Raw genomic sequence first — 143,612 nt, 5'->3', positions numbered from 1 at the left:
GAAATGGGACCAGCGGCAGCAGCCTCCGACAAGTGAGGAAAAGAGCACGTGCATTTGCAGCTAACCAGATGCTTGCCCTTGAAGGGAAGAATGCAACGGTCTTTGTGCTCCCTTAGCGGGGAAGGAGGCAGCGTGGCCCCAGCCAAAGTGTGTTCTTTCTGTTTCTGGACTTCCACGAGGAAGGAGGCATGGATGGTGGAGGCTGAGCTCTTGGAGCAGAAATGGTTGTCTTCCGACATTTAGGAACGAAGTTCCCTTTTTAAAACCCGCAAATATTTGTGAGTTATTTTTCTCTTGGAAAAATGCTTTTCTCAAATCCGCGACGCTAACTACCGTCATGGGGCATTTCAGCTTCCGGGGCCTGTGAAAGTTGATGCCATACCAGGGCCGCTCCAAAGGGGTTAATTGCACGTAAGCATCGGAAAGTGATTATCTCATTAAACTTTGAAATGGAATGGTAAAAACACTGGGTGACAGACTGTCTGTAGGAGGGTCCCCTGAGGTGCTCTCTGTTTATTACTAATCATCTTTCCTGCCCAGGCTGTGCCTGTTTCCAGTGGAGCCCAAGCTCCAACCTCGCTCTCCGAGCTCTGGATTCGCTCAGAGATCTGTCAGACAGATTGCCCCGTCGGTGTTTCGTGCCCTGCCTGAACTCTGCCGTTGTGCCTGGATATCTTGAGACTTTCATCACGGGTCTTCAGCTCCCCGATTTCTATTTAAAATCCAAAGCTTCGTTCTATACTTAGAACCATGGAGTCAAAGAAATTTGAAGTGTTGGGAGTCATCCTGGATATTTATGAATACTGCCCAGAAATTTTGGGTTCAAGCCCTAGGACGCCAGCCACGAAGCACACATGTTGGATCCCTCGTGTTCAAATCTGCCGGATTTATTCTATTCAGTCCTTCTGGGCAAGGTCCTTGGAAGGCACGCGGGTGGATACAGCGGTGACTCAGAAAACCGTGTTCGGAAGCAGCCTGCCAGGCGGGAGGGGAACAGGCTGGATGTGCGGGCTTTAAAATAGTCTTTGTGACTTAGAGCACCATCCCGTATGCTCCTGGTTCCTACCCTGCGATGTGGTTATCTGCAGCACCACGATGCTACAGAGAGGGCACCAGGGCTCAGGCTGCTTAGGTGACTTCCCCGGGTCCCCCAGAGCAGGGCTGTCTGACATCGGGACCCACATCTCTTTGCCCGCTGCCCACGATAAGCAGCAGCAGACCTTGAGAAGGAGGGGTTCACCTCCACTGGGGGCAAGGAGGAGAAGGTCATAGAGGAGGTGGTGTCCGAGTACAATTTTCACAGATGGGGCTCGATCAGTAAGAGACGAGTCACAGAGAAAGGCATGTGGGCATCCAGTTTAGGGACTACCGAGTCGGCAGGACTGACTGGAGACTTTGTGCTTTGTTTTTATTTCTTACTTTGGGATGATTCCTTTATGCAGCAATGAACATTTGTTGAGCACCTATTATGTGCCGGACCCTGGGGATTTCAAGATTAAAAAACAAAAACAAACAAACAAACAAACAAAAACAGTCAAGGCAGTTGCTGGGTTAGTGGCCGTGTTTTGAGCCCTGGAGATGTGCTCAGATCTGAGTGTTAGGACAGTCACCGTGGCGACAGTTGGGAGGAGGGGTTGGAGGTGGTGCAGTTAGAAGCTGGGAGACCTTGAGGAGACTCCTAAGACGTGGCCGGGGGCCATGGCAACCTGGATAAGGAGGAGGGGACAGATCGGAAGGCAGCTTAACTAAAATTCCTTTGTCTAGAATCAAGGCACCCGAAAATGACTTCAGTTCCCCTTTAGAATCGCGTCTGTGCAACAACACCTTAATATTTTGCCCTCAGCAAAGATTACGTGATGCTCTAAGAAAAGCCACCCAAGGAACATCACTGCATTTTTTTGTAAAATGACTGTTGGGGACATCATTCATTACGCTGCTCAATGCCACTTATGCAAATGTCCCTGTGACAAATGCATCCTAGGGCACCGGGCCAAGAGAAATTGGTCCTCCTGACACGCAGGCTGGATTCTACCTCTAGACGGGAAGCACCCGTTGGCCTGCGGTCCTTCCCTCTGGACTCCACGTGCTGCGGCGCTGAGAGGGCAGTTTGGGGCTTAATTTCTGGAGTGTTACCTGGGCCACTGTACCCCTCTCTCGATCTAATGGTATTCTATTTTTATTGTAAGCTGCCTTTGGGGAATGGAGGTGGAGAGGAAGCCCAGGGATCAAGTCTGTCAATGATAAATGGTTCAATACACCTTCTGGAAGCGTAACACGGAGCCTGTATGTTTCCCGAACACCATTTCCCAAACCCTGTTCCGTGGCATACGGAGGTTCCAGAGGAGGGAGCATCATCACAGCCGGTGACATTTTTCCTGTTCGGTGTATTTCAAAGTAAAATGTTAGAAAAAGGCTAAGCTTACCGCTAGAGCTGTTCTAATAATTAGAGAGAGGCTGGAAGGCGTAACGGCCCGAAGTGCGGGCTCTGGGCCCAGCATCTTCAGGCACAACCTGACCTGAGAAATGCCTCGACCTCTTTGCGACTCGGTTTCTTCATCTGCAAAATGGCACGGACGCGAGGACCTGCATCGGAGAGGTAGACCAGTGCCCGCCACGTGGTGACCCTGGGACCTGTGGTGGCTTTTCTTTCTAAGTGATCATCTGCCTTTGAGAAGGGGTCTCCCCGGCCACCTGAAAGCGCTGTGAGGTCACGTGACAGATGGCCCGGGGGGGAAGCGCGCTGTCCCCCAGCAGTTTGCGCCGTTGCCTCTCCCGCTGCCAAGCTGTGTGTTTTCTTTTTGACAATGGCTGGTCTTTGTCGTGCATTCTATCTCATAATTTTGACATTTATCGGTGCATTTATTCCCTGTTTACTTTATATTAAGCGTATGGATCACATTTTGATCATTTCTTACCAGAATTGATTCATCCGCGAGATCATTTTTGTGCTGTCTCCCTTAATGTAAACGACACCGCATGAGCTTCTGTCGGCACCCTGACAAAGCGCTGCGAGTTAATACTTTTCGTGGTCAAACGGCTTTGGGAAATGCTGCCCGAGGTCATACTTTAGTTGCACATCGAAGTCTTGGAGCAAGGTTGCTATGTAGACTCAGGTACAGCTCTAGACAACTTGGCCCTTCAAACCATCACCGCTCTTTATAATGAAAATTGGATCTTACATAAGCCTCTGGTGTTTTTACCAGGGACAATAGTTCTACCGCCTTTTTTTTTCCCCGTAAGCTTATTTATTCATTTTGAGAGAGACAGAGACAGCACAGATGGGGGGTGGGCAGAGAGAGAGAGAGAGAGAGGGAGAGAGAACCCCCAGCAGGCTCCACGCTGCCAGAGCAGAGCCCGATGTGGGGCTCAAACTCAAGAAACTGTGAGATCATGACCTGAGCCGAAAGCAAGTGGGATGCTTAACCAACTGAGCCACCCAGGTGCCTCTACAGAAACGCCACCTTAAAACAATGCCTGTGCTCATCATTTCTTCATTCATCTATTTAACAATTATTTCCTGAGTCCCTCGTATGTGCCAGGTTCTATGCTACGCATTGGCGGTGTTGAGTTCTGTCTTCCACGTTCCAGATCTGGGCTGTCCAATATGGTAGCCATAAGCCACATGTGACTACTGAGCACTTGAAACGTGGCTAGTCTGAACTGCGATTTGCTGGCCATGTCAAACGTCAAAGACTTAGCATGAGAGAGAACACAAAATGTTTTTAAAGCAATACATATTTTACATAGTATTTATTATGTATTAGACTATTTAATACTACGATTTAAATAATTAATATTGGTCACATGTTGAAATGATAGTATTTTGGATCTATCAGGTTAAAAAACAGTCACTGTTAGAATTAATTTCACCTGCCCTTTTTTTTTTTTTTTGTACTTTTTCAATGCAGCTACTGGAAACATTTTAGATGACAAATGTGCTCACATTCTATTTCTATCTGACAGCACTGGTCTACAAGGTGTGTAGACATGTAATCGATTAATTATAAAACAACAAAGGGAGTGCTATAGTTTTCCGCATCTGACATGGGGAGGCCACCCCAGAGGCAGGAAGGGGAGGCCAGCAGAGTCTCCAGCTGCGTGTGGGGGCTTGAGGTGCTAACTGGGGTTGGGGTGAGGAGGTTAGAGTTGCAACCCAGGGCACCGAGAGTGAGCACGACCATACTGGGATCCAATGGTGGTTTGAGGGTGTACAAGTCAGCTTTTGCCGTGTAACAAACAGTCACAAAACCCTACAAAGATGTACGAGAATGTGCACTTGTTTCTGCAGATTGGCTGGGGTTCTGCTGATCTACGCTGGACTTGGCTTCTCTCTGAGGATTGGGTTCAGGTCTACTCCAGGAGTGTTCGTGTCAGGGCCCAGGCTGAAGGGGCAGCAACTAGCCGGGGGGATCAGTCACGCGATGCACGGGGTGCAAGAGGCAATCCCAGTTGTGCAAGGGCTGTTCGACCCTCAGCTCAGTCACATCGGCTAACATCCCAGCAGCCACAGCAAGTCGCATGGCTTGGGCCAGATTCCGCAGCAGGGAAGTGTTCTCTGCCCTTGTGCACCGCGAGGCCAGAGCAAGTCATGATGGCCAAGCCCTACATCTGTTGGACAGAGGGAAATACTCCTTCCTCAGAGGTGGGGGGGCAGGGGAGGTGGGGAGGGAGTGCATTGGGTGGAACAATAATCGAATCTATCGATGTGGGGGCACGATTAGAGGTGGGGTGGGGCTCCTCATCCCAGCACAGATGGGCTTTGTTTTGCTGACATAGCGCTTCGTTTCGTTTTCTTTTCAAGGAGAAATTCGAATGGTCTTCAGAGAAGCACGTGTTCTCACGCCCGGCACGGGCCAGGCACTCACGTTGGTCTCCCGTGTCATCAGATCACCTGCCTGGCACGCGGGTGGCAGTTGTTGGGGAAGCAGCTGCAGCTTGCTTTCAGCGGCCACGCGGCATGGGTGCCGCGCTGGGTCCCTGCGGCTGCTGGACCAATTACTGCACGTTCGGTGGCTAGAACAACAGAAACTTCTTTTCTCACCGTTCTGGAGGCCAGAGGTTTGGAATCAAGGATGCCAGCAGGGCTGGTTTCTTTAAGGGCCCTGAGTGAGACTGTGTTCCCTGCCTGTCTCCCAGCTTCCGGGGGGCGGCCAGTCATCCTTCGTGTGCCTTGGCTCATGGCTGCGTCCTCCCATCTCTGCCTACATCTTCACACGGCCTTCTCCCTGTGTCTTCCGGGATCCCTGTGTCAAGTTCGCCTCTCCGTTCTGTTCTAAGGACGCCAGTCCTAAATCCAGGAGGACCTCATCTTGACGTCGGGAATGTAATTGCGTCTGCAAAGGCCCTGTTCCCAAATACGGCCACACTCCCAGGTCCCAGGGGTTAGGAGTTGAACGTACCTTCTCGAGGGAGCACAATCAAACCCAGTACAGGTGGACTGCCAGGTGGGCCAAGGAGAGCAAAGCAGGGAGGTGGTGGAGATACTGTCCGCTCTCCTGGGGGTGGGGGCTGGGGCGAGCTCTGCAGGGAGAAGCCCTTGAGGTGGGGCTTGAAGACCGGATGGAGTTGGGGGGGGGTGTCCTGACTGGCTTGCCATGGCTGGAGCACAGGATGTGGAAGGGGGGCCAGAGAAAGGGTAAGTGACTAGGCAGGGCTTCAGATGTCGGATGACGGTGTTTCCCTTTTACCAGGAGCATGCAGAGGAAATGAATGCCTAACTGTACGTTTTCGTGGCTTTATATGCAAGACCCTTGGTGGAAGGGGCAGAGCCTGGCTGGTTGCTCACCAGCTGAATCTCGTGTCCTCCTGGGCACACAGCGAACCACATGTCCCAGGCTCCCCTGCGGTTAGGTGACCGTGTGAATTCTGGCCGGGGGGAAAAGGGAAGCAACCTGTGCCGCTTCTGGACCTGGCCACGGAAATCGGCCACGCAACCCTGCCTGCTCGCTCCTTTCCCTGACGTGCCCACCAGCCGCAGATGGGATAGTGGGGGGCTCTGAGCCCACACAGAAAGGCCTGGGAGTGTCAATGAATGCACAGAGCCAAGTTCCCCGTGAACCTGTGTGGGGCTGCATCGTGTGGGAAGCCACGGAGATCTGGGAGTTTATAACTTCTAACGGTTGCCAGGGCAAGGTCCCCGACAGACAACCGAGGCCCACGAGGCCAAGTCTGTGGGACTGAAGAACGGGGGCCAGAAGGAGGGCTGGCCTGGTTAGTAGCGCAGCTTGGGTTAGGTGCACAGCGGGACCATGAGAAGGTGTCGGGACTCAGTATGGGAGCCAACCCCTTGGCAGGACCCGCTTGCTGCTAGGTGAGGGCGGCTGTGTGGTGAGAAGGTGTGCGGGGGAGTCCTAACACAGGATTGAACTAGCGACAAGCCCTTCCGGAGGCAGCAGTTGTCTTCCATTCATTCATTCATTCATTCATTCAGCCAGGGGGAGCCTCTAACACTCCCGGCCCCGGCCTCCGAGCCATCGCCAGTGTGCGGACAGAGGGCGGCGATGGGAGTGGAGGAGTCTCTAGGCGACGTCTGTCCAGAACCCCGAGGCAAGGTGGTTCTGATCACAGCCCTGACGTGGACCCCTCCCTCACCTCCAGAATGACTCAGAGGGCGCTCTCCAGCTGCAAAACTGTGCTCCACTGATTTACCGGTGACGGCTGCCTCTGTCCCTCTTCCTTGGGTAGGACCGTGTCGTGGTCTGGTCCCTTTGTGCTCAGGGGCCAGCAGGCTCTCGGTGGATGTGAAATGCAATAATACCCGATTATTTTAGCGGCGTCTGTGTTGGTGCCCACTGGTAGCTCGAGGACACACATATGCACACACACACACACACACACACACACACACGCACACACACACGCGCACACACACACACAGCCCACGGGGTCTGGCAGATGCAATTAGCCTCTGGGTCCTTCAGAATTAGATGCAGGTGGCTAATTGTCCATGCCAGGAGGCAACTGTGGACACATTAGTCACGTCTCTCCCCCCACTCGGGGCTAATAATGGGTGGGGAATCTGAGGTGGGGGAAGGAGAAAATCCGATGGGGCTCCATCTCTCCCTTAGCCCTGGGCTCTGATGGGCAGCTTTGGTGGGAGTGCCTGTCCTCTGGGCCCGGGAGGGTTTCCGGGGCAGGGGAGGGGGAGGGGGGCAGCTCTTCCGAGGATGCTCGGGCTCCTCTCCTCCCCTTCCCCCCCCCCCGGGCACACTGGAGTCCCCGCGTCCCAGTCTACTAATGATGCCAACCCCCTACTTTTGCGTATTTGTTAGGGTTCTTAAAGCCCCTTTGCAGACATCATTGCCTCCAACAGCCCCGCTGGGAGGGGCTGTGGTTCTCACACCTCACTTTCCAGATGAGGAAGTGAAGGTCCACATGGCCATGAGCCCAGGCCTGAGTCCTTCGTCTCCTTTTTCCCCTTGCCATGGGAAGAGTGGCAGCCCTCCCCCCACCCCTCCCCGGCAGGGGCCAGAGAGAGCCGCTTAGAGCCAAGCAGGTTGGGGAAATTCCTGATGCAAAGTTTACCTCTGCAACTTTTAAACACTTATTTAATGAAGCATCAAAGGTCTTCCCTGTCCAAGACCTGTTCAAGGAGCCCTGGGAGTCCAGAGATGGAGTGGGTGCCATCCCGCCTTCTAAGGAGTTTACGGTCCGGTAGAGAGAATAAGACACGAACATAATATCCATCCTCCCAGCCAGAATGCCTCCCTCACGAGCCTCCTAAACTATGGGGTGACTTTGGTCATTTCTCCTTGTCTCTCTGGGCCTCAGTTTCCCGAGCTGCGAAAGTAGGGTGTTGAGCCTCACCACGTCTCCGGCTCTGACCAGTTCTTCCAACGGATTTCCAACAGTGCAACGGAATCAAGAAACACATAATTCCTATGACTGGGGAGGAGGAACCGAGGAAGGGGGTGTACCAGGAAGCATATCTGATTTGGTTTTGGCAGGTGGGATTTCAGCAGAGGAGAGGGCAGAGCAGGCCTGTTTTCTCTAGGCTCTGCTCAAACTTGCTTTTGGTTGCAAATAGTGGAAACCTAACTCTGAGGGCGTCAAAAGGAATATACTGGCTAGCATATCGTGGTAGCCTATCTCTAAAAATGTGCCTCTTAGCGAATCAAGCCTCTCGGTACACATGCCTTGTATAGGCGCCTCCCCCTCGAATCTGAGTTGACCCAGAAGCTTGCTTGTAACCTGAAGTGGCAGAAATGATGCTTCCAGGCTTCTGAGACAGAAGTGTTATAGACTCCACCGTCTCTTGGAATGACTCATCCCAAGGGAAGCCAGACATCGTATGAAGTTCAACTCTGCTGAGACCTCCAGGCTGTGAGGAAGTCCAAACGAGCCATGTGGAGAGGCAGCATAGAGAGAGATGCCTGGCCAGCCCCCAGGTGGTCCACCTACACTAACCTAGTCAACCAGACGCGTTAGGGAAGATGCCACTTTGCACATTGTTTGACATCTGAATACCACAACGTGAACAACCCCAAGTCGGAACCACCTGGCTGACTCCATGAACCCACGGAACCATGACAACAGTGATACGTTACTGTCTGAAGCCACTCAATTTTGAGATGGTTTGCTATATACAGCAATAGATGACCAGAACACGTATATGATGCAAAAGTCCAAGGAGGGCTAGAGGTGTGGCTGGACCCAGAAGCTCAAATAATATTGCCGGATCTTGTTTTTCTCTCTTTTTCATGTTTTGTTCTCTTCTGTACTGGCTTCTTCCCAAACCACCTCTCTCCACTGATATTCCCCAGAACTTCCAGACTTGTATCACCCCTGCTACCAGCAAGACCAGGAACACACAATTCTCGAAATACATTCCATTAGCCTAGTCACGTGATCTTCCTTCACGTTAAGGGTGCAGAAGGAGCGTTCTCCACTCCTAGAAGCAGGGCTAGGTATCAGTCCGAGCCAAACAATGGCTTCAGCATGGGGTCTTTAAGGGGTCTATTACCAAAGGGGTTGGGGAAACGGACCCTGGAGAGGCACAAAATAGACGCTCATTCCGGTCACCTTGTGTGAGATAACGTAACTTCCCTAAATCTTTGTTTCCTTCTGGTTTTAGCAAAATTCAGGAAATAACCCCTGTCCTGCCCAACCCATCGTGAGGCTCAGGGTTGAGAACCACAAGGTGGGGAGACCGTGAGAGCTGTCCGCGGAAGCCATCTGGAAGAGGCGATCAGCGCTCGTGGCAACGTAAGGATACCTTAAAGGCTGAATAAAGCAGGACAAGACGTGGCTCTCCGAAACCCAAATCCTATTTCCAGATCAGTAGGCAGAAGTTTGTGTCCCCAGACACGCTGCTCTGTAGGAGTCCTTTCCCCCGCATTAATTGGGTCCTGCATTTCCATGTCCTAGCCGAGCCTGGGTCATCTAAGGATTTCCTGAAATTGAGATCCCAGCTTGAAGTAGGGGTGAGGTGAAGCACCATTTACTGGAAGGAGGAGTTCAGGTTTTCCCTGAATCTGCAGAGGCACCAGGGACACGGCACAGGAGGCCCCAATCCGGGATGATCCATTTTACTTGAGGGCATATATGTAATTTTCTCTCTGGCCATTGCTATCAAGAGGCCCCGAACGTATCTAAAGAAAAGGGACTTTTCCATTAGTCAAAGGCACAGGGCAAAAACACAAAGCAATATAAAAAATAAAAAAGACTCAATGCTGGAAGTAAGAAAACCAACACTTTTTCTATTGCGAAAGCAATTCAGTTCTTAAAATCTAGTGTGGCACTGACATAGTATCATTCATTCATCCGTTCACTTATTCATTCGCCTAGCCATCCACCCACCGACCTTTTCACGTAGCTAACTGTGTACCTGGTCATACCCATCCATACCAGCCTGAGTCAGAGAAAAGGTCCAATGCCTGGTAGAGGCCTAGAGAGAAATTCTTAGAGCAGAGAAACAGTTAAAATAAATCAAAATAAAATCGGAGTTGGCTGTGATGCTTATTCTTAATGACACACAAGAAACTATAAACCAGCCAGGCTACATAATTGACCACTGAGGATTTTTTCGCTCTCAGTCAGTTTGAGATGTACCGAATCCAATATCATATCAGTGATTTGATTTGTTAATAATCAAATTGCAAATACCTTTTCATTTGGCTTCAAAAAGCAAACAGCCATTCGGAATAATTTTTATGGGTCTTGGAAAGCAATATAAACTTAAAATATTGTGTTTGCAAGTCCTATCGGCATGACCATATTATAATTTATATTGGCCTATTTTGATGTACAGTGGCATAATGAAACTTTAAAAAATATATTCTGCAAAGCTGCATCTAAGCCCACGCCGGCAGCACAGATTAATGTAAGAACATCATGGGGATTCTTTGCATATTTTCTTAAGGAGATTTCTAGAGCATGATTGTTCCACTCACCAAAACTTTAACTGAAGCAGGGCTTGCCAAGTCTTGCAGAGTTTTGCCTCCTGTCACCTTTGCAGACCCCCGGTCTGCCACCCCTCCTCCTGCTCCCACGCACCCCCACCCCTGCCCTACTGCTTACAGTGTTCCAGACACCTTGCGTATGTTCGTTTCTGTATTCAGCGTCCTATTGCTTCTATGTGGAATGTCCGTCCTCTCTTCCCTGCTTGGGGACTATCTCATAGACATTCTGCAGCTCCTGGCTAAAATGTCATCCCTGCTGGGAACTCTCTCTCGCACTCCCCGCACTTATTACTTCCCTTCTCCCACAGCAATTTGAAGGGGACTCTCTTACAGCACTTGTCACAGTGTGTTATTGTTATATGTTTACACACAGGAGTGTCTCGACCAAGATATGTTCAATTTGAAAGCCCCAATGCCTACCACTGTGGCGCATAATACATGCTCAATGAGTGTTTGTGGAATGGACAGATGGGGGTGTGGATGGATGAATGGGTGGGTGGATGGATTGAAGGCACAGATCCTCCTAGAAGATAATATTTTCTTTGGCTTTGAGAGCATTCAGGCACAGGCTGTAGAGAGCCTTCAGGAACTAGATAGGTTGTCAGACAAACTAATCTGTTGGATTTTTTCCAACCGGAGAGCCCCTGATTTCATTATACTCCTGTAGGGTTTTGTCTCAGCACAGAAATGCAGTGGAGACTGATTTTACTTTCAGAACTTTAGAAAAGAAATCTTTTGTCTCTTGTAATAGATAGATGTGTGAGGTTCCCAATTACAGATGAATGAGAAAGAAGGGAAGGAATAGTATTTACTGAATGCCTACTATATACCAAGCATGGAGTTAGGCATTTTCCAATCATTTTCTCATTTAATCTTCATGACAATCCTATGAAGAAGTGTTATTTTCATTTTGTAAACAAGGAACTGAGTCTCCAAATCTTTTGTATTTTAGCCACTTTATTGAAATCTCATGCCATTTCTAGTAATTTTTAGCAGGAAAGCAGATAATATTGCCTACACATGATGGAAATTTTAATTTTCCTTTCTAATATTTATTTTTATTTTGTTTTTGAGAGAGCGCGCACGCACAAGTTGGGGAGGAGGGGCAGGAGGAGAGAAAGGATCTGAAGCAGGTTCCACACTGTGCATAGACCCTGTTGGAGGGCCCAATCCCAAGACCCTGGGATCCATGACCCGAGCCAAAAGCGAGAGTCAGATGCTCAACCAATTGGGCCACCCAGGCGGCCCTCTAATATTTATTATTTTATTTTCACCTAATTGCTAGGACATCCAGCAAAATGTTGAACAATAAAGAAGACTGCAGGTATCCTTTCCTTGTTTCTGATTTTGATGGGGAATGCTTTTATGATTCATGATTGGAAATTATGTTTGTCACGATTTATGCATTCACGTACTAGTTAGGGCATTGGATAAATGGTACAACAAAGAGAGTCTAGAATGCTGTGGCTTAAGTGAGATAGAAGCTAATTTCTCTCTCACATAAGAGTTCACAGCGATAGTCCAGGGCTGGTTTTGCCAGTCTCCTTAGGTTACTTCCACACTTCTGCCAGTCACTGCCATTTTCCATCCAGCTGGAAGGGGAAAGGGAAGTCAAAGGAAAACTGTTCTCTTTTTAGCAATTGTAGGTATCATTTCCACTCACATCCCATTGGCTCAAACTTTATCACCTGATCACACCCAACTGCAAGGAATGCTGGGAAATGTAGTCTCTGGCTCAGTGGCCATATTGCCCTGCCAAAACTGGGGGTTGGGTACAACGGGGGGGGGGGGGGGAGAATGGATGATGGGGAACTAGCACAATCTTTGCCACCATACTCTTTTATCTACTTAAATAAATCCCCTTCTATTTCTAGCTAACAAGCGGTTTGTTTTATTTTTATTATTATTTTTAAATGTTTTATTTTATTTTTGAGACAGAGAGAGACAGAGCATGAACAGGGAAGGGTCGGAGAGAGAGGGAGACACAGAAGCCCAAGCAGGCTCCAGGCTCTGAGCCATCAGCACGGAGCCCGATGCAGGGCTCAAACTCACAGACCCTGCGTGAGATCATGACCTGAGCCAAAGTTGGAAGCTCAACCGACTGAGCCACCCAGGTGCCCCTGTTTTATTTTTGAATCTAGGCTTAGATACTTGGTTTCACCAGATTATTTTTCAGTAACTTTTGAGGTGACCATATGATTTTCTCCTTTAATCTGTTAGTGTGGTAAACTTCCTAATGTTGAACCACATTTATATTTCTAGCATTTGAATCTACTCAATCGAGTTGCATCATTCTCTTAACAGACCATTGGTCATGTTTTATTTAGGATTTGCTCCCATATTTATAAATGATATTGACCTATAGCGTTTATGTGTGCACTATTCTTGTTTTTAGTATCGGGACCATTCCAACTGGAAAGGATGAACAAGGAAATTTTCTGTCCTTTCCCATGCTCAATAACAGAGGATGTAACCTGAAACTCTCTATTTCTTGAAGATTTGGGATAATTTGTTCTTAAAACCACCTGGCATGGTGGGTTTTTTGTTCTTGTTTTCGTTTTTAGAGATAGATCTACAGCTACTTAGCACAGACTGCTGGCTGTCCACAATATCTGTTCTCTCATTTTTCAGTTTTTAGCTGGGTATAAATGCCTGGAATGAGACACCTTTCCCTAGCTTCTCTTGTGCCTGGATGTGACCAGGTACCAAAGTTCAGGTTATGCAAGATTTCAGAGTTCAGGTTGTTAAGGAAGTGATGCTTGTGTGTAACCCCTGGCACATGCCTTTATATGTGGGAGAGCTCCCCTTCCTCCTTCAATGTGATGTCTGCAAGAGACGCCTAGAGGTGAGTCCAGTGACAACAGGCTGACATCAATAAAGCAGAAGGAGCTGGAGTCGATACCTTCGTGCTATGAGAAAGTTGACTTCTCTTTTTAAGCTACTTATTTTGAGGGTTATTATTATTATTATTTTGCTACAACCACTGATCCCACATCTAATTAATATAAGCTACATTTTCAATAACTTATTTTTTTAAAACAACTCATCTATCTATACTTACGCCTCTTTATTGTGTATTTGTTCTCTTCCCTCCACTCTCCACCAGCACCTTTCTTGCCTCCTTTGCAAACCTACCAGGCATGCTCCTGCCTCAGGGTAATTGCACTCACCCTTCCCTCTGCCACAATACTCTTCTCCAGGTATCTGCATGTCTTTATCCCCTCCCTCCCCTTGATCTTCTCCCAAACATGCCTTCTCAGTGAGGTCCGACCATCATCTTTATAACAGCAAACCTACCCAATCTCAGGCTCTGTATCTCTCTTCCATGCTTTTTTCCTCTCTAGAACACTCCTCCTCATCAGACGTTTTTAGATTCACTTGTTTATTAATTTATTGTCTCCTCACGTCAACCAGAGTGCAGCTCCACAATGGCAGGGACCTTTGCTCTGTCCACTCCCTTTTCTAGGGTCTAGAACAGCACCTGGCCTGTCATACCTGCTCTGAAAATTTTCAGTGAGTTGCTGATGAAACCTACATGCCAGAAGAATGTCTGTTTCATCCGTCTCTCCAAGAGCATGTTTTTGTTTTTACGGGCTGTTTTTTTTTCCCCCCACCGGTTTCCTTTTTAATTTATTTCTGCTTTTGTGTTTATGAATTTCTTCCTTCTATCATCTTTAGGTTGATTTTCTTGTTCTTCTTACCTCTTCCATTTCCTGAGTTAAATGTTTAGTTCATTTATTTTCAATCTTTCTGCTTTTCAGATAGAAATTTGGGGCTATAAGTTTTCCTCTGAGTATTAAGTTGGCTGCAATCCATGGGTTTTCACATGGATTGCTCTCATTATTGCTCATGTTTGAACAGTTGTTAATTTTGGTTTGCTTTTCTCTTTCACTCAAGAGTTATTAAAAATGGCATTTTAACATTTTGACACAGGTTGACTCTATTTAGCTGCCTTTGTTGCTGTCATTAATTTCTAATATTATTGAATTGTGGTCAGAAATGTGTTTGAGTCATTTCTCCTCTTTAAAAAAAAAAAGACTTTCTATATGGCCTACTGTATGATCAGGTTTTATGAGCATTCCTTGAAGAGAATATGGATTCTCTGCCTGTTGGATTCAAAATTCTGTTTCTCTTATATCAAGCTTGTTAATTGTGTTATTTAATTCTTCTACATGTTTCTTTCTTTGTTTGATCCCTTCATTTTTGAGAAATGTATATTAAAGACAATACGATTTTATAGGAGTAAATTTCCTGCTCTGTTTCAGTCTCTTTTTTTATGCTTATTTATTTTTGAGAGAGAGAGAGAGACAGACAGAGCATGAGTGGGGGCAGAAAGAGAGGGAGACAGAGAATCCCAAGCAAGCTCCAGGCTCTGAGCTGTCAGCACAGAGACCGACATCGGGCTTGAACTCACAAACTGCAAGATCATGACCTGAGCTGAAGTCGGATGCTTAACCGACTGAGCCACCCAGGCACCCCTGTTTCTGATTTTTTTTTTTTAATTTTTTTTTCAACGTTTTTTATTTATTTTTGGGACAGAGCGAGACAGAGCATGAACGGGGGAGGGGCAGAGAGAGAGGGAGACACAGAATCGGAAACAGGCTCCAGGCTCTGAGCCATCAGCCCAGAGCCCGACGCGGGGCTCGAACCCACGGACCGTGAGATCATGACCTGGCTGAAGTCGGACGCTTAACCGACTGCGCCACCCAGGCGCCCCTGTTTCTGATTTTTAAACTAAGATTTTAAAATAATGTTGTCAGGAACTAAAATGTCATAACTATTATATTTTCTTGTAAATTATACTTTTTATTAATATGAAATATTATTTTTGGCTTGTATTCAGTGCAGTCTTACATTAATGTTACCACATGGCCTTCTTTTTTTGACTTGCTACTTAGCTCATGTCTTTATTTTATGTCTTTGTGTGTCATTTTTTAGTTGTGCCTCCTATTTTTTTAAAGAGAGAATCTTAATGTTTTTTAATGTTTATTTATTTTTGACAGAGAGAGAGAGAGAGAGAGAGAGAGAGACAGAACATGAGCAGGGGAGAGGCAGAGAGAGAGGGAGACACAGAATCCGAAACAGGCTCCAGGCTCTGAGCTGTCAGCACAGAGCCTGACGTGGGGCTCGAACTCACAGACTGCAAGATCATGACCTGAGCTGAAGTCGGATGCTCAACCGACTGAGCCACCCAGGCACCCCAGTTGTGCCTCCTATTACTGATAGGTATTTGCATCAAAGCAACTCACTCTGATGGTGTGCCTGGGTGGCTCAGTCGGTTGGGCATCCGACTTTAGCTCAGGTCATGATCTCACTGCTCATGAGTTCGAACCCTGCATCGGGCTCTGTGCTAACAGCTTGGAGCCTGGAGCCTGCTTCAGATTCTGTCTCCATCTCTCCGCCCCTCCCCTGCTCGTGCCCTCTCTCTCTCTCTCTCTCTCAAATATAAAGAAAAAAAAAACCTTGAAAAAAGGAACTCACCCTGAGCTTCTGACTTTTAATGTAAGAATTTAATGCATTTACATTTTTTTCCACTGATAGGATTTTATGTTTTCGAATTACCATGCTCCCCTCCTCCTCTTTTCAGACTTTTACTGAAAAAAAATTGAGTTTTCTTTGCTCCATTGCTTTCTCTTTTCTAAGGATTTGGAAGTTACATGTCCCTTTAATTATCAGCACGTATATTTTAGCATATAGTCCTAGCATCAACTAGAATGGATATTCCCCTGCATAAGATAAGAACTGCTATGGATTTGAGGTGTATCCCTGCAGAGTCTCTTCTGGGCATTTATACACATGTGGATGTTCTACAAGGTAGAAGTCTAATTATGACAACTGAAGACCCATGCTCTGCATGCTCCCTCTGGAATGTGGATTAAACCCAATATGGTAAGCTATCACTCCCATGACTATGTTATCTTATATGACAAAGGGAGGTTATCAGGGTGGGGTCTAACTCCAGGCAAGGACCAGAGAGCAGCAGAAATGAGTTGGTGTTACCCCCAGTCCATAGACAATAAGGAAAGGGGGCCTTGGACTTATGATCACAAGGAACTGAATTCTGCCAATAACGGGAACAGCTTGGAAGAGGACCTGAGCTCCAGAGAAGCCAGCAGGCCAACACCTTCATTTCAGACACGTGAGACTCTGAGCAGAGAGCCCAGCCACACCATGTGTGACATCTGACCTACAAAGCTAACTTCTTCCTTCCTTCATTCCTTCCTTTCCTTCCTTCCTTCCTTCCTTCCTTCCTTCCTTCCTTCCTTCCTTCTCCTTCCCATCCCTGCTTCCCACCCTCCTTTTTCCCAGGTCACATTACATTGAGACACCATGCTAGACCCCAGGTTGCTATTAAAATGATCAGAGCTCAGGGAGGGAGGCCGCAGAGGGCACCCTTAGGTGCCTGCATTGAATGGTGCAAGACAACATCCTCCAACTTCAAAGCAGGTCGGCCTTGACCAACCAGGAAGGGAGGGGCAGTGGGGAATGAAGGTCCTGGTCAATTCAGTGACCGGCCTTCCTGGGTGTACCCATCTGGTATGGCTACCATAACAAAGTACCCCACGCTGGCGGCTTAAGCCACAGAAATGATGGCTTCCCAGCTCTGCAGGGCAGGAGTCCGAGATTAAGGTGTCATCACCAGGGAGGTCTGGGCTGCCCTGGCCTTGCTGACAGGGGGCTTTCCAGGGTGGGCATTCAATGCTGTGCAAAGCTGTCGCCTCAGTCACACTGCTGACCCATTTGAGCCTCTGTCCTGGACCCCCGGGGATTTACTTTGGAGCGACTTTTTGTCCCCTTCTGTTGATCAAATGCACCGAATGTTACGTTTTTGATAAAGATGCTTCTAGAGAAAAGGTTTGAGTAAGGACACATTCTCTTCAGATCTGAGCTTCCTCCTTTCCTTGTTAACCTCAGCTCTTCAAGTAGCTGGATAAAGGGGGTTCTTCTGCAAGAACAGAACTCTGCGTGGAAAAACAAAGTCACTCTTGGAACCATTGTTTGAGGATTTGCCTGGAGCTTCTAATACTCACTGTTGGGGACAAAGACAAAGTCCTGTCTTGACGTGAACAGCTAGGTGTGGGTGAGGGAGAGGGCGGTCACAGCCAGCCCACCTGGAAAAGTCAGAAGTCAAAATGTCACAGTTTTCTCAGACACGTGTTGTACTTTTGTGTTATACACGCACAAACTGATATACAGCAAGGGACTAATAAGGAAAATGAGGCAGATTAACATAAAAGCGCGATTCATAATAGGCCTCCATTTCACAATAATGTCTACGCACAAAGGCCCCAGGTTAGAGCATTCATTTTGAATTTGTTACTCAATAAGAATAACACGGACGAGGCTTGAATAATTGAAAATTCCCAATTACAGTTGCGACGAGTGGGGTTTTCCAGCCTCGCGTGAGTGATGTGTGAGACAGTCTCACTAAACCCAGTCATAACGTGAGAGGGAGATGCTATCCGCCCTACCTTTCTTCCCCCGAACAAAAGCCGTGACGGCTTTGTCAGGCCCCATTTGGAAACACAATATCAATCTTGCCTTATCCATGTTATTGATGGGTTGTGGGTATTCTACTGTAATTATGTCAAAAATGAAATATTTCAAAATGTGATTGGCAGGCTGATTACAATAATGCGTGTGATTAAAGTCAGGGCTTGCTTGTGTAACCAAAGGGAGAATGTCAGTGGCAATTAACTGTATTTTCTTTAAAGTTTGCCAAGATTTCTCTTGTTTTCCATTCCATAACCCACCGAGGCACCTGGCAGTAGGCGTCCTCGGTATTCTTCCTCAGAAGGGCCAATGGGATTGGAGGCAGGGAGAAAAGGACCCCTTAGCTCTTGTCTCTATCAGGCAAGCTTTGACAGCCTCAGGAAGGGGCTAGAACCAGGGACAAAGACCATTCACATTCTCTTTCCATCTCTCTCTCTCTCTCTTTCTCTAGGTCTTCATTTCTGTCTCAGGCTCTCTTGGTGTCCATGTGTCTCTTTTGTTGTTTCTTTTTCCCATCTCTTCAATTCAAAATCCTTGGAAAAGGTGCTTATTGGGTGGGTCAGATGCCCAAATGGCTGCCATTCCGTATGATGCCCCCCCTCCCACCTCTGACCCATTGCATCGGTCACAGATGGGTAAAGTCGTTGAGTAGGTCCATTGCCAGATGGAAGGAGCAGGTGGTCACAGTGGTCTACATGAGCTGTGCAAACACTCCAAGGCCCCTTGAAGCCTGATGACCCCAGGAATAGGTTGGGCTGCAGTTCAGTTCTGCTCTCATTTCAGTTCAACGAACACCTTCAGAGAACCTACCAGGAGCTGGGCTCTGATCTAGATCCTGTCGGGTTTAGAGTCCATGCAATACACATCTTCCCTGTCCCATGGAGTTCATAGGGAATTGTGAAGTCACTCACTGCCCTTCCCCATGCCTCCAGCAGCCTCTCTGCTAACAAGAACCCCTACGTGGAGAAAGGATGATTGTCTTGGGCCACACCTGGCCATTGGGGGTTTTATCTTTAGATAGAAAAGCCTGAGAGAAGGGCCAGAATCCTCCAGGTGAACCATGACACTGGCACTCATCAAAAGGGCACCTGTTCCCCCAGCCTGAAATCTTAGATGTCCCTTCCTCTCAGAGCCTTCCCCAACTCTCTGGGCCGGGGTAGGTACATCTTCTCTGCACTTTTGCACCGCCATTGTTTTGAACTTAGCACACGGCTCTGGGGTGAGTTTTTCTCTTTAGAAGGCCCTTGAGTGCAGGGAAGGGTCGTGTCTTGGCCATCTCGGTCTATGAGGCCATAGGAAAAGCTGGATGAATGCAACTTTGTTAAACAAATGATCCCTCGTATTCGTTTCCTATGGCTGCCATAACCAAGTACCATGCACTGAGCGGCATACAACAACAGAAACTTGTTTTCACACTTCTGGAGGCTGGGAATCCGAGGTCAGGGTGCCTTCAGGGTCATGTTCCCTCTGAAGGCACTACAGAAAGGTGTGTTCCACGCCTCTCTCCTGGCTTCTAGTAGCTTCTTGGCTTCTGGCAGCTTAACTCCACTCTTTACATGGCACTCTCCGTATGTGTCTGTGTGTCCACATTTCCCCCTTCTGTGAGGACGCCAGTCACAATGGATCAGGGGCCCACCCTGCTCCAGTATGACCTGATCTTAACATAACCAACTACCTCTACAACAACCCTGTTTCCGAAAAAGATCACCTTTCTAGGTACTGGGAGTTAGGACTTTAATATACAAATTTTGGGAAGATGCATTCAACCCGTAACAACCCTTTAGAAAGCTGGTCTCAAGGCTCCTTCTCCGGGATGTAACAGACAGGTTACAAGTTTGCCTCCTCACTGTGTCCCCACAATACTCCCCAAAACAGATAAACAGCTGTTACATGACAGAGACTCCTGGATGCAGAACCAGAATCAGAGCACAGGTGTCTTAACGGCAGAGCAGGGCCAGGGCCTCCCTGGGAATGGTCTGGTGAGGATGCTCTCTGCAGGGTCCTCCCGGACCATGTTTCTCCCTCCTGCAGAGCGGCCTCCCCTCCCCAAGGCCTCCCTCAGCGCTTCCAGCCCAGAAAGCAAAGGGGAAGCTGAGTTTTGCCTTTGGCTACGCTAGGCAGACTTTGAGCCTTGGGAGGAGATGAATGGCCTGAAATTCCCCCAAATGCCTTCCTTGAAGGGAGGTTTTTGCTGGCTTTGCACTGAGGTCTTGGATTCGACCCAGAGACATAACAAATTGCTGCAGAGGTGATCTTGCCGTGGGAATGAAATGCCGACTGACACGGTGTTCTTGCTTCGCTCCCGGAATTGCACTCAATTCTTATCAACAAAACCCACCTGCTGATAATGCCCGCCATATTTACGTCGCGCTCTTTGTCAAATGGGCCACTGTCCTTCCACCTTCAGAATTGTGGCCACGAAGTGACTCAGGCTGGAGTAGAGGTCAGGGTGGGAATGCATTATGAAACAGGTGTGTCTGAGAAGCGTGAGAGTGTAGGCGTGCGTGTGTGCGTGCACGCACACGCTACTTCCTGTCTGTCCCCAGGATGTTTTGTACTAGATTTGATGCTTTGAGCTTGTCCAGGGTTCTGTTTATCTGCGGCTGCGCTCAAAGCACCCCAAAATGTAGGGGCATAAGACAAGAGCCATTTAATCCTATGCACAAATGTGTTAGGAATTGGGGCACAGAGGCCCGCAGGACTGCCGGGCTCTGCTCCTCCAGAGGCTTGGCCACAGCTCAGGCGGCTTGAGAAACTGGAGGTGCTGGGCCGCTGGACTGGGGCTGCGGTGCTCAGCCTTGGTCCTGGCTGCTGGCTGGGTTCCTTTGATTCTTCACGTTGTGTTTGCTTGGGCTGGATTATCCAAGCGGGCATCTGTACCCGCGTGTCTGATGACTGGGCTGGGGCGACTGGAACAGCTGGGGTGGCCGGGCATCGTGCTCTCAATACCCAGCTCTCCATGTGGCTACCTTGGGCCTCCTTACGGCGTGGTGGTCCCAGGGGAACTGGACAGCCCGTCTCTTGCCAGTGTGCGTGTTCCAACACGGCTGAGTGGAAATACCAAGGCTTCTAACGACCTGGACTTAGAATTCACACACTGGCCCTTCTTCCACATTCTGTTGGCCAGCAAGTCACTACGGACAAGTCCTGATTCAGGAGGAGGGGGGGAATACACTCCACCTCTGGGTCAGAGGATTGATCGAGAATTGCCCCCCGTCTTTAAGCTTCAAAGCACACCCTGCCTGCCGGCCGTCATCCGATGCTGCAGGTGTCTCTCCAAGCGCTTCTCCACCGGGTCTCAGAACTATCGTTCCTAACTGCAGAGCTAACCACGTTGTTCCCCTGCCCTCAGCCCTCACGTAGGCGCATGCGCGCGCATGCGCGCGCATGCGTGCACGCGCACACACGCTCGGAAACCTGCCGCCCTTTGGTTCCTCGGAAGGGTTCCGTGGCTCCCTGGCCCGCACAGCTCAGTAAATTCTCCCTGGCCTGCCCCCTCCTTACTTTTCTATTCCTCTCCCCTCGCCCCCTATTCTCCATCCTAATTTTATTACTTGTAATTCCTGAAATCTCTTTATCTTCCTTCTGGGCCTTTGCACGCGCTGCCTTTGCAGCATTCCTGCCTCCTTCGACTGTTTCCTCGGGCGGCAACTCATCTTTCAAACAAGCCTTTGCTGACACCCGCCCCATCCCCTCCCACCCCACAAGGTGCACATTTATCTTACGGGCCTTGTCGCTTTGCATGTAATTATCTGTTCAGGTGTCTGTCTTCCATTTTAGACAATGAGATCCTTGCAGCCAGGAGCTGTATTTTTTGAGGGGGGTGGCTTTGCCTAGGAGAGGGCTTGGGAAGCAGAGCACACACCCCGAGAATAGGGGACACACGCACGAATGAGTGCCCTGGGAATAGGCAGATGGCGTGGCCCAAGGGATGGCTTCTTACTGGAATACCTGAATGAAAGCATATGAAGTGTTGGAGGGAAGATCACAGCTACAAAATAGCTGGAAAATTCCGTTTCAGCTCCTGGAATCTCGGAGCCTGGCTCCCCAAGCATACTCTGCCCTCTGTGAACGCTGTGGACCAGTGAGAGATGTTCTGTGGTGGAATTTGGGGAGCCCCAAGTTAAACAAAAGCATCCCCCCCCCTTTGACCTTACAAGTTCAATATGCTTATGGGCGTGCAAACCTCACAGGAAGTATAGAATGCCGTGTTTCCCAGGTTTCCGTCACCCTGGAGGTCTGGTGGGGCCACTGGACTGTGCTACATTCTCTGGGAAATGTTCCATTGCTGCTCTGCCCTCAACCCCTTTCAGGGGATACTCCTGCCTTTAGCTGCTGACGGCCAGGGAGTGAACCACACACGTCCCTGGTGCTCAGCTATTGGCAAAATCGGGGTTGGAAGTAACCGTATGAGTCCATGCACAACATGAGTGATCATAACAGTTCTGTGACATATTCATTTTTTTGTATTAAATATAATTTATTGTCAAATTGGTTTCCATACAACACCCGGTGCTCTTCCCAACAAGTGCTCTCCTCCATGCCCGTCACCCACTTTCCCCTCCCTCCCACCCCCCATCCACCCTCAGTTTATTCTCAGTTTTTAAGAGTCTCTTATGGTTTGCCTCCCTCCCTCTCTGTAACTTTTTTTCTCGTTTCCCTCCCCCATGATCTTCTGTTAAGTTTCTCAAGGTCCACATTTGAGTGAAAACATATGGTATCTGTCTTTCTCTGCCTGACTTATTTCACTCAGCATAATACCCTCCAGTTCCATCCACGTTGCTGCAAATGGTGGGATTTCATGCTTGCTCATTGCCAAGTAGTATTCCATTGTATATATAAACCACATCTTCTTTATCCATTTGTCAGTTGATGGACATTTAGGCTCTTTCCGTCATTTGGCTATTGTTGAAAGTGCTGCTATAAACAACGTTTATTTATTTTTGGGACAGAGAGAGACAGAGCATGAACGGGGGAGGGGCAGAGAGAGAGGGAGACACAGAATCGGAAACAGGCTCCAGGCTCTGAGCCATCAGCCCAGAGCCCGACGCGGGGCTCGAACTCCCAGACCGCGAGATCGTGACCTGGCTGAAGTCGGACGCTTAACCGACTGCGCCACCCAGGCGCCCCGAAAGTGCTGCTATAAACACTGGGGTACAAGTGCCCCTCTGCATCAGCACTCCTTGATCCTTTGGGTAGATTCCTAGCAGTGCTATTCCTGGGTCATAGGGTAGATCTATTTTTAATTTTTTGAGGCAACTCCACACTGTGACATATTCAAATGCCCCTTTACAACGAGGCAGTGGAGGATTAGAGAAATAAGTCAGTCGGAGAAAGACAAATATCATATGATTTCACTCATATGTGGAATTTAAGAAACAAAACAGATGAATGTAGGGGAAGGGTAGGAAAAGTAAGGTAAAAACAGAGAGGGAGACAAACCGTAAGAGACTCTTAAATACAGAGAACAAACTGAGGGTTGCTGGAGGTGGTGGTGGGGGGGTGGGCCAGATGGGGGATGGGCATTAAGAAGGACGCTTGCTGGACGAGCACTGGGTGTTGTATGTGAGTGATGATGCACTGAATTCTACTCCTGAAATCACTATTACACGATATGTTACCTAACTTGAATTTAAATAAAATTAAAAAAAAATCGATTAACTCAAAAGATGAATTATTAGTTCTAACAATGAAAACAAAGAAGGCAGTAGAGGCTTAGAGAAGTGAATGGCCTCTCCAGGGTAAAGCCAAGAGATCGGTGGGCTCTAGGCTCTGAGTGGGGGGTTCTTTCCACTACACCAGTGCTCTCAGTAGGACCCCAATTCCCCAGTTACTGCAGAATTGCATCCACCAGGGACAGGGACCCCGCATTCACAGACCACCTATATGTGATCACCTATGGTAACTCGTCACAAGAACACTGGGAACTGGCATTCCTGAGCTTCTTTTGTAGATGAAGTGACCCAACGGACACACTGGCGGTTAAGGGGACGGGGACTTAAGCTCCATGGGCATTCTGCGTGGCCGGATGTTTTCGCCTGAGGGGGTGGTGCAGAATGCCTTCAGCGTCTGCAGATGGGCGCACGGCAAGCGGGTCTCACTCGCTAGCTGGTGTCCGGCCTCGCCATGGGATTTGCTTCCAGAGCAGTCTTCTGGGGGCGAAAGGATCAATGGCAAAATGGGTGGATCCAGCAAGGCTTTTGCAGTAAAAGCTCTTTGTGCCTCTTGTTCAAAGCGTTTAAGTGCCTTTTAGATCACAGATTGAACCATCGGCATTATAAAGTGGAGCCTTTTAATACCAAAATACACTTCCAGAGCGAAATTCCATTATGGGAAAAAGCATTTCACGGCACCGGGCTAGATAATAATTCTCTCACGTGTAATAGGATGTATGAAATGTTTGATGATAAACAGAGTTTCTCAGCATTGTAATAAGACGACTCACACAGCCGTGTGTGTGCGCGCGCGCGTGTGCGTGTGTGTGTGTCTGTGTGTGTGTTGTATACACATAATAAGACACGTCTCATTCCGGATACCAGTTTCTTGGTCTGTAAACAGTGGGAATTGGGCTTGATGGGCTCTGAGGTGCTTCCTCCTGTCTGATCACATGGAAAAGCCCCTTTTTCACTCTCAGTTTCCATTTCCTCGTCCTTAAAAGGAAGGCTTTTGTAACAAGAAGTGTAGTTGCAGTGGTGACTTAAAGTGGCTTAGGACAAACAGTGGGGCCTAGGTATTCTTTTAACTACAAACTTCGGAAGTGTTTCCAGTTCAGGCAAGCGTGCGAGGGTTATCTGGACTTGCTTTCCCTGTCTCAGCTCCTCAGACTGACCTTGTGTGCTCTCCCCCCACCCCGCCCTCCCCAGTCACCCCAGGGTCACATCCTCCCAGCAGGCAACACCAGCAGAGGGAGAACTTCTCTCTCCCAATATTTTCTTTCTTTCTTTCTTTCTTTCTTCCTTCCTTCCTTCCTTCCTTCCTTCCTTTCTTTTCTCTTTCTTTCTTCTTTTCTTTCTTTCTTTTTCTCTTCCTTCTTCTTTCTTTCTTTCTCTCTCTTTCTTCTTTCTTTCTTTTTCTTCCTTTCTTTCTTTCTTTCTTTCTCTTCTTTCTTTCTTTCTTTCTTTCTCTTCTTTCTTTTTCTTCCTTCCTTCCTTCCTTCCTTCCTTCCTTTCTTCTTTCTTTCTTCTTTCTTCTTTCCTCTCTTTCTTTCTTTCTCTTCTTTCTTCTTTCTTTCCTTCCTTCCTTCCTTCCTTCCTTCCTCTTTCTTCTTTCTTTCTTTCTTTCTTTCTCTCTTTCTTTCTTTCTCTTTCTTTCTTTCTTTCTCCTTTTCTTTCTTTCTTTTCTCTTTCTTTCTTCTTTTCTTTCTTTCTTTCTTTCTCTTTCTTCTTTCTTTCTTTCTTCTTTCCTCTTTCTTCTTTTCTTTCTTTCTTTCTTTCTCTTTCTTTTTCTTCCTTCCTTCCTTCCTTTCTTCTTTCTTTCTCTTTCTTTCTTTCTTTCTCTCTCTTTCTTCTTTCTTTCTTTCTCTTTCTTCTTTCTTTCTCCTTTCTTTCTTTCTTTCTCCTTTTCTTTCTTTCTCTTTCTTTCTTTCTTTCTTTCTTTTCTCTTTCTTTATTTCTTTCTTTCTTTCTCTTTCTTTCTTCTTTCTTTCTTTTTCTTCCTTCCTTCCTTTCTTCTTTCTTTCTTTCCCTTCCTTCCTTCCTTCCTTTCTTTTTTCTTCTTTCTTTCTTTCTTTCTTTCTTTCTTTCTTTCTTTCTTAATGCTTATTTATTTTTGAGACAGAGAGTGTGGGGAGGGAAGGGCAGAGAGAAAGGGAGACAGAGGATCCAAAGTGGGCTCCGTGCTGACAGCAGAGAGCCCGATGAACTGTGAGAGATCCTGAACCGAGCTGAAGCTGGACGCTTAACCGACCGAATCACCCAGGTGCCCCTCTCCCAATATCTCCAATAAAAGCCCCAGGATTGGATCTCACTGGCTTAGATGGAACCACGCGTCTATCCCCGAACTAGTCACCGTTTTCAGGGTGCTCACTGCCGTGACTGGCCAGACCTGGGTCACAGGCCCACTCCAGGGCAGAAGTGGGAATGGGGTCAGCCCCTCCCAACTATGTAGTAAACGTTTCAGAGGGTGGTTCCCCCTTGGAACAGAGAGAGGCGGTTCTCAGTGGGAGGGGGAAAGGACACCAGAGAAAGCAGACACCGGACATGCGTTGGGGGGTGTGAATTGGGTCCGGTTAGCCCTGAGGTTTGTACAAGCTCTAGAAGCTGATGCACAAGTACGTAGCGCTAGAGGCAACGAGGAGATGATCCAATTCAATCTTTTTGCTTTAAGTTGAGGAGACTGGGGCTTGAGGGGAAGAAGTGACTTGCCCAAGGTCACTTGAGTTTTTAGCAGCAGGCCTACCACCAGAACTCGGGTCTCTAACCCTCAGCTCCCTGCTTGTTACTTCTCCTGTCTGAACTATGCAGGGAGGGGGGCCTCGTGGGAAGGGTTCACCCAACAGAGCCTCTTGGCAGAGCCCATCGAGGCATTCGCTATTTCGATTCCATTCTGCTGATAGCAACCCTTTGGCATAGGCAGCAAAGGATATTTCGAAGTAGCTGACGCCTTCCGAGTCTCCTTGTGCAGAACCAGCACTCCCGGCTGTGATTTCTGGTTGTGCTGCTTCTTTGCTGTGTACTCTGGGTCAAGTCACCTGACGTCTCTGGGCCTCAGTTTCTCAATTTGCGAACTTACCCTCCTCCTTACTGCCTCTCTCCCCACATGTGTACCCATGGGATCTCTTGTGTTCTAGAAGAGGGTGGTCTAATACAGTCCGCTACAACCTGGGTTTCCACGAAGGCTTGGGTAACCTCTCTCAGGAAGTGTTCGCATTTTAACAAAGGTGTTTAAAGAATACGGCGACTCTCTAATAATGGGAGTGTTTCTGGGAGAGTGGGATGGCCACATCGCTGGCTTTGGAGAAGACGCAGCTAAGATCAAACCTTGATGCCTCCATGTGTGTGAGCTTGAGCCGCTGATTTAACCCTTTTTTTGGCCTCTGTTCCTCTCTGGAGAGCAGGGACCTTGTAGAGTGGTGAAACTTGGGCCAGAGCAGCTCCAACCTGGGGAGGATACGTAGGAGCAGGAGACATGCCCAACAGCACCTGCGGTCAGTGGGAAATTGTCAGCGCAGTCTCTTCTCTTGATTTCCTGAAAGGGCACGATGGCAGTTACATTGGCCATAGCTGTCGCGGTGGGTTTGGTAGCATCCTCCCCAAAGATATGTCCACGTCTCAAGCCCTGTACCTGTGAGTATGACCTTATTTGAAAATGGGGTCTTTGCAAATGTAATCAAGTTAGAGATTTCGAGATCATCCTGGATTTAGGGTGGCCCTAGATCCAATGACTGGTGTCCTCAAAACAGAAGGGAGAGCGAGATTTTATACACACAGAGAAGGTGGTCATGAAGACAGAGGCAGAGACTGGGGTTATGCAGCCCACAAGCCAAGACATGTCTGGGGCACCAGGAGCTTGTAGAGAGAGGCAGGGAAGGATTCTCCTCTGAAGCCTCTGGAGGGAGCATGACCCTGCTGACACTTTGACTTTGGACTTCTGGCTATTAAGGCTGTGTGAGAATAAGTGTCTCTTAAGTCGCCAAGTTTGTGGTCACTGTCGCAGCCACAGGAAACTAAAACAGCTCCCAATCTGTTCATGATAAAACAGGAACTTTATATAAGTTCTGTAGCGTTGGCTCAAACTGCCTTTCTGACTACAAAAAAAATTTCTTATCTCTGTCTTCCTCTTTCCCCCACCCCTCTCCCCCCAATCTCAGTCTCCCTCCAATCTCAGTCTCCCCCCAGTCTCAGCATGCCCAATCTTTATGTTCAGTCTGATTACCCATGGAGATTTTCCCTACTGAGCTGATTAATCAAAATACTGAGTCATTCATATTAAGCTTAGAAATTCCTGATCATGCTTAAAAATAGTCAGCAACAGATATGTACAAATAAACCTGGCTACCAACCAGAGTGATTATTGGTGATTTAATTCACTCCAGGATCATAAGGGTGTGTGTGAAATTATATGACAGGAAGGCATTTTTAATCATATGTCTTCACTAATAAAAAATATATTAAGACATTACACACACACAAGCTTTGGTGACTCGGCCATCCCCAACTACTCATTTATTCATTTAATAGACATTTATTGGACTGTTGTCAGTCATCGTGTAAGCCCTCTGCCCTTATGGACCTTCAGTCTAGTGCCAGAGACGAATAGCTCCGTGTGCAATGCCATAGGGTGTTGAATTTGGTGATGAGTGCTTTAGAGGAAGGATGTGGGGTGCTTGGGTTGAGGGTTGAGCATGTGGTTGAGGTTGAGGGCTTGAGTGCTACGGCTGGGCCCTCAGGTTTGAATCCCAGCCCTGCCTACACAAGCTACTGACATGGTGGGGCCTCCGATTCTTAGCTCCCAGGTCCTTGGACCTAGTTTTTCCTCTTAAGTCAGGGTCTTTGGTGGGTTTCGGCAGAGATAGCCTGATACGTTCGTCAAGCTCCTCCAACTTGGTAGGGCTCGAGCTCCTGACTCAGCCTCCCTTGAGGTGGGCAGCAGCTGAAATTTCTGTCTGCTCTTTCAGCCTTCCAAACATTCCTCCCTTGGGCTTCTTGGAGTCTTGCTCATGGGGACGCAGTTTATTAAAGAGCCAAAGATTTCACCAGGTGGGGGTGGTAAACATTGATCTTCCTCTTCTTTCAAGGATCGAATCCCCTTCGGTTTCCACCCCCTTTCGGCCGCCATCTCACGGGAGGTTAGCGCGCTATAAACAATTCCACCATTACCAGCGGAACGGTCTGATTCCTTTTCTCAGTCTACACTCGCTCCTTCGGTTAGTTCCTCCATTCTCATATATAGCCCCTCCTCATTTCTAACAAGCCAACTATGTGCTGATGACCCCCCCCCCCAAGGGATTATCTGCACCCTCTGAAATCTGTGTGGATTTGGACAGAGACAGAGAGAAAAAGGCATTGAAGATTCAGAAGTTGGAGCCAGAGAAGTGCTAACAAAAGCACAGGGAAAAAAAAAGTTTTCAGAAAAGGAAACAGAAACTACGGAAGAGGTGGGTTGCAAGGTCCAAGAGGAGAGAGTGCCTTAAGAAGATGAGAAATGATGGCGGAGGCCGGGGGGGGGGCACCTGGGTGGCTCAGTTGGTTAAGTGTCCCACTTTGGCTTGGGTCATGATCTCCTGGTTTGTGAGATCAAAGCCCCGCATGGGGCTCTGCACTGACAAGGTGGAACCTGCTTGGGATTCTCTCTCTCTCTCTCTCTCTCTGCCCCTCTCAAAATAAATAAATTTAAAAAAAGATGAGAGTGGTGAGAGAGTGTATTACCGTAAGGAGAACCCTGGGCAATGGTCATTGTAATTATTAACATGTTCATTGGTGACCATCGTGACAATGCTTTTGGTAGCATGAAGGAGGCTGGAGGGGATCCGAGAGAGGGCCAGGCAGGAGCTGAAGGAACAAAGACATAGATGCAGAGAGAGGGCCACGGCCAAGGAAGGTGTAGTCCATGGAGTGTCACAAGACAAGTACCTTTTTGCAGTTTCTAAAAGCACCAAGCCTCTTCCATTCTTCCGGGCCTTTGCCTACGCCTTTCCCCCTGCCAGGAATGCCCTTCCCATCCCTGTCTGTTTAATTCACATCCACTCTTCCTTCGGAACTTCACTCGAGGGCCCAGCCTCACCTACCGGTCCACTCCCCCTGCTAGAGTAGATATCGCTCCTCATTTATTCATTCATTCATTCCTTCGCTCATTCATTCATTCATTTTTATTCTCCTTTATCTCCTCCTGCTTACCTCTGGTCACAGCTATTGGAGTTCAGGACTCCAATGAACTAACCCCCATTTCCTTTCCTCTGAAATAAATTGAAATGTAGACATAGAATCCGACGAGTATCAGAATGCCATCTCTACAAGTGGTAAAGCTTCACCGGAGAATGTGGCTTCACCTGTGGACTTGTGGACTTCCTTGAGACTCTGGCCCCTAATCTAAACCTTAGAGCACCCCTCCCCCCGCCCCAAGTCGAGCCATAAGCAGCCAGATGCAATGATATTCTCTGCCCCACGCCTGTGAGCCTCCACAGAGAGGCGTTTGCTTCCAGAACCGAGTCAGGAAGGCAGAACCGGTCGGGACTGGAGCTTTCTTACCCCTTGGAGGCAGGAGCAGACAGATGGGAGAGGAAGGCCCTCCGCGCCATGCCTTAGTTCCCTCTCACAGGCTACCCATCTGACAAGTCACTTCTTATTTGGGGGGAGTGAGTGGAGAGGGCTGAAATTCCTTTCTAATGCCGCTTTCCCTGGGTCGCAGGATGGAATTTTCCTCGTGGGAACTTGAGGGGGGGAACAGCAATCCCCTCTCATAATGTAGCCATCACTGTCCTGTGACTGTCGCTTTGTGTCCATCTGCCCCAGCAGAGCGTGGCCTCTTAGAGACAGCAATGTTGTCTCGTCTCCCCAACCCCCCATCCTGAGAACGAGCACTGCACCTGGGGCATCGTAGGTGCTCAGTAAACCTTTGTACAACGGTACACGTATAACTTTCGGGTTAAAGAGGTAGGTTTCTCAAAACATCCATTGCAAGTGGATGCAATGTGTCTCAAATCCTCTTAAAGCTGCTTGACAAAGTTTTAAAACACCTGAGGCCTGTTGCTCTGCCCACCTAAGACCAATGACGGTCGGGGGAAAGAAGGATCAAGTTCACAAATTATCCTTTGGCGCGTATTTTAATTCCCAAAGCTAAATGCTGCCTGAGTTAAATCATGCCTTCTGCCTCTATTGCAGGTGTTAGCCTGTGAAAATCCTGGCTGAGCTCAGCTCCCCGGTGTGAAATGCAAATCCTGGGGACATTCAAACATACTGGTGAATTGCAGCCCGAGTTCCTTTCACTGACGGTCACGAATGGCGTGCGCTCAAGCCACATCCACAGAGGCAACACAGCAATTGGCTCGTTTGCTTGAAGTGAGTGTAATCCATCAGCTTGCTGGTTATTCATTCTGTCTCACGGCATTAGCCAGAGCCATTTATGCAGAAATAGAGAAGGAAGGACGTCCACTTATCTAGTTTTAGTGGGCAGTGTGGGGCTATCATAGCTCTGGGGTCAGACCGTCCTGAGCAGGAAGCCCCATTCTGTTACTAACTAGCCACAACCGCTGTCCAAGGTTCTGTTTTTCACGGGCTGGGGAATGTAATCAGACCTGCCCTTCCGGTTGGTAAAAAGGATTAAATAGGTCAATACCCTCTCGAAGCCTCCCCTAACACACATGCAGCGTATGTCCGTTCGCGTCCCCTTCTGCTGTGTTCCTGGCATCGTGGCAATCTAGCATCTAGCTTGCCTCGAAAGCGCACATCTGGCAGCTTCTCTCCATCAGTCCACACTTTTGGCCTCGCAGAAGTTTCCCTCCAAACAGGGTGACGGACGAAGAAAGGGCGCCTGGCCTGGCGCACAGCCAGGTGGCCGCACCTGCGGGTGCCCGGCGGAGATGGCCCTCGGGAGCGGGCAGGGGGAGCGGACCGGCGGGGTGGGATGGCCCCACATGCACAGCCGCGCAGGTCTGAAGCTCCAGGCTTTGGTCACATATGCCTGAGGGGCCCTAACAGAACACCGCAGACCGGCTGCAACAGAAGATGTGTATTTTCTCGCAAAGTCCCAAGGCAAAGTGGTGGCAAGACTGCTTTCTTCTGAGGCCTGTCTCCTGGGCTTGGAGGCGACCCGTTCTCCCCATGACCTCACGTGGTTGTCCCTCTGTGCTTGTCTGCCTCCTAATCTCCTCTTCTTATAAGGACACCAGTCATATTGGGTCAGGGCCCACCCATATGACCTCATTTTAAGTTAACTTAATCACCTCTTTAAAGACCTATCTTTAATGTTTGTGATACAGAGGCATATTCTAAAATACAGAGGCATATTCTGAGACACAGGGGTTAAGACTTGCACATATGAACTTTGGGGAGACACCATTCTGCCCGTAGCACCGTGGAAGCAGTGGCCAAGGCCCAGGTAGCAGCCCAGGGTCTGGGAGACAAGGCAAGACCCTCTGCCCTGGGGCACAGCAGATGTGTCCCACGTGGGGTTCTAGCCCGCGTGGGGTTCTGTCTGGGATCGGTCTTGGAAGAGACAGGACACACACAGTGCGCTTCTCAGGGACACCTTGGCACCTCAGCCTTTCGCCTCCCTCTTCCTTCTCCCCTTCCTCCGCCCTTAGTGTTGCTCTGCTGAAACTTCCCTGTGCTCCGGCCTTACCTCCAAGGCCTTGACCTTGGACACTTAAGCCCAACCTTTTGAAACTCACAAATCTTCTCTGAATTATATCGCTTCTGCCAGGAATCTCAAAAGTATATTCTAAAATTAAAAAGCTGAGAAGGCGCCTGGGTGGCTCAGTCAGTTAAGTGTCCAACTTCAGCTCAGGTCATGATCTCACAGTTCGTGTGTTCGAGCCCCGCATCGGGCTCTGTGCTGGCAGCTCAGAGCCTGGAGCCTGCCTCAGATTCTGTGTCTCCCTCTCTCTCTGCTCCTGCCCCACTCATGCTGTGGGTAACAAACATTAAAATGAATTTAAAAATTAAATTAAAAGCTGAGAATTGCCATCTCTGTTCTCCGGGCTCTCTTCCTTGTGGCTTTCTTTCTCTGAGGCACAGGACTGGAGTCTCCTTATTGCCTGAGCTGGGGAGAAACCACAGGGTATAGAGAAATTGATGGGAGGAGAGGAGGGTAAAGGAATTCATATAACAAAATGTAGCCCACTGCACTCTGTCTTCTCAAGGAGCCCTGGCCCACTCAGCGTTCTCCTGCAGCTGACCTTGACACTTATCTCGATGACCAGATCCCAGATTTCTGACAGTCAGGGGCCATCTGCCAGTCTACACTGTGAAATCCCACATTCTCTTTGACATACAGGAAGAGTATAATCATAGACATTGTACAGCTGAATTCAAATCTGCCTCCACCACTTACTGGCTGTGTGACTTTGGGCAAGTTGCCCAAGTTTTCCAAGACTCAATTTCCTTGCCTGTAAAGTAGGCTAATAATGGCACCTACCTCACAGAAGGTAGTCCTGGGAAGACCAAATGAGATGTAGATATAATGTACTTAGGGCCATGTCTGACACCCAGTAACTGCTAAAATATTTCAGTTATTATTATTGAAAAATGTTTGCCTATAGATTAATTGACAGGCTATGGGTTTGGTTAAAGCAAGGTGGTGGTGATGGCAATGATGTGTGGAAAAATGGGAAAAATGCCTTCTCCATGCTGTGATTATATTAGGCAACAAGTCTCTCCAATTCTCTTGTGATAGAACGGTTTTGTTTTGCTCAGAGCCCCTTTGAGTCTCATAACAATGCTCACATATAATGCTTTTCGTCCCGGAATCTTGGACATAGTAAACACGATATGAGTTGGAGGGTTGAAAAGAAAACCAACAGTTTGCTTTTGTTTTGGAAGACCCCTCCTTCCTTTCCTAGTCTGCAGCCTGGCAACGGGATGTGAACATGTATATGTATTTGACCTGAGTCTATGGCTAGCCATTGGCAATCAATGATTGCAGCTGCTTGCAGCTGGGCTCCTGGAGGTGGAGCGATGTGAGAAGTGGACCTCATGATGTTTAGGGGGAAGGAAGTAAAAGAGGGATGAACAGAAGGAGGAAACCAACTTTTACCAAGTGGTCAAGGGGGCAAGAATTTTGTACACACTGTCTCACTTAACAACTACTAGCAGTTACAGGTGAGGGAAGAGGCTCAGTGAGGTTAATAATTTCTACAAGGTTACACAGCAATTAAGTGGCAGAGGGAGGTCCCAAACTCCGGTCTGTCTCATTCACAAAACCCATGCTGCTATCATATTACTACACTGTTCTCTCTCTAAGGACATTTGTCTCCACCTCCAAGAAGTGTGGAGTAGGACAAAGGAGGAATGCTCATGCCCCTGGGAGCTTGGGAGTGTCAGATCCAGTGTGCCATGTGGGAAGTGCAGTGAATAGGAGAGATCATCTGGAGAGAAGTTCTAATGAAGCAAGTACCAGGTACCCTGGAATTTATTGAAATCCACCAATCGTAACGTACCCCATTATTTTCTGTGCTACTGATAAAGAAAGAATGAAATCACTGCCAATCACAATTGGCATTGATTGCAAGACATACCCTGGTTTTAGCGACATTAAAGTGTGAAAAGCTTGCATGTCAGAATCGATACAAGATGTCATTTATCAGAGCCAGCTCCTGCCCTGGATTAAAGTTTAACACAGGACACAATAACCATTCCAGGTATTTTAAGCACAAAGGGATTTAATACAGGGAGTTAGTGCTTTATAAACTTGCTGAAGGGCGGGACTAGCAGTTCTAGCTGGAACTCTGCAGAACTGCCTTGCCAGAGAAGCTGTTTGCTCTGCCACAGTCAAAAAAGGGGAAGGATGAGGAGGCTGCCAACTAGGACTTGTGAGTTAAGATAATGCTGTGACAGTTCTAGCCAATTGATGGTATACTCATGGGTAGGGGTTATTGCAGAGAAAGGATACAGATTAAAATTGCCAAGGGAACAAGCAGAGCCCAGGAGGATTCCAAATGTAGAGCTTCTGTGGTCCTCCTCCCGTAAGGTTTAGGACAGTGTTACTTCCCAGTATCCATGTGACAATACCGTCAGGATTCCCAACCAGACACCCAAGCCTCAGTGTCCAGAGTTCTTATTGGGGCTCTACCACAAAGGTGTGATTGATTGCCCACATGGCTGATCTCAGTCTCTAGTCCCTCTGGAGGCTGACTGATTCAGTGTGACCCAAAGCACCCACCAGAAATCGCATTGTTGGTTCTTCTGGCCTGGCCAATCCTCACCCTAAATCTTATTGTTGGACCATCTGGTGACCCAAGGCTCCCAGGCAAATAGAGACACTCCAATCAAGCATGACATTTCAAGATCTTAGAAATCACCTCCCCCAAACCCAGGTGAAGGTCCTAATTCTTTTTGGGCAAGGTTAGATTCTCTACTACACAAACTCACAACTGTACCTGCCACCCAGGGATCAGGAAGCTGCTTCTGCCACCAGATCGGTTGCCTTCTGACAGTTATGAAATAAGGCACATGGCATTGGAACACTGTGGCAAAAAATCCTAAGACTCCATGACTGTGTTGATGCCTCACTTCTGCTCTCCAAATTCCTTGAGGAATCTCACTGGTGGAGCCTCATTTACATGTAGAGTCCTCGGGGTGTTTGGGAAATGCAGGTTTTAGATTTGCAGCCTCTGCAGTAGGAAGGGGGAGTGGAAGATGGTAGAAATGTGTGCTGAGTGTCAGTAGATAATATCTGCCACTCATCTCAAGTAGGCAGAGAGCAACCTATCCACCAGCATCTTCGGCTGAGAGCATTTCACCAGTACGCTGCAAAACAATGCAGTCATTCTTGGAGGTGCACACATTAAATTTTATTGTACCATTAATCTCTCAAAGCTCGGGGAAGACAAACAGCAATGGCATCTTGAAAACCAGCTCAGGGGATAGAAACACATGAAATGATGAACGGTTGGTGCACTGCATGGGGAGTGGTTAAACATTCCATCTTCTGAGTTGGTTGAAACCTTGGCTTACAGTCCAGCTGCATCACTTACTAGCTGTGTGACTTTGAGCCAGTTCCTTGCCTTCTCTGAGCTTTAGTTTCCTTGTCTCTGCAGTGGGGGAAAGGGTGTATAATACTAACCTAAAAGATTGTGAAGATTTCTTGAAGTTTTGTTTGTAAAGGATTAGCACAATTCCTGGAAAATGCTTAAAACAATGAAGGGAAGCTGTTGCCACCACCTCCATCATCACCACCACCACCATCGGCATCACCATCATCTTCATCATCATCATCTTCATCATTATCACCACCACCAGCATCTTCTTCATCATCATCACCATCATCATCTTCTTCATCATCATCACCATCATCTTCATCATCATCATCTTCATCATTATCACCACCACCACCATCATCATCATCATCACCTTCATCATTATCACCACCATCTTCTTCATCATCACCATCTTCTTCAACATCTTCATCATCATCACTATCATCATCATCACCATCTTCTTCATCATCTTTATCATCATCATCACCATCATCTTCATCATCATCACTATCATCATCATCTTCATCATCATCATCACCACCATCATCATCTTCATCATCATCATCACCATCATATTCATCATCTTCATCATCACCATCATCTTCATCATCATCATCACCACCATCACCTTCGTCATCATCATCTTCATGATCATCTTCACTATCATCATCTTCTTCTTCATCATTATCATCACCATCACCATCATCTTCATCATTATCATCACCATCATCTTCATCATCATCATCACCATCATCTTCATCATCATCATCTTCATCATCATCATCACCGTAATCATCTTCATCTTCATCATCATTATCATCAATGTCATCATTTTCAAGATGAAGAAAAGAGGAAGGAGGAGACATTTTCCTAGGCCTTTAAAATTCCATCCACTTCTGACCTCAGAATAATCTATAATCATCAATCACTCTGTCATTACATCTAAAAGGACCTGTCTCTACTATTTTGGGACTCACCAGATTAGTTCAGTAGAGTAACTAGATCAATGTCTGTCCCCTTGTCTATGAAGCCTGGCAGAGCAACTTGCTCTTCTTTCTGTATTCTCACTGCACAGAGTACCCCTGTGCCATCAGTCAGCCCTTACATTGTTACATCGTCCACTATGAGCAGCTGTAATTGATAGCAGGCTGAGTATGGAATCAAAGAGTTCTATTAGTCACCAGCAGTGACCTTGAACAAATCACTTCATTTCTCTGGGGCTTTGTCTCCTCACCTGGACACTGGGGATCATATTATTCACCTCTCAGGGTTAGTGGGGGTAGTTTTTCCAGCACATAGTAAGTGCTCATAAAGATCATAGCTACTAGAATTTGTAGACATGTCTGGGTTCCCCACTAGATTATACATTTAGTAAGGACACTGCCTGGCACATGGTAGATGCTCAAAAGTCCTTGCTAAAATGGAAACAATGGCTCTGGGCACCTGGGATGAAATAAGGCATCAAAACTAGGGGCAAAGTAGTCAGAAGACTGTTGTACACATTCTACTCTTCCCTACTCTCCCTTTTTCCTCCTCCCAGGAGGTAATATTTCCTTGGATTGTTGTTAGGTTGCCTACATTGAGTAATGACACCCTAGCAGCTTTGTTCTAGGTAGATCAAAGCCCTCTTAGGCATTACCTTGTCTCCTTCCCATCAGCCTAGGAAGGCACAGAACTGGTTGGTCCAGGGTGATTATTCCCATTCTGTGGATGAAAACAACAAGGACTAGGACTCATGAATTGACTGATGAGCAGAACCAGCGACTGCTGGGCAGCCTGCCAGGGCAATGTTGCCTCTTGGTGATTATTATATTTGTTTGAACTTCACAGACCTTTTCCACCATGGTGTAGCCAATACCAACATTCTCTGTATTCCTCCAAGTGCCCTATTCTATTGTTACTGTGCCTTTGTGCTAGGGTTACCAGAGCTGGGGTGGAGGGGGGGGGAGATCCTGGAAGTAAAAAAGGGCAATCTGGGGCCTGATCTGGCAAATCAATACTGATCCAATGCATAGATTTTTGGCTGGTCTGCCCTTGCTAGAAAGTTGGAAAATTTTTATTCATTGAGCTGAACCCGCTCATGGGTCACCCTGCTTTATCTGTGATGTTCTGCTAGCCAGGAATCCCATTAGCTGACTATGATAGCCTCTTGTACTCTACTCCTGAACTGAAAATATTTCTTTATTAGAAGTTTCCTAATGTTCTGGGCCTATGCATAAAGGAGCAGTCAAAACAGTACTTAGTAGATTCAGGGGGCCTGGAATAAGTTAAACTCTTTGAGATATTTTTTTCCTCGTTAAGAATTGAAATAATGTACGTGAAAAAGCACAGTGCCTAATACATGATAGAGGCTCCTTAAGCATTAATTAAACCAGAATCCCCAGAGTTCCCAGAGGTTAGCTTATTTATTCCCTGACTCAGAGTAAGTGCTCAGTAAACATTTGTTTGAACTGTAGGTGTTTTTGCATATATGGCAGGGCTATATTCATGGACCTTTCCTGTCTAGTTCAATTCTTTTTAAAACCTTTTAAAAATATTTATTTATGTTTTGGGGAGAGCACAAGTGGGGGAGGAGGAGCAGACAGAGGGGGATAGAAGATCTGGAGTGGGACCTGTGCTGACAGGTGGACAGTAGCAAGCCCGATATAGGGCTCGAACTCATGAACTGTGAAAACATGACCTGAGCTGAAGTCGGATGCTCAACAGACTGAGCCACCCAGGTGCCCCCTCTCTACTTCAGTTCTTAAGTTTTAAAACCTGGCCATAGCAATTTCTCACTGGTCAACTTTCTACACATCCCTGATCTTTTTTTTTAATTTTTATGTTTTATTTTATATTTGAGAGAGAGAGAGAGAGAGAGAAAGCACAAGCAGGGGAGGAGCAGAGAGACGGAGACAGAATCTGAAGCAGGCTCCAGGCTCCGAGCTGTCAGCACAGAGCCTGACGCGGGGCTTGAACTCACGAACCACGAGATCATCACCTGAACCCAAGTCCGATGTTTAATTGGCTGAGCCACCCAGGCACCCCTGATCTTGACACCAAGCTATCAACTCATCAAATTCGTTGAGAGTCTCCTATGTCCCAGGGGTGTATTCCCATCTACAACATTTCACAGAGACATGCTGTCTCTGTGACGGCAGCTTGGACTGGTCTCCTGCCATGCTCTCCATTGGTAGGACATCTCAGCATGTGTGGACGGTGTGGGAGGTTTGGCAACTGCCTTGGAACACAGCTACATTTAAGTAGCATTTAACAGTAAGCCACCCAACTGAGGGTGATGTAACCATGAGCTCAAGAATAAATATATTCCATTCTCACCTTGGAATCCTCCATGCACTGCTGCTGACTTAATTGTGCTTTAAGGCCAGCCGATTGTCAACCCAGTAGGGACAGTTCTTCCATACACGTATAGTAAGGTTGGGGAAACACAGTCACCATGTGACAGTTAAATCCTGTTCCAAGTCCTCTTTGTGCACGTGTGAGTGTGCGTGCCTGTGTGTGTGCAGAGTGTCTTTTTCTCAATGGATTCTGGACACGTTGTCTTGCTGGCGAATTCCACACCCATGAGACGTGTGAATCATGAGACCTCTTTGCTGACAAATGTTCATCGTGGTGTTATTATTTGCAGATCTGAGGCACAAAGGGAAGGAGCTATCTTTGCGAGTTGGAGGGGAGGGCCAGAGAGCAGTGACCTTCAGCTGAGGGACCCAGTTTACTGGAGGTGACCTTGCCAAGAAGGATCCAGGGGAATACCTATCTTCACCAACGACCCTCCTCACCAATACCCGTCTGCCTATGGCTTTGGTGATTTTGAGCTAGAACATTGTTTCAGTCGCAGTAAGCTTACAGCCCCAGGGGTGATGGAGGCTTAGACAATTTACTGTGAACACAAAGGAAACCATGGCGTAAGAGAATTATAGAGGAGACGCTACAGAGGTTGGGTAGACATTGAAGTAGGCTTTGAAGATAGGATTTAGATGTATGACAATCAGTGGGCAGAATAATATTAATACTATCTACTATTTACTGAGCACCTACTGTGTGAAAAGCACTGTCTATGGATTATTTTATTTAATCCCGACAAACAGCTCGCAAGACTCACAGGGGTTATAACTTCCTTAGGTCACAAATCTACAAAGTGAAAGAGCTAGGGTTTGCACTCCGGGCTGTTTGCTCTCAGACCCAGGCCAGAGTACACTGAACCACGCTGCCAGGGGACCAGTCTTCCTGGGTGGTGGCTCAGAAGGTGGCAGAAGGCAAGCGCCAGGAGGCAGAGGAGACCCACAGCTAACGGGACTACAGCGCTTGTTTTACATCCAACCCTTTGTCAACACACTTGTTTAATAAACAAGTTACGGCGAACAGCGCGAACAATATTTATTTCGGTTTCAACAACACCGAAGAGCACATCAGCGGATCAGGACCGACTCGAACGCAGGAAACCACCCTTCCCGGAAGCCCAGGAGGGCAGAAGGACCCGGATCGCACAGTGCCTGGGAAAGACTTCATTTCCCAGCATGCAGCGGGAGGGCCGGCCCACAGCTCCCGGCATGCCTGGGGAGGCGGTGCGGGCCACCGCGGGCTCCGCCCTGCTCGGCGGCTGCCCCGCCTCTGCCGCTCGCCCCGAGCCAATGAGAAGGCTCCATACTGCAGGGTGTGACGGGGCCGGCGCTGCAGAGGAGTTGCAAGTCGGCGAAAGCGGCGGGAAGTTCGTACAGTGCAGAAGGCAACGCGTCTACGTCTCGGGGTAGGGAGGCCGCGGGCCGCGAGCGCCGGCGCCGAGTGGGGGGCCGCGGAGGGGCGGTCGGGGGCCGGGCCGGCGCGGGGCGGCCGGGCAGCCGTGACCTCGGGCGGCGCCGCGCGGGCGTCCCTTCCTGCCTGCCTCCCTCAGGCCCAGCCGCCGCCGGGGTTTCCTGCACCTGCCAAGCCGGCCCCCCAGGCCTAGCTGCACGTTCTCGCGCGGCCGGACGTGCCTCGCGTCCTGGGCGCTCCGGGCCCGGTGTCAGGGCCGGGGGTCGCGTGCTAGCAAGGACCGACGAGGTCCTTCTGGCATCGTGAAGTTCACATTCTGGAGAGGAAACACCGCATAAAAAGCAGACACTACAGTTTGCAGACCCTGAAAAGTTCCCTTGAAACGAGGACAGGCGATTGTAGTAGGCCAGAGTGATGGGGGTGAGGGAGGGTATCCAGAGGAGGTGACGTTTGATTTAGGAACTGAGAGTGGAGGAGGAGACTGCCCCCCCCCCCCAGGATAGCACTCCAGGCCCGGGAACCTTAGGGTGGGGGGCTGTCCCCTTACTAATCTGTCCGTGTCCGAGTGAGGCCCGGTAAAAGCTTGCCCTGGAGGGCATGGTGCAAGGCGGTGGACTCCCTGGGTCGTTTTGTAAGGGATCTTCGTATTCCTCTGACAGTTCCTTCTCTGTTCTCTGTCCCTGGACGCCACAGTGACACCCTTTACTGATGCAACTTTATTCGAGGCAGCGAATAGTTTTTCCCAGCGCCGAAATAGTTCGTGGCTCTGGTCTCTAAACTCTTCGGTGATGTAGGTGATTCGACGAACAGCTGCAGAGTCATTGGGTTGGGAGCCCGAGAGAGGGGGACGCTCGATTCCTGTTGAGACCATCCATGTTTCTAACTTTTTTCTGTCGAGTCACTCGTTATTGTTTTTCTGTGTATCGACTCTTCCTTTCCCTCCCCCACCTCCCTTTCTTGGAACAATTTGGAAATACCACCCCAGTAGAGGTGGCAGTTTTGGGGAACTGTTTAAGAGCCTCATTAATGCTTTTTCTTTCCTCTCCCTCCCTCCCTTCTTCCTCTCCCTCCTTCCCTGCTTCCTTCTCTGTCTCTTTCTTTCTAACTGGAATTGCCTATCTGTTGAGTCCGAATTCACAAGAGGGGGGAAAATGTCACCATTTATTTTTCGGAGATCAGAATCGAGACACCTTTTAATGACACGCTGAGCAAGTCTTTGGGGAGAATGTAGCCTACAATTTTGAAGCCATTTCAGAGGGAAGCAAGGGTTCTTTACACAATCATTTTAGATTATGCTGTTGAAAATGATATGTAGTAATTAGAATTAAATTTCTGGGTAGATAAGGTTATGTTCATTTACCCATAGAAGGGAATGTAACTTAAGTAGTCATTTAATAATAGCTTTCTCTGCTGAAACGATCCCAGATGGTATTCACTGTGCACCTACCTCAACATTGCTGATCTGATTGTGTTTTTAAACAGTAAAGCAACTTGAATTTAATAACAAAAAAACTGGTATTAGGTATCACTGTAAATTTAGTACTAATATCTAGTACAGATGCTAGGTTTATAGTGTAATGGCTTCTTCTTATGTTTAGTACTGCAAAAATTATGAGAGGGTGTATGTTAAACAAATGTAATGGAGTAGTGTGTCAAACATAGAATCTGGCATATAGTAAGCTAGTAAGTGCCCAGGAAGTGGTTCTATGGAAAGCTTAGGCTAAGTTTTATTCCAGGATGCAAGTGTATATATAAGAACAGCAGTGCATTCAAAATGTTGACAGACCCTAAAATTTGTTAAATAGGTCCCTTTTTTTTTTTTTGTAGTTGAGAACTAATGTGAGATAATGGTAAATATGTAAGTGAATGTCTTACATGTCTGGAAAAGAAAAAAATAAGATTTTTATTTTGACAACTATATATTTTTGCCTTGACGTTCTCCCAAATAAGATACAGTGTACAACGAATAGAATTTTGATTTGCAAAATAAAATTTTGAATGGATTTTTGATTTGACAAAGAAAACTTCCTGGAAATGAAGCAAAGCTTTAACATTTACCTTCTATCAAATGAAGGATGAGTCCTGAATTTATGCGGACGTGCAGATGCTGGTATCTCCACGGATCAGGCAGCTAACCTAAGGGGAATTAAGTGCTGCCTCTGTGTGTGTGGGTGAGGCTGTCATGAAGATTGGTCTTGGTGGGTTATGAGAATGGGTTGGTAACTGAATAGGACTGGAGGACATTTTTCGGGCTGGTAGGCTATTTTCTGTGTTTGCCGAGGTTATTTTTCAGGGTGAACAGAAACGGACTCCTTTATTCACAGGATACCGCGCCTGACTTGTAGGTGTCAGGAAGTGTGCTAGGTACAGTGTGTTCTTGCAGTTGTAGTGTTTGTAGATAAAATTTAGAAAAGACGGAATTTTTAATAAGGGCATAAGATTAATTTAGAAAGGTGATAGAATCCTGACAGAGCACCCGGCAGAGTAGGTAGGATATGTTTGTAGTCTAGGATGCGTTTGGCCCCTTTGACCGAAATTCCTGAGAATATGTTCCTGCTTGGCCTTGTAAGCGAAGAGGGCTGTGCTCTTTCCCCACTTTGGCTCCTGAATACCCTTAACTACCTGGCATTTTGAAGTTGCTGTTTTGGAGTCATTTCATGCGCTTTCCTAATTGCTCCTGCCCCGCCTCTCCCGGTGTTGTCTCACATCTCTGCACTCAAACCAAGCAGTCTGCTACTCTTGTCCTGGGTGACCTATGGGCAGCCCTTTCAGAAAGGAATGCTCTCTGGAGAGCCCAGAGAGGGCTTAGGTGTGCCCTTGCCTCCTACTAAGACTTCGATTTTTAATACTCATCAATAAATACTAATGGCAAGAAACTACCTTATAGTGGCATTCTCCAGTAGATTTATTAAGAATTTTATTAGCCACAGCATCTTGGTTAACTTGGAAAAAACACAGTGTGAGTCATATTATTTCTTTAGTCTTCATGTAAATACCTGAAGTTTGATGATTCTTTGCAATAACTGCTGCCTCTCTATGGGTTTCTGGCCCATTGGATGGGAACCAGTTCTCTAGGATTTGAAAACTTGGATCCAGTACAAACTGACCGATACTTAGGATGAACATTAAACATGTACACACAGGAAGATGCTATTGTCAATAAAGTCATATACATTAAGAGGGATGTTGTAGTAGGTGGAGTCATATAATTGCACGGTTATTAGCTGGAGATTTAGGAGTGCTCTGTCATACACTTTTTATTTATTTTTTTTTAATTTTTTTTTTTGACGTTTATTTATTTTTGAGACAGAGAGAGACAGAGCATGAACGGGGGAGGGGCAGAGAGAGAGGGAGACACAGAATCCGAAACAGGCTCCAGGCTCTGAGCCATCAGCCCAGAGCCCGACGCGGGGCTCGAACTCACGGACCATGAGATCGTGACCTGAGCTGAAGTCGGACGCTTAACCGACTGAGCCACCCAGGCGCCCCTGTCATACACTTTTTAAACAAATAGCATACTTTATTGGAAGGACACATTTTCTTACGGACCTCACTATCCAGTTGGTCCCACGAGGGACTGAGGAACTGGAAAGTCATTAGGAACAAGGGCAGCACCCCTGTTCCCCACTCTTGGGGGTGTTCTAGTTCTTTCTGTGCATTTATTTCATGTCTTTGCAGACCGGCTGTCGTGCTGCTGTTTGCATGTGGATGCCTGGTCCACAGCTAACTCCTTGTTTCAAGAACCCAAAAGAGACTCCATTATCCATTTAATTGTCAGTTATACTTAAAATTTTTAAAAATCAGGAAGTTAGAAATCTTCTAGCCAAGATAACTGCAGCTTTATTTCAGATTAATTGCTTTCTCCAGTTTTGCCAAGTAACAGCTGAACAAATGCCATTGTTTGATGATACTATGTATAAATGCACTGTGATCACATATCACAATACTGAGAGCTGGAAAGTGCTGTTAAACCTTTAGTTTCTGTAAGCTATGTCTGGAATCCATAGAAACAGAAACTTTTATTGTTGGCATTATTGCATCTTTTCACTTCTTATTGCAGTTTACTATATAATAAGGCAACAGAGATATCAACAAAGAGATCATATCTAAGTATAAATTCTTTATTAGAGATAATAAGAAAAAGTCTTTGGGAATCCAGATAAACGTTTTAAAAACTAGTTTCTTAAAAACTAAGCTCAGGTTATAACATTTAAGAGGCTTAATCTTACTGGTTTTTCAGGCCTTCAGAAAACTTTTGTTTTAATTTTTTACAGTTTATTTCTTTTGAGAGAGAGAGAGAGAGAGAGAGAGAGCGAGCATGCACATGAGTGAGTTGGGGACGGGCAGAGAGAGAGAGACTCCCAAGCAGGCTCTGCGGCATTGGTAGTGTGAAGCCTGATGCTGGGCTCGAACTCGTGAACTGTGAGGTCATGACCTGAGCCGAAGTCAGATGCCCAACAGACTGAGCCACCCACATGCCCCTGTTATTTTTATCTTAGGAGCACGAGCAGTGGAGACAGGTAAGGGGAGAGAGATGCTCAGCACGGAGCCTGAGGTGGGGCTTAATCCCACAACCCAGGGATCATAACCTGAGCCAAACTGCTCAACCGACTGAGCCACCCAGGTACTCCTGTTTCGGCAGTTTCTTAAAGAGCTAAATGGACGCTTAACAGTTGTACTCTTGGGTGTATATGAAAACGTATTCATACAAAGACCTGTACATGAATGTTCGTAACAGCCTTGTTTGTAATAGCCCCAGCCCGAAAACAACCCCATCCATTTTCAGTGGGTAAATATGGTTAAATAAAATGTGGTCTAGCCATATAATGCAACACCACTCATAATAAGGAGGAACAAGATTATCTACATGTAACAATTTGGGTGGGGCTTATGGGCCTGGTACTGAGTGAAAAAAGCCAATCTCAAAGGTCTGTGTGAGGGTATGAAGTTGTTTATATAGCATTCTTGAAATGATAAAATTGTAGAAATGGGGACCAGATCAGTGTCTGTGGGGTTAGGGCAGGGGCGGGGGTGGTGTAACTACAAAGGGGTAGGACAGAGGAGTTTCTATGTAGTGACAATTCTGTTTCCTGATGGTTGCACAAATCTTTACGAGTGATAAGATGTTCTAGGACTGTGCGTACATGCGTAAAAAGGCTGTAAAAACTGAAATTTGAATAAGCTTGATTACTAACATGGTATTGATGGTAAACCAATAATATGGCATTAATATGGTAAATTTCCTAGTTTTGATATAGTACTCTGCTTGTCTACTGTATGGGCTGGACCACATTTCATGTAACCATTAACCCAGTGAAGGACACGTGGATTGTTTCTAGTGTTTGTCTTTGACACACAAAGCTGCTAGGAACGTGCCTGTTCAGGTTTTCTTCTTTTCCTTGATTTGAGCATAGTTGACATACTTTCGTTTCAGGTGTATCAAGGTGTGTAGCTCCCATCTGCAGATACATCTCTGTTACATTATTGACCGTATTCCTGACCCTGTGCCATTTATTCCCGTGACTTACTCGTTCCGTGGCCGGAAGCCTGTATTCACGTACAGGTTTTAGTGTGAATAGGAGTTTCTGTTCTTCTAGGATAAGTGCCCAGGAGTGTGAACGTTGGGTCATGGGGTAAGTGTATGTTTCCCTGAAGAAACTGCCAAGGGCCCGTTTTCCATCCCTGTCGTCACTGTGGGAGGTGCGGCTACGCCACCTTCCCGCCGGCGTTTGGCGTTGGCAGTAGTTCTTACGTTAGCCGCGACAGTAGGTGTGCAGGAGGTATCTCGTCATGGCTTCAGTTTGCAGCTCCCTGGTGGCGAGTGGTGAACATTCTTCTATCTTCTTTGGTGACTCGTCTGTTCCTACCTTTTGCCCATTTTGTGGCTGGATTGTGTATTTCCTTCTTGTTGAGTTCAGAGCGTCCTTTGTATATTCTGGATACAAGTGCTTTGCCAGATACGTGATTCGTAAACATATTCTCTCAGCCTGTGGCTTGTCTTTCCGTCTGTGACACTAGTGTCTTTTGTGGCCCCAAGGTCTTTAATTTGAGGAAGTCCAGCTTACTGACATATGGATTGTGTTTTTGGTGTCATGCATGTGTCACAACTCTATCTAATCCTAGGTCAGAAGGATACTTATAATTTTATGCCTTACGTTTAGATCTGTGATCCATTTTGGGTTAATTTTGGCACAGGATATGAAGTTTAGGTCTTGTATCTTTTCCTTTTGCCTGTGGATTTCCAACTTTTCCAAAACCGTTTGTTGAAAAGACTACCCTTGCTCAGTTGAATCATATTTTAACTTCATAAAAAATCAATTGGCCACACTGTAAGTTGCATATCAAAATGAAGGTAGGAAGTGAGTGAGCAGTGAAGTGTGAAAATTAATACAGGTTTAGGAAAGTATGATACGGCTTGAGTCTTGAAAAAAGTATGTATGGGGCTCCTGGGTGGCTCAGTCGGTTAAGTGTCCGACTTTGGCTCAGGTCATGATCTCATGGTTTGTGGGCTCGAGCCCCACGTCGGGCTCTGTGCTGACAGCTCAGAGCCTGGAGCCTGCTTCGGATTCTGCGTCTCCCTCTCTCTCTGCCCCTCCCCTGCTTGTGCTCTGTCTCTCTCTGTCTCAAAAAAAAAAAAACAAAAAAACAAAACATTAAAAAATTAAAAAAAAAGTATGTATAGATTTGAGAGGAAGTGGGCACATGTTTTAGAGAATGGCATGAGCAAAGGCAAGTCCTAGAAAATTAAGAACTGTCTGTTTCAGGGAGCAGGCGTGTGAAGGGGAGGAGGAGGATAAAGTAAGGCTAGTTGCTTCAGGAGTGTGGAAAGCTCTTGGCTAGATTATAGAGTTCATAAACAGTTTCATTTGCTGCTGCAGGTTCTTGAGCAGGAAAATTATATGATAGAAATGGCATTTGGAGAGGTTGTTGTAGGCCCTATGTAGCAGTGACAAGGTTTGCAGGATGAACAGGGTATAACCATGGCCCTAAACTTAGCACTTCGTGTTACAGATGCCTACTGGAAAGCTCAAAAAATGGTGAAATGTCAGAATATTAAGTCCTTAGTATTTCCTAGAAGAATCATGGTAGATTTCAGACTTTTGCCGCTGTCTTCAGTGATGGACACAGAGAACTCTGCCGGACTTCCAAACTCTTAATGCTACTTTTAGTACACTTTACATGTGGGAAGAAGAGTAGTTTCTTTTCCTTTCTTTTCTTTTTTTAATGTTTATTTATTTATTTTGAGAGAGAGAGAGTGGAGGGGGGAAGGCACAGAGAGAGGGAGAGAGAGAATCCCAAGCAGGCTCTGCATTGTCAGCATAGGGCCCAAAGCGGTGCTCGAACCCACAGACCGTGAGATCATGACGTGAGCGGAAATCAAGAGTCAGATATGTAACTGACCGAGCGACCCAGGCGCCCCAAGAGGAGTAGTTTCTGTTGACTCATTGTTGATGTTTCTTATCAAGCTTAACGGTCCAAGACATGAGCAACTGAAATGTGAATGCATAAGGAGTTAATAAATTGGTCCAATGAGGCAAGTTAATGGCATTGACTCTATCGTGGCACAGGAGAGACTTGGGTTTTTCAGTCAGTTGTCCTGATGCTTGTATGTGAAGAACTGTACAGAGAAGGAGGGCCAGCTCTTGAAAATTACTGAGCACCAATGAGGAACAGTGATTCCCATTGCAGCATTAGGGGTTAGGCTTGGGCCAGAATCTGGAAGAACTTGCAGACAAGAAGAGCATTAGATGCTTCATGCAAGTGATCCAAACGATCTGTAAGGACGGAATAGGAACCTGCATGTACTTTGGGAACATCTTGCTTTAGTCAGGGGAAGTGCCAGGGACGGGCCATGAGTCATAATTTATTAACTTGTGACCTAAATTACTCAGTTTTTGTTTTCTTAGCACCCACTTCATTTCTTGATTTCTTTCTCTTAACAAATTCATACTCCCCACCCCCATCTGTGGGAATCTCTTGGTTTCTGCTTTCTTTTGTATATTTAAAAGATTATCGTGGCTACCGATTAGACTTACGTCATTTAAAAAATAATCAATCACCCAACAAATAGAACTTCTTTCATGTCAGACAGACTGCTAAATATCAATGCATTTCTGCTTTCTTACTTAGAACATGGCAGAAGCATGCCATTCCATTTTTTTTAAAACAAGGAGGACTTCTTGAGCAAGGATTTTCTGCCTAAGAGATCACCATGACGTGTGTTAATCAAAGATTGGCAGCGTGAGAAGCTTTAGCCCAACTGTTTATTTGTCTTCAAAGTACCTTTCCTGTTTGATTGAATTTCTTTGGTCAGATTCTTTTCCACTAGTCTAGATCTTTTTCCCACTGAAATGTTGAGATTGACCAAGAATGTTTCGTTTGTGATTGCAACCCTTCAGTATCATTACGGAGTTTTGTTTTTTTTGTTTTTTTTTTTTTTTCCTCTTCTTCTTCTGCAGAAGAGCAGGCTCTTACAGTGCTATGCAAGCTGCCCATTTAAAACTATCATTGCTTGGCACCTATGCCCTAGTGACAGTTTGACCAACATGTGAGCAGGCACACTGCCATCCTGCCAGATGGGCGTGAGTGTAGGCAGCCAAGAAACCATGTATCTGCATCTAGTGTATTTGTTAAGGGCAGGATTCCCAGTCGGGGATGTTCAAACGTCTGTCCATCCTGAGCTTTCACGCCTATGGATAAAGGGATGTCATCATTAATTTCAGCTTCTGACTGAGATTCCATGGGTATATAAGAGCTTCTTGGCTCTTACAGAAGTAGGCAATTGGGGACAATCAGGATAATTGTTCTCTCCTTCATCACAGGACTACTTCAGATAATCCTTTCCTCTTTCTTCTAGGCAGCTAGGTTTGCAGTGAGTACAGACCTGATCAGATATTGTCCCAATTCTAGAATATGTGCTTATCCATTTGTTTTGTGGAGTACCAAAGCTTTGAAAGTCGTTTAATGTTTGTACTTTGGACCACGATGTATGTAATAGAAGTCAGGTAGATAGATCTGAGTTCAAATATGAACCGCTGTGTGACATTAGGGCAGCCTAATTTTGCCGTCACGTCAAGTTAAATAATACCTGTCTCAGGGTGGCTGTGAGAATGAACTGTGAGATGTGGATCTGAATTACTCAGTATAGTGTCTGGCCCACAGTAAGTGCTCAGTAAACATTTATCATCATCACTGCCATCATTGTTGCTTTAATATACTTGAGGGTATTTTTCTCCAGAGAATTATTGGAAACAGGACATCTTTTTTCAGCTCATCTCCCACCACTTTTGAAAGTCATGTATTGGGGGGCGCCTGGGTGGCTCAGTCGGTTAAGCGTCTGACTTCAGCTCAGGTCATGATCTCACAGTCTGTGAGTTCGAGCCCCCCCGTTGGACTCTGTGCTGACAGCTCAGAGCCTGGAGCCTGTTTCAGATTCTGTGTCTCCCTCTCTCTCTGACCCTCCCCCGTTCATGCTCTGTCTCTCTCTGTCTCAAAAATAAAATAAACGTTAAAACAAAAAAAGAAAGAAAGTCATGTATTGGATATTAGCATATTGTCTGGTCTATAATAGAATGCTTCCAGTGACCGGGAACTCACTACCGTCTGAGCAGGTGGGACTAGTGACATTTTAGAGGGGTCATTCTTGGTTGGGAGAGGGGGTTCTCTGAATTGTAGGATGTTCACTAGCATCCCTGGCTATGAGGACAAAAATCATCCCAGGTTGAGAATCACTGCTCTAGAGACAGCCTATCCTGTTTTTAATAAAGTTTTGACTGTTAGCAAGTTTTTTCTTATATTGAATGGAAGTCGTCTTTATTATTTCTCCTACCCCATTTTCTGTCTTTTGGAGACACTTGGAACAAGCTGAATCTCTCTTCTATATAATGTCCTCTGGAATACTCAAAGATGGTCATCAGTCTTCTTGACTTCATTAGCTATTCCTTATAAGGCATGATTTCATGTCCTTTTACCACATTGGTGGCTTTCCTTTGATTTAATTCCATTTTCAAGCTGTAGTGTTTAGGATTGAATTAGGATTGTAGTGCTTTGGATATAGCATTTTTCTTCCATAAGTATAGGGAAGAATAGTGCCTTTCTTCTTCTACATACTGCATTCTTATTATCAGCTCTAATAGCTTTGCTGATTACATCATACACTGCTGTATCTAAGCTTGTTGTGTCTAAGTTTTATCTTTTTCAAACTCAGGCATTAGTTTTGCGGTCCAACATGGGAGCTTGGGCTTATCCTGTTAAATTTTTTTTCATGGGATTTAGCTAACTGCAATCTTAATTTGTGGTTGACTCTGAACTTTCTGTTAGAACAAGTAGGTGATGATGCCATCAACTGAGATTGAAGATACAGGAGAAATGGCTGTGTGTGTGCATGTGTGTGTGCATGTGTGCAAATGCAGATTGAAAAGAGGATTGAAGATGGAAGCCCGGGGAACCCCAACATTAAGAGGCATCTGGGAGATGGGAAGGAAAAAAGGAGACCAAGGGAGGGGTGGGCAGAAGGCAGGATGGAAATGAGAGGAGAGTCTTGGAGGCTGGAGTGACTGTGAGAAGTACTGAGGTAGATCCTTGGACATGAACTGAGTAGGACACGGTCTGCTTTCCCTGCTCATGTGTGTTTGCCCCATCATTTTACTGTTCAGTTAATGGGACTACCTGGTCACTTATGCCTGAAAAACGGTGTCATCTTTCATGTGTCCTTCACATTTTTGTGTCTATTTGAGTTACCAACTTCTACTAATTGAAAAAAAAAAAAGTTTTTTTTTTTTTCTGAAGTATAATACACATACTGAAAAAGAGCACAAATGTTAAGGATCTAACTCATTGATTTTTTTTTTTTTTAACAAAGTGAACACACTAAAATTACCATCACCAAGAGCAAGACAGTCACTCTTCCAGCGTTCTAAATGCCCCTCTTGTGCCCCTTTCCAGTAATTACTGCCACCCAGGGTGACCACTATTCTGACTTCTATAACTATAGCTTAGTTTTGCCTGGTAAATGAAATTATACCCTATATATTATGCCTTATACATTAGTCCTTTTTACCAAGCTTTCTAAATTTAGCATTGTGTCTGAGGTTCATCAAGATTGTTGCATATAGTTTATTTTTTTGTTGTTTTTTTTTTAATTTTTTTTCAACGTTTATTTATTTTTGGGACAGAGAGAGACAGAGCATGAACAGGGGAGGGGCAGAGAGAGAGGGAGACACAGAATCGGAAACAGGCTCCAGGCTCTGAGCCATCAGCCCAGAGCCTGACGCGGGACTCGAACTCACGGGCTGCGAGATTATGACCTGGCTGAAGTTGGACGCTTAACTGACTGCGCCACCCAGGTGCCCCTATAGTTTATTTTTTTAATAGGTCTGTTGTTCTGCTTATCTGTTACTGCATAACACATTAGTTTTGGTTATTAATTACTGTATAACACACTACTCCAGCCTTAGTGGGTTACAACAGCAACCATTTTATTGGCTCATGGATTTTGTGGGTTAAGAATTTGGTGGGCATAGCTTGTCCTTGTTCTACAGTGGCTGGGGTTTAGAATCATTTAGAGGATCCTTCACTCACATATATGGTGCCTCGACTGGGATGTCTTAAAGACAATCATCTGGGATTATGGACCACAGCAGGGGACCTAAGTGTAGGATTCTCCACTAGGTCTTGGGTTTTCACAGCATGTTGGCTGGGTTCCCAGAAGATGCTTCCAGAGAATGACTTATCCTTGAAAGTCACATAATGTCACTTCTGCTATACTGTTGGTTGAAATAGATACGAGCCTGCCTGAATTCAAGAGTAGGGAACATTGACCTCACGTCTTTCTGGAGAGGTGTTAAAATTTGTGACTATTTCTAAAAATCATCACAAATTATATACCACAATTTTATTGTAAATGGATTTGAGTAGTGTCTACTTTGGAGCAGTTACGACTAATGCTGTTGTAATCATTCTTGTTCATATCTTTTGGTTCACATATGTATTCATTTTAGTTGAGTATACATATGAGAGCAGAGTTGTTGGTCAGAGTGTGTGTGTCGGCAGCTTTGATAGATAGATGGTGCCAGTTTTCCAAAGTGGTTGTACCATTTTATACCCTCAGCTAACAAGGTGTGTGAGATCTAGTTGCTCTGCAGTCTTGCCTCTACTTGGACTGTCAGTTAAACATTTAGAATTTTGAGAGGGCACCTGGATGGCTTAGTTGGTTGAGTGTCCAACTTTGGCTCAGGTCATGATCTCACGGCTCATGAGTGTGAGCCCTGCATCGGGCTCTGTGCTGACGGCTTAGAGCCTGGAGTCTGCTTCATATTCTGTGTCTCCCTCTCTTTGCCCCTCCCCTGCTTGCACACTGTCTCTCTTTCTCAAACGTAAATGACCATTAAAAAAAAAATTAAAAAAAAAAACCATTTGGAATTTTCTTTAACCATTCCGTGGTTGTGTACAAGTTATCAGTGTGATTTTAATTGGCATTTCCTTGATAAATGATTTGAACATCTTTTCATACACTTGTTAGTTATTTGATTATCCCATGTAGCAGAGTGCCTGTTCAAGTCTTTTGCCCATTTTTGACAAATTGGGTTGTTTTCTTCTTATTGGAATATTGGAGTCTGTATATATTCTGGATATGAATCCTGTGTGCAGTATATGAATTGTAAAAATCTCTTCTTGTCCTGTGACTTGCCGTTTCACTCTTGTAATGCGTCTTTTGATGAACTGAAATTCTAAATTTTAATTACATCTTACCAATATTTTCATTTATGATTACTGTCTTTTGTGACCTGTTTAAGAAGCTTTTGCTACTCCACGGTCATGAAGATTGTTTTTTATGTTGTCTTCTACTGGCTTTATTATTTTACCTTTCATATTTAGGTCTGAGTCTCCAGGAATTGATTTTTGTGTGCTGTGAGGTAGAGAGGTCAAGATTCTGCTTCCGTATATGGTTATCCATACGGAATACGGGATATGGTTATCCATATCCACCCCATATATGGTTATCCATACAAGTAGTAGAGGATAGCATTGGGTGAGGTGAACACAAGCTGGGAGTTAGGGTTCCTGTATATCCAGCCTTAACCTATTTTTCATGAACCTTCTGAACTTGGGCTTGTTATTAAACCCTCTGGCCTCAGCTTCATCTGTAAAAGGAAGGACTTGAATGAACTGTGTTTTGATTTTCAGTCTGACTGTGGTTTGTTAGATCATTCTATCTAGTGTTACAGTTTTATTTAGGCTTGTTAGACTCTTCTTAGATCTGGATTCTAAAGTAGTCATTATATGTCTCAGCTTTATGCTCTCACCACTTATGATGAGCATGCTATTTAGATCTTCATCTAAGCTACTGATGAAAGGTAGATTTTTTTTTTTTTTTTTTCCTATCACATTGGCAAGTCACTGCCCAAACTTGGTCTTCTGATCTTCTTGGTGTGCTTTGTCCCCTGCCGGGAACTCATTATTGTTTTAGTAAGCCATGGTTCAGGACACCAGTTCCATTTTTGAAAGCCATTTGCATATATTATTCCTTGTGTTTGTCCCTTACTGCGGTTGCCTACTTGAACTTCTGAGTCACAGATACAGTGTAGAGTTTCATGAATCGGCAGAAGTCGTTCATGACCAGTGAGTTCTTAATCTCGACAGAGTCTCCTCGCATCTTGCAGATGTGCTCCAGGAAAGTGGTATACCTTTCAATATCAGGTTTATGCACCTATAATTGTGCCCTAAGTGGAGTCGTCAGGAACCACCCAGATGGCATAACAGGAAATCTGTCGTTTGCTGGTTCCTTTGTGTTCTTAGAGGCCTGCTTTAGGGTGACCTCTAGCCTTCTTTCAGAAGGTATAGTTTTGTTTCCACGGAACACTGTAACTCTCGTATAGCTATTGTTCCTTCCTTTATTATCCTTGATCCCACATTTTTCTTCTCATTGACATTTTTTTTATTAACTTTTTTTTGAGTTTATTTATTTATTTTGAGAGAGACAGAGAGCGTGCGTGCACGTGCACGCTCTCAGGGGAGGAGCAGAGAGAGGGGGAGAGAATCCCAAGCAGTCTCTGCCGCTAGTGCAGAGCCCAATGCTGGGCTCGAACTCACGAACCGCGAGATCATGACCTTAGCCGAAATCAAGAGTCGGACGCTTAACCTCACCCTTGTCATTAACTTTTTAAGACGCCTTTATTGAGATCTGGTTCAAATATCGGATTCACTCATTTCAGGAGCATTGTTCAGTGGTTTTTAGCATCTCCACAGGATTGTAGCTGTCACCATAATCTGACCGTACAATGTTTTCATCGGCCTTAAAGCAAACCTCCCACCCATGAGCAGTCGCTGTCCTTTCTCTCTTCACCCCCCACAGCCCTAAGAAACCTCTAGTCTGCTTTTGTCTCTATAAATTGACCTATTCTGGAAATCTTACATAATGGGGATTGTAAAATATGGGCTCTTTTGTAACAGGCTTCTTTCACCTGGTACGGTGTGTTCGAGGTCCATCCATGTTGTAGCATGCATCAGTGGTTTCTTTCTTCCTGTTGCTGAATGATATCCTGTTGTATGGACAGCCCACATTTGTGTATCCATTCATCTGTCAAAGGACATCGGAGTTGTTTCCATTTTTTGACTATTGTGAACAATACTGCTGTGAACATTTATGTACGAGTTTTTGTGTGAACGTATGCTTTTATTGCTCTTAAGTATGTACCTATGAGTAGAATTGCTGTGTCGTGAGGTAACTTGCCGTTTAACTTTTTGAAGAACTGCCCAATTATTTTCCAGAGTTGGATGCACCATTTTACATTTTCACTAGCGTTGGATGAGAGTCACAGTCTCCAGATCCTCCAGATCCTCACCAGTACTCGATACTGTTTTTTTTTTTGTTTGTTTGTCCCTTAGGGACTGTGAAGTGGTGTCGCATTGTACTTTTGATTTTTATTTCCCTAATGACTAATGCGGTCAAGCACTTTCTTGTGCTGTTGGCCATTTCTCCATCGGTTTTGGTGAACGGTCTTCCTAAATCCTTTGCCCATTTTTAAATTGGGTTGTCTTTTTATTATTTAGAGTTCATTAGCCTCTTAACGTTCAGTTTCATTTATTTTCAAGCAGAAACATTTTTGGCCCTGGTCTTCTCTCCTTTGTTTTTCTTTCATTTTTGTTTGGGGACCATTCATCCTTTCTTGTAGTTAGGCGAAGGGGTTAAGAGGGTTTTCAGGCCTTTTGCGTTCTCTTGGCAACAGCTTCCCTTGGCAACCTACGTATGGAATACCTTAGGCTGGAAAATGCACATCTCCTGATCATCAGAATAGATTCTTTATAGTTCATACTGGTTCTAAAATGAGGCAGGCTTCTTTCCCTAGAAATCAGTAGGTAAAACACCTGCCTGAGATTTTAATCCCAGTCATTTTACAGGTGAGGAAAAAAGACCTGGATAAGTTGGAGCATGTCCACGTTCACAGCAGGTAGACCTGGTTCATGGCTTTAAATCAGCCCGTTCTAAGAAAAATCTGTTGGTTTCTCATCAAGTGACAGATTCATGTTAGACCTGGGATACCAGGGTTAGACAGGGTCGCTAAGTTCCAGATTCTCACAAAATATGTCAAAAGAGAGTGACATATATGCAATTAATGGTAATATAGTGTCACAGTGCTGTGAAATGTGGGCAAAGTTGTAGAGTCTAGTGCTGTTAACACCACTCAGTGTTGAAATTTTCACTTGACTTTCCTTTGCATTGTAGGCAAAATTAGATTTCTGAGTAGTTGATTTTGTCTAGACCATTTAGTAAGGAATGGTAACACTGCCGTCATTCACATGCTGAGATTGCAGAAGAAACTAACTTCAGAATGTTTGGGGTTTTATACGGCACCTGAAGATAGTCTCATCAAGTACACGGTTTTTATACGTAATTATTAAGTATTTTTTCAAATATCCTGCAGTGGTTTATTACATCATTTTCCCCTAAATTTGTATCAATATTTTACACTAGAAAAGACAGCTAAAACCTTCTTTATGGAGATCTTTACATCAGTGACTTACTTCTTTTTTTGTCCTTTTGGTCTTTGGAAGTCATTCTTTTTATTCGACAGTTAGGCTGTGTATTTATAGTAACATGTGAATATATTTCTGTTTTATCTTTAATGCTGTTTTTTAAAAATGTTTATTTTGAGAGACAGAGCTTGTGTGAGCATGTGTGTTCACGCGAGTGATGGAGGGACAGAGAGAGAGGGAGACGGAGAATCCCACACAAGCTCCATGAGTATCAGTGCAGAGCCTGACATGGGGACCTGAGTCGAAATCAAGAGTCAGATGCGTAACCAACTGAGCCACCCAGGTGTCCCTTTAATACTGTTTTAATGGCATTTGTGATAGTATTATATTGTAGTATTAAAGCAAATATTTTATCACCTTAAGACTTCTTGTTTCACAAATGATTGGTTATGCAGTATGTGCTCTCTTTTAATGCTTGTAATAAATAACAAAAAGGCATTTATTTTTGCAGAAACTGTATTTTCCATACATGTCTTTTGAATCTTGGTCCTGCTAACTTAACTGGTTGTGAAAGCCATGGACAAATGGTTCAACTTCTCTTATTCCTGGTTTTGTTATATGAAGTCAATATGATGCCACCTAGGTTTTATGGTTATTCTTAGAGTTAGAGATAATGTGTTTAAATTAGCCAACATAGAGCCTGCCATATAGGTGCTTAATAGTGAGGGTAGCTGTTGTTATATGTTAGTTCATTCATGTGTAAGAGCTGTTACTAATGCTTGATTTATTCTTCCTGGTATGGATTCAGTCGCATACATTTGTACTCATTTAGGATTATTTGGGCAAAAATAAGTACGTTAATGTTAAGAAGTTCATGTCAATATTTGCTTTCATTTAATAGTCTTTCAGACTGTATTGCTCTTTAAAGACTGACCTAGTCTTTACAGCAAAACGTAAAGGTACGGTCTTGTCTGCAGAGGTGGGCATTCAGAGTTCCTTTTCTTCATAGTCCATTGCTGTGTTTTTAACATGAGGCAATTGCTTGGGTGGATCCTCCTGTTAAAGGAAAGGAGCGCAGGTGGATTCCAAAGTAACAACACTGGAAAGAGCTACTTGGTATTTTATCTAATACAAGCTCTTTTATTATTCATGAAGAATTCTTTAAAAATGTTTTAACTGAAAAATAACATGCACACAATAAGAAATCTAGACAACATTAAGAGGATAAAGGATGGAAACTAAACCTCCTATCACAAAGGTAACTTTTGCTACTAATTGATTATATACTGTACCAGTGATATGCTACATATACACATGGTACTTTGTTGCACAACTCCCCCGGGGGTGTTAATCGTATTTATTCAAGCATATGTAGCATACTTTTTTCACTTAACTATATTTTGGAGACTGTTCCTTAGTGATGTATATGGGGTTATCTCTTTTTTTTAAATTGCATATGACTTCATTCTGTGGATATGCTGTCATTATATCCTTTCTGATAAGTTCCCTTCTGATGTAAATTAGGCATGTCTCTAGTCTTTTGTTATTGTATTTTGTGGCAGTGAATATCCATGTACAAGTTAACCTTAAAACAAGTTATTCTACTAGCAAAAATGGATTCATTCAGGAATTACGGCATTGTAATTCGGGACGAGCAAACTGTGGCAAAACCAGAGGCTAGTCCGACAAACAAAGGAGAGGAACATTATTTTACGAAGAAAGAGGAAGTTGGGAGAGATTGTTTGAGAAAGAGTCCATTGGAGAGAAGCAAGAGTTTAGGGTGATGAGGTTTCTCACCGACTGAGCTGCAGGGGTGATCTATTTCTTGTGGGAGATGCAGTGTATTTCTTTCCCTCTTGGGGCCTGTAATTGATGATTCTTTTCTGTTGGCCGTTCTTCTGCTGGCTGTGTCATTGACACCTGTTCCTGTGATTGATGTTGGGTGGTATGTCTCCTCCTTCTGTCCCCCTATTCCACTTTAGTGAGGTTTTCTCTCGGTTGATTGTCACCTACATTTGACAGGATGTGAGTATACCTGTAGGACAAATTGCTAGAAGTGGACTTACTCAGCCGTAGGGCGTGTGCATTTACAATTTTGGTAGCTAATGCTAAACTGATGGGCCTTTTTTTCGTATTCTTACCAACCCAGTGCATTTTCTAACTCTTTGAGTTTGGATAATCTGATAGCTTAAAAATGCGATTTTCATTATACATAAAGTGTCACTGTAATTTTACTTTGCATTTTGTTGATAAATGAAGCTGGGCCTATATGCTGTGATCTGCAGGATGTAGTGTCAGTGAAAGAAATCATGGCGAAGAACAGGGTATATAATCTTTTACCTATTAACCTCAGAAGCCAGTGATGTAGATAAATGTATTTTATTTGTTTACAAGAGAAAAAAGGAGGGGAAAACTAAAAACTAACAAAAGCAGCCACACGGAGGGAAAGGCGTGGAAGGGGCAGAGATGGAAGGTAGACTTCTGAGCACGCCCCGTGTGGTTTGGTTTTGGGGTGCGGATGTTTTACAAAACCGTGAACACTCAGAAGAGAAGAAATGTGTGTCAGTTAAACACTCAGGTTAGTGTCTGGAACTAAGAATTTTAACACACGAGAATAGAGACAAGCAAAGTCAAAGAAGTTAAGCAAAAAACCATGTAATCCCAAATTTGGACAGGAAATATCAGTATAAACCTGTGATGCGTTTTCTCTCTCAAAAGAATTCTAGCTTTGTTCACTCAGAGGACCTGGAAATAATGACAACCAGGGGCCAGTCAATATTCTAGAGCTCAGATTTTGGTCCCTGATCCATTCCCACTAAAAGGAGACAGGCTCTCTGCAGAAGTGATTGATTTTAGGTTTGGGGCAAGAAGATGTGCATGAGGACCCCGGAGCATCTTGTGTTAGAAAGCAGGGAAAATATCCCAGAATGTTGGGGTTGTTTCAGAAGGGCACACAACTCGAAGGGCTTCCGGGGTTTAGCACGGGGTTTAGCACAGGCCCCGGCTTCAGAAGCTGGCCTGGCGTTCACAGGCCATGTTGTTCTCCAGTTAAATGTGAGCAGTTTTACAGAATACCTCAGACGGGGTTTCATGCAGGTTATGATAAAACGGAACCAAGCACAAAGCCAAGGTCTCTGTGCCATCCACAAAATACTAACCAGAAGGAGTGATGGCCGCTTATTCACCAGTTACAGCCTCATCTTCATTCTAAGTCTCCCCTCCCTGAGATAAGATTTATTGAAATACCCATGCATAGAATGACATCCAATTTAGGGAAACTCCTGCTTCCTGAGACCCTCCCCCAAATTACCCAATCAAAGCCGAAATCCCATAGTAGATTGTTTTTAATATTCTTAGAGACACCCTAGTGCTCCATGTGGAATGTGCTCTCCTGGCTGGTTTGACTGTAGATGTGTTTCTGGGGTTCTTTCGCTGAGGGGCGCTGACACCAGATGGTAGAACAATTTGTGCAACAACAGTAACAAAAAATACAGGAAACACATTCAGTGATGCTAAAGGGCCCCAATCAGCAAAATTCACAAAATGGGAAATTTTACAAGACAAACGACTAGGGAAGTAAAAGAGAGAGGTGGCATTTGTCCTTTAAAAGATTCAAAGACACATCAGCCAGAGGCAGCAGCTAAAAAATCAGCTGTAAGGTGATATTTCTTTTCTTTTCTTTTTTTTTTTAATGTTTGTTTATTTTGAGAGAGAGTGTGAGCAGGGGAGGGGCAGAGAGAGAGAGGGAAAGAGAGAATCCCAAGCAGGCTCTGTGCTGTCAGCACGGAGCCCGATGTGAGGCTCGAACTCACAAACCCCGAGATCATGACCTGAGCCGAAACCGAGTCAGACGCTTAACCGACTGAGCCACCCAGGCGCCCATAAGGAGATATTTCTCGAGACAACTGGGGAGTTTTGAACAGTTCTTACTAGAAGATATTAAGGGATGGTTATTAATTTTGTTAGATGTGATGATGGTATTTAAGTGACTGTATTTTTTTTTTTTAATGTTTATTTTTGAGACAGAGAGAGACAGAGCATGAATGGGGGAGGGGCAGAGAGAGAGGGAGACACAGAATCGGAAGCAGGCTCCAGGCTCTGAGCCATCAGCCCAGAGCCCGACTCGGGGCTCAAACTCACGGACCGCGAGATCGTGACCTGAGCTGAAGTCGGACGCTTAACCGACTGAGCCACCCAGGCGCCCCTAAGTGACTGTATTTTTAAAAGTACCTGTTAGAAAAATTTGCACATGAAATGATCTGATGTGTGGGGTTTGCTTTAAAACTGTCTAGAGGGGTGAGTGGATTGGGGATACAGAAGAAGCAGATTGGCTGTGTGTTGATAATTGTTGAACAGGGTGACATGGACGTGGGAGTTCATTTTACCACCTTTCTACTTTGTACATATCTGGAAATTTCCCTAATATAAGAAGAGTGTTTCTGAAAGCCTTTTGTCTTTCTTTTCTGTGAATTTCTGTCTCCAGAAATTCGCAATGTGTCCATTTTTCTGTTGGGCTTTCGTGTTTTTGTTTTTTTTTTTTTTCTCTTAGAAAGGAATCTTTAAATACTAAGAAAATTAGCCTCTTGTCATGTTTTGTAGATGGTTTTCATTTGTCTTTTGGGTTTATGTTCTCTTTAACCTGTGGAGAGTTTTAAATTTTGTCAAATGTATCAGTTTTCTTTATGGCTTGACTTTTCTTTTGTTGTCTAGGAAAACCTGGTCTCTGAGCTTTAAAAAGAATTTTTCTCTTATGTTTCCATGAAGAATTTTTTTAATGACTGTAGTACACTTCTGCTATACTTCGGTCATCCTAAATTACTTTCGGTGTATTTAGAGATTTTTCTCCCCTTGAGCCCTGCCGCAAGAATACATAAGGAAGAATGTTGTTCAGTTGCTAGCCTGTGTAGATTTAAACCTGAACACGCAGGCAATTAACTGTAAACAAAGCCTGGTAGTTAATTTTGCCCCCCAGTAGAATTATTGGGAAATCTATCCAAAATTGCCAAAATATGCTAAATGTTGTATAAACATATTAACAGTATAGTTCAACATTCCCAATTTTAGAACAGTTTTAGTGTGTGCTTTACATAGAGAAGCATTCCTTTTGGCTCCTTTCGGAGGGTGACCTCCCTTTGAAGTTAGCATCTCCAGGCTTTTCCCCTCTTAGATGCTGTACCTGCAGAGCAGGAAGTTACCAGTGTGTGCTGTCTGTAGGACGAATGAATGTTACTGTAATGTCTTCACGGTTGGTTCCTGGAGACCTGTTAGGACTCCAGGGATGGATCTTCTAACCATCACAACTAAAGTCAGAAAGAGAGGTGCCCCGCGAGACCTCACAGGATCCTTCCTCTTTGTGGGGAAGTGGTTGCGGTGAGGCGTCCTGGTTTTATGTTTGAGATCGGACCATACTGTGTATTCTCAGTTGAAACATTAATTCCGCAATCAGTGCTTCTCCTTTAGAACTTTTAGAAATCCTTTAAAGGAAATAAAAATCGAGGAAGTGCACTTGATACTGTATTTTAAACACTTTATTCACTCTACCAAAAAATGTCACAGTGGAACATTAATCAGTTTCCCAGTACAAGTAAAAAACATTCTGACCTGGAAGAAATTGTTTTCTTCTCTGAAGATACCCACTTTCTTTTTCAGACTTGGAAGCGTGAGTCTTCACCTAGTTCTTTCCAGCGTAGGTGTGAAAACCTGACTAGCGTGACAATTGCTTCCAGAGATTGTGTCGCAGCTGAGTTTAGCTTAATGTTCTTCAGGAGTAATCCTGTGATTTTATAGGGTCATTATCTCTGGGAGTTTACTTCGTATATGCTCATGGATTGTTGTGCTATCCTTGACTCGTGTTTTGTCGATGTCACTACAGATACCATACAGCTGTGAATGTTTTCCCTACTTTTATTCATATGCCTGGTTCTCAGAGTGAGACCAGGGGACTCATTGATTGGGTGTCCCTAATAGGAACTCACAGTTAAGCTTCCTGTGTCACAGGTTTTTACATTAAATGGTATTGGTAGTAAGTATATTTTTATTCTACGGATATCCTTACAGTTCAGTCTCAACAATAGGATTTGCGGGGACGGAAGAAGTACGTATATGAAGACCCTTGGTATTATCGGGAAGAGGCTATATAAATTCAACATGCTGTATTTTATTTTTCAGATGATCTCTTAGCAGTAATCAAATGCATTAATCAACTTGTGATTAGCTGGCTCATTTGTAAGAGAATTGTCTTTAAATATATTGCTTTCAGATTGTTCCTGATGTAATTTAGCAAAAGAGGTGATGAAGTTCTTTGTTGACCGATTATCTCTTGTTTGATTTTATTCTTTGACTTACTGTAGTTTGGCAGGAAGCCATTTACACCAAAACATGTAATTACTTTTTAATCCCAAATAAGTTTGAAATGTAAATGAGAGATTTTCATCTGGGATACGATGGGATGGGAAAAGGATGTTTTTTCAGGAGGGGGACTCTTCTTGAATCATTCATTCACTAATTCATATTAAAATTTTTTAAATGTTTGTTTATTTTTGAAAGAGAGAGAGAGAGAGACCGAGTGTGAGCGGGGGAGGGGTACAGGGAGCAGGAGACAGAATCCGAAGCAGGCTCCAGGCTCTGAGCTGTCAGCACAGAGCCTGACGTGGGGCTCGAACCCACAAACCATGAGATCATGACCTGAGCTGAAGTCGGACGCTCAACCGACTGAGCCACCCAGGCGCCCCTCACTAGTTTATATTTTTACCCAACTTCTGAAACGAATGAGCGGGAGCTTTTATTGAAATCCTCTAATACAATAGAGTTGTATGTAACAGAGCCAGTCCGTTGGAAATGAATGACTTAGTGAAGAAGGGGAGGTTGTGCCAGCACATCTGGATCAGTGGTCCAGTCCGGGCCTCCTCTGCTCTGTGCGACCTTTCTACGTGCAGACGCCGGGGCTCTTGTGGAGGAGGGCCTTTCTGGTTTCAGAGTTCCGCTGGTAATAACCACTGTAGCCAGGACTGAGAACGACCGCCTCGGACGATGGGTGCTTACGCAGTTGAGTTTGTAATTTCGCTCTGAACTGCTAGCGCTCCTGGAAGGGAAGAGAAAACAGGAATTTCAGGAATTTCAGACTCTTAATGTCTTCAAAACTACCTCCAGAAGAGGCGCTTTTTCCTTACCCGGCTACTGAGTTTGATTCTGTAGATGTCTACAGCTGCTCACTGTGTGTAATAAATAGTTTTATCAGAGGATTCAGAAACAGCCTTTACCTGGAGGACTTTTTATTGATCCTCGTTTGAAGCTGATGATTTAAAAATCCTGAGTGTGCGATGGTGCTTCTCTGTGAAGCGAAGTGCAGCTGCTTGAGGCCCGAGGTTGCCATTTAATCCATGTGCATTTCCAGCCCCGAGCACTGTTGCTGGCACAAGTCTTGGAGGTGTTTTATAAATGCCTGTGGAATAAAGGAGCTCAAATATTTAATATTCTGGTGAACTAAATTGTTGTAAAGATAGAGCTTAGAAAAATCTAGAGTAAGAGATGATTAGCATGTTTCCTAGACCATCTGTCACTCATATCGATTGTTTCTGCTTGGCACTGAAGACTTGTTTTGGGGGAGAGGGTGGCTTGTGTAAAGTTGAAAAAAATGTAAAAAGGATCCTAGGTCATTCTGCACCCCTGTGTTTGGTGGCTGAAAGTCAGTGTGGGGTTTAACAGATTGACATTCGTATTATTGAGTAAGGAGTAATGCAGTCATCGGTTCTTCCCATAACACCATTGCAATACGCGGTAGTTCTGCCTCCCCCCCTGCAGTCTGTCTCATGCATTAACCGGAGTGATCCTTTGAGGACGTAAGTCAGAGCATGCCGCTTCTCTGCGCGGAAGCTTCCCAGAATTTCCCATCTCACTGAGAGTTAAAGTAGGTGTCCTGACAGTGGCCTGTGTGTTGGGTGCGATCACCACCCCAGGCCCTTTCACGTCTCTGACATCAGCTAGTGCTCTCCCCTGGCTGATTCTTCTCCAGCTGCCTCCACCTCCTCACTGCTCTGAGAGCAAGCTGGACATATTCTTGGCCCTAGGGCCTTTGCACTTGCTGCCCCCTCAGGGTGGGGTGCTCTTCCTTGAGATGACCACGTGGCCAGCCGCCCTCCCTGTAAGGGCAGGTTCAGCTCTAGACCTCCGCAACCAAGTGAATATTACGATAAAGGAAGTCAAGCGAATGTTTTGGTTTCCTAGTGCAAATATAAAAGTTATGTTTACGCTCTTCTGTAGTCTGTTCAACGTGCAATATAGCGTTACATCTGAGAGAACGGTCTGTATACCTTAGTTAAAAAATTTTTTATTGCTAAAAACGCTAACAATCGTCTGAGCTTTCAGTGAGTCGTAACCACTGATCACAGATAACCATAATAGGTCTAATAATGATGGAAAAAGCTTGAAACAGTGTGAAAATTTCCAAAAACTATAGAGACACAAAGTGAGCAAATGCCGTTGGAAAAATGGCACCGGTAGATTTGTGCTGCAGAAACTTGCCACAAACCTTGAGTTTGGTAAAACAACACAGTATCTGTGAAGCGCAATAAAGCAACGCACAATAGAAGGAGATGGGCCTGTAATTAGCATCTATAAGAGGACATTTGCAATAATCCCACTTGTAATGCTTTTCCAGTTGTGTGTGTGTGTGTGTGTGTATGTGTGTGTGTCCATAATCACCAAGAATATGTTAGTATTATACTGTCTGTTTTACCTGTTGGGTCCATACACTCTCTTCATTCTTTTTTTAATCGTGTGTGTGTGGGGGTGAGTAACAACATAAAATGACAAAATATACCACCCCAGCCATTTTTTAGTACACAGTTCATTAGCCTTAGGTATTTGCGTTGTGGTGTAACCAGTCTTCAGAACTCTTTTTATCTTGCAGGTTTGAAACTATACCCGTTAGACAGCAGCTCCCCTTCTCCTCCTCCCCTCAGCCCTGGCAACCATTCTGTTTTCTGTTTCTGTGAATTTGACTGCTGTAGATACCTCATGTAGCGGATACATATTTGTGGATACATACAACATTTGTCTTTCTGTGACTAGCTTATTTCACTCAGCATGTCTTCAAGATTCATCCATACTGTAGCGTGTCAGAATTTTCTTTCTCTATTTTTTTATAAATTAAAAATGTTTGTTTAATTTTAAGAGAGAGAGATAGAGAGATAGCAGGGGAGGGGCAGAGAGAGAGAGGGAGACAGAGAATCCCAAGCAGGCTCCGCAGCTGTCAGCACAGAGCCTGACGTGGGGCTCGAACTCACAAACCGCGAGACTGTGACCTGAGCCAAAACCAAGAGTCAGACGCTTAGCCGGCGGAGCCCCCCAGCGTCCCAGAGTTTCCTCTCCTCGTAAGGCTGAGTCCTACTGCATTGTCTCTACATGCCACCTCTTGTTCATCCACTCCTCTGCCCAGGGACCCTTGGGTTGCTTCCGCCTCGTGACTGTTGTCCGCAGTGTTGCCGTGAACCTGGCGTGCGACTGTCTGTCTGAGACTGCACACTCTTCTCTTGAGATCCGTAGGCCGACAGGAAAAGCATAGCAATCAGTTCTGGTTTTGTGTACGCCTCCAACTTAATTTCAGAGCTCTTAATTTTATTTCTAAGATCTTAATTTTATTTAGCAGCATGTTTTTCTTTTATGTAATTTACTCACACTTTGTAAAATTTGTATTTTGGCGTAAGCTAGGGAAGCGTAGGCGGGCCCCTTTTTTAACATGGTTCACTCCTGGAAAACCGTACGTCAAAAAACAGAACAGACTCCTTGAGAAAACAAGCCGTGACTCCTCACGGTTACATTTCCCAAATTATCTAGAGAGCGAACGGCCTAAACTGTGGCAGGAACATCAGGATGGTGTTGCATTGTGGCAGCAAAGGAAGAGAATGTTTCCAGAAGGAAGGAATGAACACCAGTGTCGCGCTCTCCCGAGCAGGCCGATGAGAGGGTGCGCGTCATCTGGACTCAGTGCCCTTAGCAAGAGTGGTGGGAGGTGGCTCCTGAAGGTGGCGTGTGGACGGGGCGGAAGCAGGTGTGGCGCCAGCGAGGAGAAAGGCGAGGTCAGTACGCGCACACAGTCACTGAGACATATTGAGACATTTGCGTGAAAGGAAGAAGAAAGTTAGATTAACGGTGGAAGGGGACTAATTCATAGTGAAAAAGTCCTAAGAAGGCTGGAGGGGATGGGCCCCAGGCCAGGCCGAAGGACCCACTGTTGGGTAGCGGAGGAGAGCTTCCCTGACTTGTGATAGGAGGAATGGAGGGATGGGAAGGCTGGATGGATGCAGAGGTGGGCGTGACGTCCCTGTGGGCGGTTCCTAGGTTTGGGTCTTAGAAGGATAAGAGAATTCCCATTCGAAGCTTCAGTTTCCTCTCTGGACTAGGGGCGGAGGTCATCTGTGGAGACGTAGGCGTTAAGAAGGGGAATTACGGTTCCCGGGAGAATAAACAGGGTTCGACCTTGTCATTGTGGAGACGGGGAAGAGACTCGAGTTGCCGGGCTTTTAGAAGGAGGGCAGTGTCCGCTGCATTTGAGTGATGTGTATTAAGCACAAAGTTAGACATCAGATACTCGAGGGGGGAAGAAACCCTTTTTGATGTTTATGTGTACACATTCCTTGAATTCCTGCCTAAGTGGTATGTTGCAAGACAGTTCTTGCACCCAGGGAGCTTATCAACGTACGGAACATTGATTACATAAAATAAGAGGTGAGGACAGTCCTGAAACCTCAGAGACCAGATCTGATTGAGGAAGAGAGAGATCTTTGGGTTCGAGAAAGATTTCAGTGCTTGTGCACGGGGGAGGGCTTGAAAAAGCTGTACACGGCAAAGAGCGGAGATAAGAATCCTCAGGTACCATGTTAATGGGATGGTGAACAGTCCAGTTTGCTCAGAATTCACCGTGAGTCACTGTGCCTCCATGCCGTTTAAAAACACACCAGGGAAGGGGCGCCTGGGTGGCTCAGTCGGTTGAGCGTCCGACTCTGGCTCAGGTCATGATCTCGCAGTCTGTGAGTTCGAGTCCTGCATCGGGCTCTGTGCTGACAGCTGGGAGCCTGGAGCCTGCTTCGGATTCTGTGTCTCCCTCTCTCTGCCCCTTCCCCGCTCATGCTCTCTCTCTGTCTCTCAAAAATGAATAAACGTTAAAAAAAATGTTTTTTAAACATACCAGAGAAGCGCAGAATTTAAAGACAGTTTCCTAAAAATATGTGACCCCCCCCTCAGAGGAACTTACACGCATAATGTCTATTTTAGGGAAAATTTATGACTAGCCGTCCAGTATATAACAGGGTTTATTACTGCACTGTAATTTCCCAGTTTGGGTATGATGAATTTGTAGAGCTCATTAAGTATAAGTGGTGTCTCTCAATCCATTCAAGCTTTTTTCTGTCTTCAGCAGGAGACTGGAAAAAAACGATTCCAAATTTGAATCCAGGACTTGAAAAGTATCAGTGGTCTAAATACAGTACCATATTGTGATAAATATAGCTGTTGAAATTAAAAAAAATCTCTTCGCAAAACTTTGTTTTAATATTCACAGCAGAACTTTTTTGGGAATGTTATCTGAGAAACAGGACCATTTTCTTATCAGAGCTGACTATTAATTAGGGTATTGTTTCAGATATAAAAGTTGATCTGCCACTGAAATTCTATTTGAATATGTATAGTTCCAAGCTTGCTTTGTGTATTTAATAACTTTAGTACCATAATTACTCTGTTTACAATTAAATTTTGGTGAATATGCTAATACGGACTGTGGCAGTGAGTGATTTCAGCAAAGGGCAGTGCTGATTTGCATCTTGATGTGCTTTTCCACTCGCATCTGTATCGCATTTACTATCACTGGGGAAAGAGATGTTCAGATTATGTAACGGGTTATATGACGGCAAAGTTTTCCTTTTCTTTGCCTCTTCCCCATAAGCTCCCACAGTAGTGGATTCGCCCTGCTCCTGGTGGGCAGAAGCGACGTAGGAAGGTTTAATTTGGTGGAAGTTCGCGCCTTCCAGTGTATTCTTTAATAGAAACCTGATGTAGGTATTGGTTTCGTTATTGGAAGAAGCCTATAATGTATTAAAGCGATTGTTGGGGCGCCTGGGTGGCGCAGTTGGTTAAGCGTCCGACTTCAGCCAGGTCACGATCTCACGGTCCGGGAGTTCGAGCCCCGCGTCAGGCTCTGGGCTGATGGCTCGGAGCCTGGAGCCTGTTTCCGATTCTGTGTCTCCCTCTCTCTCTGCCCCTCCCCCCGTTCATGCTCTGTCTCTCTCTGTCTCAAAAATAAATAAACGTTAAAAAAAAATTTTTAAAGCGATTGTTGAACTGAAATTAGTGTTTTAAGTTCTTTAGGAAAAGTCACTGAGTTACCGAGGCAAATGTTTATGGGTGTAACACTTCGTTTTTGAGCAGGGGCTTCTGGTTTTCAATAGTTCTCCTCTCTTCTTTTGAGAAATCACTTAAAAAGGAACAAGGAGATTGACCAACGCCCATCTCCTACTGTCTGAAACCAGGAGACTTCTGTAACCCTGACCCAGAAAGTAAGGGGGGCGGCCAGATGCCGTCAAGATCAAACGGCTGTGCTGGGACGTGGAAAGGGGACACTCCGGGGGCCGAGACACAGATCTTAGACCACACCAGCAGAGTAGGGTTCTCCAGAGTGGGGGCCACAGCCGGTAAGCCTTTGTTTGGGGGAACAGGAACGGGTGACGACAGCAACTTCGTGTGGAACAGAAGAACAAGTTCATGTGAACTTTTCTTGTCCTTCATTGACCCCGGCTGTGTGGTGGGTTTACGTTCCTCGAACCCTGCGGATCTCCCTAATGTGCATGAGGGACCGAGGAGAAGAAACTGGATAACCATTTGGAAACTTCCAGATTCTTAACCTCTGATTGTATCTTATACCAGTGTAAGTGTAGACAAAGCAAAGTTGTATCAGCAAATGACGAAGCCGTAAAATAACTAAAAGAAGGCCTGGGAGATGTTTGACAAGAGTCACTGGAAGGGGTCTTTCCAAGGGTTCCATCAAGTCCCAAAGCTAAAAATACACAATATCAAAGGGCAGATGGGGAAGATTATTTGCAGTTTCAAGAGTTTATTTCTCTACTAGAGAATGTATAACAAGTGCCTGTAAATAAAAAAGCAAAAGGCAACTGATAGCTCACAGGAAACCAGGTGCAGATTTGACTTAGGAGTGCATGGGTGTGTGTGTGTGTCTGATGGGACAAGCTCATAGAGTGTGAAGAGATTGTCAGTTTCAGTCTCTTGGTGATTGTTAACTACAGGAACAGTAATTTTTTTAGTGCTTAAAAACAAAATAGTTCACAATACGGAAGACCTTATTAAGCAGACAGATACAGACTCCATGAATTCTAAGGTACTGTTAGAACCACCCCCGACGTCATAAATTAGAACCCCCGGCCCCATCCTCACCACAACTTTCTTATGCTTCCAAAAGTAACTTCTGTCTTTTGTGGCGACCATTTCCTTTTCTTTATAGTTTTATCACGCACATGTGCATCCCTAAACACTGCAGTTTAGATTGGCCTGATTTTGTTTTGTTTCAGGTACTATGTTGTTTTACATCTCTTTGCATCCGGTTCTCTTCTCCCCCATCTCTCCTTTTTCTACCCTTACCAGTTGCAGAAATGGGATTATATGGACCTTAGGGTTTCCCACCCTTGGGATTTTGCTGATTGCAATCCTGCGCTATAGCTTATCATGTTCTTCTGTTCTTTTCATATCCTGTGAATTGGTAGGCTTGATCAGATTCAGGGTCTATTTTTTCTTTTTCTTTTTTGGCAAGATTACTTCATGGGCATGAGCATGTTCTTTTATCAGGAGGAGTACAATATGTCTGGACATCTCTCATATTTTGATGTTAGTAGCTATCAGGGCTCAGCGTCTGGATCCATTAATTCATTAGAAGGTGGAAAGGGTGCTAACCTAAAACCACTCTTACTCATTTATTAGCTGAAAATTTTCCATAAGGAGAAATTTCTCTTCATTTAATATTTGGTTACCCTGTGGTACAATTCATGTAAGTAAGAAAAGATAAGTGCTCGATTTTTTTCATTCATTCATTCCTTCCTTTCTTTTTTTTTTTTTAAAATTTTGGAACCACCTTTCAAAATTATGTGGTTTCCTATTATTCTCTAGAGGTGACCACTTAGGTTTTCTTACTATTATAAACTCTTGGATTTACCCATTTTATTTGTTTTAATCCATAGCGGTTATTATCTTTATTGACTCAAACTGGCCCATCTTTAGTCAGTGGGAGCACCTCAGTTGGCTCCTTAGACATATCTGACATAACCCCAGTCATCTTTGAGAGATTCCTTGACACCTACAAATGACAAGGTGTCCCAAGTGCACCTTGTACACTTGTAGCTTCAGACCCGGAACCAGCCATTTCCTCAAGGGACCTGGTTTCTTTTAGATGGAACAGTATTTCAAGAATACAATTTATGCACTAGAGATAATCACTACTACTGGTTTGGTTATTTTTTTCAAAGCTTTTTTTGTGAATAAGGCTAGCAAACACAAAAGGGTGTGTGTGTGTGTGTTTTGCAGAAGATAAAATAACTTCCGAATTACAAATATTTCCCAGTAAAGCATTTTAAGCCTTACCTCTTCTTTCATCTGCATCCCCTTTCTTTCAATTTGAATCTTGATTTTTAAGGATACAAGGGGATGACCATTAAAATATCACGTAATTACTCATTTACATTATGCCACAGCTGTATACAGTAACCTTAGTTAACAAAACCAAGTAGCACTTGCGTAATGGTTACTGGAAAGTTGTTTTCTTTTTTGCGTATTTTCTCCCATTTTTTTAAATTTTTTAAAATTTTTTTTACAGTTGTGCCCTACCTACTTTGTCAGGACACGTGCCCATTATATACTCTGTGCTGTCCTGATTGCCCTTGGTGACTCGGTTCTACAAATAAATATATGTAAATGCATAAATAAATACCCGCCTCCCGCTCGCCATGTTTCTTCATTCATTTTGGATATCTAAGGCTTGTTCTGCCGTGGGTTCTGACTCCCTTTTTCCATGTGGAGAACACTTTGGTCTTTGTACTTGAAATTTAACTGAGCATAAAATCTTCCGTTTGTGTTGTCTTTGTCTTAAGTTTGTTACTTTCTCTTTTTTCCCTGGCACAAGTGTTGCTGTCAAAGTGAGGACAGCCTGATTTATTTTCCTTACAAAAGATCTGTTTTCGGCCTGGATGCTCAAGGAATATTTGCTCTCACCCCGGAGTTTGGTAATTTTTTTCTAGGCTGTGTCTGGGCGTGGGTCATGCTGAGCTGATTTCTCCTGTGGACCGTGTGTGCTGAAACCTTTTTTTTTTTTTTTTTTTTGTAGATTCACCTTTTTTTTTTTTTTTTTTTTTTTTAAGTTCAGCGAACTCTTCTTAAAGTGTCTTTAGTATTCTATTCCTTTGCTTTGATTCTCTTTGTGGTATGTTCGTTGTCTTTTTCTGTGTTCTGAATTTATGATTTTCTCCTGAAATGTTTCTCTTTTTCACGCTTTTTTATTTTTACTTATTTTTTATTTTTTTTAAAGTTCATTTTGAGAGAGAGAGAGAGAGAGAGAGAGAGAGAGAGACAGAGACAGAGACAGCAAGCGAGCACACGTGCAGGTGGGGAGGGGTAGAAAGTCAGGGAGGGAGTCCCAAGCAGGCCCCACGCTCAGTGTGGATCCTGACACCGGGCTGGATCCCACGGCCACGAGATGACGTCCTGAGCAGGTATCAGGAGTTGGGGACTTAACCGGCTGAACCACCCAGGTGCCCCCACCCTTTGCGATTTTTAAAGTTTGTTCCTTTTCACTGGCCTATTTCTGTTAAGTCACTGTGTTTAAATTGCATTCAGTTCGATGTTCCTTCTAGTTTAGTTTTCATTTTGGAAATGATTGTGACTTTTTAGTTTCCTTCTATCTCTTGGTTTCTGAGTTTTTCTAGTTCTGATCTTAGTCTTTATAAATGTTTAAGCTTCTTTTGAAATATTGGTTCATAGCTCTCAAGTTTTTGGCAGGCACGCTTTATGTATTTTTCTGAAGGGATTTTTTTTTTTTTTTTTTTAATTTTTGAGTTTGCATAGGACTGGGCCTTGATCCTCTTTTTGGTTGCTGAGTTTCATAAGCAATTTTTCTTTTATGTGCAATTAGTTCTAGATGGTGTAAATCGGGTCGACTTCCTGTCATCCTTTACAGCCTCCTTTTCTTTTTTGTTTTTCATTTTGTTTCGGTTTTTTTTTTGGTGTCACGTTCCGAACCATGGAGGCGAACTTACACATCTACTTTGATTTGAACCTTCTTTCCCCTTTCTCTGTATTGTCTTCGCGATGCTCAGTTTGGATTCCATTGCTAGCAGTTTTTCCTCCACCTGAGGGAGAGTTCTGGCTGGTTGGTCCTTCGAGCCCTGGAGGCCGGCCCGCCCCAGCCCTCCCGGGGAGCCCCCGCCGCTCGCCCGCTGCTGGAGTGTGCACAGCCCTTCCCGGCCGGCCGTGGCTGCTGTTCCTGTGTTGTCTCCGTGCTTCTGAGAAGTACCTGCTGGTAACCTGGGGATTCTCAGATTCGTCAGACACATCGCTGCACTTCTGCTGCTTCCTTGCCAGTTGCTGGTGGCTCGTGGGCCATCCCGCTGTCTGCGGCCTCTTCACCCACTCCCATTTCGGGGTTTTGTGGAGGTGGGGGATGTTGTCACCCACTCTTGTTGGAGATGCTGTCCCTGGGGTTTGAGGCTTGCTCTCCAGTTGTCCTGGTTGGGTTTTCTGGGGAAATTTCGGGAGATGAGACCGGTGAGCTGGCGGTCCCACCCCCTTCAGTAGCAGTGAACCTTTGGACGTGGCGGTTTGTACGGACGTCGAGAGGCCGGCCGTGACGGCCTCCGCTCTGTGCGACGGCTTTTCGGGAGGAAGGAAAAGTCAGTCCAGACTGTGCTAATGATCACATTTAGGCTGTGGGAATAAAACTGAGAGTAAAAGCTAACTACATACTTCGGAGGAAAAACGCTTTTTGTTGACCACCGTTTCTATTGAGTAGAAGGTGAGCTAGAATATTTCATTTGAAATATGGTCACTTTTGGAAAGGAATTCCAGAAAGACACAAAAGATAGTCTAGTTACTGTCTTGAGTTCCAGAAAGAGGAAAAGATTTTTTTTTTTAACTCATTTTCAACTGTCTTGACTCCTCTAAGGACATCGTCAAATAGGAGATTATGCTGATGATTTGAAACAGTTGGGTAAATTTAGAAGGCATCCCTCTTAGTGTTTGCTAGAACTGTCTGTCGTGGTTGTTCCTTGTACTCAGCTACAACCATAGCTGTAAAAGTCACCTTGTGTATTGAGTCTGGCTGTCAGGGTTTACAGTGAAACTCATTCAGGGAGATTTTACAATGATTAAAAATATGCATCAAGAGAACTGCTTGAGAGGAAGACATAATTGCCACCTTCATTTATTCTGAAGATATTTTGTTAACTTAGAGAAGATTCAGACGATGAAGAAGGGTTGGTGTTCTATAGGAAGAATTTTAAAAATCCCCCATAAGTTCATAAAGAGTATTTGCATCTATGGAGTTTATGCCTGTGGAGGGATAGAGGGTGGATATTTGCTAAAATATCCCCGTCTGATGTCGTGTGTATGGATTTGGACTGCCTGGGCTCCAGACCGAGCCACCTTTTGCGAATTGTCCTCTCTTAACAGACTTCGTTCACGTGAACAGCCGTTTCAGGTGCTGCGGACCACCCCATAAACTCTTACTGCCCTCTTTGTGGTCTCCGATAGTTTCAAGGAACTATAGCCTCCTAAAGAGTATTCGTTTTACGTCTTTTTCAATTCGTACTTGTAGAGCTGAGAATCTGGCCCCCCGCCCCCGCCCCTTCCCCGCCTGGGTTCTTTCTCTCAGTGAGGTAAGCTGCATATGAGGGCACTTAAAGCCCAGAGAGAGGTGACTTGATCACGGTCACCCATCCCGCTGGTGTCATAGCTACACTGGAATCTGGGCCTTTTGATCCCAGCCCTGGGCCGTTTTCACAGTAACACACCGCTTTCCCTGAGTGTTATGTTCAGCGTGTCCGTGAGTGAGAAGGGTGAATCGAGGGTCACCGCCAGAAGGGACAGTGGTGACAAGGGAAGCATGCAATGCTGGCTGTCACCAAACAGCCCCAGTTCCCTTGTCACTCCTTCACTGCTGGTTTTGTACTTGGGGGCCGTGCTGCTGAGGCTTTGGGGCCCCGTCGGTCCTCAGGGCAGATTTCTGCTGCTCTCCCGCTTCCTAGGTCTCCAGCCTTGGATGCGCTGCCACACTTGGCCGAGCCTTCGTTTCCTCGTCTGTGAAATGGGGACGAGAACGTAAGGCTCACAGCGTTGTGAGTGAGGCTGGCTGGGGGCCCACGTGTAAAGCGTCGCCTGTCGTGTCGTAAATGCGCTTCCTCATTTGAAAAGCACCTGTGGAGCCCAGAGCTTTCCTTCGTGGAAAATGTTTCAGCACTTCTAGGATTATAACTCTGAACGTCGCTTTCTTTTATATTATAGTGAAGATGCCTCGAGTAAAAGTGGCTCAGGCTGGAAGACAGGGCCCCACAAAGAGACAGCTTGCCGAACACTTTGCAGCTGGGGAGATCATCACTGACATGACGAAGAAGGAGTGGAAACTAGGATCCCCCATCGGCCAGGGCGGCTTCGGTTGTATATATCTTGGTGAGTGTACGACTGCTGCTGAATGTTTATTTTTGAGAGACGGAGTGCAAGTGGGGGGGGGGGAGGAGAGGGGCAGAGAGAGAGGGACCGAGGATGTGAAGCCGGCTCTGCGCTGACAGCCGCGGGCCCGACGCGGGGCTCGAACTCACGACCCACAAGGTCATGGCCTGAGCCGAAGTCGGACGCTCAGCCGACCGAGCCCCCCCAGGCGCCCCGGTGTAGGACTACTTCTAATTGCCCGTCCAAAGATTTACATGCTTTCTTATTGAAGGAGTTTCTAAGTCAGGAGCTTTTCACAGGTTGTTCCTAACGATTTCTAGATTGAACTTAAGACTGTATGGTTAGGCAACTGCATCTCTGACACAGGAGTGGAAAGGAAAGTTGATTTAATCACTGTAGAAAAAGAGGGTAGCGTATCTGTAACATCGTACTTTAGCTTTTTAAGATATTTTCTATAGTCTCAATCTCTTCGATACCCGGAGAAAGCCCTGGCCACCTTCCTTTCTGTACCTCCATTCAGTTAGGATCGATACCCTTTATTTTGGCTTAATTTGGAGATTTTTAGATCTTTAACAGGTGTGGATTTGGTTTTTCTGTCTATACAACTCTAGTAGGCATCCTAATGGAATTGGGAGAATGTGTTATTAATGAGCAAACTTACTCTGAAATTTGGGGAGACCCATGTGGAACCCTGAGATTCTACAGGTGAACTAAATTGTTGATATAAAAAAATATTTTACCTGATTGCTTCTAGAGCTGACTGCTTCACCTAGAATATTAGTAGTGATACAGTTAGAGTTCATGTTTCTTTTGGTACTTCTTTCTAACTTTTCCGTGATATGTTCTCACTCCACCTCTACTCTCCATTTAGTTAACTATTTACTTAATTATATAGTTTCTGCCACGAGGTTTATAACATTTTATTTTCAGTAGCGGAACCCTTTTTTCTTTCAAGCAGCATCTTACTCGAGATACTAATATTAGATACTAGGTTCGTGTTAGTCATGGAAACTTGTTGGCACTGAGATTCTCAGGTCCCACCCCTGGCCTAGGAATCCGAATCAGACACTGTAGGGAGAGGGCCCAGCGGTGCGACCGAACAAGTGCCCCGGGGGATTCAGATGCATGCTGACATTTGAGAGCCCCTTGGCAGGGATCAAGAGCTCTTACTCAGGAGGGTCCGACTCCGACTCCTCCAGGACCAGTGGGGGTGTCGGGTTAGCTGCCGCCTCTTAGAGGTGTGTTCGTGACACAGCTTGAAACCCAGTGCTCTCCTGTGCGTGTAAATACGATTCCTCTAGGTCAGCGGCGCCTCAGACAGGTGCCGATTCTTTCGTTTTGTTCAGAGCCAGAGCCCGTCCCGGTAAACTGGGCTGTCTGTTCAGGTGAGAACCCTCGTAAACCGTGCAAGGTTAGTAGCCATGCTGGCCGGGTATGTAGGTTTTGACCTTGTGGTTTAGAGGTGGCGCATGGTACGAGCCGTCTATACCGCAGACCGCGGGCACCCAGGACAGCTCACGTGAGGAGTGGCAGCTGGAAGCAAGGAGGCTCTTCGTTCTGCCTTGGTTAGCTTGCTTTGTAACCTTTGGCACATTTGCAGCTTGGGTTGCGTTTGTGCTGTTTTATTTGTATTTGTATTTATCGTTGGAAAGTGCCATCTGATAGTGAGTAGTTTTAATAGCCAGTGATTTCTGCAATAAAACTGTGCTTTTGTAAAGCTGAGCTGGTCGATGTGGATTTGCTTTAATATCGCTGCCTCCAGTTTCTCTCTCTGGGCCCACTGATACACAGAAGCAGCCGTGTTCAGGATCCTCAGCAGTTTCTGCTAATGTATTCAAAAGATTGCTTTTGGATTTTCTTGGGTATTTTCTGTGGCATTTGCTCGTGTCTGCCTTTCCTTCTCACAGAGATGGTTTCCGTTGTGTTTCACGGTGACGCTTCCCTCGTGGTGTCCTTGCTGCCTCTTCGGAGGTGCTTGGTCGTTCTTGGAAGACTTCTGTGCTCCCCAGCTTTCCTTTCTTGGCTCGCTTGCCATTCTGTGTGTTCTCTCTGAGTGACCTCTTCCGTTTCACGGCTGCCGTTACTGTCTTTTCACTGTCGATGTCCACATGTTTTGTCTGGAGCCTAGGACTCGATCCCCCGAGTGCAGGCCCGCAGCCGGTGGCCTTCAGGGCTCTCTCCTTGGACGTCGCACAGGTGCTCTCGTGACTAGGAGAGGATTAGCTCACGCCAGGCACTGGGAAGGCCTTCTCAAGTGTTCCTTCACCACTGTCCCTGGTACTTCATCTAGTCCTGTTGCTTTACCTGTGGGGCTTTCTCTCTCCATGTTTGCCGACCCTGCCTTAGTGCAGGTCATTTTCAGGTCTTGTTTGGATTCTTGCCACGGCAGTGACTTTTCTCTGTTCAGTCTTGCCCCCTGCATCCCATTGTTCACATCGTGGCTTGAACGATCTAAACTAGTTAAATTCTGTAATGGCTCGCCCTGGCCCTGGGGACAAAGTGCCAGATTTTTGAGAATGGCATACAAGATCCTTCCTATAGTCTGGTCCCTGTGTAACGTCTATCTTCGTCCCTTTTATTTTCTCAGAATCTGTGCCTTGGCCATCATGCTGCCCTTTGCCCCTTGATCTCTGTACGTGATGCTTCTTTTTCTTCATTTTTCCAAAGCTGGGTTTAGAGCAGGTACCGTCTGTGTATATTTGCTTTGCGTTAACCTTTTTTTTTTTTTCCATTTTAATTTTTTGTTTTTGAGAGAGAGAGCCGGGAGGGGCAGAGATAGAGGGAGACAGAGAATCCCAAGTAGGCTCCGCCCTATCAGCATGGAGCCCGACGTGGGGTTCGAACCACGAACTGTGAGATCATGACCTGAGCCGAAATCAAGAGTCGGATGCTTCACTGACAGAGCCACCCAGGCGCCCCAACCCTTCCTTACTGCTTTCCATGCTGTGTTGAAACCATTTTTCTTTCTCGGCAATGGGAGATCTCTTCTTACCGCACTCTTTGTGCGTGGCATATTTTGTAGCATGTGATGTTCACATGAGTTGTTGAGCTGCCTTTTCCCCCTTTCCTCATTTGAATTGTGCAGTATGACTGGGATACTGCCCTTGTTTTAATATTTTGTATACTGCATGCTTATTTAAAAAGCAACAACAACCTGATTTCTGTCGCTAACTCAGTATCTGAGTGATGTATCTTGGAGCTCCCACTTTGCGTCCGCCCACGTTAGCCGTTCTTGTGACTCAGTGTTCCTTCTTCAGTGTGAAGCACCTTAGCTGCAGCCTCTTCAAAATACTGCCGTTTCCCAGCTGATTGGCAGTTTCTTGATTTCCTTTTCCTTCCCTCCTTCATCTCATCACCTTCTAACGTGAGAACGCCTTAGGGCTCAGTCCTGGGGTCTCCTTTTTCTGTCCTCACTCATTCCGTAGGGGTCTTCTGGGCTCCTGGTTTTAAGTGAGTGGTATTTCCATGTTGACGACTCTCAAATTCATTTCTCGAACTTGGACCTTTCTTGTGAACTCAAGACTTGTAGATCAACTGCCTATTTAACAATTGAACTTGGATGTCTCGTGAGCATCTGAGACTTCAGGCAGCCTGGAGCACCAGCTCTTCCTGCGGTTTTCTCTGCCTTAGTAAGGAGCAGCTTCGTCTTTGCAGTTACTCAGGCTCAAAACTTGGAGGCCTCCTTACCTCCTTTCCCGCCCTTGTCCTCTCTATCCAGTTCACCAACAGGTCCGGTCGGCTCTTCTCTGAAAACGCCCACAGTCAGACCACTTCGCGGCACTTGGTCGGCTGCCACCCTGGCTCAGGCCTCTGCCGTCTCTCGCCTGGAGCGTCGTAACAGCCCGGCCGACCTCCCTGCCTCTGCCCTTGCCCTGTGCACGCCGTTGTCCGCCAGGCAGCCTGAAGAATTCTTAAGGGATCAAAGTCTGATCTTGCCATCCTCTTCCCGGCACTTTCCAGCGGCTCTCCAGCTCAATCGCAGTGACAGCTTCATGTCACCTGTCATGCTGGTGTTTGTTCCCTGCTGCGTTTCTGATCGGTCCCCTGTTCCTTTCCACCTCACTTAATTTTTTCCAGCTACTTTGGCCTCCTTGCTTTCCTCAGACTCGTCGGAGACTTTCCACATCAGGGCCTTTGTGCTGGTTTGCCTGGAATGTTCTTCCCCAGATATTTGCGTGGCTTATTCCCTCACTGCCTCAGACCACTGCTCCAGTGACACCCTGTCAGGGAGGTTTCTCCCGGTACCTTGCAACATTTGTCTGCCTTCCGTTCCTGCCTCATTTTCCCTCTGTAGCACTTACACCATCAAGCGTACTTGGTATTTTAATAGTTGTTGGTGTCCTACCACTGAAACGTCAGCTTCACAAGAGGAGCGATTACTTCCTTCTGTTCATTACCGAATCGCTTTCCTAGACACTGGCATATAGGAGGTCCTTGGTAGAAATATCTGTTTAATGAATGTGGGCAGCCTAACACTCCTGACGCAGTATTCCAGGGCACCTGTGCTGCTCTATTTGCAGGAAATGAAATGGCAGCCACATTAAGATTATTATGGATGGCAGCTCAGAGTTCTAGTGCCAACATCCTGGCTGTTGGTTTAGAGGAGTTTTGTTTTGTTTTTTTTTCCCCCAAAACTAGTGGTTTTTGGAATTTTAGCTCCTCTCTTTTCTTCCCTTTTTTTTTCTTTTTTTTTTTAATGCCCCTTCTTAAAAGGATTCCCTGGTTTGTATATTTAAGAAATTTTATCAGTTACCGTCCTCTTGGGAATTCACAGCCTACATTAGCATATCAAAGGCCATGAGTACTTTCGAATTAAAGAAATCTTTAACTCAGAGTTTTCCATACTTAATTGATGATCATTTTGAAGATACCAGCAATTATAAGAGGCATTTCAATTTCAGACATGTTAACTCATGAAAAAAAAAGTCTTCAAATTGATGAGATATACTGTAATGATAATCCTGAGACACATATTTGGGAACTGAAATTTATTCTATCAAGGAGTTTTAGATATCCAGACCTAAATATTAACAAAGGGTTAGTTAACAGGCTAATTAAAATGATGCTACTTCTTGTTCTGATATTACATATGTCACTTTTTCAAACAGCTGATCTGAATTCTTCGAAATCTGTGGGCAGTGATGCACCCTGTGTTGTAAAAGTGGTAAGAAAAGATTTTAGCTGCTTTTCTTCTTTGTTGAATGGGTATAGTATTTACTTTGTAAAACATCCTTTTTGATAACTAGAATTAATTGAACCGTAAGGTACTATATTTTTAACAGTGCTTAATAAATATTTAATAAGACACAAAAGTAGCTTTATAATTTGCAATAATTTGCATTCAAACGTCTGTTTCCTCTCTTTGGAATTAGAGTGATACTGGTATTTGGTGGAAAATGAATGGAAGCATGGAGGTATACAGACATGGAATAAAAATACGCAGCTCATTCTGTTTATTTCAGCTATGTTTGCAATAGTTGAGATGCTTTATTTATATCATATAAGACTGTACTAGTTTAATGAAATTTTACTGTATTTTATCTTGCATTTGCTTGTCAGCTTCCACTTGGTCAGTTTTTTCTTTTCCCAGGTTTCTCCCCTTCCCCTTCCATTTTTGTAAATTATATTATTTATATAATTGTGATCACTTGGGACTTTGTTTTTGCCAAACTGATGTTGAAATTGGTTTGTAACGAGGAGAGGTTGACGGCATCTTATCTGGTATAAGCGTACTTTGCGTGGCCAGGTCCGCTTATATGTTGGTGTGCTAAAGAGCATTTTAGCTACTATTTTTTATTAGGAATATATTATGCATCTTTGTGCTTACAGAGTTACAGTTGTAACTCCTCTTAGAGTTTTTTAATCCGTGTGAAGAACATGTTTTTGTTAAATAATGGAAGAGAGAACAGGGTCTGTTATTTAGGCAAATCACCCACATAAGTTCCCCACCCCTACTTTTTTTCTAGAGGCTATAGAACTCAGAATTATCCTGAAGATTTGTGTTTGGTGTGTTTTATTTTACTTTCTTTTCAGTGAAGAGTAGATTTGATCTCTTGTGAATTAACTCTTTTGGACCTGAATTGTTTTAGTGATTGTTTTTAACACTTTTTTATTCAGGCGTAGTTTTTACAAGGAAAGCCATAGATACTAAATAATTTGAATACTTTTGACAAGTGCATATACCTGTGTAACTCTCACCCCTCTCAAAATAATACAATATTTCCATCACCCCAAAAAGATTTCTCGTGTCCTTTTCTGGTCAAACCCCTACTTCCTGTACTCTTTGAGGTAACCGCTTATCTGAGATTTTGGTTGTGTGTGTGTGTGGGTTTTTTTTTTTTTTTTTTTTTTTTTTTTTACTTTTGCTGTGGATAAGTTATTATTGTCTGAAAGGTCACAGAAATGATACTGTACTCTATATACTGTTTTGTTTCTGACTTATGCTCAGCATAATGTTTAATATTGCTTGTTCATGTTGTTGGTAGTTCCTTGTTCAGTCTTACTGCTCAGAATATTATATTATGTGGACATATTACAGCTTTTTTTTCCTTTCCATTTCTTGTTGATAGACATTTGGATTGTTTCCAGTTTTAGGCCATTATGAATAAAGCTTCTCTGAAGATTTTTGTAAAAGGTTTTTTATTTCTCTTGGATAAATACCTAGAAGGAGAATCGCTGGTTTACAGGGAAGGTGCATATGCACATTTATGAGACGGATTTTCCAAAGTGGTTCTGCCATCTGACACGTCCACCAGCCACACGTGAGAGTTCCAGTCGCTTCCGCGTCCTCCTCTGTGTGTGTGCTTGTCGGGTCGGTCGGTTTGCAGCCGTGATACGTGTCTTCGAGTTTTACTAGGTGGCAGATTTTGATCACTTTTTCTAAGTAATTGTGTTTCCTGCATTCGGAGTGCCTCTTCGGTCTTTCTTTTTTTTTTTAATATCTAGGTTGTTTTGCGTTTTGTGATTGAGCAGTAAGAGAGTTGTTCTGGGCACAAGTCTCCTTCCAGATGTATGTGTTGTAAATATTTTCTCCCGGGTTGTAGTTTGCCTGTTTATTTTGTGAATGCTTTCTCTGCATCGGCTGAGATGGATCCCAGGCTTTTTCTCCCTCGTTCTGTTAATGTGGCAGTGATATCGATTGGTCGTTTGAGCGTAGGACTATTATTCTTAACATACACTCCACTTAGTTATGACATGTCACACTTTTTACATAATACTGGAATCGATTTGCTGATATTTTGTGAAGGGTTTTTATGTCTGTGTTCATGAGGGATGTTGGTCTTTAATTTTGTTCTAATATTTCTAGATTTTCAAAACGTCCTATCTCCTGATTTGGTTTTGGCGGCGGGGTCATCGGCCTCCTGGCCCCTCAGAACCCCGAGTTGCCCCCTTTTTACTCAGGTGCCTCCGTGAGGAAAGCTGGGGCTGCCTGGGGCTCGTTCTGTTTGTTTCCCGTCTTTTAGAGGTACTACCCGTTCTGCCTAATGTCTGAAAATAGTAACTCCCTCTTCTGTCCAGTGTGTTAGTGATACTTGTTGACCGGGGGCAACTAACTGGGTCCCGGTTACTCGGTCCTGCCCGGAGTGCAGGTAAGGTCGACAGCTTCAAGTGTGTGTCCTGCCATTTCCCTTTTCTTCAAGCCCTTTCGTTTTGGATTTTTCTCCTGCTTTCGTGCATTCACGTTCCTTTTGAAATACTCAGTGTGCTGCTGTAGCAGAGGAGCGAACGTTCTTACTTTTAAATCAGGTTGTTTGTGTGGAGGTGCAGAATATTATCTGCATTTGTCTCCGACACGACAGGTTAAAATTAAAATCTGTGGGGAAGACTAGTTTCTTCTTAGGATCTTTACAGAGTTAACATTGTGTGAAGAGGGCAAGTCCACTTAGGACTTCTCCTGATCTTGAGGTTCCAACGCCGTGGTTCCCCGTGACCACTCTGCCGTTGGCCAACGTGCACACAGTGCTCCCCACGTCGTGGAGGGCCGCTGCCGGGGCCGTGTCCTGGGGGTGGGATGGGTGTGTAGACAGGTCTCTCTTCGTGTAGCCCGACAGCCCTTAGGCTGCCGTTTATTTTAGAATTAGGCTGTTCTGCTTTCTTACGGGCAATTCCAAGCACTTTTAGTTGGTATTCAGTGTAACTTCACTTTCACCACCTGTTTTACTCGCAGAGTTATGGCAAAAATGGGTAGGAGCAACATTTCCTAGCTGCTTAATAAGGTGGTAAATTGCTCTTTATTTCTAAGTTTAAAGCCTTTTGTTATCAAACCTAGTTCAGCGTTCTGCATCTCCTATCTCCTGATTTAGTTCTGTTCCCATTAGCCCGTATTACTCCTTCTCTTTGTAATTAGGACAGTGATAAATATTCAGCTGATTTCTCTTTTGCATGTAATATCTCCGTAACATGTTCGGTGTGGTAGTTTGGCTGTGATCCTGGAAGAACGCCACAAACAAAACGGTATTAGTGACTTCCCCTTTCCTCTCTCAGGGAGAGAGAGGGCTTGCTGGTTTCCTCCTGGATACTCGTCTTCTCTGAGCTCCTTCAAACTCTAGAGGCACTCCTTCTGTTTCCCTGTAGTTTGCGGTTTCATAAGCTCACATCCTTCTCATGCCGCCAGTTGGTTTTCACTTTTGTAGGTTTCTCTCTCTGGCTGGATTTTAAGTTGTCTGATGATAAGGACCTCGTTGCAAACTTGTTTTCTTGGTGTCGTTTTTAAATGCCCGTTTTATTCTTTTGAAAACTTTGTAGCTGTAACTTCCCACCACCTTTTAATTTCTAGATGCCACCCGTCCCTCGTCTGTTTCTTTCTGAGCAGGCCTCTTCACGATTTGCCTTCGCCTGGCGACGTGCTGGGCCGTAGCTCTGTCCACTACTGTTCTGCAACTCTTTTGTTCTCAGAGCTGTATAACATTAAAAATTGAGATGGTTCATCAAACAGAAGCATATAAAATAAGTACCAGATCTTTCCAGTATGAAAATCACCTGTTTATGAACATTCGCCATTTAAAACATTAGGGGCTGTTAAAAATCATGTTTTCAAAGAACAAGTACTACTCTTTGGGGGAAATTTCATAATTAAGTATTAAAAAAACAAGATACAATACTACGTGTAGTGTGGAGGCAGTTTTATAAAATGGTCATATATATGCAAAGAAAATATATCAAAGTATTTCCACATTTTCTAGAATAAGCACATATGTTATCTTTGGGGAAAAAAACCCTCAGCAAATTGTTATTTAAGAAATAATCGAAGGCAAATTGATTTTTAATGTGAAATTAGACATCATAACGTAATGGCATATCAAGTCAAACAGTGGTTCTCCACTCTGGTTGTACGGTGTAATCAGAACCTCTGGGTGCAGGGCCTGGTTATTGGTATTTTTAGCAAAGCTCCCCGAGGGATTCTTTTGCGCGTTAAGGTTGAGAACCGCCGGTAGAGTCTGGCACACAGCACACCTTAATTATATTCAGTGGCATCCTGTGTGCATACCCCCGTTGACCTTTGTGGATCCGTTTTGCAGGAGAGGCGGCAGGTACCCTGTGCTTCTGGGAGGGCCTCTGCCTCCGTGCGGAGGACTTGTCAGAAAATGTGGTCCCTGCTAATACGCGAGTCTGCTGTGTGAAAGAGCTTCAAATGGTTAACCCACAGATGTCTTAATTACACGTGGTCTTGAAATGCAGTTAAGACACACATATTCAAGATAGGTGTTCAGGTACATTTTAAATATATTCCCTCTCCTACCCAATGGCCGTTCTGGTTCTGTTTAGGGCCTTATTCCTTACTGACTTACGGGCGCAGCCTTGGAGTTGGGGTGCTGGGTCACCAGCGACGGTGAACTTGTATCCTCTGCCTCTAGATAACCGAGAGACACTGTATTTTATCTCAGGAAAGACGATGTGCAGCGATGAATGGTAAACTGGTAAGATGGTGGGTAGCAAGGAGGAAGAGTTCTCTTTTGTGTTTTCTTATTAACAGACTTTAATATTGAATTCGTTTTCTTTTCCACACCCCCTTCCCGTCGCGTCCAGGAGCTGATGGCAGAACTGAGCGGGAGGCCGGCCTTTTGGGTCTTGTATCCTAACAGTTCTTTACAGCGTGGTCACTTAACAGGGTGAACTGACATAAAAGCTGTATTTTCGAAGATCCCTGGCAAGAAGTTTACAGACTGATGTTTCGTTTCCCTCACTGACTGTTTGAGAAGTGACCTGAATTTTCAGTTCCTATACCATAATTTTTTGGTAGGAAGGGGAAACTTTATACAGCTTCATTTTTAAATGGCAGCCAGTTGCTTTTAGATGGTGCCATTGAAATATATCACATTTTAAGTTTTTTTCTGTTGTCTTCTTCATTTTGACACTTAGAAGTCTTAAAGAAACGTTCAGTGATATTCTAGTTAAAATGTCAGTCCCAATTTCTTTTCTAAATCTTGGCTATTACAGAGTTGGCAAAGTATTTTAGATTTGAAATATGTTAATAAAATTTTAGTTATGAGTTAAGTAAGGTATTTTCTTCAACAGAAATAGCTAGCTTTGGCTGCAGAGTGCAATGCCAAGAAAGTAGCTCCTTTATTTTGTTATAATGGACTCTTATTGGATTAGAAAAAGTATGAAATGAGCTCAAAGAGCCTTCGTTGTAGTGGGGCTTTCCTTATAATAGTCTGATTTATATGGGTTGATTCTTATTATTATAAGTTTAATAAATTATTGCCTGAAGGGAAGCTTGAAAATTAAACTTGATATGACATAGGTTGAAACTGAATAACTCAGAATTTTATACTGATGGTAATAAGCCAGGATTTGTCTTAGGAAAAACCCTTTCAAACCTGAATTATATTAATAAGCTGTTCTACAAGTTAGCCTTTGGAGAGGAACTTTACCAGAATTTCTTCTCTCGAATTTCCATTTCTCCCTTCGTTTCTTGCACTGAGTTTGCTGCTCCTGCTGAAGGCCCGTTCTTGGCCGTAGGCTATACGCGTGCACAGGCGTCTGTCCAGCAAGTGCTGAGGCTGAGACACGAGCCACAGGTCACGGCGAAACTTGAGGTACTGAGTCCAAAAGTTCGGGATCTGGACTCGTACCTTGTATGTTGGTTAGTTTCCCTTTCGTAAAAGGTGGCGAGATGCCACATCCTTGTGCACCACTCTGTTCCAAGGCTGGCCTGAAGAGTCTACTTACCTGGAACAAGGCAAGTTTATTTTCGGTGTCTGAGCCAGGTGTTAGTTATATGCTGCGTGTTTGCTGTTGAGCGCTCGCTCATTCTTAACTGGGCCTGGCCTCTCTGCATGTTGGCTAGTCTTCCTATAGGGGCTTGAACTGGGGATTCCTGAAAGGCTTGGGCCTCATCGTCGTTTCTTCTAATGTTCTGCTGACCCTTGAACTCCAGCTATACGGGTGTTCTGTCCAAAATAAGTTTCTTCCCATATTTCCTAAAAGAAAAGCGACCCTAAAATTAATTTGGAAAAGTTAGCTTCCTCCTGTGACGTTTTCGCTGCTTTAAAAAATTGTTCTCAGATTCTCGATAAACAAGATCATCCCAACAGAAATGATGAAACGTGAAATACTAACCAGTTTTGATTCAGACATAATTTACTATTTAAAAAGTCCACAAAATTGTAAGACCGTTTTTACCCTTCTAAAGCTATTTCACAATGCAAAACTCTCAACAGGCTGATATTTCTTGTTTGTCCATACTTGTGTGTGTGTGTGTGTGTGTGTGTGTGTGTGTATACCCCTTTACAAATAATTTTCACGGTTAATATTCCTTAAAATGTAAAATGAATGTAGTCCAGTGTAGTTGGTGGAACACGATTTACTGAGCCCTGTTTTCCTCTTGACTTTGAATTATCACGGGGGAAGTAAATTGTAGGGCTCCTTAGTTTGAAAAACACGGGAATCGGTGTCAGAAAGGAAGGGATGCAGCTAAACGGCCTGTGCTTGCTCGCTGTGGAGTTCCAGAAGATTCTCATTGTGACAAGGTCACAACTAGATACAACTGTGTGAGAAACAGGAAAAAGAGTAGGATTTTGCCCGATTGGTTAAGTCGGGTATTGAAATTTTATTAGATCTCAGAGGCATCTGGTAGCCCCTTGGTGAAACAGTTCACATGGTTGCTGGTCATTGCTTTAAGAGAAAGCTTAATAAAGATGAAAATGAGTTTAAAGATTTTTCGTAAACTTCTGCAAAGACTGAGCTGTGTATCTGATTTTGAGCATTTTATCACTGACAAAAGTGTAGCTTGAGAGAAATACAAGACTCATGGCCTCTTAGAATATCTAGAACATTTCGAAGGAGTTTGACTTAAACGTAGTTATTACAACCTTAAGTTCACAATTATGTTGGAAAGAAAAATTGGTGTTAGTCCTTTTTGAAGTTTCATTGATGCTAACGACTTAGTCCTTTTTGAAGTTTCTTTGAAAATAACTCCCTGATGTTAACAACTGTTAGCGTCAATTACCCGTTCTGTTTTAAGGAGCCCAGTGACAACGGACCCCTCTTTACTGAACTGAAGTTCTACCAGCGAGCTGCCAAACCAGAGCAAAGTAAGGAGTACAGCACACATCTGCTTACACTCTTAAAATGACCCCTGGTTGTTGTTTTAGGTCAAAACCAGGGCACTGGATCTTATATTTTGATGCCTTGTAATTTTTATTTTTTACTTCATGAATCAGTTTCATTTTAATGAGATTTGTAGGAGAGAATTCTGATTTCTTCCTGGGTTTGTTATAAGATTTCACCTAAATTGATATGTAGAATAAAGTTAATAAATGATATGATTTAGGAAATATTGTTAAAAATTGAGATATAATCCTAATTCACGTATATCACTCAAGGATCTCTCAATCTTTTTGAGTATTTTTTCTAAACTGCAGACAACATAACCTGGGAGGGAGGCAGGATGCTATAATTGTTGAACTTGAAGAGACTGTTAAGGAAGAGAGGGGGACCTCTTCAAGCCTCCCCTCCCCTCCCCTCCCCTCCAGCTTGGTATCCCGGTTGAAGACTTTTAGAATGAGGTGAACAACTTCTAGATTGGGTAAAATGTTAGTCTTTCTGGAGCAGAGAGTAAACATTTACATAATTAGAGTTGGTGACCACAACTGCAGTGCTGTGGTTTGATTTTCTTTCTTTAAATGCCTCCCGCAGATTTTCAGTTTTTTTCCCCGTGAAAGACAGCGTGCGTGCAGGTGTGCGTGCCTGCGCGACCGGGTGGGGGTGGGGGGCAGAGGGAGAGAGACGGTTTTAAGCAGGTGTGCAGGCTGGAGCCCGTCGTGGGGGTTGATCTCATGATCATGAGATTATGACCTGAGCCGAAATCAAGTCAGGTGCTTAACCGACTGGGCCAGCCAGGTGCCCCAGATTTTTCATTTTAAAGATGATGTTTAGAGCAGGATGACAAAATTTGGTGGGTTAATAAAAATGCTTTGATTGTAAGGTACTTGTTATTTGCTGATCATAACGTTCACCTTTTTTTATGGAAAAAGGTGCAATCTTAATGCATGTGTGAGTACGTTCTCTTAATGATTTAAAAAAATACATAAAACAAGTGAAATCACAAGCTTTTTTTTTTTTTTTTTTCTAACTTGTAGTTCAGAAGTGGATTCGTACCCATAAACTGAAGTACCTGGGTGTTCCTAAGTACTGGGGGTCTGGTCTACATGATAAAAATGGAAAGAGGTAAACATATGCATGTTCTGTTTTTCTTCCCTCTGTTCTAAGCACTTGCTGTTCACTGTTTAGTGAGCGCGTGCAGGTACCGCTGGGCCTTCGTCTGGGCCGTGTGGCACACACTTGGCAGAGAGGAACACGGCGTCACCTCTGGTCTGGAGGGTTTGTGCGGAGCTCTAGCAAGTGCCCGGAACCCGGCCGATGAGTGGGAACCGGGCAGATGAACCCTGTGCGTTTTCTCCCCTGACACGTAAACAAGCAAGCAAGCAGAAAACTCCGTGCCATTGATGTGACAACAGGGAGCCTTCAGGTTCTGGTTCGGTATTTCGTACTAGATGTCCGGTCTGCTCGCAGCAGCGTCCTCCTCCTTATGAAATTTCAGCCTAGCCGGTGAGAAAAACAAACTTGTGTGAAGCAATTATAGCAGCCGTGTGCTAAACCGTGTGACTCTGATTTGTTCGTGTCTCAGGAGTTCCAAGAAGGGAGAGGATGTTGTCAGCACAGCTGAGTTGGAGAAAACCTCCAATTGGGTGCCTAATTGACATTTCAGAAATATTTGAGTGAGTGAATGGAACTTCAGAGAGTAAGGCTGGCAGCTTACTGTGGACCTGGGGGTAGGTTGGTAATGGTGCTTTCAGCTACACGCAAAGGGAAGCTTTGACTCCGCTCCCTTCAGTGCTCATCAGGAGCCCAGCTGCCTTTATCTTGCACTTGGGCCCGAAGGGGAAGCCCTTGAACTTGTTCTGTATTAATGCTCCATTGTGTGGTCTCAGGGTGGCTGCCCCATTTCTAGGCATCGCATGCAGACACAGCCGCCAAGAGCAGAAGGAGGTATTGCTTGTTGTGTGTTTCGCTTTCATGGCGGGGAAATCTCCCTTTCTCTCATGTTCTCTTGGTCAGGGTTTTATCAGTGCCCATCCTTTTATGTTTTTATGATTTTTTAAATGTTTATTTTTGAGAGAGAGAGGCGGGGAGGCGGGGAGGGGCAGAGAGAGAGGGAGACACAGAATCCCAAGCAGGCTCCAGGCTGTGAGCTGTCAGCACAGAGCCCGACGCGGGGCTCGAACCCACGAACCGCAAGGTCATGACCTGGGCTGAAGTTGGGCGCTTAACCGACTGAGCCACCCAGGTGTCCCCTATCAGTGCTCATTCTTAAGCAGGTCACTGGCAAGGGCAGAGTGATCGCCATGATTGGCGGGGTGAAGCACGTGGCCACGTGGAAGAGGATGGAATGCCTGGACCAAATGGGTGCTCTGCTGGGAAGGATGGGGACGAGAGGTAGTTGTTGGGTGGGCGGCCAGTGCTGAGTTGTACTTGGAAGTTCTTATCCTGGGATCCACGTATCTCTTAGGGAGTGTGCGAACTTCCTGAAATGTTAGCGTTTTGTTGTATACGGTGTTGCTGGGACAGGTCTCTAGAGTTTTTGTGAAAATTTCTGTAGAAATAGCACGTATAGAGCAAGGATTCTGGAGCCAGTCTGTTGGGTTTCCAAATCTGTGTTTTGCTCCTTAAAATGTGTGTGACTGGTAAGTTATTCCTTCTGGCCTCCATTTCCTCCCCTGTGAAATTGAATAACAGCTACCCACTTAATAAGGGTAACATAAAGCAGTTAGAATATATGTTAAAATACTGTGTTAGCTTTTACTCTCAGAGGGGTCTTCATTCCCTTAAACGTTAAGAACTGCTGATGTAGAAAACCGTCGGAGAGCAGGCTGGTGTCTCCAGCAGGAGAGTAACATGAATGGGGTCAAGGGTGGTTTCCGGCCTGCTCTGTGGCACGTGGTGGCCATGGATGTCTAACAAGGAGCAGGGCGAGCGTGCGCAAGAGAGAAAGAGCCTCACCCCGGTAATGAAAACCCGGGTGAGGAGGGAGGAGGAGCGTGGCAGCCTGGGAACCTTCGCCACCTTCTGCAAGGTTGCGTCTACCCCTGAGGAGTCACATGAGCGTAGTTTCTAAGTAACTTGTGCAAGGTGAAACCATCAACGTGCACTTCCCTGGGGACTCGGATAAAATGACACGGGCGATGGGAATGTCCGTTGACGTGTGTAATTTAGAAATAGTGAGGCGGTGAGGGGGGGTTGTTGACGGTGGTCGTGGAGTGGCCTGTGACTAGAGACAGAGATATGCTCAGAGTGGTGTCTTCATGGGTCTCCTGTGGAATGAAGTTGTATTTTAGCCCTCGTTTAGACGGTCTGCAGAGGTTTGTTGCCCATGTGCTATACTAATTAGTAATTCTATACTAATTACATCACTTACCGTAAAAATGAACGTGTGTGTGTCCCGGTCCCATTCCTCGACTTTCCGAACCCGTGGACAGAGGAAACCAGGAAGTCCCATTACTGTTCTTTCTTTACTAAGTTAGAGGTCACATTGTCCTGGAAAATCTTGCACGAATGAATACATTTTGCCTCTGACTAATCACATGACTTCGGACAAATCACTTTACCTCTGTAGACGTTAATGTATTTATCAAAAGATGCTTAGACAAGATGATCTCCAATTCTCTTCCACTTCAAAAGTGGGTAGAATCCCGATTTTTTTTTTTTTTTTTTTGTAATTTTGGCCTGTTGTCTTTTAATGTTAGCTTTCCTTCTCTGTTGAACTGGACATGTGGTATACGTCATAGGCTTCTCAGCTAAAAATAAGTGGGAGTTTTGGGTACCACTGACATTTATTTATTTGGATATGTTTCACGTAGAGGTCAAAGCGTGGTTCCCCCCTTTCCTGGAGGACAGATTACCAGGTATCCGTTTTCTCCTGCTGTAAAATGGGGCAAATAGGAGCCCGTGCCTCACAAGGGTGACGTTAGGTTGGCACGCACTGGTCCATCTGAAGTACTTAGAATAGTGCCTTGCTCAGACCAGGCTTCCGTGAGCGCCGGCCGTCGTTGGGATGGTCATCGTTCATCTTATTCCCATTGGAAGGTACGTTGTGAGTGTGGTCTTGGTTTGTATTGATTTAACCGGACGAGGCAGAATCGGGAGACTTCATGAAGGTAAAAGCTGACCCTGAGAGCACAAGGTGCACTGTGTTACTGGAGCAGGGTGTTGCACCCACAGTGGGCACACACGAAGTGTCACTGGAGGCTGTCGAATGTTAGAATTCGAGTGCCAGAAAAGACCTTGGGAAGCCTGAGGCCCCACTCTCGTTTGACGCCGTGGGAATCGGGGCTTGGAGAGGTCGTGTGGCCTGGCCAGGGTGACACGGTGGGGTTTGTGGCAAAGCCAGAAATCTTCTCATTTCCCCCGGGCGGTGGTTCTTCCCTGAGTCTCGTCCTTTGGATATTTAACGTACAGCCCTTTAACGCCATTTATGCCGTTTGATTGAATTTAGCCGTTGTTATGGTGTCTCCTGATAGTCTTGATTTTAGTAGGAAGTTAGTTGCTAAAATGTGCCCTGAAAATAGAGAAGAACACGATAGTCACAGGCAAGAAGCTGTTATCTAGAAGTATAAGGTAACTTAAGTAGGAGAAAAATCAGTGATCTTACTGAGTCTTCCTCAGATTGTTTTATCTTCACTGTGAATGAGTCTGCTGGACTCTGTCTGTGGGCTGTAGACACTATTGCAGGGAATAGTGTCTTCGGGAAGCTTACTGGCTGAGACAGGAGGAGGCCTTCAAGGTGAAAGGCAGACGGCGAAGCACTCCCCACTCCGGAGATTTCTAGTTGGAAGAAATTGTTTCAAATGTTTTTCTTTCTTTCCTTCTTTTTCCTCTCTTCCCTCTTCATTCTGCTTCCTTACCGAACGTTGCCTTGAAGAAACTACTCTGAAAGGAGGGGAGTCATTGTAGGATAGGTTTTCCGGAGTTCCGTTTCGTTCATTGACTTTCCCTGTTTGTCTTTAGTTACAGGTTTATGATAATGGATCGCTTTGGGAGTGACCTTCAGAAAATATACGAAGCAAATGCCAAAAGGTTTTCTCGGAAAACTGTCTTGCAGCTGAGCTTAAGAATTGTATGTGAGCTACACTCCTTGTTTTAAAATCCCGTAAAGGCTAGTTGTGTTGAAGCTCGGTCCTCTGCTGGTTGGTGTTGGGTACTGCACTAATTTATTCTATATGGTGCTTTCTTAGCTGGATATTCTGGAGTACATTCACGAGCACGAGTATGTACACGGAGACATCAAGGCCTCAAACCTTCTTCTGAGCTACAAGAATCCTGACCAGGTAGCTTTATTAACTTTAATTTCTACTATTTAAAAGCTGTTGTTTGAAAACAGATACGGTTGCTTTGAACTTTTGAACCTGTGCAGAAGTTTTACTTTTTGAAGTAGATATGGTAATAATAATATTTCTTCTTGACACTTTTATCTAGTTAACATTCTACATTTTTGATGCGATTTGTTGGCACTTTATCAAGTTGGCTATTTTGTCCTAAATAGTATTCAGAAGAAGCGCTTGTGATACAAAATGAATTTCAAATAGCTATTTGGGGGTGGAAGCTTAAAATTATATAGTGCACCGATGAATTATGTTTGCCTGTCTGCTTTGTCATTTTTTTTATTTCCTTTGTTCAAGAAATCCATCAAATGTAAGTGTTCTGTTACTTGGAAAATTTGGTCTTTAACATGTTGATTATTCAAATCAATTGGTTTACAGAAATATCTTAGCTGTCTAAATTTGTATGCCCTTAGTGTTTGGAATTCAAATGTGCATTTTTTTAGTTTCTTACAATTCACTTTGTAATTTTTACTTTTTAAGGAAAAGAGAAAAGCTAATGTTATCGTACCTTTATTTGGATCAGTTTGGCTGCAGTAGAGGGCTTTACGTGGTTTTCCCGAAGCCGTTGCCACGATTTCGGTTAAAGTGAGGTTTAGTTGGCACGACGTCGTCGGGCCACTGCACATCATCTGTCCCGTGTGTGTTCTCGCGTCTTCCCGATAGCGTGTGAGCAAGGACTAGATATTTTCCGTGTGTGTATGTTGATACTCCACTGTATTCTTCTTCTCGGACCTGTCTTTAACTTCCCCTTGCTTAATTTTTCCGTTTTCCTTGGCCTTCCCTTTATTTTCTACCATCTCAGGTATTTGATCCCGTCCCCCGTCTCCGTGACGGTGGCGGTCAGGGATCTCTACACGCATAACAGAGGGAAGTCGCCACGCCGTAGCATGCTGTTGGGGAACTCTTCCGGGCGATCACAGGATTCCCAGACGTCTTGTGTTAGATGTTTTAAAAAGGTTAAAAGCAAGCAAGCAAACAAAACATCGCTGAGAACCTGAACCATAAGGGTTCCATTAATTGAAGTGAACTGGATTTGTACAGTGTAATAAATAAAAGTGCGGCTTATTTCAGTTTGCAGTTAACTAAAATATGCTGCCTTTTGTTTATAGGAAAATATTTTTGCACTTCTGTTATCCTTCGGGCATATGCTTTGGATGGGATTCTTTTTCTGGTGTTAGATGTATGTGCTAGATCCGTCCCCATATTTTTACTTCAGTTTCCTCTTGTGATCAAATGCCTACGTTTGGGAGCCACTTACCCACAATTAGAGATATGATATGTGGCTGTGGAGTAGCAGAGAGCCGAATGTACTGGCTTTGTATGCTCATCAGACCCACGTGTACGTGCCCACAGAGAGGTGCACTGTAATATTAAAATTCGGTTTTAATTGTGAAACTTGACTTTAATATGTAATATTTAAATGCAGATAAGAGCCTCATCTAAAAGTTCTTCAGGTCATTATTGTACTCTGAAATGTTTTTATGAAATGAATTGATACTTGATTATTTTGTAAGTGAAGGAGCAGAGATATAGAAGATCGTTACCACACCGAGTGTCATCTAAGTCAGTCTTAGACCTGGTGTGGGGCAGTTGTATTGCAGCAAAAGGTTCGATGGTTTCCTCTGTGCTCAGTTCTGTGTTAGACCAAGTGTAAGAAAAGGTGTAAAATGTATAAGCTTTGCTCACGTCGAGGAGACAGGATTAATTACGAGGATAACATACTTATCCAAAAGTGTGTATAACGTGGGCTCCTGTTCTCTGGACTATAATGACACGGTCATTTCACGTTTTTCTTGAAGTAAAAAGTCCCTCAGAATTAAGTATTTGCTGATGTTAGCCTATTGGCTCGCGCTTGTTTGGGGCGCAGTGGTGTGGCCTTGTGGATGAATCCAGTGACAGAATTTTGTCTCTGGGCCACAAAGGAGTGTGTGTGCAATCATTTTGGCTTTGACTTTTCTTGGTGCTCGGATGTTTATAGGTGTACTTGGTAGATTATGGCCTTGCTTACCGGTATTGCCCGGAAGGAATTCACAAAGAATACAAAGAAGACCCCAAAAGATGTCACGATGGCACGATCGAATTCACCAGCATCGATGCGCACAACGGCGTGGGTATGTCGGCAGCGCTTGACCGAGAAATACACCGCCAGCATTTTGGTTGAACTCCTGCGTGGTTCTTAATTTTGCATAAATAAGTAGATAAAATAAATAAGACCCCAAGGGGCAAGGTGGGGTGGGGGAAGACCCGGGAGGAGGCTGGTCTCCTGCAGTTGTGTAACTGGGCCACCTGTGTCTTCCCCCGTTTTCCTTCTGTCCTTCAAAAACACCTCAGCTTTAGCAGTGAAGGTGGTTCCGTCAGCTCGGTGACGGTTTCTTTTTGGTTATATTTAGCTTAGTCGAATGTGGGGTGTTCCCCCCCCCCCCACCCCCGGCTGCCTAAACATCTGTAAGTTCCTCGTGCAGCCACAACTTTGTAGCAGGCAAGCTTTACTTTGTCACTTACGAAGTTGGCCTGTTTCTACAGCGGGCATTTCCTCTTTCTGCGCCCAGCACTGGGGAGGAGCTGAAACCCCCCGGTTCTCTGGGCCCCTTCATATACAGCAGTTTTAAGATCTTCAAGTTTTCCAAGGGCAGTATTAGATGTGTCACCGCTTTATAATTTATTTCCTAGACTAGCAGTCTCAGTTTGAAATTCTAGAGTTTGCCAGTTTGTATTTCAAAGTAAATTGCTAGCTGGGGGTAAATTATTTCTCTCATACTGCCCGATAGTTATTTAGTATTTTATTAAATGCAGTGATAAGTTTTGATGAAAAACAAGACTGTACAATTGACTGTTTTACCTTACTGCTTTATATATATTTGAAATCATACATTAAAGTTATTTTGGTATACTTAACCTGATGCTTCTTTTGTATTCGTAGCCCCATCAAGACGTGGTGATTTGGAAATACTGGGTTATTGCATGATCCAGTGGCTTAGTGGCCATCTTCCTTGGGAGGATAATTTGAAAGATCCTAACTATGTTAGAGATTCCAAAATTAGGTAAAGGAAAACTTAAATTATTTTGGGTAAAATCATGATAAGGTAGATGTATTTAAGTCAGGATTTCTCAATGGAAACTATAGTTTTAACTGATACTAATGTGGAAATAAGAAAGTACTTGCTAAATATTAAGGGTCTTTGGTGTTTTGTTCAGTTTGTTTTAGAAGAATGTCTGTGAGCATATTTAGGATGTAACACAGTGCTGCTTAATGTGCTATTTACTGTTATTAAATATTAATAAGTTTCCATGGCATACAGCTTCCAACAATGACTCATTCTTTAATTTTTAACAGATACCGAGAAAATATTGCAGGTTTGATGGACAAATGTTTTCCTGAGAAAAATAAGCCAGGTAGGAAAAGGCTTCTTAAATGTTCATGGGGGTTTTGTTTTCTGGGAGGAAGAGCCGTGATGTCCACGGAAGATGCTGTGATGTAAAAGCTTAGGCGTTTCTGAGTGCAGCCATTGTGCTGGGGCCTCTTGTCATCCCGGACACGGCAGTTCCCTTTCCAAAGGTGGGCTGAGTGGGTACCTGAGCTTGCTTACATTATTATTCAGTGCTTTCAGGAAAGGAGCCAAATTTCATTCATGAATTCAACTGGTTGTTTTGTTTTGTTTTGTTTTGTTTTTTTAATTGAGGCCTTAGCGTATGCCGGGGACCATTCTAGGCACTAGGGATATACCAGTGAACAAAATAACTAAAAATTCCTGTCTTCATGAAGCTAATGCTGTAGTTGGGAGAGAGAGACAGTAAACACAAGAGTGTATTTTACAGTAGATTATATGGTTAGTACTATGGGGGAAGAGAGAAAGCAGGGAATAGAATTGGTAGGTGTGGGGACAAGGTGGGGAATCGAGTTGGGGAGGAGGGTTGAAATTTTAAATGCAGTGGTCAGAGTGGCCTTACTAATTAAGCAGGTGACATCTGAGCAGTCTGAGATGGGGAGGTTGCTAGAGGAAGCCCAGGGAAGGGTTGTAGGCAGAAGGAACAGAAGTACCTGCTGTACTTGAGGAATGCATTCTTTTAGGCCATCAGAAGGGCTTTGCCTTTCACTGTGAGCAAGAGTGTAGGGCTTAGAGTAGAAGAATGACATCAGTGTCTGTCTTTACGGGAAATCTGTCTAGCTCCTGTTCTGAGCATAGACAGCTAAGGGGGCAAGGCAGGGCTCGGCTGGAGCAGGCTGAGGCTGGGTGATTGCCACAGGAATCCAAGCAGGGGAAGGGGCAGTGGGAGAGAGGCGGTCACTTTGCATATACTTAGATGTCTTTAGATGTCTTTTCAAGTCTTCACTCAGTTGTCTCCTTTCCAGGGAAGTCTACCCTGACCTCAGGCTATTTAAAATTGCAGCCTTACCAGCCACACAAGAAATGGAATGTTATAGGCTTCTCCGAGTCCCTCCTTGTGCCTCCTACCAGTCACGAGCCCCTCTCTGGCCTAATAAATAACTAGCCTAACTTCCAACCCCAAAGATTTATTTTCGAGCTGTATAAAAATGGAGTCATAGAGCGAACAACATACGTAAAAATCCCTGCCCTCATGAAATTAACTTGTATCTCTGGTAGAGTCATTTCTTTGACTCAGTATTGTATTTGTGAAATGCGTTCCCATTGTTGCACGGGTTTTTTTTCTTTTAATGTTTTTACTTATTTACTTTTTAACTTTATTGACAAATATAATTGTATACATTTAAAGTATACAGTGTGGTGATTTGATATACATTTATATTGTAGAATGATTAACAAGATCAAAGATAATTAACACTTCCATCACCTCAGTTAACTGTGTGTGTGTCTGTGTGTGTGTCTGTGTGTGTGGTGAGACTGCTCAAGATCTACTCTCAGCCACTTTCCAGTCTATGGTACCAATTATTATTTTTTTTAAGTGTATTTTATTTTATTTTATTTTATTTTATTTTATTTTATTTTATTTATTTTATTTTATTTTTTGAGAGAGAGAGAGAGAGAATGAGAGAGGGAGGGAGACAGAGCATGATCGGGGGAGGGACAGAGAGAGAGACACACACAGACTCTGAAGCAGGCTCCAGGCTCTGAGCCGTCAGCACAGAGCCTGATGCAGGGCTCAGACTCATGAACCGTGAGATCGTGACCTGAGCCGAAGTCAGACACTCAACTGACTGAGCCACACAGGTGCCCCTATGGTATCAGTTGTTAACTACAGTCACCAGGCTGTGCATTAGATCCTCCCGGGGCCCCGTTGTCGCACGGGAAACAGTGATGTGTTCATTCTCATCTCTAACAGAATTGTTGTATTTATATGCCACCATTTATCTGTTCTAATGTTGGATTATTTCCAGTTTTTTGGCAGTTATAGATTGCCAGTTACCCATAAAGTTATATATTCCATCTGTAATTGATTATTGTGCATTATATGAGGAGAGGCCAGGTTTCTTCCCACCCTGTGTTTGTAAACAGTTGACCCAGTAGCTTTTCTTGATAAAACCACTCTTACCCTATGGTGCTGCCTTTGTCTTAAATCAACTGTGGATCTGTGGATGTTTCTGGACTCCCTTCTTTTTATTAGTCTTTGGTCTATTCTTGGGCCATACTGTCATAATTACTCTATCTGGCCTTGAGTCTTGATTATCTGGTGGTTTAAGTACTCCAGCACTACTGTTCTTTAAACTTGACTCTGGTGTTTTGCTATCCTTGACCTTTTGTTGTACATTTTAGAATCACCTTGTCAATTCCACACACATCCCCTCCCTTTCCAGTTTGCTGGAATTTTGAGTGGTATGGCATTGACTCTACAGATTAACTGACATCTTTTTCCTATTGGATCTTCTGGTCCACAGATGTGGTATATCCTCCACTTAATTTCGTCCGACTTAATTTATCTCACTGTTTTATAATTTTCTCTGCAAAAATCTCACCCACCTTCACTGTATATGTTGCTAGGTATTTGACAGCTTTTGATGCTGTTGTAAGTGATCAGTTTTTTAAAAATCTTATTTTTCCAATTGTTCGTTGCTAGTATATAGAAATTGATTTTTTTAATATTTACTTTGTATCCTGTGACCCTGATAAATTTACCTACTAGTGCCACTAGGTTTTTTTTTTTTTTTTTTTTTATAGATTCCTTAGGATTTTCTGCATACGCTGTTGTGTTTGTGAATAAACCATTCCACTCTTTATGCCTGTTTCTTTTCTTGCCTTCGTGTCCTGACTGAAAGCATGCATGGCTATTACACTGAACAGGAGTCGTGAACACGCTTCACATTTTCCCCTCTCGGAAGGAAAGATTTCCCTGTGTGACCATGCCCAGTGAGGTTTGCCGTAGGTTTGCCAGAGACCCCCTTTGTCAGATTAAGAAAGTTGAAGGGAGGGATTTTCACTTCGGTTTTCCTCACGTATCCCGAGTATCTAGAATTGTGCTTGCCCCACAGTGAATGCCAGTCAGTACTCAGATGAATGAAGGTGTGTGTGTATGTGTGTGTAGCACTGTCAGGATCTCTTGGTTTTCTGGGTGTGGGGTGTGGAGAGAGGTTTTTGTCCGGAGGAGCTGGAAGGATGGCATTCTCAGTAACGGGGGCGGGCGGGCGGGGGACGGCGGCGGAGCAGGCTTAGCGGCAGATCAGGAGTTTGGGTTTGGATCTGTTGGGATTGGCGAGGACAGGTAGGGGTCTAAGAGCCAGCGTGTGAGGCAGCGGGCGCACAAGCTCCCTGGAGGGCGCTGGAAGGGAGAGGCTGGGGAGCGTCGAGTCCGTCGCCTCAGGATGGATTTCTGGTGCCGAGAAGTGTTGATCCTGACTAGTAAGATTTCTTTCTGGGGGTGCGCTTCTGCCTCAGTGCACAGGAAGCCTTTCGTCGTTCAGAAGCTGATTTTTCTCTTCTATGGGAAACCGAGGCCTTGCTTCCCTCTCCTTTCTTCAGCTTGTTCTTGGTACGTTTGATTTCTCACGTACGCAGACAAAGCATGCGGCTGTCTTCTGTGGGACTGATGGCTTCCATGGCAAAAGATATTGGCCGTGATATTCCTGATCTTTAGGTACACGTTACTTCATTATCTGTTCAAGGCCCTTTCCTGTTCTGTTTTTGTAGCTTTAAGACGACGGCGGTTGTTTCCGTGCATGTTTAGATTTTAGTATGTCTTTTATCTTTCGTCCCTTACGACGACAAAAATGTGTTTCACGTTACATCCCAAAATAAGTTTTTTATTTGACTCGCCTGACGATTCCTGACTTCGAAAGCGTACTTTCCATTGAAGAAATGATTGTAAAAAACGTATTTTAACCAGATACCGATATGTGGTCTAATTTTACTGTAACCGTGAGTTATTTTCTTAGAAGTGAGAGCTAAGTACGTTGTATTTTGATTGAAAGATTACAGAATAATCGTGTCATTCTTTTAGATGAAATTGCTAAATACATGGAAACAGTGAAATTACTGGACTACGCCGAGAAACCTCTTTATCAGAACTTGCGGGACACTCTTCTGCAAGGACTGAGAGCCATAGGCAGCAAGGACGATGGCAAGCTGGACCTCAGCCTTGTGGAGAACGGAGGCCTGAGAGCAAAAACAGTAACAAAGGTGAATTTTGTTATAAGTGATCCTTTGGCTTCCTGTGATGATAATTGCAGCAAATACTAATTTTCGGAAAGTAAATGAGTAAAGAAAATTATAACAGACTGCTCGGCAATTAAATATTTATCACCATCATATAAGGTGATATAAGACAGAAAAATATGTAGATGGTTGTAGAAAAATGGATGGATGTTTCTTTATCCCGTGGCAAGTTCGTAAATTCCTAGCAAGATTCTGATTTGGGATACTGATGTCTGGCAGGGGGATTTGAATGGGGCACTCAGGCCGTGGTTTGGGGGGTTTTGACCTCCCAGGCCACCTGGCAGGGTTGCTCTGGGCTCTTAGCTCTTCCTCGTTTGTTGGTGTGGTCACAGCGCACCATTTGAAAGTCGGGGTTCGAAAATTACTATTTGAAAAGTAGTGTTTGAAAGTTTCCTGGTTTGCTGGTGGGGAGTGTTCACCATTTGTTTTGTTTTTTGTGGTTTTTTAAAATAATTTTTTCATGTTTATTTATTTTTGAAAGAGAGAGAGAGAGAGCAAGAGCGAGCGAGCGAGCAGGGGAAGGGCAGAGAGAGAGGGAGACACAGAATCCGAAGCAGGCTCCAGGTTCTGAGCCGTCAGCACGGAGCCCGACGCGGGGCTCAAATTCGTGAACCATGAGCTCATGACCTGAGCCAAAGTCGGCCGCTTAACTGACTGAGCCACCCAGGTGCCCCCACCATTTGAACATTATTTTGTTGTTTACAGAAATGTCGTCATGTAAAGCGATGTATCTTCATATAAGGAGGTTTAATTTTTCGGAGAGCGATATTAACAATGGGCTTGATGGGTGAACTGTTGCGCTGGCATGTAAATAACTCCTGGTATCACTTTAAAATTTTAGATTTGACAGGTATACGTCAACTTCTGGGTAATTTTTAATAATTAAATTATTGACTAATTTAGTGATTTCCCTTACAGTCTGAAATTATTGAATAAAATGCGTTAGCTGCTTTTAAATAGAAAAGGGAAAGTACTTTTAGCAGAAAAATATTTTTTTGTAGCGTTGCCTGTTTTTACTGTCGTTGACTGTAAATTCCAGTACATTCCTTTCTTATTCCAAACTGTGAGAAAAAGGGTTTACATAAGAAACACCATCTTAAAAGATTTTGGTAATTCTTTTTAACTTCTAAAGGAGATAGGAATTTTGAAATTGTATCATGAATTTGACGCTTTTGGCAAACATTAGGTCTCTTTGTAGTCTCACCACAGGATCCGAAATTATGCGCTGCATCTACGTACACACGTCTTTTCCTTTTGGAAGTTTTGTCTTAATGGCATCGCCCCATTTTTGTGGTCAGCCAGTGTGCGGAAAGCCACGTCCAGCTTTGCAGTGCAGGGGATAAAATGGCGGCCCGAGTGGAATCGTTCAGTAAGGCAGCAGATTTGGACTCTGCATGTGCCTGCCAAGGCCAGAGTTTCTATACGGCAATATTCATAGCCAGCGTCTGTGGTGTTTTCTTCTAAATTTTTGCCGATTGGGAACTTAAAGATCGATTGTGGTGAGACCTAGTCCAGTGCCACAGCCCCTTACTCTGCAGGGCGCCATTGCTGGGACTTCCGTGCTGGAGAAAACGTGGTTTCTGCAGCTTGGCTGACTTCATAGCTCTGCAGAACCAGGGTCTGTGACGTCACAGTCCTCATGTGTCCTTGGGTAGTTCAGAAGGCCGGAGATTTCCCTCTGGGCCAACCCCTATCTGCAGAAAGAAAGCTTCGTTTAGAGGGCAAAAATGAGTGTCAAGTGAGTTACTAGATTTCCCACTCTATTAGTTTCCTGCTTTTTCCCTCCTTCCCTCATAGCTGACTGACACAGGGCTATTCTTTGTGTTAAAAAGAAGTTATTAACAGTTAAGATTAGGTGAGATCATGAAACACTTTGATAGCCATGTTACTGTAGGTGAGTTGTTAACTTTGTTGGCCTTTTGTCTTTTTTTGTAACGCGGAAGAGTTGGTCCGGACTGTTTTTTTTTTTTTTTTTTTTTTAAAGCCTGAGAACGTTTTCTTCAAATAAATTGTAAATAGCCCACATCTAGAGCAGATAAGGGCAGAGCTGCACTGACTGGCAAGTTTTCCTTTGACAAATTAATGGTCCATCACTTTTTTAGCAAAGGGTATATAATCAAGATGTCATTATTTTGCTCCGGCTACTAGGAAGCTCAGAGCTAATTATGATGCTCAATCATAGAAATTATGTTTAACCTTGTAATTAGTATATATTTTTTTCCTTTCCCTTTGTCATAATCTCTTAAAACTTTTTTTAAAGTATATGTTCTTTGTATTTTTGACACTCAACTCTCTTTTGGAAAGGGAAAGGTTTAATCAATTCAGTGTATATTTCTCTGTTCCCAAGAGTTGTCCATTATGGCAGAAACCTACGAGAATTGCCCTGCAGCAGAATAAAGCAAGGTCTCTATCCTTTTTTTTATAATCGTGCTTGGTTGCGGTGCAGCACATTTGGAAACTAGAGTGAAGTATGAATTTACCCACTTGAAAATGTTTTCAGCCTCAGTAGCCAGAGAGTTTTATTTAAAGCACAGGATTTGGGGATAACCTACAGCCGAAGCTGAAAAAAACTAAGTACCGCTCTACCTTTAGGAAGTACACAGCCAAAGATTTTCCTTGTTGATTAGAACTGAACACTTGAGAACCGGGCAGTAGTTCCAGCAGTTACTGGATTCATTGTGTTCTCTTAAACCAACATTCAGCGATATAAAAGTCTAATTTATGCGCCTGGTCTAGGCTAGGTCCCTGGGGCTATAAAGACCAATAGCATGTGGTTCCATCCTTAAAGAATTCCTCCCTGTCCCATCTGGGTTCAGAACAGCTTAATTTACTGGAAGGAACTCAGCAAGTTAAAAGGAAGGTAATGCCTCCACTAGCTGTTTTCTTGCATGGCCTTGATTAAGTTGCTTGCCCAAGCCAACAACAGGGCTGCTCGTCAGAATTTCTTGAGTCTCATCCCTGGAGATTCAGTGAGTAGGCCTAGCGTGTGGCCCTGCAATTCGCAGACAGTGTATACTCTTGTTTCCTGTGAATGATGTGTACGTAGCCTTCTTTCCACTCCCATATATTCTAGTTTTTTTTTTTTTAAGTTATATTATGCTAGTTGGCCTTTCTAGAGTTTCTCTGAAAAACCATTAACCATGGTGAAATGAATCCCTGCTGGCACTCAGCCTGGAACATGGTGCAAAGAGTTGAGTAAGGGTAAAGGCTTTCCGCTCTGGTGGCCACCTTCCTGTCTCTTGAGGTGACTGCCCCCCATGTAGTATTAAATTTATACCACGTAGCCCGTAGTTTCAGTCAGATCGCCCCAGATAAACCCTCTGAATTTGGTGAACATCTGTCTAGCTGGTTGAGCATGCTACATAGTAGAAAGTGTATTTTCTTTACATAAATTTAGGTTGTTGAAGTTGATACATTTCTTTGTGTTTCACTTGGTGGTTTAGCCACAGTTCTCTAGGTCAGCGGATTCGGTGTTGACTAATGATTCTTTTCCTTAGCTGCTTGAGCTCTGTAGTTTAATCTTGTCTTACTTGTCTGGGTTTTGTCAAGTAGCTTTTTTCGCCCTATATTTTTAAGTGAGATTGTGATGTATGTACAGAAAAATGGCACAAATAAGTGTGGAATTTGAACTTAACAAAGTGAACATATACATTTAAACATCCCCCAGATCGAGGTCTGGATCATTACTTGAACCCCAGAAACCTCTCTCATGCCTTCCTCTTAGCCATTATTCCTTCATTAAGAGTAACCAGGGGGCACCTGTGTGGCTCAGTCGGTTGAGCGGCCGACTTCAGCTCAGGTCACGATCTCACAGTTCATGAGTTCGAGCCCCGCGTCAGGCTCTGTGCTGACGGCTCAGAGCCTGGCGCCTGTTTTGGATTCTGTGTCTCCCCCTCTCTCTGTTCCTCCCCCACTTGCACTCTGTCTCTCTCTCAAAAATAAATACAGATTAACAAATTAAAAAAAAAAAAGTAACCAGTATTTTGACTTAACAACACCATACATTGCTTTTGCCCTTTAAGGAAAATTCGCAGTAACGGCACCATATGACACGTACCCTTTTGTGTCGATCATATCATTGTATGTCTGAATTTCCATGCTGTTGCATGCAACCGGAGTCGTTTATTTTTCGTTACTGTGTACTGAGCGCTGCATTATATGACTGCATCATAATTCACTTATCCCTTCTAGTGATGGACGCGTGCACTGTTTCCGGTTTTTGGCACTTGCAAGAATGCCGGTTAAGAACATTCTTTTAGCTTCTTTTGGGAAGCCAATACATTGATTTCCGGCGGGGTATATACATAGTGGAGTTACGGGGTAGAGGGCTTACTTAACGTGTAGCTTCAGTGCTGATGCCAGGCAGTTTCCCACAGCAGCTGTCCACTTTATGCTCCCCACCAGCAGCCTGTGAGAGGCTGCTCACCAGCACTCACCAACACTATTTGTTGCCTTGTATTTAATTTTATCTATTTTGGTAGATGTGTGCTGGTATTTCTCTGTGGTTTTAATTTAATCTCCTTGAGAGTATTGATTTGGAACACCTTTTCCTATGCCCGTCAGTCTCCATTGTCCTTTTGCTGTGAGGTGCATTTCAAATCTTTTGTCCATGAAAAAGTGGCGGGGGGGGGGGTGATTGTCAGCTTTCTTTTGATTTGCCAGACCTGCCTACTTCGTATATATGCAGTCTGTGTATTACACATTTTTTGTTTGTTCGTTTGTTTTTTTACGATTAGTAGTTTATCTTTTCATTCTGTCACTATGGTATCTCTTGATGGCCAAAGTCCTTTATTTTAATGAAGCCTAATTTATCAGTCTTTTTGTTTATGGTTAGTAGTTTTTGTATTCTGTTTTGGGAACATTTTGTCTACCAAGATCATGAAGATATTCGGTCATTGTCAAGAAATTTTATCTTTTGCATTTAGGTCTACGATTTACCAGCAGCTGATTTTGTGCGTGGTATGAGTCCATGTTTATTTACCTCCTGTGGATTATTCGTTGATTTGAACCATTTATTGAAGACTATAATGTCCCCACAGCATGTAGCAGGCTTTCAAACCATATGTGTTTGGGTCTGCACATCTGTGTTTTGATCCTGTTCTATACCATTGGCCTACTTATCTTTGCCTGGCCACACTGTTTGAACTACTGGCTTCGTAATGGTATCTGATGGTGTAAGCCCTGCAACTTTGTTCTTCTCTTTGTCTTAGCTATTCTTGGTGCCTTGGCTTTACATAAATTTTATAATCCGTTTAGTAATTTCTACAAAAATGCTTCTGGGATTTTGATTGAGAATGCGTTGACCATATCACTTTGGGAACAATTGACATCTTCACAGTATTCCTTTCTGTTCCATGAATATGGTATACCCTGTATTGTAAAGGGACTTTCTCTGCCTGCAGCTCATACCTGGGGAGGACCTGGAGAGCCGAGCTTAGCTGGTACAGTGGGCCAAATCATCTGTCCTCAGTAGTTGTTCCATTCTCTTCCTAGCCAGAAGAGGCAAACATTTGGTAAAATCTAAATTCACAGTGAGAGAAGCCTCATTGGGGGTTCTTCTCCATGGCTTTTGCTCTCATTTACTTGTTTTCTCTTTAGTCATCTATTTTGGTAAATCATGTTTATTGATGAAAATAATTAGTCCTGAATGACTGTGGTTGTTCTGCCCTCTTTCTCCAGGCTTCTTCTCAGCCAGGGGAGAAACAGACTTGCGTGTCCAGCTTTTGATGAGGCACTGTGGGAATAGGGAAGGTCTCTTTCGGGGCTGTTCCAGTCTTCCTTTCCAAGCTTCCTATTTATATTTTGTAAATTGGACATCAGTGTCAAAAGATTCCTGAATGGTGTTCCCTCATGATCTTTCTCCAGTGTGGTTCAGCATTGGGTAGGAGCCTCATGTTGCTTTCTAGAAGTGTCTGACTGTTCTTGGCCACCACTTCCCAAAGGTTATGGTGTGAGGCACTGTCACTGTTTGCTGCTGAAATAGTTCTTAACTGTCCTTTGTGTTCATTTCTTTAGAGTTTGGGTGGAAGGAGGTTGAAATATTGTCTGCCAAATATCCCCCCCCTTATTTTTAAACACTTATGTGTTTAAAACATCTATTTTTAACTTGTGTGTGTGTGTGTGTGTGTGTGTGTGTGTGTGAACGTTTCAAGATAACCCGAATCTATGTCCTCCCCCCACAAGAGTAAACCAAGCGTGTTTCACTCTCAGCTCCTTGCAGACAGTCTGCCATGTTACGGTCACTGGAGATTTTAGTTTTTGGTTTTTTGTTTGTTTCTGTACACTGTGTGTCATTAGTTCATTTTCAGCTAATAACAGGGAATCCTTCATTCCTCATGGGAAATCCTATATTGAAACATTTTCTTTTGTTAAACCCAGTCCCCCAGACCTGTTAAAATCAGCAAAATTTGCTGGAGTTGTACTTCCTCTTCCTACGTCCAGAGTAGATAACTAAACATGGAGACGGGACACGTAAATGGAAGCAAATAACAACAACGAATAAAATGAAGTCATGTTGTGGTAGGGCCCCCTCCCTAAGGAGAGGGGGAAAAAAACCCCGAAAACAAAAACCTCAAGGCATCCTGGCTCTACGCATACGTGACAACATCCCTCACGACCTTGTAACGTGAGACCGCCCCATCAGACTGCATGTTTGTGTGTTGCTGTGTGTGAGAGACAAAAAAGTGGAAGTGTGTGAAAATCTACACCTCGTGGCGCTCGGGGCTCAGTTCTTCAGGTACGAACCCACCCGAGCGGGGCCAGCACAAGTAAAGTTGCTTCCTGGAAAGCATCGCCGCGGTGTCACGACTCTCTGTGCGAGGGTCCTGCTGCAGTGCACGTGTCCCATTTATGTACGGATTGATCCTTCATAGAATGGCATTCCGCGCGCGGGGGGTCACGTTGGACTTGAGACAACTTACAGACCTACAGTGATTTGATAGGACTTCCATACGTACAGTTTTAGAAATTTCACTTGCGTGTGCTTAATGGTTTTCTAAAAGCCGAAATTAGTCTTTTGCTTTCATCTGTTTGTTAGCATGTCTTTTTCAACCTGAGAGCGAAGCCTGTTAACAGTTGCGGGCACACAGTAGGTGCTCAGTCGATGTGTGGTGGGTTCTCCGCCCCCGGTAACACGGAGGCCGGAGTTACTGCAGAAGGAAATGGTGACGTTCGCGATTCTTGTGACAGCCTTCATCACTGGAACTCTTTTAAAACAATAAATCACTTTAATGCATTCTAGCAGAATAGCTTTAGATTATTCTTCAAATGAATCTGCCCCTCTTTTTAAGTCCCTTACTCGCTTCCTGACCCACTTCTTTTCTTTTCATTTCTTCTTTTTCCAATTACGTCTGACCTTTTCCTGCTTTTCCTCAAAATACATCTGTACTTGCTTGATGTCCACTTCAACGTTACACAGTTTGCAAAGGGTTTGGAGTACGATAGGAAGTCAGCTCTTTATCGTCACAGCGCTAGGTGGATGGTTGCCGGACAGGTGCAGACCCGCACATCTGTCCACGTACAGTGCCACGCGGGGCTCACCGAGAGTGCGCAGGTGAAGAGCGCTGGGCTTTGCCAGGCGCACCGCTCCATGGGCTTGACCCCTTTAGGAAGGGACACGTCAGTGTGGAGGCAAAGCAACCGGGAGTTGCCGCCTCCTGCCCAGGGTGAGCGGGGCGGCACGGCTCCGAGATGGAAACCCTGTAAAAACAAAGAGCTCCGAGTTCTGGTCTTTCCCTACCCTCAGCTGGGAAACACCCCACAGTTCCCTTGGCCTTGTGCCCTCCCCAGCCTCCGTGTTTTGTCTGCATCGTGAATTTTAACTGAAGCCCCCGGTCGCGTCGCGTCTGCTTCACCTTCACAGAAGATCCATTCGATCTTTTTTAGTTACTGTTGAGTAACAGCCTGTTTTTCTGGTTGCTGTTAACGTATGGAGGAGTAATTTATAAACTGTGTCTATCCGCATGGTGACTTTAGGTGGCCTTAACCAAATGAACAAAGTAAGATGGACTGATTAGTACAGTCACCTGTTTGTATTTAGAATTCTTTGTTCATTGACACATGCACGGTTCCAAAGGCTGTATATGCTAAGTCTCTATAATAAACATGTGTGATTTTTGTAATGAGGAGGAAAAACCAGCCACAGGCCTGGAACCTCCTCTCCTTTGCTATAGCCAGACATCTGATTGGCTTTTCCCAGAGGCTGTTGAAAGGGTCTAGAGGTGATCTTTTGGTCTCTGACCTGGGAAGCAGAGAATGAACAGGTCTTTGGTTTTTGCCTCAGAAGATTTTAATTCTTTGCCCCGTTAAAACAGCTTTAAGTCTCTGACTGGTCTCTAGTCAGTGTTTAGACTATTAGTAAATTATCAGTCCAAATGCATCTAGCTGATTTGTCTCCCTGTTTCTAAGCTGGAAGTGAGAAGCTGCTAATTAACTAAATTTTAGCCTAGCATATCTGAACACTTCAAAAATACAATGTGTAACACATACGCTAATGCCCTTCGAAATAAACCTAATTTTCTGCAGATATTTTAGCTGTGCTGAATTAAAAGAAAACTCTGTTCTGAGTTTATAAGTTATTCTTGTGTGTCGTACAATATTTTGATTTCGTTTATAAATGCAAAGGCACTTTGTGGGACCTGGTGTGGAATATGACAGAATCAGAGATTAGTGTGGTGCCTTTGTGAAGCTGTTTTCTGTTCAAAGAGAACCAAAATACACACTATCTGAAGCCCAGGATGTTGACAAATAATGAAATGAAGCATTTGGAGACAGTCGGGAGAAAGAAGCTGCCAGTGAATTGTTTGGAATTTTACTCGTTGTCTTGTAGAAATAACACACTAACTTACATGCTATTAAACTGGAAGGGTTTTTGTTTGTTTGTTTGTGTTTTGTTTTTTTAAATTGGTCTTTTCCTGTAGACCATTGGCCCTTTCTGTCAAAACTAAATACGTTCTCAGAAAAGTTGGGCTGGAGATACACACCGGAGATTCAGTGTTCTACCTACTGCATGATGCTTACAACACGGGTGGTTTGTTTTTGCTTGAATACTGGCTGATTTTCATTCCTGTGTCATTTACCTGCATGGAGATTAAGGAAGCTCTTTTTTTTTTTATTTTTTTATTTATTTTTTTTATTAAATAAGCTTGAAAACAAGATGAACACACTAGGTTCTTTAGAATGTATTGGATAGCCCCCTTTGTAATGAGCATTTAAAAAACTGCCCCCCTCAAGATCGGAAAATGCATTCTTTCCCGTATGGAAAGCAATATAGTAGTGAAATATTCCTCCTTAATTTTGGTCCGAACGAACAAAAGTGTCTGTGTTTATTCCTGCCTAATGCATCACAAATCTGCTGACATGCTAACCTTGGAGTCTTGGCTGGCGTTAATCAGGCCTGTGCACCGGCAGGAAAGATGTACCTAATGCACTCCATCAGTGCAGTTTGCATATGGAAGTTCTCACAGGGGAGCTGCCCTGTGCCAGCTGAGGGTTACCTGCCCACTGCAGTTATTGTATGTAATTATCGAACCAATCTGTTCAGCCCAGCAGGGTTTAGATGGTAATCATGAAGCAACACTTTGGAAAAGAAAGATGTAAGGCACTCTCCCCTTCTCTCATCAGTTATATGAAGTTACAGCCACTCTCACAGCTATTTTTGAGAGGCAATACCTCCCTATACAGATCTGCTAAATGAACGCCTTTTCAAGTTTCTTAAGGTGCCGTCAAGTTCTTTTTGTGCACGTGAAGCGTTTGCTTTAGGAACGTGGTGGGTATATCTGAGTCCCGATCTTTCCACGGCCACCTTAAGAATATTTTGAAACAGTGGGATTGTTCGTAATACGTGCATAATAACAGTTCTGACCATTCGGGGGTTTTAAGATAATGTAGTTTGAGTCGAGTCGAGCTTTTCCCGTGTCGTTCTCTGTGGAACGGAACCCGCGGTTGCCATCAGGCGAGAGAGCAGAGTGCAGAATGGCCTGCGGCAAGGGAAATGCTCAGGTGAAGTTTAACTTCACATGAATTGTTACAATATACAAGCGAGGACATTCCAACGCGTTGTGAATCTGAAATCAGGGACAAATGAGAGGATTTCCTAAATGAAATGCAGGCAACTGAGGGAAGCTTTGAGTAGTCATTTGGATTTTAACACATTTAAATTGGGATAAAAGTATACGAGAAATACAAAGTTGTAAAGTTATTACTAAGGTCTTCCATTTGTAGACATGTTGAGTAATTTAAAAACTTCACACAGGACTGAACTAGTTAGAAAAGTGATCGAAAATAATAAAAAGAAATTGAATGAACACTTGGGAAGACGGGCCGGTGGCAGAATACGAGCCTTAACTTTTAAGGACCCTCAACTAGAAAAATAAATAGAAAGTCGGAAAGGCCTGAGGGAAGGATAGAAAAGCCAACCTGCTTTTGAGGTTTTAGGAGAGCCGTGTACTTCCTCTTCAGACTCCTCCTTTACAGGTAGGTTTATGCCCTCTTAACCTTTTAATAAAAAGTGTGCCAAAAGAATACATTTACTGGAAGTTTGTCATTAAAGTAGACTTTTACCACCGATTTGTAGGATATAACCAGTGATCCATACTATATGGACAAGGTGTGGATTTTCCCACTGATCAGGTAGAGAGATTACCCCCTGCTCCCCCACCGCAGACACAACACACACTGTGAAACGGGGAGAATAAGTATCGTTGGCCCGAGTGGTGATACCCGTTTTGTTAAATGCTTTGCTTTAGGAGAGAGTTTCCGTATAATCGATCCCGATGGTGAGGCTTTCAGTGGTAAATGATTCTGAAGAAGCATAAAAAGTTAGAGGTGGCAGTAACAAATCAGCTCACATTTAGACTAAGTGTATCCTTGAAGATTCTCTTCATCCCACTGGCTGCCGTCCCCAGCCCCTTCCCTTAGGGGCGGCCACCACCCTGACATTGTGAACGGTCTTCTGCTTGTTTTGATACGCCCACACCTGGATAGATTCGCATATATGGTGGTTTTATGGTAGGTTCGTGTGTTTACTTCTTTGACCGTCAGACCACATCTCTCTTTCTCTCTCTCTTAAAAAATCTTTACACGTAAGAAGCGAAAGAAAGGAATCGAGAGCACAGAATCCAGTGTTGAAGATATGGAATGCTCAGATACACAGACAGAAGAGGCCACACAAACCCGTAAGTTGAACGGTCTTGCCTGTTAGCTTTCTCCTTATGTAAACACAGATTTCATTTCCTTCCACTCAATAAGAGGTTCACTTACGGTCGTAACATTTTGGTTGTCTAATAAAATACCGTGCAAGAAGAGCTCGTGTTTGTAGAGTGTGGTCACAGCGTCCTCTGTACGTACACCGTATTATTTGCTGTCCATCGTGATCATGAAGTTGGGGCGGGAGGTGCTCTCATTTTGCATCTAGGGAGCCCACGACACGGAGCATTCAAGTGCCGGAGCCAGAACTCTCTCTTCCATTTCCGCACATTGATCTACGGAACGGGGTGAGCGGACTGTCCGGACCGGGCGAGGAGTTCCTGGGCTTACCGCAGCTGCCAAGCCCCACTCGCCTGAGCCGTCCGAGCGCTCCCAGCAAAGTGTGCCAACTCCTCGTTTCTCTGGACAAGCTGGGACGCAAGGAGTTAGAGCCTCGGGTCGTCACCTTTCAAAGCTCTTGAAGCAAAAAGCAAAGTCTACAGTCCTTTCCGAGGTGGCTTGTAGGCTGGTGCCGGAGGCTCCCGCAGTGCGGGGCGGTGCCAGCGCTGGCGTTAGGAAGGTGGCGCCTGCAAAGGGCGCAGCGAGGGCGGGCTGCGGTGTGGTCGGCTTCGAAAACGGTACACCTGTGGGTGGCTCAGGAAAAGGGCCACCTGGTCCAGGTTTCACAAGAGGGGATTTGTTGGACTCGGTGAAGAAATTCAGTGCTGGAGTGGTACCATTTTTTCCTTTTTCCAGACTTCTATCTCTCTGCCTTTTGTTGGTCCTGAAACAATGTTTCTGGATTTCTAATAAAGGCTTTTTTTTTTTTTTTTTTTTTTTTTTTTTTTTTTTTGGTAAAAGTTGTGTTAAAGCACAAGTGGCCTATTGAGCCCAGCCAGGGATGTGTCCTACCTTCCCTTTGAGAGTGTCACCTGTGTATGTTCGTGGACAGCAAACACTCGACTTTCAAAGAGAATCCTTCTCACTCCGATTCTGTTAACATAGTCTTTATTATGTAGTATTTATTGAGCGCACATCCTTAGGTTTATCTGAATTTACCCCAGAGAATACTGGGGGCATCCAGAGAGGGAGGACAGAACCTCACCCTGGAGGCTAAAGGTTTTGAAGAAGTTCCTCTCTCTTTTCTGCAGCCACTTCCATTTCCTCATTTCCACCCTCCCCACCTCCCGTCTTGTCCGTGTTTTATTAGGAGGTGAGGAGCCCCGAGGAGCCGTGCGTGGAAGCCTGTCTCAGCCAGAGACTAGCAGCAGCCATGACAGTGAGGTGGGGGGGCGGGGAGATTGAGGAGCATTTATAAAGATAGAACAATATTCTTAAACAAAAATCCCTTAAATTTCAAAACGGGCAATATGAGCTGAGCGAAGGGCCTACGCTGTCACAGTAAGGTTGGTGCCCGTTTAGACCAAAGCGGACTCAGTTGTGCGTGGAGAAGACTCGGGCCCCTCTTGACTGCCTGCGGGTTGTTCGTGACCTGAACGTGGCTTAATGAGATACAGAAGTGACTTTAAATTCGCCTGTACCCGGGAACAATGTTTTTTATACCTAAAATTTTTGATTTAAAGTCCTTAGAAGAGTGTGGACCCCATTGCAAATTTAAGGAGAACAATCCAGATATTTTTGTTTTGATTAAAAAAAAAAGAGATAAAGAATAATCAGATTCTCCTTTATTCCTATAAACTCTGCGTGGCTTAATGCTTAAATGCTCTTTCGCTTCTCATTGCAATTCATCTTTTCCCCGAAAGTATAGGGCTAGGTAAGGTATTTTACTGTCTAAATATTCACAAATGAGAGAAATATTACCTGAGATGGTAAAATGTTACTGCTTCTGGCAAAAAAAAAAAAAAACAAAAACCAAGCGTTCATGAAAATATATATTTATATTTCATCATTTTAAAGTAACTTGAAGAAGGAGGCACATTATTATGTTTGGATTTTGTTTTAAAGAAATATATAATACAATTCGGTGACTTCTGTGTTTTAGAGCTTTTAAGATTTTGTGTCATAAATGTGTTTCAAGAATGGTTACCTCAAACAGCAGCTTTAGAAATGTCAGTTTCTTCATTAACAATTTTATTTTCAAACACAATTTATGGTTTACAATATGGTAAGAGATTTCTCTCACTGTGCGATCTTTCAGGATGCTGTGCCTGGCAGAGTGGGAGCAACTTTCCTTTAATATCTATTTAGACCGTTTTAAAAACGTGTATAATTTTCTTGATACACCTAAACTCATTTTGACTAGTTGGGGGTCTATTGTGTAAGAACACATTCTGAAAGCTTTCAAAATGTGTATTGTGTGGGTTTTCTCAAAGAAAGAGAGGGGGTGATGGGGTGGTTTTCAAGAAGAACAGAGGCCTCTAATCCTTTTATTTTTATGCAAGGCATAATTTTTACCAATTGAGAAAATTTGGTTATTTGCTGCAAGTAATTTTTCCCCCCACAAAATGATAAGCCTTAAAAAGCCATGCATATTCTGGCATTTCAAAACCATGCCAGTATTTCAGAATTGTACTAAAAATTAGTTAATGTAGCCATGATATTTATGGCTGGTGTGCTTTGTCCCTCCCGTTCATGAAAGGACAGTACTCCACAGTCTCTTCTCTTGTTAGTAGTATTTGTGAAGTGCCTCGAGTTTTAGTCCATTCTTGACGAAGCCGAGGCAAGCAGGATTTATGTTTACCTCTCGAGTATCTGTGATAGAGTTAAAAAAAAAAAGGGGGGGGGATATTTTAAGGCAAAGAAGCCCCCCACTTGTTTCTTACTTCTGCATTAATAAAATCGTAGAAGAGTACCCAAACTTGTATTTTTTCCTTTTCCACATATTAAATTTTATGCATTAGTCTTACAGCTGGACCTTTTACCAGTGGGAATATATTATGAAAATGGGTGTATTTTTAAAAGAGATGAGGAGAGGAAAAATACTGTTTCTGCCACAATCAGAATTGATTGTTAGGGAAAATACTGAATTGATACATGCAGCAAAGACGCCATGTTGCAGAATCCTGATTATGTAACAAATTCCAGGTGGTGGTAGTGTTTCTAGTTGCAGTGGAAAATTAAAAAAAATTTTTTTTTTTCAACGTTTATTTATTTTTGGGACAGAGAGAGACAGAGCATGAACGGGGGAGGGGCAGAGAGAGAGGGAGACACAGAATCGGAAACAGGCTCCAGGCTCTGAGCCATCAGCCCAGAGCCCGACGCGGGGCTCGAACTCACGGAGCGCGAGATCGTGACCTGGCTGAAGTCGAACGCTTAACCGACTGCGCCACCCAGGCGCCCCTTTTTTTTAAAAAAAATTTTTTTTTCAACGTTTATTTATTTTTGGGACAGAGAGAGACAGAGCATGAACGGGGGAGGGGCAGAGAGAGAGGGAGACACAGAATCGGAAACAGGCTCCAGGCTCTGAGCCATCAGCCCAGAGCCCGAATGCAGTGGAAAATTTTAAATCTACATTGAAGGGAATCAGCAGCAGTGGTATTTAAGAGTCAGGTGACAAATTAGGATGTTAACGAGAATAATACTCCTTGAACATCGTAATAACTATTGTTAAGTGTCCTCTGTAACATGACGATAGATTCCAAAATTTATTGAAAAGTAGATGTACTACAGTGCTGATTATTGACCTTGCCTTTGTGATGTCCCATTATGCCAGCGTCTCCCTGTCACAACAGTCTTCGTTTCTGTGCAAAATTAATCTTAAAATTCTTGAATAAAAAATGAAAAATCTACCGTGGGATAGTTTTTATATACCAGAAAAGTTGAAGAAAAAGCTTACAAGTTTAAGCCAGCCATATAGTCTAAGTATTAACAGTGGCAGGAAAAAAAAAGATATTCACGTAAATTTGAAGTTTGCTCTAATTGAAGTGTATGGCTATTAAATAAACACTGGCACTTGGAAAAGTAAAAAAACACTGATCTTTAAACGGATCTTCCGCATAAGCAACTGAACAAAAAACCTTTAGAAATTGTTTAATAGAAGACGTGTGGTAAATACCTTGTCCTCGATTCAAAGGGTGTTTTGTACGTTTCAGAAAAGAAGTTATTGATCTGTTGCTGACTGCATTCATTGATTAATTATGGGCGACCCGCCGCCCCTCAGCCGGTGCCGCTGCTCGTTTCCTGGCAGAGGGAGGCGCGAGCCAATGGGAAGGCGCTTGGTTTGCCGGGCACCAGGCAGCCGGGATCAGGTTTAGACGCATCCTTGCCACTGCTGTGCTCTCCTTGGAGCTGGAGTGGGGGTGCTAGGTGGGAACCGAGTCTCCTCGGTGAGGTGGATTCCCGCAAAGAATTCTGCCTCCGGTAAAGAATCACCGATTTATCCCAGCTCAGGAGTAGATGGGTAGGAACTGTCATGAGGTACTTAGACCGGTGTCAGGCCTGAGGCTTCTTTAGAAGGCTGCTCGGTTGGGATCGATTTCATTCCTGGTGGAAAAGCCTTCGGGTTTTGGAATGGCCCAGGCCTCTCCTGCCCACAGAGTATGTAGGTAGCAGGCTTTACAGGGCAGCACATTTTATCGTTTTACTCTTTGCTTTTCACAATATGCGTTAGTTCATCGTTGCCAAGAAATGAATGCCTGTCTTGTTGCTTATAGCTTACATTAGCAGTTACTGTATTTTAAATTGCACAATAAAAATTTGGGGGAGAAATATTTCAGTGCCCTTGTAGATTGGATATGTTTTACCAGTGGGAGAGTTCTAACGTACTGGAAGATGTCGGCGTATCTTTTCAAGTATTAAAAAATGGACACAATTTCCTAAGATTTTCAGGCTATTAACCAGTACCTTTGTATATGACTTTCATCTCCACAAATCATCATAGTCAATTAGATTTTTAAATATGGAAAAGTGTATAAAAATGCATGTATTTCTGATGTTTAGGTTTGGTAAGTTAATGATTTGAATTTCTTTGTTTTTTGTCTTCAAGGTTCGAAAGCCAGGAAGAGAGTCCAGAAGTAAATCAGATGCTGTCAGCTGATTTTTCTTTTCTTCCTTTCGTTTGGCTTTCTCCTCTTTTTCTATTTTCAACGTTTCTTTTTCATGGGAGTCTTTTAGGGTAGGGCTAACCATGAAGTACCTATGTCTTTGAAAAATATGAACTTTTTTATTAAATACTTTGTACAATTTATTAAAGGCCAATTTATAAAATTTAAAATCTTTAGGTTATACTCTTGGAGCTATCCCAGGCTGTGTGTGTTTGAGGTTCTGGAGTAGATAGGAGAAAAACTCCCATGCTGTGTACTTTTCAAATCATTGTACGTTGCCCAGAGTGTGTAAGTGTGCTTAGACAAAGTCCTTACCTTGAAGGAAGTAACAGCCTTAAAATAAAAGTCTCTTTGCGTGATAACAAATACACCATTTGTCGTGGCCGTAAGATTTGGATTGTATTGATTTTGTTCAGTTCCGCGGGCATTTATTGAGCACCTGCTGTATGAAACAAGAGGACCAAAGAAGGGAAAGGGTTATGAAAGCAAAGGTGGGGTAGTCAGTAGGCCTGTGAGAGATAAAACACAAACATTTGAAAGTTAGATTCCATGACAACCAAGTCAGCACGCAAGGTGCACGAGAAGAAAACAGGTGACAAATTGGCAGGTTGGGGGCATGATCGGATTTATCGCCTGGCTTCTTTTAAGGAAATCCTGTGAAACAGACAAACAGACAAAGCAAGCTTATTCATTCACAGGAGACCATCTTTCTTGTAAGTGTCTTTTTTGTGGCAAATAAGGTCTGTGCAGTAAACCAAGCGTTGAGAGTTGCGGTGATCAGAAATTTTAAGATTTGGACCTTTTGTAGTTGCCTTGGCAGTAAAAGCTTGGGACTTAAACATTTATGAACAATTTCAAAGTTTGCTTTGTTGCAGAACTTGGAATTAGACTGTATTTTCTAAAGAGTGGTACACCTCACCACTTAATGGTGCATCCAGTATTTTTAGATGCTGTATAGACATAACTTTTATTTAAATATTTAAGCATTAAACATTTATTTTACTATGTATTCAGCACGTAAGCATAGCACATTAAACTGGTGATTTCTCTATTGCTTAGGACAAGCCAGCCTAAAGTAGGTATTTTTGTTTTTAAAAAAGTGAGTTGATTTGAAGAAAATACTAAATAAATAATAGTACAGGTGGAACGCAGACAGATCCAAATTGTCAGACAGCCCCGAGCAGCTCTGAACCAGCACTGAGATTTGAAAACTTTGGCTCCCTGATGTGCGTGTTCAGTTGTGGCGAGAAGCGTTTATGACTGTAGTGGTCAGATGTTGAGAAACGCAGAACAGATCTGCAGACTTTCCCTTGCAAGCTAATCTTTTAAATACCTCCTGAAGTTCCCGAGCTGTGTGTCTTTGCAGAATAGAGAGCTCGATTTTGGGCAGAGCCTCCTCCTGTTTGCTGTGGAATGTCACATTTTAGTGCTCATCAGTGTTACGGTCCCAAGTTTATTTGTAACACCTAAATCAACTCTCAAGTTCTGTTTCAAACACATTGACGCTTAAAATAGGATCAAATGTGTGTGGTGTGTTTTTGTGTATATGCCTTAGCCTTTTTTTTCTTTTCCAGAACACAAAAACATAGCAAAACCTGTTGGTTAAATATTAAGAAAACAAATATTTCTTCACATATTGTTTTTAGCAAGTGCTGGCATTTTCTCTAATGTTACTCTGTTGGCAGGGCTTCAGGAATTAAAAACTAGTAGCCATAGTAGCCAGTTGGACCCATCGGCCGCATCTCCTTATTCTGCTTTCTTCTTTCCTGCCTCACTTTGGTTTTTCTTATGCTCCCTTTATTTGGAAGAAAAAAAAAAGAGATTGAATAACCTTGTTGTTCTGAGTTTTACTTTTTTTTTTCTTCTTGCCTCTCTCAATTCTAAATTTACCCTTTTTATCTTGTCTCATTTTTCTTTCCTTTCCAACACGTGTTTTGGTGGACTTCACCAGCCTTGGTTCCTTCATAACCCAGTGTCCGTGTTACGAAAGGTGTTCCCGGCACCTCGTGGCCCCGCCTTTGCTGCCATTTTCCTAGGTTGTCAGTGAGCCGAGAGTTCGACACCTGTGCCAAGCTCTTGTCCCTCACACAGTGGAGGTAGTGTGTGTGCTATGTGTTCTAGAAAGCAACTGATAAATCTTCGATAACCAACTAAACCCTGAAGTAAAATAGCTTCTAGGTCTTCTTCAGTAGTGATCTCTTTTTTTTGTTTTTAATTTTTTTTTAATGTTTGTTTATTTTTGAGACAGAGACAGAGCATGACCGGGGGAAGGTCAGAGAGAGAGGGAGACACAGAATCGGAAGCAGGCTCCAGGCTCTGAGCTGTCAGCACAGAGCCCGATGCGCGGCTCGAGCTCACGGACCGTGAGATCATGACCTGAGCCAAAGTTGGACGCTTAACCGACGGAGCCACCCACGTGCCCCAGTAGTGATCTCTTAAGACAAATAAAATGCTAATAGGCCAGAGCTATAAAATCCCAGCTATTTTTTTGAATTCCTAAATTAAATGTGCATATAAAGGCCTGTGTTGCGAAGCAATAAATCAGTGGTAGAAATATAAATAAATTATGTTTTTTATGTGTGTGTGTTTATATGTAGTTGAGCGGTATGTGCTTGATTATCCCTTAAAATTCTGTTTTGTTGGCGCTATTCTTGTGATTATGAAAATTTATTGATGATACCTGGTCACTGTAGAAAATTTAGAACACACGGACAAATATTAAACGACAAACCAGCCGTACGACTCCCACCCACAGGCAACCACTGTGAATGTCTGGACACATTTTCTTCCAGTCTTTTCTATGCATTTTTATCTTCAGTAAGTATTGTGCTTTATATAAAACTTCACATATTGCTTTTTAAAGCTCGAATTAAATACTTGCCATGTCATTTCAGATACTTCATGAATATAATTTTTATGTTTCTATGATATTTTTTCTTGTGGATTTATGACACTTTCCTGATCATTTCCCTAATATTGGACATTTAAGTTGTTTTTAGTATTGAGATATTTAAGTAATATTCTTGACCAAATTGGGCAGAAACCTTTGTCCACATCCCGAATATTTCCTTCGACTTTCGGAAGGGCACCACTGAGTCGAAGACCATGAAAATGGAAGGTCACTGACGCATGTTACCAAGTTGCTTTGCAAAAATGCACCAGCCCGTGCTTTGCCCACTAAATCAGGGCGCACGACTTAGATTTGTCATCCTTCAGTATTACTAGTTTTTATATTTTGATGAGGTGAATTTTTTTAATTGCTGGTGAGCCTGAGAAATTTTGCTTTTGTAAACTGATCACTCCGTTTTCTCCCTAGTGTATTTGTTTGTACTCTTTGTATAGCGACAATCTTAAACCCTTTGTTATATTTGTTGCTGACTTTTTCCCGTTTGTTTTTGTTGGGTGGCATTTTTTATTTTTATGAAATTTAACATTTATGGCTTTACTCTTTTGATCCTTTTCATTGTAATTTCTGCCACTGTTTTAAAATATTTCCCATCCTGAATCAGAAATATTTATCATGGATTTTTCTAGGCTTTTTGTTTTAATGCTTCTATATTTTTCAACCTATTGGAATTAATTTTGGTGTTTGTATGCCAGGAGCTGAGGATCACAATGTACTTTCTTTCCAAATAGCTAACCAGTAGCTCCAGCACCTTCGTCAGATAAACTCTCTTCCCCAGCCTCTCATGCCCTGGTTCGTGATGCCTGTTTTATTATATATTACGTTACTACACCAGGGTCTGTTTCTGGACTGTTGGATTTCATTGATCTGTCCGTCTGTCCTTAGGCCGGCACCACACTGATTTAATTAATGCAGTTTTACTTCTTAATTGTTATTTGTTGCCCAAACCACATCAACTGAAATCAGAGTGAAGGAAAAAATTCACACTACAAATATCAAACTCTTGTTCTTTGACTACATTATTTTTTAAGTGCTGTTGTCACGCCTACATAATTTTTCATAATTATAACGGTGGCATAGCTAAGGTTTTGTGGGTTTTGGTTTCTTTTGAAGTCCCACAGGTGTTGTGTTCCTCATTTGTTAGGCTCCAATGGTATAAGGAAGACCAGGCACGCTGAAGAATCGGTCCTGGGAAAGGGTCTTTGGATGAATACCGCCTCACACACCGTATTGGTGATTCTGTGCAGGATACCGCTGACCAGGCGGTTTAGGCAACTCTGTTCCTTGGGTGTTATTTTGCAAATAAAATGCATACCATTTCCACTGTACTAATAAGCAGGTGTTATTCATAGAGTGGTGAGTGTTCTTGTATTACGGCAGTAAGGTTTTGCGATTTGTGAGTCGTATTCCTGAGTTTTTGTAGTTTTGGCTCAAGTTAACCTGTAGAATTTCTGCACTGAGCAAATTATGGTCTTATTTGCAAGCCATCATAAATGATCTTTGAAAAACTCTTGACCTCTTTTTCACTTAAAGTGCAGCACTCATTAGAAATCTGAAGTATCAAAAGGATGAATGGAGATGATCTGTAGGATAACTTTTGTGCCTGGTCTGCGGAGGCAGGAAGGAGTCCTAAATGCGAGTCCAGAGTTTGGAGGGGGAAGAGAGGGGTCGGTAGTCTGAACCTGTTCTTGCTTTTCTCTAGGTTGTCTTTTCTGCTTCTGATATCTTTCCGAAGCGAGTGAAAAGTGATCACACTTATGCAAACAAAAACCTGGTAACAGCGAAGCCACTGTTTGTTTAAAAACTGAAAAAAAACTGCCGCATCCAGTGTTCTTTCTGACCTTGACACAAAAATCTTAGTATAGAAATTCATGCTGATCCTTCTTGGTATACTTCTCAGATGGGAGTGATGCCCCTACACGCTTTCCCGAACTTTCTTCCCAAGGGTCCAGTATGTGTTAGTACTTAAATGTCAGAGTAAAGCAGCTGACGCATCTGCCATCTGAACACTGGAAAGTTCCAGGGCGGTACATCACAGGGAAAGTTTCCATTGGGGTTGCCCGGTGAGGAGAGAAGGGAGTAACAGTTCTTGAACTTTTCTAGATAGAGAAATGTGCTTCAAGATCCTTAAGAAGACCTCACCCTCATCCCCGAAGTGGGGGGAAAAAAGCTGTGTTCTTTTGTCTTCATTTATTTCATGAACTCTTCCAGAACATTCTGGTGCTAATGCTTGAGTCCATTGGACTGGAGAAGTATTGTGCATATCCTGATGTAACACTGTAGTTACAAAGGTATGTATGTGGTCTGGTCCCCGTGCAGTAGCCACCCACCCATCCCAGCCCTTCAGGTTTCTAGCCCGGAAATCCTTGGCGGAGATTTCAAAGCTTACGGCAAAGATCTGTAATTTGCCCTAGCCTTTGTAATTTAAGGAAGGATCATTTCGACATTTCTTAAGATGCACGTGTAGTCGCAGTGATTTGCGTTTTCCGTTTTTTCAGATTCCTAACCAGGTTTCGGAAAGAAGTCGTCTGTATGTTCCAGGTGCCGTAGCCCCCAATCGGTCTTTGATAGGCCATGCAAAGTGTTCGGAAAGCAAAGGTGGCTGAAATTACAGGAAAATGGTTTCCAAGGCCCTGCCTGTTCCTGTAGAGGTCAGAGAAACCACAGCCTGCCAAAACACAATTCCAGGTCAAGAATCCAAAACACCTGCTGTTCCCAGTGAACTGTATGATGCACGTAGAAAACGTCTGGAAGCGAGGGTCGAGCTAAGTGAACAGTCGTGATAATACCTGGTTGGTCTTTTAGCAGCAGAATTGGGGGGAAATACACGAAACTTCTAAGAACGGTGGTTTATTTTTTTTTATTTTTTCTATTTTGGTGTTATTGTTGATATCCCTATTTGAATGTAAAGTCCCTAACAAAAGAAGCAGGCTGCCTTTAGACTGCATTTACTGCTCTTGATGACTCCAGTTGTGTGTAAATATTAGAAAACAGCAGGGTCCTACATTCCAAGAATCACTTGAGCAGTGCCACGAAGACAAGTGTCCTTACTGGTATTGTAGTCATACTCCCAAGCTCTCCCGCTGTTTCTAATCTGTGCGCACAGCCGTGAAAAAACTGGACTGACATTTACAGGCACAGCAGGGAGACACTTGACTAGGGAATGTTAAAGACTGCAGTACCTCCGACTCAAAGTGGCCACCACACATGATAAATCTTCACAGGAGAGCCAGTCTGCACTTCAACTGATGTCATAATGAGGGTATCTGTAATGAAGCAAAGAAGTAGAACATTTTTTTCCCCTCAGCTCAACTCTTTAGCGGTCAGATATTTATTGTTGTCTTTTTCAGACCTACGTCTGCATCTCCCTCTGTGTAGGTGAAGGATCTTTTCCTTTCGAGCCGTGCTTTTTGGGAGGGCCTCTTTCCCTCTCCGTCCCCTGGCCTCCGTGCCTGCTCGGTGTAGACAGGAGCGTTCCTCGGCGCAATAGCACTTGCCCATCAACTGTGAATAAAAATAAAATTTCCCGGGGTCTGCCGTAACGGGGCCGTAAAAGAGGGTCAGTTGCTTTCTGACTCGAGTTTGACAGACTTGACTCCGTGTTCTGTCCCAGTGAGCTGTCAGATTTGTGTGCCATAATACCAGTAATGCAATCAGGTTTGCTGCACATTGTGTGGTTGACTTCTCAGTTAAGAGTTTCTTTCCCTATGGGAATAAGACTAGACAGTCATTTGCTATTACTAATTCTGCTTAGCATTATCACTGGAGCTTTTTTTGTAATTAGCTATCTTAGTTGGCTCTTAAATTTTAACAGCCAATTGAAGCGACGTTTTAGCCAAGTTCCATATCTAAATTGCATTCAGTCCATTAACAAAGTTGGTTAAAAGGCTATTAAAACAGAAGCCAATGTGTGGCGGTTCGCACTCCCGTCTTTGTGGCCCCGGCAACGCCAGCCTCCCCCGAGTTCTCCAAAGGAACTCACTCTCCTTGAGCGAAGTTACACGCAAGCTGGACCGAACTTCCGGGTGACGAGAAATTAACGCTGACAAGATGTTTGTTACATTAACATATTCAGAGATGTCACCGCTTACACCCGGTTCCCTTTTCTGAGGGTTCTTCTGGGGTTGGGATTTATTTGGTCGGTAGCGGCAGAGAGGGGGGAAGAAAGGGGCATCTAGTATATTCCAACTTAAAACTGACGGTTTTTGAAAGCGAATAATTGAAGTGATGTTTTTCTCCATTTCAGCTGATCAAAATTATTAGCAAAACCATCTGAGGCACCTTCTGGTAGAATTGTAGTCTTGCTGGGTTTAGTTTGTAAAACATTCTGCCAGGCATTAAAAAAAAAAAAAAAGAAAAGAAAAAATGTAGCCGAGCCAGCACATAGGCTCCCGGCGCCCGGTGCCTAATTGACAGTCCCCATTGTTATTATTTTTAAGTTCGGAAGACCATTTCTAACACTAACACCCCCGCCCTTTGCAAATTAGTTTACCATGATTTTCGTTTCTCCATTGATTCTTCCTCCTTCCAGACTGGGGCAGTGGGTCTATTTTCCATGTTCAAAGATACTTAATTTCAGAAATCTGTATAATTTGTGAAGCAGGCTGTCAAAAGGAATTGGATTGGTACAGGGCGTGTTCAGTTGACATTTCATCTCTGAATCCCGAAGATGTGGGGAGAAACCAGCAGGCCCATGAGGCTGTCACCTTGACTCAGCCAAGTGCGGAGGAAACGCTTCCCCGCCCCCACGCCGCCCGTGCGGCCACTGTCCTGTTTTGAAATGAACAGGTCGTTTTTCTGCTTCAAAAGCATTTATTAAAAAAAAACAAAACCCCGAAGAGTGGCTCTGTTTCCCTATTCAGAAGATGCTGGGAATTGCGGTTTAACCTTAGAACTTTAAAGCAGTGAGTGGGTTGGAATACTTCTCATTTCCCCGCATCTGGCCACTCTCATTGGCTTTCTCCGACACCCTCAGAACTGCTGTCAACCTTCAGCTCTGATGGTGCTGTCGTCCCTACCGAAGGCCACCTGGCAGACTGATTCTAGTGAAGCCCAGCCGCTCCTTAGACTTGCGTTTCCGTGTGAAATGTGTCTGGTAGCCCACGCTCGCTTAAGGCCTTTTGTCCTGATTTGCTTTTTCAGCCTTTGGCTCTGTGGCTGAGGCACCATCAGTGAAAGTGCCCTCATTGACAAAGAGGTGAAAAGCTTCACTTGTCTTAGCAAAGGACCAGAAATGCTGGGAGGCCCTCTCTGGTGATTTTGTTCTCTCCCAGAAGCTGATGGAAGAGGGCAAGAGAGGCCATTTTATCCAGTGTTCAATTATAGGAAGTTAGCATACTGTTAAAAATGTACATGGAACTCATTGGCCTTTAATAAAAATGGAACTGGCTTTGAAGATGAGGTCACCAACTCTCCAAAAGGTCAGAGTCTGCTGGCCTCTTCCATAGAAGACTGAAGGCAGGGCCAGCTCTCCCGTGGCTTTTCAGGGAGCCCTCTCACTACTGATGGGTGAACTCTGTGGGCTTTAAGTGAATGTCTGCAGTGTATGTTAGATCTCACCCGCCCGAACGCCATTTTAAGCTAATTGTTAGCAAATACTCACTTTTTGAACAGGTAATGCATGGACGTGGCACATGATACAGAAACCAAAAGGGATAAAGTAAAAAGGTGAAGTCTTAAATTGACCATCACGGGCCTCCAGGGGATCTAGATAGAAAATAATCCCGTTTGGGGCCCCTGGGGCTCTCGGTTGGTTAAGCATCCGACTTCCGCTCAGGTGGTGATCCTCTGTGAGTTCGAGCCCCACATCCGGCTCTGTGCTGACAGCTCGGAGCCTGGAGCCTGCTTCGGATTCTGTGTCTCCCTCTCTCTCTGCCCCTCCCCTGTTCAACCCTCTGTCTCTCCAAAATGAACATTAAAAAAATTTTTAAAGAAAAGAATTCTGTTTTATTTGTTGCATTAAAAGCTGTGAAGCTGTGAAAGAGTGTTGTCTGGGTGGCTCTGTTAAGTGTCTGACTCTTGATTTCGGCTCAGGTCATGATGTCACAGTCGTGAGATCCAGCCCTGCTTTGGTCTCCACAGTGGAGCCTGCTTGAGATTCTCTCTCCCTCTCTGCTGCTCCCCCACTCGTGCACGTGCACATGCACATCTGCTCTCTCAAATTAAAAAAAATTAACAATCTATAACAGAAAAATTAAGACCCTTTCTTTCCCCCTGGTGCCAGTTTCCCTTCCCCAGAAATAATAGCTGTTATGGGTTTGGATAGCTTTCCAAAGCCACCGTCTGCATATCTGTGTGTGTTTGGCGGGGAGGGGGGCGTCGAGAGAGGTGAGGTTGGGGAGATGGAAAGTTCTTGCATTCTCTGCGTTGCAGTTCATTGGATAAAGCCTCTAGTCAAAGTATGGGGCCAAATGCCAGATTCGAAAAAAAATTTTTTTTATTTGTTTTGAGAGCGCCAGCTTGAGGCCGGGAGGGGCAGAGAGAGGGAGAGAAAATCCCAAGAATCGTGCTTGTAGCGTCGGCCGTGATGTGGAGTTCAAACTCACAAACCATGAGATCATGACCTGAGAAATGCAGAGTCAGACAAACATAACCCGCTCAGCCACCCAGGCGCCCGCAATGCCAGATTTTAACGTAACTGCTCGTGATGTGAGGGGATCTCTCGTCTCATTCAGTCTCAGTTTTACATGGTTACTTTTGAAGATCTCTCAATGATCCATCAACAGAAGTGACCGGCTTTGCTTGTTCACGCTGGAGACCTGTAGCTCTGGCTCTGGAGTCCGGCATGGTCCTCGGGCACAGGTCTGCACAGCCCCATCTGTACACACGATGGCCTTCCTGGTCCCCTTCTCCCCCACCCTGGGGCTTCCTCTCCGCATCTCCTGTGTGGGGTCACCCCTTTCCTGGTCCAGTGTAATCCTCTTGCTTGCTGGTGGAGTACACCCTCCATTAGTTGCTTGAGAAAGAAGATGTGTGGGAGGTCATTGTTTTGAAATAAATGTCTTTGTTCTACCCTTCCTCTCGCATAGTTTGACTCATACAGAATTACAGCTTGGAAATAATTTTCTTTCGATATGTTGAAGGCATCACTCTGATGACTTCTAGGTTCCGAGATTGCTGTTGAGCACACTTGTCTGCCCTCTGTTTCTGGAACTTCTGTTATTCAGATGTTGGGACTCACGGGCTGATCTCAGTCCTTTTTCCTTCTCCCGTGCCCCCCCCCCCCAGCCCCCACTTTGTCTGTTTTGTCTTTTTTCCCCTCTACTTCCTGGGAGATTTCTTCAATATTTTCTTCTCTGCTTCTGGTTTTTAAATTTTTCTGCTATCATGTTCTTAATTTCCAGGAGCTCTTTGTTCTCCTCATGTCTTTTATTTGAAGTGTCATCCTGGTCTTAGTTCGTGGATGTGGCATCTTCTGTGTCTGAGGATTTTAATTAAAATATTTGGAAGCTTTCTTGTCCCTACATAGTCTCCCTTTCTCCAAGTTACATTCCCACTCCTGTTTGTTTGTTTTGGTCTTTGTCTTTCATTTGAGATGTTTTCCCTAAATGTCTGGTGTTTCTTGGTTAGCTGTTCATACATAAGCCACTAAAAGGTGATTGGGAGTTCTGGGTCTGTGTGATGGGGAGAGGTTTGGAGCGGTCATTTTTTGGCTTCCCTGTAGCATGGGCCGTTTTTAAGAGAATCCCATCTCTTAACCTGGGATCTTCAGAAAGCTGAGCCGGAGATAAAGGCTTGCGTGCAGGTGGTTTATTTGTAAATGTCCTGGGGAGAGGAGTGGGAAAGGAGGGAGCACATTTACAGGGATGCATCATCAAGTTGGCTGCGAACTAAGGGCGACTGGCACCTAAATCTTGCAGGACCTTCTGAGTAACCAGTGAAATGCATCTCACAGCCTTTCCTTGGGTCCTCACTTTCCCACGATTCTGAGTTGCATATGTGGAATGCCCACTGTTCCTGGCAGACATTCTACGCAAATCCCAGAGATGGAAATAAGGGGGGCTGTCAGGTTACACTCGGAGCTGGTGGAAGCCTGTGCAGAGTCCGTCACTGCAGCTTGGGCTGGAATGAGTGGGTTTGAAGTGACGCCCAAGAGGTGACCCCACACGCTGCTGTGTCATTATCTGAGTCTTTCCTCTCGGACTGGTCAGTTTCCCTAGAGAAGATGCGTCCTGTCCCTTGCCCAGAGGGTTGGATTGTGAAGACAGCCCGATTGTCCTGTCTCAGGCTGCTGTCACAAAAACCCAGTAGACTTGAGTGGCCTATGAACAATAGAAATTTACTTCTCATAGTTCTGGAGGCTGGAAGTCCAAGATCAGAGTGCTAGCGCAGTCAGGTTCTGTTGAGGACCCTCTTCTGGGTTGTCGACTGCTGGCTTCTTGTATACTCACATAGTGGAGAGCAGGGTGGGGGTGGGGTGGTTAATAAGCTCTCTCCTGACTCTTCCACTAATCCAGTTCATGAGGGCCCACCCTTGACTTCATTTAGCCCTGATTTCCTCCCACGAGCCCCACCTCCTAGCACCATCACATTGGGTGTTGTGTGATGCATTTCACTGGGTTAATTAGAAGGTCCTGCAACATTTGTATACCAGGTAGGGTTCCACATGGATATGGGGGGACACAAATACTCCGTCCTTAACACCTTTCTGATGTATTGATTTTTGCCTTGTATGGATTGTGCTGTTGGTGTTAAGCCTAAGAACTAGGCCCTAGATCGAAAAGATGGTCTATTTTTCCTAAGAGTTTTATGGTTTCGTGTTTTGTGTGTTCATCTGTCATCCATTTTGTTAATTTTTGTATAAGGCCTGACTTTTACACTTGATCTTAGCCAAACAGCTAAGCGATGATAAGGCCTGACTTTTAAGTCAAGGTTCAATTTTTTTTTTTTCTTTTCTTTTTTTTTTTCCCTAGAGACGACCAGTTGTTCCAGGACAAGTTTGTAAAATGGCTGTCTTTTTTTCCATTGAGTTGCTTTTGCACTTTTGTCAAAGATTAGTTGGACATATTTATAGGTGCATCCGTTTCTGGATCTTCTGTTCAGTTGATCTGTACGTCCATCCTTTTGCAGAAGCATGCTGTTGATTTCTTGCAGCTGTATATATGCCTTCATGTTAGTTAGAGTGATTCTTCCCACCTTGGCCTTTAAAAAGTTTTATAATTTTGAGAAAGAGAGCGAGTCGGGGAGGGCAGAGAGAGAGAGAGAGAGAGAGAGAGAGAGAGAGAATCCCAAGGAGGCTCTGTGCTGTCAGCATATAGCCCAATGTGGGGCTTGAGCCCACACACTGAGATTGTGACCTGAGCAGAAACCAAGAGTCAGACGCTTAACCAGCTGAGCCACCCAGGCACTCCATGGCCTTCTTTTTGAAGACTGTTTTAGTTATAGAACTTTTGCCTTTCTATATAAATTCTAGAATAAACTCACTTCTATCCTCAAAAATAACTTGGTGGAATTTTGATAGAAATCACAATAAAACTACAGATCAACTTGGGAGAATTGCCATCTTTGGCATATCCAGTCTTCTGATCTATGAACATAGTATGTCTCTCCGTTTACTTAGGTCTTCTTTGGTTTTTTTCATCAGTATTTTGTAAGCTCCAGAATGCAGATCCTCTGCTTATTTTGTTAAGTGTATAACTATTTTTTCTTCTTGAAGCAATTGTAAATGGTGTTGTGTTTTTAATTTTGGTTTCCACATGTTCATGGTTAGTATAAAAAAAATGCAATTAAATGTATGTGTTGATCTTGAATCTTGGGGCATTGATGAACTCCCTATCAATTTTAACACTCAAGTACTGAGTTCCTGTTATGATAGATGAAATCCTCGTTCTTTTCTCTCTTCCATCCTCTCAATACAACTACATATTTTTACATAAATTGGTACTCAGTGTTTACATTATTTTGACCAGGTAGGTATTGTTTATTTCAATATACTGTGGTATTTCCTTTTCTTGTAAAACTTTGTTTCTCCTGGAATTAAAAGGGACCTCACTGATTTTGTTTTATTATTTAAGACTTTTCTACATAGTTCTCATTCTTTATAGTTATTCCATCGGATCCATTATAATACCTATCACTAGCTTTTTTCTTTTCTATGCTCAGTCATATCAGAAAATCTATCAATTTTCCTTTTTTAAATTGGAGACTCCCTATTGAATGTTGGTGAGTCCTGGGCTCCCAGAGCTCCCCTCACCATACCACTGGGTCCTCTTTACCACTTTGCTGTATTTTGTCTCCTGTTCTTATTTCTGTAGCCGCTTTTCTTGATTTTTTCTCTTGCTTCCCACTAATATATCCTCCAGAAGCTTTCTTAAAAACATACATGGGAGGTTATTAACTTTTTAATCCTTGCATTTCTGAAAATGTCATCTTTTTTTTTTTTAAGCTTATTTATTTTGAGAGAGAGAGCAATCATGGGAGGGGGCAGAGAGAGAGAATCCCAAGCAGGCACCACAGTGCCAGCATGGAGGCCTACATGAGTCTTGAACCCACAAGCTGTGAGGTCATGACCTGAGCTGAAATCAAGAGTCAGACGCTTAACTGACTGAGCCATCCAGGTGCCCCTGAAAATGTCTACCTTCCCATCTGATAGATAGTTTGGCTAGGTATAGAAACCTAGGTTGAAAATTCTTTACCTTCAGATTTTTGTAGTGTTGCACCACAGTCTTCTAGCATTTAATGTTGATGAGGGGAAGTCTCATGCATTCTGATTACCTTGGCTCTCTGAAGCTCTTAAGATCTTCTCTTTATCCTTACCTTGGTGAGGCTTCTTGTCACTTGTGCTGGGAACTCAATTATTTGTCAAATACCGAGCACTTCCTTAGTCCCAGGCACTGTCCTAAACCCTGGAGATTCTGTAGTGAATAAGATGGACAAGATTTTCACCTTTATGGAGCTTATAATCCAGTGGGGGGGGGGAGATAAGAAATAGGAAAATAACCCAATAATTTCAGATAATGACAAATACAATGAAGAATACACAACAGAAAAATGACTTTGGAGGATGTCTGGCCCAGGGAAGAATCTCTGTGAAGAGGCAGTGTTGGAGCTGAGGCCTGGAGGGCAAGGAGGAACCCACGAGGGGAAGAGATTTCCAGGTGGAGGCGTAAACAAGCGTAGAGGTCCTGCGCTCAGCAGGTTTGAGGAGCAGGGAGTGGAGTGTGGCTGGAGAAAGGTGGGCAGAGGAAGCAGGGGTGGCGGGGGCGGGCGGCAGTGAAGTCCTAGAATTCCGCAGAAGCCGTATTTCGCATTCAGGGCTGGGGAAGGGAGGTAGGGTTCCATCCTGTTTGCAGTGAGAAGCCCTAGGAAAGTTACAAGCAGAGAAGTAACAGCCTCCACTTTACCCTGTTTGAGACCACCCCAGCTGCTCTGGGAGGACGGGCCAGAGAGGAACAAGTGTGGAAGCAGGTGGCCACTGAAGAGGCTTGGACTTTGACGTGGCTCAGTGGCCCTTTCAGACCAGAGGACTTTATTTCTCATTCTGGGGAAATGTTCTTGCCTTGTATCTTTGTTTCCTCCTTTCTGATAACTCTGTTTCTGAACCTTTTAGCAGTTATTTTCTTAGGCCTCTGTTTTATTTTTCTAGTTTTTGTTCTGTTTTTTTTGTTTTTTTTTTTTTTTTTTGAGAAGTTTCCTTTGTTTTAGCCTTCAGCATGCTGAGAGATGTTTTAAAATTTTTTAGAGCTGCTAGGCTGTGCTGAGTGGGGAAGGAAAAGTAGGGTCCCCATGAGCACCCTTGCTTCTAGCCCTGCCCCTCTTTCCACTGCTCCCCCCCCCCCCCCAGGAATCCGGAGTCAAGCCCTCTGCTCCCCTAGGTCAGTTCCCACCCTCCATCCTCTCTTCAAGTTCACTTACTTAACAATTGCTTATTAGGTACTCGCATATCTTTTCCAATGAAAGGATGAGCAGAACTATTTATGTGTTAATTTGTTTCAGTTTTCCCAGTGGAGGAAAATTTTTCTTAAGGGATGCTCTGAGCTGAAGAGAAGTATGGAGCTGGAAGGAATACATTTCAGATGAATCCAGGTGCCCACTGACCTGTTGCCCACCCCCCCCCCCCCCCCCAGCGAGCAGTTAGAATGTACTGGTGTTCGGTGGCAGAAACTGTTGGTGATCTTTTGAGTAATGGAGAAAGTGAAAAACGTCGGAGACCTGGGATGGGCAGATCTTCAAATGTCAACGTCCTACCGTATTCTGGATTTAGCCATTCAAATTGATGATGCTAACGCAGTCTTTGTCTTTTCTTGTTTTAGAGTTTTCTTTGCCTTTTGTCCCTCCTTCCCTCTCTTCCTTCTATATTTACTTTGCTAGCATTTAGGAGGAATAAAAAATACAAAACTTTATTTTAGCAAGGAAGAGGGAGGGTGCTAGAAAAAGCACGGAACTATAGACGCTGTTTTTCAGAGTTGTAGCTGGCTGACGGAGCTCACCTAGAGGAGCCCCCACTGCCCTGCTGTGTTCTCAGTCCTTCCCTCCACATGTTACTTGTTTTATGTAAAGACGAAAATCTGCTTATCATGTTTACAGACGACATAATGTACTAGGACTAGCAATTTCCACTTTGGATGATACCAAGAGTCAGAAGAGTCTGCCCAGTCGTTTTGATGACTGATGAGCCTCCCTCAGCTGCCTGTGAGCATCTTGTGTTGGTCTTTGTAGCCGCAATACTAAGCACGGCGTCTGGCACCTGGTTGATGTGGGCTAGGCATTTGTCGAATGAACGGTTAGAAGACCGGAGGATTGGGAAGTGAAATTAATTTGCCAAGCATTTATATGAAGGGAAAAAATGTCACTTACCCAAGAACGGGATGAAGGACACAAGGCCCAGGAGCAGACCCTGGGGAAGGGCGAGGGGCTTGGGTGGCAGGGCTGGGCTAGGTCAGCAGAAGGGGGATGGCCGCGTGGAGGCTGCTGTATGACTCACTACTCTGCACGCGGTAGAGCACATCCTGGTGCCCCCCCTCTGCCTGGACCTGGACAAGTCGAGGGGCTTCCAGGTGAGGGTGGGAGGGATGGACAGTGGTTAAGGAGCCGCGTCACATGAAGAAACACTGGAAAAACCAGGACCATTTAGTCTGGAGAAGAAGAGAGAAGTGGTCATTGGAGTGTGGTGGAGAAGGTCTGTGTCTGCAAATACTTGAAAATCTGCCCTATGGAAGAAGAGTAAGACTTTGCTGAGTCACCAGAGAAGCAGAACCAGCCCTAAAGAGGCGGAAGTTAAAGGGAGCTGGCCCAAGGCAGAGGTGACCGAGAGCTACGTAGATCCACGTAGAGCCAACAACCCTAGGAGGCTTCCATTTAAGACTGCTAAATCTACTGTTGTGGGGATTCTTCTTATTAGACCCTCCACCCTGAAATTGTAAATATAAGAACATACTAATATCAACTCACTTTTATTGAGTGTTTACTACGTCCTAGGCGTCGTGCTCTATGTATATGCATTATCCCATTTAATCTTCGTAATGACCCTGTCACCAGGGTGCTATGATTTTCCTTCCGGGAATCGGATGCTTAGAGAGGTCAAGGGATGCCCAAAGTCACAGTTACGAGACGTACAATGGGATATGAGCTAAACTTTGTCCGGGTCCAGAGAGCCACGCTGTTTGCTGCTATCTGCTGTGGCCGCAACCTCTGAGTAACCTGATACTCAGCCATTGCAACCTGGCCCTGCACCCCTGAGTGTTTTCAGTCCTGCTTCTGTCAGTGTGGGATAGGCCATCCTAGAATCCCAGGGCCTTAAAAAATCACAGCGATTTGTCCTTCCCCAGGTTTTAGGACCCAGGCTGCCCTGGAAAAAAGTGGAAATACTTGGTGACCAACAGAGGCTTTCACGTAGGACAACAGCAAGTTAAAAATGGCAATGAATTATTGCCATGACCTAAAGGGCACGAATGTTCAGTAACGAGACTTCCCTTGTAGCTTATGGAGGGCGATCTTCTCGTTTTATCGTTACAAATGGGCTGTGAGGACTTTTTCATTCAGCAGCTCCCTGGGTGCAAGCCTTGGGGGCCGAAGCGTAGGCCATGATAGCGGGAATGTAGAAACTTGTATCTGTACCCACCCTCCCCCTTTCTTCTGCCATTCGGTCCAGAAACACAGGAGGAAACCAGGCATTCTTCATCTACAGCCAATAGCAAGTCTTGGCCTGCTCAGTTTCCGATTTCTGTCGCTCTCCCTCCCCCTTCCCCACCTCACCTTCTCAGGTATGGCATTGTCCTGTGCTCTTGTTTGGACACTAAGGCGCCTCATTCCAGCAATAAACCAACTTGTGAAAGGGCAGAGGTTCGAATCTTGACTCAGGTTCCGCGCCCCCCCACCCCGTCCCCGCCCTTCTCAGAAGAGTGCGGAGAAGGTGGGCACTGGCAGGAAGTACTCATGGGGCGGTAACTGAGGTCAGTGAGGGGACGTTCCAGGTGGCCCAAGCTGCATTCGATGCATGTGGTCTATGAGGGGCGGGGGGACTTTTTCCTCTGTCTTTTCCCCACTGCTCAGCGAGTCCTCCAAAATTGAGGATGTTTCAAAGCTGGGAAGTTCAATTTCAAGTCCTTAGAGTGTTGCCGTACTCCCGTCTCCTCTCACGCACGGGCCTCGTCCGGCAGCTACAGGGATTCAGACTGCGCGGGGATCGGATTGGTCAGGGAAGACAGCTGACCATGATGCACATCTGTGACACAAAATAGCACTGGCTGACACCGCTTTGAGTGGAGTCTCAGATTTCTCTTACTCTTTGCAATTTCTGAAAGTTTGCTAAGATTCGGGTTGCTAGGTAAATCACAGTTCAAACGTGAATTTCGGATAAACAACAAATAATTCTGTAGTATAAATAGGCCCAAATATTGCCTGGGACATGCTTATCCTAAAAAAAAAAAAATTATTATTTATCTGAAATCCAAATGTCACCGGGTGTCCTGTTCCTGATCGCTAAACCCCTTGCCCCAAAACGCAACTGCTGCTGATTTTTAAATAATAAGGGACGGCTCAGGAAAGCACATCGCCAACACGCTCCAAGGAAGCAGCGTCTCCAGTGCCCTCACGAACGGTGATTAGGGAATTGGGAAGGCGCACGACAGAATGCAAAAGACAAATGGCTTTCATCTGCTTCCAAGAAGGCATGGTTCCGTGGCTTGGGTTACTGGAAATCCTGACGCCCCTTCATGAGGAGAGAGCTGGGGTAGCAAATGCCCGAAGCCGGATGAAGGTAGATGGGCCAGAGCAAATCTTTGTTGTTTTCTTTTAAAGGATATACATTGTTTTCAATGTTTATTTATTTTTGACAGACAGAGAAAGAGCATGAGCAGGGGAGGGGCAGAGAGAGAGATAAGGGGACACAGCATCCGAAGCAGGCTCCAGGCTCCAAGCTGTCAGCACAGATCCTGACACGGGGCTCGAACCCACGAACCATAAGATCGTGACCTGAGCCAAAGTCGGACACTTAACTGACTGAGCCACCTGGGCGCCCCAGAACGAATCTCTTATGCAGCCAGAGCGTGACATCAAAACCCAAGGCAGTCCCTTCCAGGTGTGCTAACCAGCAGCCTAGCGGGTCTAAAGATGCGGTTTAATTTAGCTCATAGAATTCTCCATTGTGTTCCGTTTCGGGCAGCATCAGAGGAGAATAACGTGAGCGGACGCCTTACGTGTGGATGGTTCCCGTGCTGTGTGCCTCTGTGCTAACAGCAGGCCCTGGATGCTTCATCCAGTCACCTGACGCAGTTTTGAGCCACCAGGTTCCGGGTGAGTAATGAACCCTTCTCCCGTGGGGACACGGTCCCGGAGCCCTGCACTCATTTGTAAAGAGACTGTCCCAGGCTGGGCCCCGGCTTTTGTCCCCTGGCCTCATGTATTCCTTCTGACAACCTGGGACTTGTCCCCATTTTACAGATGAGGACCCTAGGGCTGAGGTCTCGGGCCTTGCTGGGACGGGATACCTTTTCCGTGACCTCACACACACCCTGAGTGCCTACTGCAACGCAGTCCCAGACTCACAGATGTAGGCCAAGCCTCTCACTTGAGGTACAGAAACTAAGGCTTGGTGAGATTAGATGAAATACCTCACGTCCCAGGGGTGGAGGCAGGGCCGGCCTGAGGAGGGGCCCCACCTAAGGTCAGCTAGTGCCTTAAATCGGGTCCCCAAGACACAGACCCTGAGATGGAGAGGAGTCTTGAGTTAGGATGTTTGCCGAAGCATACACTGCTCAACGTTTCATAACAGTTTCCTGGTGGGGAAGAGTCCTGACTTGTGGTTTGCCAACGTCCATGGTGTAAATTCTCCCACCGGGGCTGACCTGCCCCGACAGCCGAGTTGGGGAGAGGCTGCTGCAAGCTGGTGGCCGCAGGCTCCAGGCCTGGGGGTCAGTGAGGGTGACCGGCGGGTTTGGGGGGAGCCGGTCAGCTGTGGTGGAGGCATCACAGAGGGAGGCCCTGCCCCGCAGGGCCGTCCCACACTCAGGTGAAGGGCTGAGCCTGCTCCCACATTAGCCTGCTGCTAGGTTCGGGCTGTGCAGGGGGCTCTGAGGGCGAGGCCGGGTGTGCTTCTTCCTCCACAAGCCCACGGCACCGTACGTGCGGCCCTCGCAAGCTCCAAGCCCGGGCGGCAGTCACGTCTGACTCTCTTCTTGCCCTTTGTTGTCAGGAGACACCTGGCTTCTGGTTCACGCCTGTTTCCCCCACGTTTTTAGGCACCTGGAAGGTGCTTGGCAAACACTGGGCGATAGATAGATGGAGGAACCTGTGATCGAGTGAACGTTCAGTAAGGGTCTGGCAGCTAAATCTCCCGGTCAGCCCGGGTTGCAGGCTCTTGGCTGTGTTCTTTTCTGTGCTGTCGTCTCCTATGTGAAATGTTGTTTCCCCGCCGGGGACTGTGAGCCCCTCGCACTGGACCTTGAGCCCTCAGCTTCTTCTGTGATCCACGGAGCAGCCGGCCTCACTCTCGCTCACCATTAGAAGAGATTGATTGAGTGGCAGAAATAGTGCTTTGGCGTGATCAATGCATTTGATAAGGAGTTTCCCTTGGGTGAATTGACTTTAGGAAAGAGTTCTGGTTGTACATTTCCCTTTGGAAAAAGATGGGGAAGTCAAGAAATTAAGAAAACAGTTAAAAGTTACTGCAAGGTTACGGAATTCGAGTGAATGGAAAGCTCTGGAAGGTATTTGCGTCGTACGTTACGTAGGTGGGCATCACAGAGAAGCGTTTGTGGAGGACCTCAGGAGGTCAAGGTCATCTCCTCCCCCGTAGCCATAGACACTCTTTTTCCTGAGAGGACATGTGGGGTACCCTTGATTCTGTGACTGGGGGTTCCTGGGCTGCATACGACTTGGTCTCTGCTATGCAATTATTCCTTTCAGACCGAGTTGCCCTTATTGCTGGGTTTGTTTTTCCCCAGGCCATGCAATCACTGTTGCTGGTCTGGTCAACCTTCTGCCTGAATAAATGACCAAGAGCCATCCCAGATGACCTCTGGTTTTGTGTATGCGTGCGTGCGTGTGTGTGTGTGTGTGTGTGTGTGTGTGTGTGCCTGTGCATGCATATGGGGAGGTAGGAGTGCAGAAGCTACCACTTTTGCACACGTGGGCTTCGTGTCTGCCGTTTCCTCTGTGATGGTCAGAGTGGCTTCCTGTGGCCCGTGACTCTGCATTTCTTCAGGACTTCCTCCGAGAGCCTCACTGCCCTCAGGTGTCTATTCCCCTCCATCTCTCTAGAAATCTCGGTTACCCTGGCTTATGTATCCTCTCTACTACTGGCTGGCTTCTAAGGAAGTATAGACTTACGGCACCGATTCACGGTCATCCCCTGAGGGAGAAAAGAAGGAAGATTCAGTCAGGAAGGTGCTCTAGTTATTGTGCAGAAAAACTAATTAGAAGTAAAGGGCTTGCCACTCCTGGTTCCTGCGGATGCAGTGACTCTTAAAGGAACAGCATGCAGGTCTTGGGATGAGCTGCTCTGTCGAGCCCCGTGTCTTTGCACCCAGAACTGCCTCTCCTCCAAAAGCCTTTTGTCCTCTTTTCCCCTTAACTGATTCCTGTTAATCCTTTAAGAGTCTGGTTTTGTTTCCTCCAGGAAGCCTTCCCTGATCCCACCAACCTGGCTTAAAGATCCTTCCTGTTTGAGCTCTATTAAACAGCTATTTTTATAAAAAAAAATTTTTTTTAATGTTTATTTTTGAGAGAGAGAGAGAGAGAGAGAGAGAGAGAGCGTGCACACGCACGCGCGTGCACACGAGTCGGGGAGGGGCAGAGAGAGAGGGAGACACAGAATCCGAAGCAGGCTCCAGGCTCCAAGCTGTCGGCACAGAGCCCGACACGGGGCTCGAACTCATGAACTTCGAGATCATGACCTGAGCCGAAGTCGGACGCTCAACCGACTGAGCCACCCAGGCACCCCTCCAAAAGCCATATTTTAATAAAGATCCCCTGAATTAATATATGTATCCTTTGTTTTCTTTTTTTTTTTAATTTTTTTCTTTAATGTTGATTCATTTTTGAGAGAGAGAGAGAGAGAGAGAGAGAGCGCGTGCAAGCGGGGGAGGGGCAGAGAGAGAGGGAGACACAGAATCCAAAGCAGGCTCCAGGCCCCGAGCCGTCAGCGCAGAGCCCGACACGGGGCTTGAACTCATGGGCTGCGAGATCATGACCTGAGCCGAAGTCGGACGCTTAACCGACTGAGCCACCCAGGTGCCCCTAAACGGCTATTTTTAGAATTAAATACCTATAGATTGTCTTTTTTCTTAAAAGCGTACAGAAATACTGGAACAATAATTGTCTGCTGACTTAATCCTTAATGCCTAGAACATCAGGGACACCCAACAGGTTAATTTCTAGTGGGATAAATGAATTATGAAGTTATTTTAGGGGAATCGTAATCATATTGCTTCCAAAGGCATTTGAACCTTAAATAATACAGAGCCCGTATTTGCAGAGTTTGGGGCACATAGAGATTGGATACCAAGCAGTGTGGGAGGACACGATGGTAGATGTGACGTTCACCCATCTTATTTCAAAACCTGATTGAAATAGAAGTCAACAAAATTTAATTCATTCAAATAACATACTATGTATGTATACTTCCAAACCTAATGGGTGAAATTTATACCTTTTGAATTTTCATAATGAAATTCAAGGACAAAGAGTAAAAAAACAATGATTGGTCACATTACTTAAGTATGAAAGGAATACAAAAGATTCTAATATAAGTGACGTTTTCATGCTATTTGTACAGAGATTGCTTTATATGTAGTAATGTGGCGAGGGTGGGAGCTTAAAGAATTTTGCTATTTTCCGTGCAGCTGGAGGAAACCAAGGTCTGATGGGTCTCCCCAGCTCTGAGGTTTGCTCCCCCTCGTGCACAGCCCTGGGGGTTAGCTGCTCAGAGTAATCTATGCTCTTCCATATCTTCCCTGTAATTAGGCAATTTTTATGTACGAGGTGGTTTATAACACGCACACCTACATCATTCTGACCTTTCTTCCGTTTACCTGCAGCGTGTGGTATTTTGGGAAGTGAACTTTTCTCGGTGAGTGACGGCGTCACATTGCTCACCAGCTCCCGTGGAAAGCGGGCAGCCAACTGCCCCGGTCGCCCTCAGGAGCAGGAAACACAGACCCCACCAAGTCGCCTCAATCTGTAATCCCCAGCCCAGAAATGCCAGTCCTTCTGTCGGACGCCCTGTGCGTTCCCGGGGTTTTGTTTTCAATAGTTCACAGCGTGTAATTCTGAGAGCCTACGTGGGTGTCGTAGGACCGCCGGTCCTCCTTGAGGTGATGGATCTGGGCCGGGGGTTCACACAGCAGCCTGCGGGGAGGCGCCCCTGTGCATGGAGACAGGCACACGAAGCTCTGAAGGAGGAGAACCTTGCGACTAACAGGCTGGTCTGGAAATGCGCGCTTGGTTCCCGTCATCGGTCGGATTCAGAGTCCTGCTCCCTCGGAAAGGCTTTTGCCAACATTTTTAACGGAAAACGCTTTGCTACCCTCCCTAGCATTGACTGCCTACGAGGTGTGGCTTTTGATTAGTCATCAGAAGTTTTGGAAGAAACATTCCACATTGTTTGTGTCTTAATGAGTACGTTGTCTATCAAAACAAGTGGAGGCTTCTGTATTCCAGATCTCGGGGTTCGTGGTGGGATTGGGGACGGGCCCAAATAGAAGACAGAAGACAGGTGCTGCCTGTGGATACTCAAGTCCTTGGCCTCCGGGCCCCAGCTCCCCCGCCCAGAGTAGCCAGGCCCCTGTCCTGGCAGCTGGCTGGTCAGACAGAGGTTCCTTCCCCTGGCAGGGGTGAAGAGAGCGGCACACGAGGTGCACCTTATCTACAGGAGTGGGTCTCTTGGAACATGCTCAGTGCAGCGACCATCACCAACCCTTGAGGCCAGATTGGGTGTTTGGAGATGGTTCCGGTGCTCTGGAGGCAGACCTAGCAATGGGATGGGCAGTCGCGCTGAGGGGTCACAGCGCTGGGAAACCAAAAACAATGCATGACTATAAAAACAAAGGCATTTTATGACTTACAAACGGGCTCCGGTGGCAATTCCAAAATAAGAATCCAAATGAGGTTGGAGCAGTGACAGTCCCAATCAAATGAGTGTGTGGCTTCCCCAGGGGACGTCATAAAAGGTCCTATGCAGGCACAGAGGGGGAGGTATTGCCAAGCGGTTAGGTAGCCCACAACTACAAAAATGATGGATGTTGAGTCAAGGCCAGGGGCTTGCAGTCAGGCTACACTCTGCCCTGCCCTCGGCACGGGGTCCTGGAGAGTGTCCTCCTTCCCTGCGACAGGCGCTGTTTGCTGCTCAAACTGGGGTGCCTTAGCCCCCCGTCCACCAGGCCGGCTCCTAGACATTCTTCAAGATTCACCTTGACCGTCTCCTCCTCAATCCCCACACAGTTACTCCCGTCAATGCCTCATTTCACATTTATGGAAAGGTCTATTATGTAGACTTTCCCGCTGCACGATTACAGTTTGTTTGCTTTTTGCCTCCCTGCACCCCCCCCCCCCACTGTGAACATCTTAAAGACAAGGGTTGCCATATTTGCGTCTGTATTTCCAATGCTTGGCATATAGTGGATGTGCACTAAAACCTTTGTGGACGACCTCGCCACAACTTTGACGAGCCTGTTTCCTCACTCACCACGTGCCCTTCGAAACCCAAAGGATCTTGCCAAATGAAGAGAAAAGATGTGGGGATTCTGTAATCCTGTGTATGATGGCCATATGCACACATTCATGACACCGTGATTTCTCGACACTGATAATCGTGTCAGCGTATCTCACGGGCTTGTGTTTCTCGAGCACTGATGTGTGGCAGGCACTGTGGGGGGTGCCCTAGATCTGTAGAGCTGGTTCCTCTAATGAAATGCACCTCTAGATCTGACGTGCGACTCGGCCCTGCCAGAAATACTCCCATTTAAGTGCGATATGTAACAAGGAGTATTTGAAAGTCAATTACCAAAAGGATACCACTGCAGAATAAAAAAGAACTAACCGTGGAAAATTAGAAAGCTATGCAGAACAGTCTTTAGTCTCAATTAGCCACATTTCCCCGTCTTCCAGCAGCTGAACTTGGAGTATCATTTGAGCAGAAGCTTGGGCCTGGCGGCCCGCGGCACTCTGTTGCTTCTGATGTCCCCAATTATGCAATAACGGTAATCACTGATCGAGGGCTCGGTTGAGAAATGTCTGTTTCCCCGTGTCTAGAGCTCAGTAATCATGGGGGAGGAGTACGTCTGAGCAGAATTCGTTGATTTCAAATTATTGCTTGAGAAGGCAGCAAGTGCGATCAGGCTTTTCCCGCCAGGATTCTGGCGGCGAAGGGGTGGGGACCGCCACCCTCAGAAGGGTGCCTCGGGGAGAGAGCTCTGACCACCCCCTAAACGGTGCCTGCTCTACGCCTGGCCCTCATCCGCGTCGTCAAAAGTTCAAGGGCCATTTGAGATGGCATTTCTGGCATTAGCTCACTTACCACTGAGAATAGCTGGCTTTCATCACAGGGGGCCGGAAGTAGGATGAAGGGATGGGACAGGCTGGTTTCCCATTTCTCGTACCCAGGAGGGCTTCCGGTCTCCCATCAGATCTGGCCGTTGGCAGAGGCTTTCTACATTCTCTTCAGATGTCTTTAGCGCCTCTGAAAACACAAGAGCAGCAGTAGGTGACAAAAATAGGTACAAATTCTTCTCGCGTCAAGAGGTGGGGTCGATTTCTGTGCTCCTTGAAGCTGGGTTGGCAGAGTGGGAGGTTGTGGCCAGTAGGATATCAGCAAACTGATGGGGGCAGAAACGTGGCAAGCACTCGCACGCCGGGGCTTCCTTTCTCTTTCTGCTTTTGGGGGTCACTGCGACAACCACCAAATGCAAACAGGTCTGCGCTGGCCTGCTGGAAGAGGGGGGACACGTGGCCCAGCTACGCCTGTGACCCCAGCTACATCCTCCTAACTACCTGCCGCGTGAGTGAGGTCATTGCCTGCCAGCACGTGCGAGAGTGAGCCCGGCCGCGACCAGAAGAACCTGTGGCGGAGGTCAGCCCAAACTGCCAGATGACAGAATCACGAATCGGATAAGTGATTGCCATTTTTTTATTTTTTTATTTATTTATTTTTTAATTTTTTTTTTTCAACGTTTATTTATTTTTGGGACAGAGAGAGACAGAGCATGAACGGGGGAGGGGCAGAGAGAGAGGGAGACACAGAATCGGAAACAGGCTCCAGGCTCCGAGCCATCAGCCCAGAGCCCGACGCGGGGCTCGAACTCACGGACCGCGAGATCGTGACCTGGCTGAAGTCGGACGCTTAACCGACTGCGCCACCCAGGCGCCCCAGATTGCCATTTTTTTTAAAAAAAACAAATGTTTATTTTCGAGAGAGCGAGAGAGAGCGAGCGAGCCTGTGTGAGTGGGGGGGGGGGGCAGAGAGGAGACAGAAGATCCAAAGCAGGCTCTGCGCTGACAGCAGAGAGCCCGATGCGGGGCTGGGAACTCCCGAACCCGTGAGATCATGACCTTATCCAGAGTCGGATGCTTAACTAACTGGCTGAGCCAGTCGGGCGCCCCTAAATGATCGTCGTTCTAAGTCACTGATTTTTGTGGGTTTGTTACACAGCGCAAACTAGCTGATACACGCCTAACACTGACGTTGCGAAGGGCACGTGCCGGGCACTGTTGTGAGACACCCCATGCGTGAACTCCTTCCCTCCTGACAAAACCCTATGAAGGAGATCCTATTGTCACCCCATTTTGCACAGGAGGGGGCTGAGGTTAAGTGGCTCTTGCACGGGGTTGCACAGCCAGCCTGTTGCGGAGACGGGAGCCATACCCTGGCGGCCTGGCTCGAGTCTTGGCTCCTAACCGTCGTGCCCCCCGGTGCTCCCCTGCGGTCGGAGCACATGGCAGCCGTGCTCAGAGTCTCCAGGGGCCGCTCCAGTGCCTCGGGAGGGAAGCCATTGCAATCCTTGGTGCGGGTCTTGATTTCGCTCATTCAGCAAAGCTTTAACTGGGGCCTGTGCTCTGCAAGCGTCCTTCTGGGTGCTGGGGGTGCAGCAGAGAATAAAGCAGGCCGGCACCCCACCCTCGTGGAGGCTACAGTCTGCTGGGGGCAGAACAAGAAGTATGTTGGAGGGAGAGAGATGCCAAGGGCAAGTCAAGCTGCCTGACCGCCCTGTAGTTTCGTGGCGGGAGTTGGGACCTCGCCCCCTCACTGGCTGCGAGTCTAGTGGGGGAGCGCCAGGAGAGGAGGTGGGCCGCACTTCCTGTGGGGTGGGCAGGGGGCCTCGTCAGAGCCTTGACTGCCCACCCCGGCCTCACCTCTGCCCTCCGAGCTCTCGTCAGAGGGAGGATTGAGGTTCTCCCAGCCTGTTTCGCTTCTGGACAGCCCATTTTACCCAGGCGGGAATTCGGCCTTGACTTTCTGTAGGGCGTTGTGACAAAGCAGCGAGGGTGGGGGGTTTTAGACTTAGGCCCACCCAGTGAGTTGGAGTCTCTGGGTCTCTGGGACTGGGATCTGGCATCAGGAGAGCTCAGGCAGAGCCGGCCGCAGGGTGGAATGAGATGTGCGAGGCAGGCGCTGGAG

The 143,612-nt window shown here is 45.0% G+C and overlaps 1 protein-coding gene across 3 annotated transcripts; it reads left to right on the top strand.

Annotated features, from left to right (window-relative positions):
* The first annotated feature begins 40,219 nt into the window (after positions 1-40,219).
* Positions 40,220-116,932, top strand: VRK1 (VRK serine/threonine kinase 1). 3 transcript variants are annotated; one of them, XM_047080133.1, is made up of 13 exons: positions 40,220-40,273; positions 74,800-74,964; positions 80,073-80,128; positions 87,431-87,500; positions 88,548-88,635; positions 92,473-92,581; positions 92,700-92,792; positions 94,825-94,957; positions 95,767-95,887; positions 96,181-96,239; positions 100,257-100,435; positions 111,561-111,645; positions 116,601-116,932. In XM_047080133.1, exons 2-13 carry the CDS (start codon positions 74,805-74,807, stop codon positions 116,630-116,632), a joined length of 1,185 nt encoding a protein of 394 aa, XP_046936089.1. In that variant the 5' UTR covers positions 40,220-40,273; positions 74,800-74,804; the 3' UTR covers positions 116,633-116,932. The 3 variants fall into 3 exon arrangements, with proteins under 3 accessions (XP_046936089.1, XP_046936087.1, XP_046936088.1); XM_047080131.1 differs by having other exon boundaries at positions 111,558-111,645; XM_047080132.1 differs by lacking the exon at positions 40,220-40,273 and adding an exon at positions 71,983-72,014 and having other exon boundaries at positions 111,558-111,645.
* Positions 116,933-143,612: the final 26,680 nt, after the last annotated feature.

The sequence above is a fragment of the Lynx rufus genome, unplaced genomic scaffold (genome assembly GCF_022079265.1).
Source record: "Lynx rufus isolate CCGP_SWC_20201006 ecotype Redwood Valley unplaced genomic scaffold, mLynRuf1.p SCAF_17, whole genome shotgun sequence".
In the NCBI taxonomy this organism is placed as follows: domain Eukaryota; kingdom Metazoa; phylum Chordata; class Mammalia; order Carnivora; family Felidae; genus Lynx; species Lynx rufus.
Note: the sequence above shows the minus strand (reverse complement) of the source record. Positions and strands in the feature narration are given on the sequence as shown.

Bases quoted from the DNA above. Each gene is read 5' to 3' on its own strand.
- VRK1 (XM_047080131.1), top strand. From the start codon at position 74,805: ATGCCTCGAGTAAAAGTGGCTCAGGCTGGAAGACAGGGCCCCACAAAG. The intron at 87,501-88,547 runs GTAAGGAGTACA...TCTAACTTGTAG, and splicing joins AGCTGCCAAACCAGAGCAAA to TTCAGAAGTGGATTCGTACC. The intron at 96,240-100,256 runs GTAGGAAAAGGC...TCATTCTTTTAG, and splicing joins TCCTGAGAAAAATAAGCCAG to ATGAAATTGCTAAATACATG.